At 39.0% G+C, this 144179-nt stretch overlaps 2 pseudogenes; one reads left to right on the plus strand and one right to left on the minus strand.

Moving 5' to 3' along the window:
• Nucleotides 1–1804: 1804 nt before the first annotated feature.
• LOC149231649 (uncharacterized) lies at nucleotides 1805–57863 on the minus strand (annotated as a pseudogene).
• A 22577-nt stretch (nucleotides 57864–80440) lies between these two features.
• Nucleotides 80441–82715, plus strand: LOC149231650 (putative L-type lectin-domain containing receptor kinase S.5 pseudogene; annotated as a pseudogene).
• The last annotated feature ends 61464 nt before the right edge of the window (nucleotides 82716–144179 follow it).

Here is a 144179-nt window from a genome sequence, read left to right on the forward strand (position 1 = left end):
GGGTTTCTATCTTATCAATCTAGCATCTTTTATTTACAGACATTAATTAAATATGTGGGTACATTTTTCTTTCCCAGATCCCTTTGTGTTCCGTGTTTTGTGTTGAAGCATTTTTAGGACACTACAATGTGCCAAATCTACTAAAAATTTAATGTTTGGGGTCTTACATACAAATTTCACCAAATTAATCCACCAAGACCACTACTTGTGCACTAAATATGTTCATATATGATCTGAATGGAAAATGGCATCCACCCATGGTATTGTAAGTGAAATCAACCCATGCTATTCATAAACCCCTCGTATTTACCCACCCATTGAATTTACCTGTGGTATTGTAACAAAAAAAGGCTATAAGTATCAAGTCGTGTTTTGTAAAAGGATAGATTGTCCACCATAATCTAGCCTTTACAACTATTATCTATTTCAATAAAAAGGTTTCTTTGTGGTTTTCTTTATTGCTTGTTCTCCTTATTTTCTGTTGGCATTTCAATTTTTCAGACCTTGGGGGCCTTGCCACCCAAGATCCATTTCAATTGTTTAGACCTTGGGGGCCTCCCCCCAAGACTTAGATTAGCAGCATCAGAGTCTGGTTACGATTCCATGGGAATGAGGGTTTGATGCATATTTCAGTTTTATAATTTTGTAGCAATATTCAACAAACCTTGGGCATGTGTTACGCAAGGAAAATTTTAAGAATGAAAGTTTTTCTTAAAGTTTAGAAAACTTGGCGAATCTTACTAGTCCCTAATATGCAAATTTTAAAATGTTTGGCAATATTTTTGTAAAGTTATTCATATTTCTAATAATTTTATAAGTATATATAAATTTTTGGTGATTTTTAAGGTAAAATAATTTTATACTATAAAATGTGGGCTAATAATTTTTAGAAAAAATGGAAATTAACGAATCTTTTTTTTGGAAAAAATATGGAAAATTAGCCCACCTACAAATATTAGCCCCTAAAATGTTCCCTGCTGTTACGACCTCCACAGAGCACTTTCTTGGGCAAAGCGAGAAGATTTTTTTTTTCTTTTGCAAGAATTTTTTGGGGCGGTGAGCTTTCAAATCAGATCTAAAAATTTTGGTGAAAAATTTACAAAAATGAATAACATAGCTAGATTCCTTGCGAAAAACTACCCAAATTCAAAAAAAATTGGCCAAATCAGAGTTCAAATGAGTGAGATATTGCTGATTTAAAATCAACTATTTGTTCAGAACTTTTGTGATGACGAAACCATTGCAGCACGAATCTAAGTTTCCAGAGTTTCTAGATAAGGATTTCAAACACATGGAAAGATGCAAAATGGTCATTTTGTAACAGGTTATAATAAATATTCTAAGTTATAATAACCGATTTATGTCCATTTTAAATCTAGAATAGAATTCAGAGTGGGTTCCTTTTGGAGACATGCCCTCCCACGCCGCTTTAGTAGGCACCTGCTTCACATTCACAAATTTCAACATAGCAACATTCGAATTGGGTTATTTTGAAACATTCCCTCCCACCCCAGGCTATGTAGGCATCTGTTACTTCATCAATAGTTAGCATCACGACTATGGGTCAACCACACAAAATCATTGTCATCGAAGTCCATTTACTAGGCCGCACACTATTAGTATCACAGTTGGCCACAAGCATTCTAGGGTATCTCTATCATCGAATCTTCACTTTTCATGGTTATGGGTCATCCAAAAACCCACACTTTATCGATGTCCATTTGATAGGCCACACACTGTCAGTATCACAGTAGGTCACAAGGATTTTGGGGTATTTCTATCCTCGGATCTTCTTTCATCACAGTTATGGGTTAAGAAAGAAACTATTGGTAATGTCAAGCTGCATGGGATCTTAATGGCAGTATAGTCCATATAACAACTAATAATCCTCATTTGAGTCAATTCACTGAGCTGTAGTTTGATTCCAACGCCTTTGAACGCTGCGACCTTATTATAGCAGTGGAATCCAGTGAATATATTGGCTTGCCCATTGACCTCTATCCCCACAGTAGCCAAAAAAATTGACAACATCCATTACATCGTTCTCATTTCCCATGAGACTTATGCCCATGATACTGAATTTGTTCTCGCCGAGGTTTCCACTAGCGGTAATGTGTTGCCCATGGAAGGAATTTTGGATAAATGTCTCATGCTCGCCCTGAACCATGATGCCATATGACATGAAATGTGAGATATAGTAATTATCGATGTTGATTCTCAGGGAATTGATCACTAGAATCCCTCCCCCTCAAAAATTTTCATCCAACATCAAATCCTGCAGAGAAATGTCCTCATATGATGCACTATGATGGACATTATTGTTCATGGAAGAAGTGAACTCATCCCCATGGAAGATTGTATCGATCTTGGCATTGGTCGAGGACCATAGCTCAATCAAGTAACGATCCTCCGAGAAATCTTCTGAAGCCCATAGAGTACTGCCATTAATCAATTCATTAGCGTCATCGCTTCTGGGTAGCCGTAGAGGCTTGCTGATGAGATAATTTCCTTCTTCAAAAAGAATCTCGATGCCTCCGAGGTTGCTTACACCAGGCATTGTGTGCCCCCTCGTAGCTACATCGAAGCTCTCGTTGATCACTGCCATGATGGCCTGGGTGTTGTCCCTGGCACCGGTTGGATCAACACCATATTTTGTCACATATAAAAGTGCCCCTGTGACTTGACTGTTTCATTGTCTGTCCTAGGTTGTCTAACCAACGATCGAGTCAACTTCCAGCGAGCAACCAGAATTCTCTCGGCATCCTCCCGACTTAGATACTTGGGAACAGTGGCAACCAGGGAATCCTGACTCTCTAGACTCTAGGATTTCAAATTCATCTGAGCAAGAGGCTTGGATGGTCCCAAACTCCTGTGACTATCAACACCAAATAAGATTTTGAGAAACATCACCACAATCAATATTGAATTGATTTCCAAGGCACCCATAACTTCTTTAGTCCTCCTAATCCTAGGTTTCTATTAATGAAATAAAAATAACTGCTCGCTTGGCCTAAGATAGTATGGGTCACTTCTCCTTGCATTTTCTCAGAAGATTGGAATGGTCTCTGTTGAAGGGGCAGAAGGCCCCCAGCTGAATCCACTACCCACAGAGCTCCTTCATGTTGTTGGGATAGAAACCGTAGATGTCAACACCCACCATGGGCATTATGAACATGCAAGTTGAGTATTGTCGAGATACAGTAGCGTAGATCCTCCCATTTATTCCTTACTGAATCTAAATTTCACAAAACTTTGGAGACCTAGATAGCCGAGAGCGCAATGTGGAATGCTAGCCAAAGAGTACCACTCCTCCACAGAATGTGAAAACAAGACTAGGATAATGATAAGGGAGTGGAGGAGCTGCTCAGTAGTAGGTAATGCCTTTGAATCCTCCAACCCAACAAATAGGAATTCCATGAGAACTTGAATGAGGAATCCTTGATATGAAAATCCCAAATGCCATGGATTCATAACCCGCTCTGATACTACTGATCCAAATCTTGGGGAGGGCCCAAGATCTGAGTAATTTCTGCACTAAGAAAATAACAAAGGTAACCAAAACCAAAAAATCAATCATGAACTAACTTTTATTAGATCAAAAAATAATAGTTGCAACTACATTGTGCTGGAGAATCTGTCCTCTTACAAAAAAGAGGCTCATTATTTATAACATTTTTTAGTTACATTACCATGGGTAAATATCATGGGTGGGAAAATACCGTGGGTGTATTTCCATTTAGATTAATATCATTGGATTACATTTTCAAAAACATTCCGACCATTACAACTGATTTTGGAAGCCTCTAGGAATTTCCTTCTAATGTTCTTCCAAATAGCCAAGGAATGCGGAGAAAATCTCGTGAAATTCCTTAGCCACACACATGACACTGGCTAAAATTGAATGGAACCTTCTGTCACTGGCACATGCATATCTCCCAACGATTGGGACTTTTTAGTCACTCTCATGAGTCTGTAAGGGAGTGACTAGGGCAAAGAATAAGGGAAAGTAATAAAGCCTAAGCTTTAAACCTATACCACCTGTTGGTTCATCTTCTCCAGCTCTTGTACAAGCCTCCAAACCTTTGACATATCCTATGACACATTTGCAAATGGATAAAATATGTCTCCCAAAGTGTCACTACTAGATTGACATAGACGACCAACAAAGAAGGTTGGCAAGAGTGCCAAAAATTCCTCCACTCTCCAATAACTGTCTCTACAAGTTGCAACACCTCTGACAGACCTGCAATACTTTGTAGCATAATCATCAAGCCAACACATCACTCCAACAAGCCATCCTCATAAGTATAGACATGAAGACATACATGAAGACTTAGTTTCCAACTCAACTAGTGTGCCATCAACCATCAACCATACCAATGCTAACATCTGACCAAAATGAGTGACATCATATTGTTTACATCAATTCCAACACAATCATCCCAATTTCAAGTCAACTAGCTACAACCAAGCTACAATGAATGACATCTACACATAAGCTAGGCTAGAATGGTTGAAATCAATGCCAACATGAGCTAGCTTCCATCATGAACCAATGCGAACCTCGACTAGTTGGATCAATGCACACCATAATGCAAACAATCTCCCCCTTTTGAGTTGATGGAAACCATACACAAACTCCATACCATCATCTTCTATATCTCCCTCTTTAACGTCAACACAAAGGGCCAACTCCATTTGATAAGGTAGCAAGAACTGAAGCATAAATACTAGAGTAATACATCTCTACATGGATGAAAAATAATGTACATAAACAAACATCCATGTATCTCCACATCAGTAGTAGGAAGAAAGGCATATATCTAATAAACATCCCAAGAAGCATACTAACAAATCAAATGCCTCAAGCAACAACAAGAATATGCCAACATAAGGCAACCACAAGAAGCATCAATGAGAAACAACATAATAGTAATAATAAGTAGCATCAAGTATATGCTTCAATATGCACATAAGCATCAATCCATCAGTATCCATAGCAACCACATGGCAACAACCACCAAATATCTTTGAACATAACATGGGGTCATGAACCCCAATTGTCATAGCATAGTATGAGTCACACCATGAACACCTCAATTCATTTCATAATGCCAACAATGTAGGGTTGAAGTCATAAGAGAAAATAATGTTCCCCTTGAGCACATGCTATCTCCAAGTTGTAGTGACTGCTTATACTCCAACATTTTCTTTCTTTCTAAGAAAGAAGGACCATATGGACCAAGACTCCACATGACCATGACTCAAGTGACATATATATTGATAAATACATGCTTGTAGCAGCGACAAAAGACCTCATACATTCTCTCATATGACCATAACATGACCTCATTACTCATAACTAAATGATCCAATGATGTTATGCTCTTAACCTGCAAGACGATTACCAGGACACCAAATATGCGAAGAAATATACCCAGAACATAGAATAGTGAGAAACAAGAGCAAGTGTTTTATTATTCAGAAAGCAATGTTCACTTGCCTCTTCGAGGGGGCAACCTCCAATAGAGCAGAGCTCGATTACAAAATAAGACACGATGCTCCTCGCAAGGAGTCTCTATCCTTTATATATGACTCAGACATGCAATACCATGGTTATTATTAATACCATCTATCTAATACCATGGCCCATTTGCAACTAACTGTGGTCCCGTCATTAATTGTGGGTTAACCACTTACAATTATTAATATGGGCTTTATTGACTCCTTACTTAACTATAACTATGACTTTATCCTACTACATAAATAAGGGGGTTACGGTGGGACCCTAACATGCCCTCCCCCTTAAGAATAGCCTTGTCCTCAAGGCTGAAGTTGTAGAAACTGCTGAAGAATAGTGGATGGTTCCCAGATTGCATCTTCCGGAGACGTGTATTTCCACTTAACGAGGACTTCCCTGATCATGCGGCCAAGCAGGTGCCGTTCTCGTGTGTCTAGGACTTGTTCAGGTTGGAGCCAGATTGACCCTTCTTCATCCAATTTAGGTAGACTGGTTTGAATTCTGCAGTTGTTCCCAATCACTTTCTTGAGGCATGAGACATGGAAAATTGGATGGATTTTTGCAGTGGGTGGCAAAGCTAGCTTGTAGGCCACTTCTCCAATGCGCTAAAGTACTTGATATGGTCCGTAGAATTTTGGAGATAGTTTATGACAACCCTTGTCTTCAAGTGAAGTTTGCTTATATGGTTGCAGCCTCAAAAATACTTGCTCCTCTTCTTGGAATTGGTGCTCTGAGCAATGCTGATCTACCTATTGCTTCATGCGGTTTTGAGCTTGATGAAGATTCTCTCTAAGATGGGTGAACATGGTTGTGCGGTTTTGTAGGAGTTGATCCACTGCTTGTACCTTTGAGCACCCCTTGATATAAGAAGTAGGGGAAGGAGGGAGTTGACCATAAACTGCTTCATAGGGATTCACTTTGGTGGTGGCATGATAGTTGGTGTTATACCACCATTCAGCTAGAGGCAACCATTGTACCCATAGATGTTTCTTTTCTGAAGTGAAACACCTAAGGTAGGTTTCCAGAAATTTGTTGATGGCTTCAGTTTGACCATCCGTTTATGGATGATAGGAAGTACTGAGTCTTAGTTGGGTGCCTTGTAGCCTGAAGAGTTCCTGCCAAAAATTACTGGTGAAGATTGGGTCAGGATCAGACACAATAGAAGTGGGCATGTAATGCAATTTGAAGATTTGATCCATGAAAGATTGAGCGACCAAAGTCAGTGTAAACGAGTGGGGTAGGGTGCAGAAATGAGCATACTTAGAAAGTCGGTCCACAGCCACCATGATGACTGACTTGTTTCCTGAATTTGGAAGACCTTTAATGAAATCCATAGAAACCTCCGTCCATATAGATGTCGGGATGGGCAATGATTGTAATGTGCTTGGTGCTTTGACTGTCTCCCCTTTGTGGCGTTGACAGACATCACATTCCGCTACAAAAGTAAGGATGTCCTTTTTCATTCCTGTCCAAAAAAATGATCTTCTAGTGTGAGCATATGTCTTCTGAAAGCCTGAATGTCCTGCAAGGGGGGATGGTTCTACCAAAATGCAACTTTTGAGGGTGGATGTTGGTGATATTACGACTCTATCCTTGTAGCGAAGAATCTCATCCTACCACGAGTAGCCCTTGGTGGAATTCGAATCCGCCTGCAATTGATTAATGAGTTGGGAGAGCTAGGGATGTTAAAACCATTCCCTACGAGCCTCTTCAATCCATTCTGGAATGGGAAGGGAAATTGCGAGCATGGTACTTTCCTCCTCAAATTGGCGAGATAACGCATCTGCTACACTATTTTCGCGCCCTTTATTGTAAATGATCTCATAATCTTATCCCAACATTTTGGCGAGCCATTTATTTTGTTGTGGGGAGGACAGGTGTTGCTCCAAAAAATATTTAAGACTGTGATGGTCTGTGCGGATTTGGAAACGTCACCCCAGTAAGTAAGGTCGCCAGGTATCTACTACATGTAAGATGGCTATCATTTCCTTCTCATAGGTAGATTGTCCCAGATTCTTCCCACTTAGTTGTTGGCTTGTGAAGGCCAAGGGTCAACCTTCTTGCATTAAGACTGCCCCAATACCTGTACCCAAAGCATCACATTCAATGACAAAAGATTTGGTGAAATCAGGTAGTGCTAAGACTGGAGTGGAACACATGGCATTTTTGAGAGCCGTAAATGCCTGTTGTGCATCATCATTCCAGAAGAATGATTTTTTCTTGAGGGGTTGAGTGAGGGGCTTCGCAATGTGACCATAATTGCGGACAAATTTGTGATAATAGCCTGTGAGACCCAAAAATCCTCTCAGGCTTTTCAAGGTCTTAGGTTGAGGCCAATCCTGCATTGCCTGGATCTTTTTGGGGTCCACCTTGACACCTTCACACCCCACAATGTGGCCCAAATACTCAACTTCTTCCATTCAAAAAGAACATTTGGACATATTAACAAATAATTTATGCTTGCGGAGCAGTTGCAAGAGCAGATCTACATGCTGAAGATGTGCGGCTCAAGTGCAACTATAGATGAGGATGTCATCAAAGAAGACAAGGACAAATTTCCTGAGATATGGTTTGAGAAGGTGGTTCATAAGGCTCTGAAAAGTAGATGGGGCATTACAAAGACCAAATGGCATGACCTGGAACTCATAATGGCCTTCATGAGTTTTGAAAGCAGTCTTTGGAATGTCGACTTCCTTCATGCGAATTTGGTGGTAGCCTGAGCGAAGATCCAACTTAGTGAAGAATTGAGCCCCATTGAGTTCATCCAGTAAATAATCAACAACCGGGATGGGAAATTTATCTTTGACTATTAACTTATTGAGGGCCCTGAAGTCTGGACACATCCACCATTCCCCATCTTTCTTGAGCACCATGACCACCGGTGATGAATAAGGACTAATGCTGGGATGAATGACACCTGCTTCCAAAAGTTCCTTGATTATTTTTTCTATTTCATTCTTTTGGGTGAACGGGTATCTGTATGGGAGCACATTTGGTGGTTGGGTCCCTGGAACCAAGGTGATGCTATGATCATGTTCACCTCGCGAGGGTGGAAGCTCATGAGGCTTGTCAAAGGCTAGCAGATGGTTATTTAAAATCTATTGCATCTCAAGATGAATCGGCAGAGAATTGGGTTCGACGGCCTAGATGGCATTAAATTGAGCTATAACTCCATGATGGCCCTTTTTTAGCAATTTTTTCCATCCTATGTGAGCTAATGATAGAGGGAACTCCCGCCTGGAGTCCACGGAGGGTATGTGTGGAGTTGTTCTGCTTAAAGCTCATATATAACTCCTGGAAATCCATTGTGATTGGCCCAAGAGTGCGAAGCCATTCAGCACCGAGGACAATGTCGCACCCTCCCATGTGTATGGAAAACATGTGGGTCTTCATCTGATAATCCCCCATTTGAAGTTTTACATTTTCATAGCGGCCTTCACATTTCATTATTCCCCCATCCGCAATTTGGACTTGGAAGTTAGAAACTGCTCTTACAAAACAATGCACTACTTCCGCGACTTTTTGATGGATGAAATTATGTGCACTTCCACAATCAATCAAGAGTACTACTGGGCGATGTTTAATAAAACCTCTAATTTTGAGAGTTTGAGGTGAAGAAATCCCTGCCAAACCATGCAACGAAATAACTGGTTCGTCAGGGACATGGTCCTACTGGTTTTCCTCTTCTACCTGCTCTAGTTCCTCAAGTGGTGGGGCTTCCTCTGATGAGCTGTAATCAGTGGCATCAATTTGAAAAAATTTGGGCTCCTTGCATTTATGACCTAAGGAGTATTTTTCATCACAGTAGTAACATAATCCCTGCTTTCTTCTTTTGGCCATTTCTATAGGTGACACCTTTTGAACCTTAAGTGTTTGAGTCGTGTTGTGAGCCTGTGGGGGGCGACCCTTGGCGGTGAAATTTGGGCGAATGGAATGGGCTGCTAACGCACGTTCCACGTTACGAGCTACCTTGCAAGCCTCCGACCATGTGGGAGGGTGGTGTAGTCGGACGTGGGCTTGTATGGCCTCTTTAAGACCGTTGATAAAACATTCCATGTAGAACGCATCTGGGAGATCCCTAGTGCGGAAAGCTAAGGCTTCAAAGGCTATAACATATTCATCCACTGTGCCAGTCCGTCGGAGCTTAGTGAGATGACCTAAAAAATAAAATTCTTGGTCAAAGCGCTCTGTAAGAACTTTTTTAAAGGTGGCCCAAGTCATAAAACTTCCATTGAAACGTTGATGCCATTCCCACCATTGCCATATTTCATTGTCCAAGTACATTCTCCACACCATAAGCCGAGTCTCATTATCTAAGATGTCATTCAGATTGAAATACTCCTCCATTTGTGCTACCCATGCGACTGGGTGAGAACCATCAAATTTATGCATATCCAGCTTGGGAGGTCGCGGACATGATTGTTGGTGGGTGCCCCAGAGGTGAAGAGAGTGGCTAGACTCACCCTCACTATGTCCATTGCCAATATACGCCTCCTTGCGGCTTCCTCCTTGCCCTTAGAGAGTGCATCAGTTAGTTTGTTAAGCTGATCTTGGATGGCTTGCAAGGATTGTTCAAGTTTGTCGATCTTCTCATTGGCCATAGCTTGAGCTCTAGTTTCTACCATGCACCGATCCGATTGGTGAGCTCCAGTATTGTAGCAATAATGCTACAACTCCTGGAGCTTCCTTCTCTAATTTTATCAACTCGGTAGTTCGTAAAAAACTTGGAAGCGACGGTGTTGTATGCACAAGTACTAGCTCTTGCCGCAGCTGTCACTTGGTCAGCTGGCACAAGTATGCTAGGGGCTCAAGCCAACTTCTATGAGCTCTTAGAAGAAGCTTTTTAACTGATGAACGAAAGCTAACTCAAAGGAAGCTAACCTACTTGCAGGAAGGAACTGAAAGCCAACAAGAAACGCAAACCCTAGCAAACCCTAATTCTACCAGCTAGTCCTACTGATGCAAAGATGGGGATGCAAACTACTGAAAGAGATGCCATTACTTCTATGAAGTTGCGATGCATGTGTCTAGACTACTTCTATCTGAAGAGAACATATTTTTGTATTTTTGTTCAAGTTGTTGGAATTATCATTCATGTGCTTCTAACTGGGTCTTTACTGCGTAGGGGTAGATCAAGGGGAGAAATGCTTGGAAGAGGTCGGGAAGGCTCAAAGAGGGTCTAAGGAGTCCCTAACATCCTTTCAGAGAGCCTCACAAAGTTTGGGTGCCAAGCAACCGTGTTTATGAGATTCTACAGGAAGTCTGCAGGGGTTCTACAGGATGTTCAGAATTTCTACAGGATGTTCAGTAATTCCTACAAGATGTTCTATAATCGGGTTTTGGGTGATGGGTGAGTGGAAGAGGCTACATGGGTGGATAGGGAGGTAGGAGAGGGGTTTGTAATGACTTAGTGACAGAGAGATGAGATGAAGAGGGGGTGTGCTAAGCTAGTTTATCTGAAGGAGGGTAGAGGGAATGGAAGGCCGAAAAAGGGAGGATAACGTGGGCAATAGAATAGTTGAGAGACAAGGGGTCTAATTGGGAGATGAGCAGTTGGCCTGGGCAAGGCTTAGAAGGACAAGAGAGTGAGGGAGTAGCACTGCACAGTGTAAACGAAACCAAATCATCCACGTCCTGCACTTAACCAAAATATTACTAACCTATTCTAACTGTTTAATAAAACCAATGAACAACAACGTTATTTCTAAGGAGAATCATGCATGGTACTGAAGCAAAGAATCATTCCAAGAGGTTCTGAACGCATGGACAACTTCTACAAACGAAAATATTGCACCAAAGATTGCATGAACACGTAAACCAATGTTTTTGGTGGGTAGCACTGTCTGCAATTCCAGCCCCTAGAAAGAGGTGAAAATGAGTGTGCAGGCAACCCTTTTTTGGAACTTTTATCAACTCCAATCTCTTCACTCTATTCTAAACAGCTGAAGCAACTCTGTCTTATAACACTGACCTACTTAACCACACCAAGAAATCTAACTCAGCAAACTGCGTTTCAAATGCATGTAAAGAAAAAAACATAATGCTGAAAGGAAAGATATCAATACAAAAGAAGGAGGCCTTAGGCTCTCAGGTTGGGCCCAACCCCGAGAGCTATGGCTCCTTTAGAAACTCAGAACTGAACTCAAATCTGACTGCTTTCCATTAAACCATAATAATCATAAGTCAAAACATATGCCAATGATGGCTACAAAAGAGCAAAAACAGAGCTAGCAGCTCGTAGTACAGAATGTGCAACAATGTTTCAAAAGTCCTTTTCGAAGGCTAAAGCCTCATCATTTATACATCACGAGGCCCCAAGCTGGCCTCCTAAATCAGTGGGACTTGGCTGACCAAACTAGGAGTGAACTGCTGCTTCCTCAAAATCCGTTTGGCTGCCTTCTAAATCGGTTGTGGTGGTTGTTGGAGCTCAGAGTTGGGGGTGAAGATCCCGAGGAAGGCCATTTAATGCTGTGGACAACCCTCCTACGAATCCTCAACCCCATCTTGGCTGTCTCCTAGCCCTTATCTGCGTGGTTTTGCTCCAACATGTGTCAAAAAACCTGAAATAAGCACGTGTTAGCCACCTAGGAATAGTGACTGCCCTTATTCGTACAAATGACATAAACATACTAAAAAATGATGCATAAGTTATGAAAAATGAAGGGTTGAGCAAGGGTAGTTAGGCCAAATGAGCCCAAAATGTTACCAAATTTGGGGCTCATCATCACCCCCCAGCTAAAATGATTGCTCATCCTTGAGCAACTAATCCAGCTCCTCGTCCTTCATTGCTTTCATTGCCACCCTTACATCCCAGGCTTCTGCAGTAGTATCCTCCTCACTGACATGGAACCCAGCCTTTCTTTCCACCTCTTCCCACTGCTTATGCTCATCTTTCTCTGTGCTGCCTTCCATCAATCCTAAAAGCAAAGGTGGGCTGAGCTTGAGGCCAATCCAGCTGGCTTGGAGGTTCTGTATGGACTTCTTATAGAGGGGCACCCATACTAGAGCTTCCCTCATTCAAGTTGGAGTGTGATATTCCCTGATTTTTAGACTGTGGGACAATGTGTTCCATCAGCGGGTGCAAGCTTGAACACAGTTGTCCCCTAATAGTCGCTCCATATCCTCAAAATGTGCTATAGCCTGGGCTTGTTGATCCATGTATTTCAATAAAGCTTGAGGGTTGGTGGATAAGTGTTGGTGTGCCGATATTAATGCAGTTGGATCCCCTGGCTCTGCTCTAATTAGTAGTGGCTCATGTAGCTCTCGGTTAATGACCTCTTTGACTTCTGCTGCTCTCTTGTCTTCATGGTTCAACCATGAGGCAAATGCCATCAACTGCATATCCCCTAAGACTGTGTTGGGATCCCATGAAGTCCCATTAAGAAGGGCCAAATTATGGAGATAGAACTCCGAAAGTTTGGCCTTATCCTCTCATGAACTGCTATTGCATAATGCTGTGAACTGCTGGGGGTCTTGGAGTTGGGAGATACCCCTCTGTGCCAATGCATTAATCTGAAATTGCAGCCACTAGTCTCGTAGGTACAGGCCATAGGATTTGGCCGACTGTCTGCATTGTAGAGCATCCATGGCCCAACTGGCCATGCAAGCCAGTTGTGCCTCTTTTTGCTGCAACTGCTGTTTGAGAGCTTGTACCTCGATTTGTGCTTGCATTTCCCTTTCCTGTAGATGCGAGGTTGGCTCCCCAAGACCAACTTGCAGTCCTTCTCTGCCTTGATGTTCTGCTGTAATGTCCCCTGAGGATGTGCCCTTTTCTTTCTTCAGTTCCTGTAGCTGCAGTTTCAATTTCTCATTCTCTTCCTGTAGGAACACCCGCTGGCAGTTTGCCATGTGTTTGGCCATAGCTAATTCTTTTCGTGCCTCCTTGAGTTGTTCCTCCAAGGGGCCTATATCTGCCACTCCTTTTGATTTAGCTATTTTCATCCACGTGTGAGTTCTCACTCTTTCTTCCTCCAACGCGAAGAAAAGTGGCACAGTGAATTTCTGTGGTATAATTTTTCCAGCCTCTAAGAAGTTATAATATGAGCTCAAGCTTGGCTGGGGACTAGGTTTCGGAATATGCTCTTTCTCTTCTTCCCTCGGTGGCTCTACTTCGTCTTCCCTAAGTGGTGATGAGGGTGCCTCTCCCTCCATCCTCTATGTCTCCTTAAGCCGGGCTAATGTTTCCTGTAGAGCGGCCTCAACATCCTGTAGCCGGGCTTTTGAAGCCAACCTGTCCATTCTCTCCTTCCAAGTAGTTGTCCTCGAGCTCCCCCACTCATAAGTGACTGATATTTTTGAGGGGGACCTCTCCCTGGGCAAGGTAGGGGTATCCTCTATAGTAATTGGGTTGCTGGATGGAGGTTGTGGCCTGCCTGTTTTGATTCTCACACTTCTCCTGGCTTTAAAATACAGAGGGATCTCCCTCTTTCATTTTTCCTTCGGCTTAGGAGGTGTACTAAGGGCGGCCAGCACGGCGGCTGCCTCCCTTTCAAGAATTTCGGCTCTCTTCTCCTTTGGTTTTCCTTTCTCAGGGCTTCCTGTAGAAGGCCCTGTATCAGCTGATTTCTGGCTTCCTGTAGAAGTCGTTTTTGGTTTTCCTGTAGAAACAGGTGGCACCGTTTTAGCCTGTTTGGCTGAGGGTGCTTTGCTTTTTGACTTGGTTGAGGCTGCTTTCGAGGTGCCTTTATTGACGTGGACTGGTTCCGTCCTTTCCACCCTACTCTGTAGCCTTTTCTCTCGAGGTGTCAATGTGGATTTGTCGCCCTCCTTTTTGGCAACCTGGGGTTTCTCTTGCCTCCCCTTTTGTTCTTTCCTCGGTGCTTTGGCCGCGGGTTCTTGGACTTCCCCTTTCTTCTCTGTGTGTATTGGCTCCTTCTCTTTGCTGCTGGAGGAAGCAAGTTCCTCAGTCGACATTTTGATATCGCCATCCTTAGTCAGATTTCGGAAGGCTTCCCACGAGAGAGGGACTATGTAGGTGTGGAGTGCATCCTCCACGAGGAGCTTAATGAGCCCATGATTGGCTACCTGGTCTGGCATGCCCTCTCGTAATTTGGTGGCACATTCAGTCATAGATTGTAGGAGGAAGTAAGGAATACTTAGCTTGTTTTCTGAAAGTAGGTCCATTTGGTGCCTCAATTCTGTGAGTAGTCGGAAATGGTACCCATATACGATGCTGAATCGTCCTTCGCACGTGATGTATTTCATAATTTGGAGGCTGACCTCGCTCCAAATTATCCTCTGAGAATTGCTCCTCCGGTGGAAAGAACTCCTTTTTAGCCTTCTGGCCTAATTTCCTCTCCTCCTTGTCCCACAGTACCCCCATTGGAAGGTCAGTGACTCTGCTGATGAACTGTGGGGTGAGTATGAGACTCAAACCCCTGAAATTGACAGTGGCTAGCATTTTTGATTTTGGCTTCAAAGCTCGCAAGAACTCCTTTGCCACCTCATCATCATAACCTTGAAGTTTTTCGCAGAACGACATCCATCGTGCACGAGTGAATAGTTCTACCACCTCCGGGTTTTCCCATAGTTTCTTTGAGTCTCTCGGTTCCTTTCTGATGAATCCACCTCGCATGGTGAAAGCCTGCTATGTTAGCCGGAGGTGGCGGGTGCGTATCAAAAGATGGCCTTTCGGATTTCTTTGGGACAGAGCGTAGAACTATGCCTCTGTCACGCACACAATTCGTGAATTCTTGACTATCTACAGATGAGCCTTGACAGGGGCTCAATTACAAACCACATCCTGTAGAAAATCCCGCATATACTTCGACGACAATTTTCATGCAAAAGGAAGACGACACTTGCAATTTTATGCTCAGACTGTAGTTTTAAATTTTTGAGGATGTCGACTTCGCCACCCTTCAAACCAATTGCATGGGAGGAACAGGTTCAGGCTTACCTTTTCCAATTCGCCACCTTTGACGTGAATAGATCAATTTTCTCCCGTAGCGGCGAGCTTCCTGTAGAAGTCACGCACAGGTTCCGGAGAGCACGTCAATGGTTCTGCGCCTTCTGTGCCACCACCAGACATCTAAACGAGCCGAGGACTTGGAGTAACAAGCTTCAGAGAAATTCGGACGCTACTCGACTGCAAAACGGCTGGTGATAAATGAGTGGAGTAACGATCTAGCCGATGGATTTGAATCCCGTCCGAACTCGTGGCGCGGGGGTGAGTTGTCCCTGCCGGACCATTGGACAACGTCACCTACTCATTTCACTGCAAGTCTCCCTGACTGCCGCATCATTCCCTGCAGATCTGCCGCCGCCATTTCCGTTAAATCGCCGCTTCTCCCCGACTGGACGCTTCTCACGTGTCCATTACCCGTTTTGCTTGCCACGACCACCACTTTCCAAATCTGACGAGACCATCGGACTGGTCGTCGTGGCCAGTTGAATGGCCATTCGACTGCTCAACCCATTCATTTCCACACTTGCAAACATTTCAGAGTATTATTCATGTAATTTGACGAAAAAAGGGTGAGGCACTTACCTGTGCGGCCGCGACATTATTTTCAGGTTTCAGGACGATGGTGATTGGATTTGCTTGTTGCTGCTTCATGCACAGGCACGGGGGTTCCTCCTCGCAGACTGCTGTTGGTTACGACGCTTATTACCTGGCTGCGGATGGTGCATGTGCCCGCTCTATGTGTTGCAGGCGTCTTGATGGTGTACACTCTAGCTGGCTGAACTGCTACGGGATTCCTGTAGGATGTCCTGTAGCAGTTTTTCCTCCTCGGGTGCATGCTGAACGGTGGAGACGGTGGCATCACGGTCATGATCGCAGGGCCCTCGGATGGCTTTGATAAGTAGTGCATGGTGTCTCTACATCCTTTTTTCCCATTTGAGAATCGCTTCCTCTGATAATTCAATGTTCTGATTTGACTGTGCAGGTATTTCCATTGCATGGCAACTGGGGTGGTAGAAGGAGGCGACAGTAGTGCGTGATGGAGAAAACAATAGCTTGCATGCCTCCATGTCGTACCTCGGGCGTTATATCTCCCCACACAGTCAGTTCTCGGCCGTCCAAAGCTTCTACAGGAAGTTTCCTGTAGAAATACAGAACTTCCTGTAGAAAGTCCTGTAGCTTCCTGTAGGAGGCTAAACTGTGGTCAAATCTTGCCCAGACCTTGGAAAAGATGAGTGTTTCTGGAGGGAGTGCTGGTGAGGTCACCTGGTAGCATAGTAGGGACCCTTGTCTTTGAGTTGAGGGGCCTCTTTTCCTGCATGGAATACCTGCAACCTGCATGCATTGCCACATTGTGAACTTGCTTTACCTGTTTTTTTTTTTTTTTTGAAAGATAGCAGGGGCGCCTCCATGAGGTTTTCACCCTTACCATCTGCCTTGAGTGCCTCAGAGAGGTTTTCACTCAAGGGTATTTTTCAAACCTTTTCAGAAAGACATCAGGGATGCCTCAATGAGGTTTTCACCCCTACCATCTGCCTTGGGAGCCTCAGAAAGGTTTTCACCCAAGGATCTTTATTTTTTTTTAGTTTTTTTTTTTTTTTTTAAGATCTTCAGGGTATGCCTAAAACAGAGGCAGAACCCTTCTCTATGACCAACACTGATTTTTCCACAGTTTTGATGAATTCTTGCCTTGAAAGAGGTTTTCTGTAGATCTTTAGTCGATGCCCATTGACAAGCATGGGGATGGCCTCCTCATCAATGGTCTGAATAAGAACAGACCCATTGTCATTACATTTTTCCACTGCATACGGTCCCAGCCATCTGTTTCTCAGCTTCCCCTTGAAATCCTTATGCCTGGAATCATACAATAGCGCCCAATCTCCTGGCTGAAATTGCGTGTCATTGAGGTGTTGGTCATGCCACACCTTCCTCTGAAGTTGAACTACTTCTGAGTGAAGAAGGGCCTGCATTCGGTGCTCGTCCAATCCATTCAGCTGAATTAACCTTTCTTGTTGGGCATGGCTGAGATCTAGGTCCAGCTGAGCTGCCATCCTCAAAGTGTTGTACTCGAATTCAATTGACAGCAAAGCTCTCTTCCCATAGACCAGCTCATAAGGTCTGAAGTCGGTTGTGGTCTTCCAAGTGGTGTTGTAATCCCATGTGGCCTCAACCAGGCGATCTGCCCAATCTTTCTTGCTGCTGCTCACCACCTTAGTCAAGATCCCTTCCAATGCTCTATTGGTGACTTCCACCTGCCCATTTTCTTGAGGATGATAGGGGGTGGAAGTCCTATGCTTGATTTTGGGATGAGCTAGTAGGTCTTCAATTAAGTTGGAGGTGAACTGGCTTCCTTGATCAGTGACTAGCTCTCTTGGGTAGCCAAATTTGTAGAAGATGTTTTCTCTTAAGAACTTGGCCACCTTTTCTTCTGTCGCTGCTTTGATTGCCTTTGTTTCTGCCCACTTTGTCAGGTAGTCTGTGCACACAATGATGTAAGACCTTTGCCTCGAAGGAGGATTGATTGGACCCACAAAATCCATACCCCACTTCTCAAATGGCTCAAGAGTCACTTGAGGTTGGAGAGGCATTTCATCCCTTGGAGTCAGTTTCCCCATCCTTTGGCATCGGTCACATTGCCTGATATACCTTCTGACATCTTGATGAAGCGTGGGCCAATAGTAGCCTGCCTGTAGGATTTTGAAGGCAGTCCTCTTTGCTGCAAAATGTCCTCCACAAGGCCCGTCATGACAGGTGAGGAGGATATCAAAGACTTCCTCCTCCCTTACACAACGCCTTAAGATCTGATCAGAGCCAAGCTTGAACAGGTTGCCCCCGATCCAAGTGAATGAGGCACTCTTCCTGACGATTCTGCTCTTCTCTCTCGAGGATAGGTGCGGAGGGAACTGTGCTGAAACAAGATAGTTTGATATATCAACAAACCATGGAGAGAGTACCGAAATAGCAAACAGATGTTCATCGGGCATCTGGTCATCCACTGTTCCATCCTCTCCTGCAGGTAAATCCAATCTAGATAAAAAGTCAGCAACAACATTTTCTTTACCTGGTTTGTCGATGATAGTCAAATCAAACTGCTGTAACAAAAGTAACCATCTAATAATACGAGCTTTCACATCTGGTTTATTCATTAAATATCTAATTGCAGCATGATCAGTATGTACAAATGTTTGATAACCAGTGATATAATGTCGGAATTTGTTCAGTGCATGGGCCACGGCCAAGAATTCTTTCTCAGTTACAGTGTAATTCAGTTCTGCCTTGGATAAGTTTTTGCTGACAAAGTAGATGGCATATGGAAGTTTTTGTTCAACTTGTCCTAAGGCTGCCCCTATGGCTTTGTTCGAGGCATCATTGTGGATGTGGAAAGGTAGGGCCCAGTTTGGACCTTGCAAGATTGGGGCAGACACCAACTTGTCCTTTAATTCATTTAGAGCCTTCTGACAATCGTCAGTCCATTTAAACTCAATATCTTTTTCCAAGAGGCCAAACAATGGCGAGGCTAGCTTGTTGAAGTATTTAATGAATCTCTTATAATACCTGCTAATCCTAAGAAACTTCGAACATCTCTTACCTTCTGCGGAGGTGGAACCTTCTTGATGAGAGCAATTTTGTTAGGATCCACTTGTAACCCTTGGCAAGAAATGGTATGGCCTAGCACGGTCCCTTCAGTCATCAAGAATTCACACTTTTCAGGACTAAGGGACAGGTTCATCTCAATGCACTTGGTTAGGAAATTTCCTAGATTGGACAATGCTTCCTGGAAGTTGGACCCATAAGGAGTGAAGTCATCCATATAGATTTCCACCGAATCATGGACCAGCTCAGAAAAGATGCTCAAGACGGACCTCTGGAAGGTGGTAGGAGCATTGCACAGTCCAAAGGGAAGAACTCGGTAAGCAAAGGTACCCCAAAGACAAGTGAAGGTGGTCTTATCTTGGTCTTCCGGGCTGATTTGAATCTGGTTATACCCGCTAAACCCATCTAGGAAAGAGAAAAACTTCTTTCCTGCCAGTCCATCCAACACTTGATCTATGAAGGGTAGAGGAAAATGGTCCTTCTTGGTAGCTTTGTTCAGTTCTCGGTAATCCACACAGATTCTCCACTTCCCATTTTTCTTGGGAACCAACACCAAAGGGGACACCCATTCGCTATCCGAGATGGGGTAAATGAATCTGGCATCCAACAGTTTTTGTAATTCTTCCTTGACGATGTCCTTAAGGGCTGGATTCATTCTCCTCTGGGGTTGCCTAACTGGTTTACAATCTTCTTTGATGTAGATGTGATGGGTACAGACCGAAAGATGGACTCCTTTCATCTCCTTATAGTTCCAAGCAAAAGCATCTAGATGACTGGCCAACAGACTACACAGCTCCTTTTCCTGGGAAGGAGATAGGGATGAGCTGATCTTTAACGTTCCCTCAGGGCCGAACTCCACATTTTTTACTCTGGGAGTGACAAGGTTGGTCACACAAAGGTCCACTAAGGTGCTGGCTTGGGCATCCTCCACTAATTCCTCTAAGGACAATGCTCTAGGAGGTGGAGTCTGGATCAAGGTCTCAATCAAATCATCCTCGGTTGGGAGGCCTCCCCTAGTGGTGTCTAGGGTGCACAAAGGTGTTGAGTACAACTCATCCTCTTCTCCTTCCTCCAACCAAAGTGGTAAGTCATGCTCTAATGAGGGTTGGGCAGGAGGGTACAGGACTAGCTGCTTGGACATAGGACCATTTTTGATGGTCATGTTTCCTGCGCGGCAGCTTATGTAAGCATTTGCAGTGGCTAACCAGGGCCTTCCCAAAATAAGAGGGTATCCAGTAAGCTTTGCCTTTGGTTGCAGAACCAAAAAGTCTGCAGGGTACTCCCAAGAGTCAACAGAGACCAAGACATCCTCTACAATCCCTTCGGGAGTCACGGTGGAGTGATCTGCTAGTTGTAGGACTGTCGAGGTCTTTCTCAGGGAACCCTGAAGGTTAAGTTTGAACATGGTATCCTTGGTCATCACATTAATGGCAGCCCCCAGATCAATCAATGTGTGTGGTATGATGGTGCCATTGATGTGGACATCAACTACAGGACTCCCAGGATCCAAATACTTTGGGTAGATGACTTGCCCCAACATAAGATCAGACAGTTGTCCTATGACATTGATGGTCGAAGCATCTCTCTTTCGCCTGCCTCGATGTCTGAAACACTTTTCCTTAACCAGTTTGTTGTATATCGGTACATCTTTGATGGCTTGGAGAAGTGGTATTCTCACACACAACTGTTTGAGTTCTCCCAGAAGCTCATCCTCCTCTGGGCTAGGTTGTGTGGTGGCCGTTAGTCTCTCAGGAAAGGGTGGAATGGCCTTTGGTTCACTTTCCTGTTTATCTTCCTCGTCCTCTAGGGGAGGAGGTTGGCGATCTGGAAGAGTCTTTCCAAATCGCAGATTGATCTCCTGGATCTCCACAGCATAGGTAGGGCATGATGTTTCCCCAGTATATACCTGCTGGGCCTGTCGGTTGTTGGGGTTCAGATTCAGTTGAGCAGGCATTTGGGGTTGCCTTGGAGGAGCAGGAGGTAATGGTTGTGGTTGAGCTGGTGGTGGAGGCAAAATGGCGGGAGGAGTATTGTACTGGGGCCTCCACCCCGATTGAGGTGCATTCCACTGAGGCTGTGGCTGGGCATGTGAGTGAAACGAAGGAGTAGTGGGCTGAGTATGGTAATGAGGCGGGTAAGACCATGGAGGAGGCATAGACCAGGAAGGATGAGCATGGGGACCCCAGGAAGGCATAGGAGTAGATTGGTTGGGGCTATAATAGGCTCGAGGTGCCCCTTGCATCCCTTGTTGGTAAGGTCTAGGTCCATGTGGCCTACTTTGGTTGAGGAAATAGAGAGGTTCAGTGGGCGCTTCTGTCCCTTGATACATGGCTTTAAGCCCAGGTAAGGTTGGACATTGGTTTGTGGGGTGGTCCTCCTAAAAAACAAAACATACTTCAACCGAATGTAATGGGCATTCGTTCTTAGGGTGTTTCCTTTTACACCTAGGGCAGAAGATAGCCAAAGCCCTCTCAGCTTCTTCTTTCTTCTGCTGGATTCGGAATGTATCAAGTTGCATGGCAATGGTCTGTCTCACCTCACTCTTGAGGTCCTCTAATTGATTTGCAAACTCATGTTTTGAGAAAGGAATACCAGCTAAGAGGGGGTTCCCTCTACCTCTTTTCCGGGCTGCCCTAGAGTGGTTTCTAAACACAGTTTTTATATCCTCATAAGGCAGTTGGTAAATATCTCCTCCAGCTAGCATGTGAAGGGTATCTAAGAGGTCTTTAGGGACTCCTCGGAGCAGGACCAACTTAAGGGATTCAGGGTCAAGTGTGCACCTGGCCCGTTTATAGCTAAGTTGGAACCTTTCCTCGTAATCCTCTAAGGACTCATCATTCCCCATGGTCATCCGAAAGATTTCTCCCTTGGTTTCCTTAGACCTACAGTAGTCCCGGTATTTGGTATTGAAAGCTTGCTGCATTTGAGCCCAAGTGGTGATACTGTTCCCAGGTAAGCCCATGAACCAGGGTAATGTTGCATCCTTAAGGGTTGAGGGGAAGAGTTTCAGTTTCTGCTCATCTTCAGTATAGTCATAGGTTCGACAAAGGATAGCAAACTCAAACAGGAAGGTATCAGGGTCTTCAGTAGTCAGTCCATGGAAGTGAGGTAAAGTGGAGGGACTGATGTTTTTCATTTTCATGTCTCCATTGGTCTCTCGAATGGGGAAGGCACCTTCTATTCTCTCATCTTCTCCCCTATGGTCAGCCATAGCTTCAGATGGAGTGTTCTCTAACTCTTCTTCTGCTATAGGATCTTCGTATATCTCAGGAGGTTTGCCTATAGGTTCTTCTGGATCACTGTCACCAAAGAAGAGAGAAGGGTGACTCAGTGATGTGGTGGGGGTGTTGGGTAAGAATTTGCCTGTTTTATCTCGATTTCTACAAGGCATGAAATGGAAAGACTTTTGATTGCTTTTTTTTTTTCTCTCTGGAACCTGCAAAAACTGAAACAGATTGAACTGCAACTAACTATCTTGCTGAAATGAAAATGCGGAATTGAAATGAAAGCAGGAAAGAACTAATCTATTTTGCTCAAATGAAATTGCAAGAATGAAATGCTAGTCTACGCTTGCAGAAATGAAATGCTAATCTACGCTTGAAAAAATGAAATTGCGGAATTGAAATGTTAATCTATGAAAGCAGGAAATGTCTATGCTACTTTTGCAGAATGGAAATGAAATAAACTACTTAGCAGAAGGCGAGAGTAGGAAAATAGAAGAAAATCAACAATCACTAATACTCTGACGCTTCCCCGGCAACGACGCTAAAAAGATGGTGAGCTCCAGTATTGTAGCAACAATGCTACAACTCGTGGAGCTTCCTTCTCTAATTTTATCAACCCGGTAGTTCATAACAAACTTGGAAGCGACGATGCTGTATGCACAAGTACTAGCTCTTGCCGCAGCTGTCACTTGATGAGCTGGCACAAGTCCACTAGGGGCTCAAGCCAACTTCTATGAGCTCTTAGAAGAATCTTTTTAACTGATGAATGAAAGCTAACTCAAAGGAAGCTAACCTACTTGCAGGAAGGAACTGAAAGCCAACAAGAAACGCAAACCCTAGCAAACCCTAATTCTACCAGCTAGTCCTACTGATGCAAAGATGGGGATGCAAACTACTGAAAGAGATGCCATTACTTATATGAAGGTGAGATGCATGTGTCTAGACTACTTCTATCTGAAGAGAACATATTTTTGTATTTTTGTTCAAGTTGTTGGAATTATCATGCATGTGCTTCTAACTGGGTCTTTACTGTGCAGGGGTAGATCAAGGGGAGAAATGCTTGGAAGAGGTCGGGAAGGCTCAGAGAGGGTCTAAGGAGTCCCTAACATCCTTTCAGAGAGTTTCACAAAGTTTGGGTGCCAAGCAACCGTGTTTATGAGCTTCTACAGGAAGTCTGCAGGGGTTCTACAAGATGTTTCGGAATTTCTACAGGATGTTCAGTAATTCCTACAAGATGTTCTATAATCGGGTTTTGGGTGATGGGTGAGTGGAAGAGGCTGCATGGGTGGATAGGGAGGTAGGAGAGGGGTCTGTAATGGCTTAGTGACAGAGGGATGAGGTGAAGAGGGGGTGTGCTAAGCTAGTTTATCTGAAGGAGGGTAGAGGGAATGGAAGGCTGAAAAGGGAGGATAACGTGGGCAATAAAATAGTTGAGAGACAAGGGGTCTGATTGGGAGATGAGCAGTTGGCCCGGGCAAGGCTTAGAAGGACAAGAGAGTGAGGGAGTAGCACTGCACGGTGTGAATGAAACCAAATCATCCACGTCCTGCACTTAACCAAAATATTACTAACGTATTCTAACTGTTTAATAAAACCAATGAACAACAACATTATTTCTAAGGAGAATCATGCATGGTACTGAAGCAAAGAATCATTCCAAGAGGTTCTGAATGCATGGACAACTTCTATAAACGAAAATATTGCACCAAATATTGCATGAACACGTAAACTAATGTTTTTGGTGGGTAGCACTGTCTGCAATTCCAGCCCCTAGAAAGAGGTGAAAATGAGTGTGCAGGCAACCCCTTTTTGGAACTTTTATCAACTCCAATCTCTTCACTCTATTCTAAACAGCTGAAGCAACTCTGTCTTATAACACTGACCTACTTAACCACACCAAGAAATCTAACTCAGCAAACTGCGTTTCAAATGCATGTAAAGAACAAAACCATAATGCTGAAAGAAAAGATAATAATACAGAAGAAGGAGGCCTTAGGCTCTCAGGTTGGGCCCAACCCCGAGAGCTATGGCTCCTTTAGAGACTCAGAACTGAACTCAAATCTGACTGCTTTCCATTAAACCATAATAATCATAAGTCAAAACATATGCCAATGATAGCTACAAAAGAGCAAAAACAGAGCTAGTAGCTCGTAGTACAGAATGTGCAACAATGTTTCAAAAGTCCTTTTTGAAGGCTAAAGCATCATCATTTATACATCACGAGGCCCCAAGCTAGCCTCCTAAATCAGTGGGACTTGGCTGACCAAACTAGGAGTGAACTGCTGCTTCCTCAAAATCTGTTTGGCTGCCTTCTAAATCGGTTGTGGTGGCTGTTGGAGCTCTTAGTTGGGGGTGAAGATCCCGAGGAAGGCCATTTAATGCTGTGGACAACCCTCCTACGAGTCCTCAACCCCATCTTGGCTGTCTCCTAGCCCTTATCTGCGTGGTTTTGCTCCAACATGTGTCAAAAAACCTGAAATAATCACGTGTTAGCCACCTAGGAATAGTGACTGCCCTTATTCGTACAAATGACATAAACATACTAAAAAATGATGCATAAGTTATGAAAAATGAAGGGTTGAGCAAGGGTAGTTAGGCCAAATGAGCCCAAAATGTTACCAAATTTGGGGCTCATCACCGATGTACTTGAAATTTGGGACCGCCCAAATTTTTTTTCACTGACAATTGAATGGTACCACCTTGCTCAGCTCATTGTCCTCATTCTTATGGGATAGATCACCAATAAGCACCCCAGGGGCAAACTCGGAACTACGGGATTGATGTCTGTTGCTGCTACAAACCCCCTTGCGAGATCTGATCTGGCAGAGATTATGCGTCATCCCAAGATATAAAAGGGAACTATGGTCTCGAGGAGTGTCAGGTGCTACAGATCGCAATATACATAAGGGTCTGACAGTAGTACTCGGCCCAATGTTTCAGGGCTCTAACTAAGGAGGATCAACCGTACCCTTAGCTGTACAACCCGACTACCCTATCGTATGGGTGAGTAATCTCTCTGAGTTCTGTTCTCGGTGTACTATAGCAGCAAGACGGCTGACAGTTTATCTATGGCAAGGTTTCAAAGAAGCTAAGGGGCTTCCGATATACCCAGAGGGTACTTGGAAGACAGTCTCTGCGCGGTTCTGTCTAATGTGCTACTACTCGAAGGGGTACCCACAGGGGTTACAAGGGAGTCCAACAAGCTTGACCACCTCTTGTATTTTCTGCATGCATGCCTCCCCAAATCTGTAGGTTTATGCGCTCAATGACAGATCTCGTGGTTTAAAGACGTTGAAACACGTCTCTAGCCAAAAAAAAAAATTTGCTAAGAAATGGAGATCCCACCTGCCCTGGAAAGTGCTCTGATACCACTTGTTATGATCTTAACCTGCAAGATGATTACCAAGACACCAAATATGTGAAGAAATATACCCAGAACATAGAATAGTGAGAAACAAGAGCAAGTTTTTTATTATTCAGAAAGCAATGTTCACTTACCTCTTCTAGGGGGCAACCTCTAATAGAGCAGAGCTCGATTACAAAATAAGACATGATGCTCCTCGCAGGGAGTCTCTATCCTTCATATATGACTCATACATGCAATACCATGGATCAATACCATGGTTCTTATTAATACCATCTATTTAATACCATGGCCCATTTGCAACTAACTGTGGTCCCGTCATTAATTGCGGGTTAACCACTTACAATTATTAATATGGGCTTTATTGACTCCTTACTTAACTATAAATATGACTCGATCCTACTACATAAATAAGGGGGTTAGGGTGGGACCCTAACAAATGATATATAGTACAACAAAAATACATGGCTTCATGAGCATATTACATAGATTTTCAATGAATTGCATTGTTCTTATAATCATCTCCTATGGACCAATCACTGAAATACATAATACATTATTAATATTACTGATCAGACTTATGCATGAACACAACAAAATATAGATATAAACATAAAAATAGAGATGCAACATAAATAAATTTTTATTTCATTAATATTAAATAACTGAAAGATGCTTATAACAAGAATGGAAATAAACCAACATGGGCGATGGTACGTTATCTCTGAGAAGAGATGTAGCAACTATATTCTTGTGAATGGTGTTGCAATGAGGCTCAGTGGCATTTTTATCATTAAGAAACAATGGGGAACACTAAACATTCAAAATCCTAACCCTAGGGTATGAAGCACCAAAAGCTTGTGGGTACTGTTGGAGTTAGTTGGAATGTCAACTTCCCAAGGTTGTAAATTTGTCATACGATCTCTGTTTGACTATTGTATTACCTCGTTTCGAAGATCTCCAAGAAGAGGCTGAAAAAATAGGTGCAAAAGCTATGTACTTTTCCAGTCTCTCTGTTTTCCCAAAAAAAACGTATTTTAGGCCCTTAAAATGTCTCTGGAGGTTTAGGACTCGAAAAAATGTTAAAAATAGTAAGTTGTACTATAACCAAAGAAACTGAAAAGTACAATTAAGGAAACCCAAAATAAATGGTGGGGGTCCAAGTGGAATAGGTGGGTGGCCACCAATATCCACCTGGATCAATCCTCCCCCCTTAGGAAGCAATGGTCCCCAATGCGTTGAGCGCCTTTATGAGATGGGGAAAATTCAGTTAAAATGGGTCCTTGGTGAACCACTTGCCTTGGTGAAGGAGTTGGCATACTTTGAAAACTCAATATAGTTGGATCCTTTGTTGGCAATTGTTCTTGATCTGTGTGTCCATGATCCTATCATTTGTGGCTTACTTGATGAAACTTGGGATGAGCTCTGTTGGTGTCAGCTTCTCAACAATGTTGGATGTGTCCAACAATGGGGGAAATTATGGTAAAAATTGATCCACATTGAATACTAGGTGCATGCCAAGGAATGGTGGAATGTTGAGCTAAAAAGAATTATCCCCTAAAGTCTCGACGATGGTGTACAACCCATATTGGAGTGAGCGAAGCTTGCAGTGGGGCCTAGTGAGACGCTCGTTCTACAAATGTAACCAACCTTTGTCACCCACCTAGAACTTGTGTGGCACTCGATGTTGATCATGACACAACTTGTACTTAGCATTAGCTCTCTCCAATATGTCATGGACCTGCTCGAGGATGTGTTGAATGTGCTCAATGAAGTTGTTAGCCTAGTTAACTTTGGATTGGACATGAGTCGAATTTTCTTAAGCAGCTGCAAATGGTATGCCCACATCAGTGGGACACAGTGGTTTGAATCCCAACCCCACCTGAAAGGGATTGTGGCTAGTTTAGCTTTGGAGAGCTATCTTGTAGTTTTGTTGTACATAGGGGAGGATTTCATCCCATGTGTGTGGATGCTTTGAGTTGTACATGTGAAAAATGTGCACGATCATCCTATTGACAACCTTTGTTTACCCATAAGTTTGTGGGTGGAAGGCCATGGACTTAGTGAGCTTGGTATCTAGCATTAACCAAAGGGTTGACCAAAATTTAATCAGGAACCTATTGTCCCGATTTGAGATAATGGACTTTGGGATCCAAAAATGTAGCCACACTCATTCAAAGAAGAGCTTAGAAGTTGCTTTTGTTGTGATACTCTTCTTGCAGGCCAACAGAATGACCATCTTAAATAATTTGTTGATGACCACGAACACATACTCATTGTCATGCTTAGTAGAAGGAAGGACCAACAAGTAATCCATGGAGATGGATTCCTACGGCTGACTAGGAGTTGGTAGAGTAGTATATAGGCCTTTCTTCTTGATTGTTGGTTTGGTAGTGGAACAGGCAAGGTAGGATTTGATGTACTTCCCAACATCCTACTGAGGGTTTGGCCAATAAAAATACTTTTGCAGCACTGCCATTATTTTCTCTACTTTGAAATGTTTCTCGACCTGACTGTAGTGTGCCTCCCAAATTATCTTGCCATGCTCAATAGCAGGAACATAGAGGTTTCCTAGGTGACATAATAGTGCGCCCTAGAGGTGAAACTATGGAACTTTCTTGCCTTCCAAGAGCATCTAGTATGTGTTGTTGAATTCTTGATCGCTATTGTAAAGATGTGGCAGCCCCGAAGTCTCATGTCCACAAGAGTTGAGCATAGTGGTCAGTGCCATAACTAGTGGTCGGCTAAGACAGTATGCACACTATTGGTGTCTCCCTACTTTTACTTCATGGTCAAATGGAACTGCCATAGATATGTGCACCATTTATGATGGCAGTCATTTTGCAACTTCCCTTGGGTCTCTATGAACTGCAGGGGTCGGTGGTGTGTGGGGATGATCGTTTCCTTCCCTATAATGTAATGCTTCCATTGTTGATGGACCTAAAAAATATAATACATCTATTTGTTATACATGGGATAATTTCATATTGTATCTTAAAGTGTCTCACTGTAATATGCCATCGAATTCCCTTGTTGGGTAAGAACTACACCAATAACATAGTCAGAGGCATTTGTCTCAATTTCAAATGGTTGCTACAAGTTTGGTAATGTGAGCACTGGCGAAAGTAGAGGTGATGCTTCAACTTGAAAAATTAAATCTGTTGGGATTCAGACTAAAATAACTTTTTTTCGCACTACCCTTGGTGACTTGACTAATAGGCCAAGTGATATAAGAGAATCCCAACACGAAACTATGATACAAATTGGAAAGTTTTAGAAATATATAGAGCTCTATTAGAATGGTTGGGATTGGAAAATCCCAAATAACTTGTATCATGGATAGGTCCACATGCACACCTCGCTCATCAATGATGTACCCTAGATATTGAACCTGGGAAATACCAAAAGTGCATTTCTCTAAATTGGCACACAATTTGTGTAGTCACCGGTCTTGGAGGAGTTGTCTGATATGGTGTATGTGCTCTTCCCATCTATGGGTGAACATAAGGATATCATTTAGGTACACTATCACGAGAGAGTTGGTAAGGCCACAAGATGTCATCCATCAACTGCATGAAGGTTTTAGGGGCATTCATTCGAGAAAGTCCTCCTTGGATTTGAAGGCAGTCTTCCACACATCAGAGGGTTCGATTAGTACCTGGAGATAACCATACCTTAATTCAATATTGCTGAAATATTTGGCTCGCTTGAGCTGGTCCACAAGGTCATCAATCCATGGGATTGGATACCTATTCTAGATAGTGATATTATTCGACACCCAATAGTCAATAAAAAGTCTTCACGCCTCATCTTTTTTCTGTACCAACATGAGCAGGCTCCCACATGGTGATGAACTTGGACTAATGTTCCCTTTCTGCAATAGCTCGTGAATTTGACTCTTCATTTCGTTGTTCTCAGGAACAAAGCTTCGGTAGATGAGTCCGTTAACTAGCGGGGCGCCCAGGGCCAGATCGATGGAGTACTTGACCTGACACTGCAGGTGTACCTCTGTGGGTGAGGTGAATATGTCCTTGTACTCTTCAACAACCTTGTCAATCTGTCGCTGTCATGTGGAGGATCTATTTCTAAAGGTTGTGGATGTGGACACATTATTCTTCTTTCCTTGAGGGTGAATCATAAGGAAGACAAATTTTCCAGTTTGAGAAATGATCAAATTGCATTCCTTCAAAGAGATCAAGGAGATGATAGTAGGCGATAATAGCTCTGATATCCTGTATAACTTATTGCCCAAAGAAATAATAACAGTGAAAGGCTTAGACTCATACACAACATGACATATCCACAAGTACGGTTGGCCTGATAATAAATCACAAGCTTCAAGAGGAGAAACATCACATCTTACTTCCTCTGTGAAGGGCTTTATGTTGTAGGGAAGGTGACATTGATGGCTGACGTAGAGATCTCATCCTTGGTGAAGCAACTCGATGGTGTACAACTGTGGTTGTGGTGTGTTCGATAGGCCTAACTGCTTCACGACCTCTGCTAAAATGAGGTTATTTTGGCTTCCACCATAAAAATGAACTGCACAAAGAGCCCTTCACCCACATCCATGAGTTGAAGATTCGTTCCTCTTTCTTTGGATATTCTGAATTAATCTTCTAGATCTTGGTGGTGGAAACAGTGGCACTGGGATCTGCATCAATAATTTTATTTCCTTTGTTATTCCCCTTGTTGGTTTTTGACTCAGAGGTGGAACATGCATATGATTTGGAAGCCTTGATCTTGACCACCAATGACTTCTTGGCTCAACACTCACTTGTGTTTTGAGTGGGGCTCTTATGGAACTCACACCATTTTCTTTTGCCTTTCTTTGTCTTCGTGGTGTTTTTCTTTGCTTGTAGCTTTCGCGAGTTTTCCTAGATTGCTCCGCCTTAGCTTTTTCCTTTGTTTTGCAGTTTGGGGGTTCCTTTTCCTTTCTTCAGATTCACATATTCAAAGTCTCACTTCTTTCATTTAAAATTTTTCTCAATATTGGTAGCATATCTCTAGGTTGTGCCGAGCAAGGAGATATCCAGGAAATCCATCTTGTCCTGCATGTACTTGTGTAGATAACCATGGTACTTGAGAACCAAATTCTGCTTAGAATCCTTGATACCTAGCTTCATGCGAAGGGTATGAAAACTGTTTGTGAACTCTGACACATCTGGGAACCTTCCCTGCTACAACATGGTCCACTTTATATATTTATCATCGTAGCTCTCGATAGGGTAATATTGTTCCTTGATGGAATCTCAAAAAGAATTCCAAGTGGGTGCAACTGAAAACAGTGAGGGTTCACTCTTGTCCTTTTGGTCACACTCGGTTTCCCACGAGTCCTTGACATGGGGGGAAATTTTGAGTAGTGAAAAAGTAATATTTTCCCGATAAGAAATGTCATGAACTGAAAAATATCCTTGCAACATATTTAACCATCTATCTACGATGGTTGCATCTATATGGCCTGCAAATATGGGAATGTAAAAGTTGGCTTATACCTTAAAAGGAGTGGTGCCTCTAGAGTGGCTGCTGGATGAAGATGCATCCCAGTGGGTAGCCGCCGAAGGATATGGGCAAAGTTATCCATCATGGCATTCCTATGGCATTCCTCTGTCTTTGTTTTCTTCTACCATGTGAATTCATTGGGTTTTGTGAGGCTAGTCCTGCAAAGTTCTAGGGAGTTCGAGCCCCAAGTCCCTATACCTTCACCTCATTGGGGACATGCAAAGAAAAATAGAGAAAGAGCAGACCGCTCTGATACAATTGACCCATAGTTATGCATGAACACAACAAAATATAGATATAAACATAAACATAGAGATGTAGAAAAAATAAATCTTCATTTTATCAATATCAAAGAACTAAAAGATGCTTACAAGACAAATAGAAATAAACTAGCACGAGTGACGGTAGCTTATCTCTAAGAAAAAATGTTGTGGCTACATGCCTCTAAAATGTGATAAAATGAGGCTCAATCACCTTTTTATCATTGAGAAACAATGGGAAACCCTAAATGTCGAAAAAACTAACCCTAGGAGATGAAGCACCAAAATCTTATGGACCCCTTTGGGGTTAGTTGGAACGTTAACTTCCAGGGTTCATAACTTTTGCATACGATCTCCATTTCACTGTCAGAATACCTTGCTTCGAAGATATCCAATAGAGGGCTTAGAATAAATAGGTCCACTGGTTTCACGCTTTTTTGGTCTCTCTAATCTCCCACAAAATGTCTTTTAGGCCCTTAGAATGACTCTGGAAGTTTAGGACCTGAAAAACTTCTTGTTATGTGGGATTCATGACTACGAAACAAAACATCTCCCCTAGGTAACCTATAAAAACACAATGAAAAAGAACACAATGTTTTCCTTAAAGTAAGTAAATGAGGGGAAGAAACCTACTTGGAATTTATCGTATGATTCACTCCTTTGGACTGAATAGTCTAATCTTATCTCCAACTACCAAAATTAGAACCTACACAACTCACAACACAATAAAAGAAATGGGTGAGCACTAGTATTGCAGCAATAATGTTGCAACTCTTGGGTTGCCTACTTTACTCTTATCAACCCGGTAGTTCGTAACAAACTTGGAAGCGTCAATGTTGTATACACAAGTACTAGTTCTCACTACAGGTTGTCACTTGGTTAGACGGCACGAGATCACTAGGATCTCGAGCCAACTTCTATGGATTCCAGAAGAAGCTCTATATGTGATGAAAGGAAAGAAAGATAGATGATATTCTAACTGTAGAAAGGAGAAAGACTGAAATGTAAAGCAAACCTAGTGAACCCTAATTAACCAACTAATTCTTCTTTTGCAAAAAGTGCTATGAGGACCATGAAAGGATGCCATTACCTATTCAAGTAAGTAAACAACATCTAACTATGCTATTTCTGGAAGTAAATAAGAAAAAAACATATTTTTGGATTTTTATGTGAATTTGACATGGATGTAATTTATTGTGTGTGAATGTGGCAGCGAATAGGTGGTGGTGAAGGGTAGTTTTTGGACTTGAGAGGATGTAAGATGGTGTGGATGGGTCCTAGGAGGTCTCAGGTGGCCTTCTGTAGGATTTTCCCACACTCGGCCTTCAAACTAAAGCCTACACGAAAGTCTACAGGAGGACACAGGAAATCTATAGGAGGAAAATATGGAATCTAAAGGAGGCCTACAGGAGGAAACCGAGAGCATTTTCCACTATTTTGAGGGTGTGAGAGTGGGTGAAGAAGGTGGATGAAGGTTGGAATTAGGTGTTAAGGCACCTAAGGTCTACCATGAATCACCAAGAGAGAAAAAGATGATTGGGTTTGCTCAAGGAGAGAGGAAGAAGTTCTATGGAAAAATGCAGGAAACTAGGGCAGAATTGAGGTGAGATTTGGGAGACCTATAGGGAATGGATCATATGGAGGGTGTGATTTCTAATAAGCTAGCCTACTTCTGGAAGAGATTTGCTGCAAAGAAAAAGACATATAACCAAGGAAATCAAGCAACAAGTGAAATGAATGAATCTAAGAAAAACAGAGTTTTTACATAAAAATGGTCTAAACTATGATCTATGAAAGGAAATGATGAGAAATGTTTTAGGAAAGGAAAGCATGAAAGAAGACTATAGAAAATCAGGAAGTAAGCATGACGAAAAAGATGCAAAGAAAATCAAAGCTGGACTATTAACCTACTAGAAAGCTGCAAACACTAGAAGTCCTATGAAGGAGGAAAATCTGTGTTTTACGAGCAGCAAGAGGGTCTTTTCCTCAAATCATGGTCCCAGATGGAGGAAGGGAGGACAAGGCACTATTTCTAGCCTTTTGAGTTTTTTCTGATCACTGTTTAACCTACTATAGAAAGCAAAAATGGAAGAAAACTACTGAATCATCAAAAACAACCTATTCTTAACCATAAAAGAAATACATCTAACAACAACCTAGTCTACAAACCAAAATAAAAACATACAAATACAGTAAAGAGGAGCTTGACTACTTGGGTTGGGCCCTAACATAAGAGCTTCAGCCCTCTATGGTAACTCAGTGCTAGCTCAAAAAGGATTCCATCTTTATTATCAAAACAATAGCAAGATTACATGAAACCGTCATAAAATAATAAGCTCGAATTTGGAGCAGAGTTTACATAAGAAAAAAACCAACGAAAGTCAAACCCTAGAGAGGCCCTGGGCCCCTATACATATACAAATGAATCTACCAACAAATTCCTTAAAATTAGGGAGGCTTGGCTCCTAAAACTCAAGATAATCATCAATCATCCTCCACTTGATTGGCTGTCTTCTAATGCATGATTCGACTACTTGTACTCCTTGCAAAATGAAGGGGAATTCGAAGTGAGGAGTAATAAATGAGGGGGATTCACTCCTATAAGTTCTCTCCTTTGTCCACTTTGAGTTATTGCTGCCATTTTTTCTATTGAATCCTTGACTTTGACCTCAAAACTCATCAATAATCTGCATTAAATACATGTTAGACCACATGGCACAATAACTAATTCAACTCACTCTATAAGCATAAATATAATCGGAAAATCATACAATAAGCTAAGAGAATGGTTGATTTGACTAAGTTAGGAGGTAAAATGAGCCCATATAATTACCCATTTATGAGGCTCATCAGCACCCCCCTACTGAAAGCGTTGCTCATTCTCTTAGCAACTTAGTCAATCTCCTCATTTTTATGGCCCTGGTGGCCTCCCTAGCATCCTAGGCTTCTAATGCGGTATGTTCTTCTTTTCCATAGAATCCTTCCTGTCTATCTCTTTCCACTGCTCCTCCTCTTCTTCTTCTCTTCTACCTTCCAGCATGCCTAACAATAGTGGGGGACTCAGTTTGAGGCCAATCCAGTTGACCTTCAGCCTCTGCATGGAGTGCTTGTACATTGGAACTCTTTCCAATGCCTCCTTCAGCCTCATGGGGGAATGATATTCCCTAATCTGCAAACTGTGTGGTAAGGTGTTCCATCTCAAGTGGCCTTTGCATATCCTCAAAGTTTGCAATGGCTTGTGCCTAATTGGTGAGATATCTAGGGGCAATCTAAGGGTCATTAGCAAGTAGGTTGTGTGTGCTGATAAGTGCCATAGGATTTGATGGCTCAACTCTTATCATTAGTGGCTCATTTTGATCCTTTACCATCAATATTTTTATTTCTTCTGCCCTCAATTCTTCATGGTTTATCCATGAGGCCATGGCCATTAATTGTAGGTCCCCTAGCTTGGAATTGGGGTCCCATACATTCATGTATGTGAGGGCCATGTTATGTAGGTAGAATTCTACCATCTTTGCCTTATCCTCTGATGTGCTTTGGTCAAACATATCTATAGATATCCTGTAATCTTGGAAAGGCATTGTGCCTCTTTCTGCCAGAGTCTTTACCTGGAATTGTAACCATTGGTCTTTGAAATAGAAAACATAGGGTTTTGTTGGTCTTCTACATTGCAATGCTTCCATGGATAAGTTGGCCATTCATGCCAGTTGAGTCTCTTTCTCTTGCAGCTGCCTCCTTAACAATTCATTTTCAATTTCAAGGTGGCTTCTTGTAATTTCTTCCCTATCTTTGAGAGCACTCAACTCCCTGCCCATTTCTCTGAGTTTTTTTTTCATATTTCCAACATCCTCAACTCCTTTGGATGTGGTTATTTGCATCCACCTATGTGTTTTTATTCTTTCTTTCTCTAATTCAAAGAATAGTGGAATTGCAAATTTTTGTGGGATTATCCTTCCTCCCTTAAGTAGATTGTAATAGGAGGCAAGACTAGGCTATGGATTAGGTTCTTGTAGCTCTGTTGCTTCCTCCTTTACCTATGGCTATCCTTCCATCCTTTTCTCTAGCTTTTGGGTCTCTTGTAGTTTTGAGAGTGTCTCCTGTAGAACTGTCTTAGCCTCTTATAGAACTGTTTTTGGGTACTGTAGTACTACCTTTTCCTTCCATGTGGAAGATCTAGGAGTCCCCCTTTCATATGTGATAGGTGTCTTGGAAGGGGATTCTTTCCCCTTGGCAGAGGGTGAATATTCAACTGTAGTTGGCATTTTTGAAGAGGGCTAAGGTTTGCCTATTTTGATTCTTGTGCTCTTCCTAGCCCTGTATACATGGAGGCCTGTCTTTTCCTCTTTTTCTTTGGCTTGATTTGCGTTTTGAGGGCAATGAGGGCAACTGTTGCCTCCTTTTCCAGAGTCTCAGGGGACTCTTCTCCTTGTTTTGCCTTTTCTGCCTCTTTTTCTCCTCCTTCTATCTCTTTTCTTGTCTCTTCCTGCTCTGTTTCTTCAACTCTCTCCTCCTCTATTTTAGTTTCTTCCTCCTTCCTTTCTTGTTCTGCTATGTCACCAGTGGTTTCACCTTCTCCCCCTTGCTACTCTTCCTCCTCACTACCAATAGGACTGACATCGTAGGTTAAGGCCTTTATGTCATCCTTAGCTGTCATGTTTCGGAAAACTTCCCATGCTATAGGGAGTGTAAATGTATGGAGGGATTCCTCCACTAGGATTTTGATTAAACCATGGTGAGTTGGCTGCTCTAAATTTCCTGCTTGAACCTTAGTGTAGGAGTCAATGAGGGACTGCAGGAGGAACTAGGGGATACTGAGCCTCTAAGGTGTTGGAGTGTCCATGCCATACCTTAATTCATGGAGGATTCTAAAGTGATAACCGTAGACAATGTTGTACCCCCCCGCACAGGAAATGTATTTGATTATTTGATATCTAAACTCATCCCAAGGATATGGTATGCTAGCCCTTCTAATCCCATTTTTATCCTCTACGGGGGTTTCATTGTTTTGGAAAACGTTTTTCTTGGCAGCTTGGCCAATTGGTTTCGCATCCTTACTCCAAGGCAACCCAAGAGGAAGGGTAGTGACCCTACTGATAAATTCAAGGGTTGTCTCCATGGAAGGACCTCTAAAGGTGACATTGGCATGAGTTCTTGTGTGGGGTACTAGAGAGAGAGAGAAAACTCTTGGGCAATTTCCTCATCAAACCCTTGGAATTTCTCAAAGAAATTCATCCAATTTTCCCTTGTGAAGATGTCCACCACTTGTGGATGTGCATGGATACTCGTGGAGTTAGTGAGCTCCTTTCTCATAAACCCTCCTGTCATATTGTCTATGCTCTTTTGGAAAACCAAATATGGACATGGAGAAAATGAATTTTGAGAAAAACAGAGAAACAGAGGAGTTTTTTTTTTAATAAGAATAATTTTTTTAATGTATTTTCTCCTCTCCTAAAGACTTATTTCCTCCTCAAATTGGAACCATTTCTTTCATATATTGATATTCAATAGGGGGCATGTATGAACCCTACCTCTTCAGACCAAAAATCGTGCTACAACGCGTGTCTTCTCCCTTCAAAACAACTCACCGCCCCTTCTGTAGAAGCTTGTTGTCCCTCCTATAGAATTCCTGTAGGTGCTCCTGTAGAACCTGTAGGTGCTCCTGTAGAAAATGCCAAGAGTAAGAATATGGGAGAGATCGATGGAGAATGATGGTTACGAGGATTTTATAGATATTTCCGGTGATGAGGGGTGAGCTGGCAAGGTATACGTTGGCCATATTCAGACCATTGGTCCCCACCTACCTTGTCATCCTAGCTTTTCCTTGTAATCATCTCCCATCATTGCATCAGAGTTCACACTTCCTCCACTACCTGTCCTTGGCATCTTGGGCTAGATTTGACTGTGCGCACGTGTGGGTGTCATCTCGGATGAACGGAGTCAACTAGATGAAGGTGGCCAAGTTAACTGGCCACCTTTCCCTCGTTCAACCTCAATCATGTCGTTGCTTTTGCATGACTTCTAATTACAAAAATGAAAACATAGGAGTGATTTAGTTACTTACCTGTGATTTGAATGTATTTGGTGTGAGGTGTTGTGGCTCTCTCTGCTGCATGCCTTTATTTCTTTTGATGCATGTTGTCTACTTGCTGATGTGTGGATGTGTCTTGTGCAGGTTCTTCTCTGGTTGGGTTTGAGCTTCAAGTGCCTTCTCAACCTTAATGTGTGCATTCTCTTGCTGTTGGTGCTGGGTTTTGATGGGATCAGCTATTACAGGAATTCCTACAGCAGCTCCTATAGCTACTTCTCCCCTTGAAACTTCAGCTTCTTCCTGTGCGTGGAGCTTTGAGGATGATGCTAGCGGTGTATATAAATATGGAGAGGTAGTAGGTAGGTTTCAGGTGAGGTGGATGGTGTTTCTTCCTCTCTTAATTTTTTGTTTTTTTCTTTTACTGAAAAATTGTTTTTTCTATGTTTTTCTTGGATAGGAAGAAAAATGATGCTTGGGGTGTGATGTAGGCTTGGAAATGATGGCAAGGAGGTTCGAAGATTGTAGGAGGGTTTATAGCTTCTTCATGAAGCTTTCCTGTCCCTTAAATTTCCTTTTGTACCCATTTCTAGCTCTTTGTAATTCCTACAAGAGCCTCTTGTAGAAAACACAGAGCCTCCTTTAGAAAACACAGAGCCTCCTGTAGAAAACACATTTTTTGAAAAAGAAGCACTGTGGGGTGAAAGAAATGCCAAATTTGATGGAGAAACTATGGAGAAGATGAGATTGGTGCTGGTATGAATGGCAAGGTCCCCTTCGCACCTTCTCCGACTCCCTGTAGTCCTCTTGCAAACCTGCAATGCAACAAAAAATCATTTTCTTTCTCCTTTTTCTCTCTCTCTCTCTTTTTGAAAACAACTAGGGCGCCTCAGAGAGGTTTTCACCCTAATTGCTTGCCCTGGGCACCTCCAAGGGATCTTATTTTTCTCTCCTTTTTTTTGTCATCACTGAGCCACCTCAGAAAAGGTTTTCAACCCAATGATGGGATTGAAGCACCTCATGGAGGTTTTCACTTGAGTCCTTATTATTTTTTTATTCCTTTTCTTCAATGAGTGGATGAAGTGGAAGTTGAGACATGCTCCACTATCATCATTGTTTTATTCAAATCTGCAATAAATTCTCGTTAGGAGAGGGGTTTCTTGTAAATTGTCAACCGATGTCCATTGACAAGCATGGGGATGGCTTCATCATCAATGGTTTTGATCAAAACTTAACCATTGTCATTGCATTTCTCCACAGTGTAGGGTCCCAACTATCTTGTCCTCATCTTGCCTTTGAAATATTTGTATCTTTAATCATAGAGTAGTGCCTAATCTCCCTCTTGGAATTGCTTCTCCTTGATATTTTTGTCATGCCATATCTTTCTCTGAAGCTGAACTACCTTTGTATGGAGAAGGGCCTGCAATCTGTATTCATCCAATCCATTGAGCTGAAGTAATCTCCCCTTTTGTGCATGGCTGAGGTCTAGGTCTAGCTGAATTGCCATCCTTAGTGTATTGAACTCAAATTCTATTGACAGCAAAGCCTTCTTCCCATAGACTAGTTCATAGGGTGTGAACCCTGTGGTGGTCTTCCATGTTGTGTTGTAGGTCCAAGTGGCCTCAACTAATTTGTCCACCCAGTCTTTTCTATTGTTGCTCACTACCTTGGTCAGGATCCCTTCCAATGCTCTGTTAGTGACATCGATCTACCCATTGCCTTCTGGATGGTAAGGGGTGGAAGTCCTGTTCTTGATTTTATGATGTGTGAGAAGGTCTTCAATCAAATTGGAAGTGAACTGGTTGCCTTGATCTGTCACCAACTCTCTTGGATACCCGAACTTGCAGAATATGTTTTCTTTCAAAAACTCAGCTACTTTTTCCTTTGTCACTACTTTGATTGCTTTTGTCTCTGCCCACTTTCTCAGGAAAGGAAAGCATGAAAGAAGACTATTGCAAATTAGGAAGTGAGCATGATGAAGAAGATCTAAAGCAAAGCAAAGCTGGACTATTAACCTACTAAAAAGCTACAAACACTAAAAATCCTATGAAGGAGGAAAATCTGTGTTTTTGGGGCAGCAAGAGGGTCTTTTCCTCAAATCATGGTCCCAAAGGGAGGAAGAGATGCCAAGGAACTATTTCTAGCCTTTTGAGTCTTTTTTGATCACTGTTTAACCTGTTATAGAAAGAACAAATGGAAGCAAACTACAAAATCATCAGAAACAACCTATTCTTAACCATAAAAGAAGTACATCTAATAGCAACCTAGTCTACAAACTGAAATAAAACATACAAATACAAGTAAAGAGGAGCTTGGCTACTTGGATTGAGCCCTAACCCAAGAGCTTCAACCCTCTAAGGTAACTCAGTGCTAGCTCAAGAACGATTCCATCTTTATTATCAAAACAATAGCAAGATTACATGAAATTGTCACAAAATAATAAGCTCAAAGTTGGAGCAGAGTTTACATAAGAAAAAATCCAACAAAAATCCAACCCTACTGAGGCCCTAGGCCCCTCTACTTATACAAATGAAGTTACCAATAGATTCCTCAAAATCAGGAAGGCTTGGCTCCCAAAACTCGAGATAATCATCAGTCATCCTCCACTTGCTGGGCTGCGTTGTAGTGCATGATTCAGCTGCTTGTACTCCGATCTGAATGAAGGGGAGTTCGAAGTGAGGAGTAATAAATGAGGGGGATTCCATCCTATAAGTCCTTGTCACATGGAATTGGTCAAGGGTGCGGACACGACTGACCTTCCTAGAAGTCTAAGACATTCTAATGACAAACAAGACAAAATGGAGTGATCTTTCTCTAAATACACCTTTTACAACATGAAGACTACAAGTGTTTAGGCTTACCTTATTCCAAAACGTTGTTGTTGTAGTTTGTCCTTGCCAATCCGGATGAGCTCCTCCTTCAAGTCAATTCCTGCAACCACAAACAATCAAACAATTACCAAGCACTTGCATTTCATATAATAAAACATATATTCAACATGCAGACCAAGGAACACATGAAATAACTCATTAACACAAGCTATTGAGAAAAATAAACCAGTTTGTATTAATAACGAAACAAAGAAACTCTTACAACCTGGCCTTGGTGTTGTGCAAGTTCCTCCCAGGGTCCATCAAGGGTTTTCCTCTACTTTGACAAAGCTCACCCACTTCCAAGTAGAATCAAGTAAAGACAATCTCTCCTCACAAAGGCTCTAATGGAAGACCTAAATCCTGCAGCATTTACCCAAAGAAAATGTATAGCTCCAACCTCCCCTCCCTCTGGCTCAATGTCTTTATTTATAGTGCTGTAAAGAGGTTATTCAGGCCCACTATCAATGGGATCATCCCCCTCTATGGGTGGGATAGCTCCCTTATTGATGGGATAAGTTCCCTCTTAATAGAGATACATGAACCAACTGGAGGCGCATCCATTTCATCAAACCGACCTCTAGAATGTTCTAGAAGTAACCACAAGTAACTTTTTTAAGATGAAACTCGCGCATTTTGCCTTTTACAGAAGGACGCACCTGTCCCTTAACATACAGAGCGTCCATGGACGCAGCTTTTGTGAACATGGTCAGCGTCCCCGCAGGTAAGGCTAGAGAGAACCTGCGACCCCAGAGATAAACATAGTTTTTACAAGACTTTCTCTCTTTTTTGAGTTTGAGATGGATAACAGAGGCATGAGACTTGCCTAAAAGGGGTAGCATGACTGTTGATTTGAGCCATACTAACTGTAAGCAGTCAAGGTGACATTTTTTAGTGTAACAGATTGCCCCCTAAAGTGCGAAGCCTGGAATAGATTAGGGTTTTGTAATTCTAGGAAGGGTGAAGCGCTTTATCATTTCAAGGATTGTCTTGTGGATGACCTGGTTGGAACCTGCAATTTTCAACACAAAATACATGTATAAGATTATATCATCACTGAGGTAGGCATTCCCATACTCAGATTCAAAACTTTAACTAATGGACTAACTATTCTGATACAGGAATGATCTTGCAGTACATCATTTTTATAGACTTTTGTAGACACAGTATGGACGCAGCCATTTGTTTATGATTAGTCTACATAGATAATGAATACAAAACTCCTCGCAGCCTGGATGGTAGAAACTAGATCCAGGGTCTTCACTTCTACTTCCCGAATTGGTACGATTCTAACCATGTGATTAAATGATTTGATGTCGAACATGCTAGAAACCACTTGATTACCAGTCGATGATGTGAACTGTTAACAAGCGTGAGAGAGACCACCAGTAATGTCAATGGTTCTCAAAGTACCAAGCACAACCCGTGAAATGTGAATAGATGTTTTGATGTCGAACACTTCACGAAATCCTTTGATCGAAAGTCAATGATGTAAACTGTCGTCAAAGGCGAGAAACCTGCCATTAATGCATGCAGACTTCAAGGTACTGTCGATTCCTAAGTCATCTTTCTAGATAATGTGTCGATGTCGATAGAAAGCGACTCGTTGCAGGCAAGCCTGCAACACGAAATCATTGTTCAAGTTGAAGAAATGTTTCTGTAAGGACTGACTCAGGGATGGTCAAATGGATGACAAGTATTTTGCAGATGAAAGTTTTGCTTGCAGACCTCTTGAACACATAACGACACGACAGATGGTTTGGTGACGAATAACTCAAAGTTAATCCCTGGAACCCGGTTAAAGACTTTCAAAGTGGTTTGGTCAACTGTGAGGTAAAAGATTTCCCAACCCAGGTGAATGAAAAGTGTCGTGTTCAAGAGTGGTAATAAAGTTTCTTTTGAGACAAAAGGTAACAAATAGGCTCATTCTTCTCTCTTTTCCCCCACCATTTCTGGCAAGTACCTCTTTATTTTTAACAAGCTTGAGGAGGATAACATATGCTTGATTATAAGCTCATCCTTCGGACGAGTCCAACCTAGTTTAAATTCGAACCCTAGGAAGGAGTGGTTCGTTCCTGTTTGTAATTGAACAGGTCCTTTACTGTAAAAGTTTAACGAGCCCAGTATAGGAACAACTCGGCGTTTTTCAATTTTAGAGAGTCTGAAAAAACTTAAGGAAACTCCACGTTGAACTTTTTCGTAAATTTGTGTCCCTCAAGCCCGAAAAAGTATAAAATAATACCTGGGGGAACCGCTTGATCTTGCGACCAAGGAGTACTTTCATGATAGTGTCGTAGACCTGAAAAGTAAAAAGCGATCAAGGACACGTCGTTTTATTTCCTTATCGAGTTTGAAACGACAAAAACCCGGCAATCTTTTCTTGATTTTACGGTCAGAAAAGAGCTAAAAGGGGACCGTCTTTTAATTCCGTTTTAAAGAGTGAAAAAGAAACACTCGGCGATCTTTTCATGTTTTAGGAGTCAGAAAAGGGCTTAAAAGATGACTCTGATGTTTTGTTTGTGAAAAATGACAATTTCCCTCGAAGTCCTTTTGTCCTGTACAAAAGCAACACATTACTCATACCTGTTTAAAATAGGCAAAAATACGTCGAAAAACATCTTTTCATGGTAAAAAATGAACTAATTCATCCAAAAAACCTATAAAAAGACCTTTTACCATGTCATTTTTACCGTTTGACTTTGGAGGTTGAAAAAGGAGCTTTTGACAAGAAACTTCCCGTGGTCGCTGCGGAAAATCTGACCGTCGGAATCGAACGCCACTTCATCCAGGTATTTTACACATCCTACTCTGCATTTCTATCCGTTTAGAATTAAGTTTTAGGTCTTAGTTTCATTTTTTTGGGGGGTTTTGGTTTTATAACGCGCCTCTCGGCGGACGCGGGTGCCCTTCGGGTGACCTGCGTCCCCCGACTTTTTCTCATACGGGAAAACGGTCGGGGGACGCAGCCCGCCTTCAGGCCAGCTGCGTCCGGACGCCCTGTGCTACAAAGATGGGGTGCGTCTTCCGAGAAGTGCGCATTTCAAAACCCCAACTCCCTCAAAAAACCACCAAAAATCCTTAAACCAATTTCTAATTGCCTTTTTTGATATGCAGGGTATTAATCATGTTAGACTGGAGAGAGAGAGAGCATGTAGAGGAAGATGAAGCTGCAATAAATCAGCAACCTTCAATGGATGCCCTAAGAGCATGCGGGTTATACAAATATTGGACCATACCGGGCATGAGGGGCCAGGTAAGATTCTTGGAATGGCTGGTTGAGCGATGGAACGTGCAAGAACAATGCTTTTACATAGGAGGGCACCAGCTCGAGATAGAGCCCTCGGATGTATACTTTCTCACTGGCTTGCCAAACAGAGGTGAGCAACTCAATCTTGCGGGGACTAGGCCGGGTGGCCAATCCCTTGATAGTCTCCGCGAGGATTGGTGCACACGTGGGGCTCACCATTCAAAAGGCATAGAGATAAAACACATCACTCTGCCTGAACTCAAAGTTATTGCGTTCACGGTCACCAGAATTTGCGGCGCGGCCGCTTTGCACATTGCTTCCGGATCCCAAATGCGGATGGCAATTGACTGTTACCAAGGCACCATTTTCAACTGGTGTGAAGCTGTGTCGGCTCATATGAAGAGCCAACTGACCAAGGCAAAGAACGGACGACTAAAGACTTTTGGATATGGGCCTATAGTCGTGAGCTTTGCCTTGGAGAGAGTTCCAATGCTGATCCCTCAGCAACTCACTGTTGATGACTTGGGTCCTTGGGAGCCAAAGCTGATACGATGGGTTGCGGTGATGGCCCGGCATCCTGACGAGGGAGCGGCAGTGGTTCGATTCTCAGACAGTTACTTTGACTGGTTAGAGGGCCAGCTTTTTGTGATACAGGACTTTTCGTATGCCGGAATGGATTTCAGAGGTGATCCGGACATGGTTCTTCCACAGGGAGAACAATGGGACGACAGAGGTACTTTTATTTTCACAAGTTTCCTAATTATGTATTTTTTGTATTTTTTATATATATCGTCTCAAAACTAATAGTAAAACTTTTTCAAAATGCAGATGTTGGTCCACAGCGTCCAGCCAACCTCCGGCCTTATGATAGACTACATCCAGCTGCACCGGTACCGGCCCCACAGGACGCGGCTGCAGACGTACTAGCTGAGTTGGAGCATGATCTAGAGCGTCTCACGGCAGACATACCTGAGACTACTATGGACGACATTCCTATCAGGCTTCAGCGTTTTGTAGTCGCGGTCCCTGGACCGTTTAGGAGATTTTTGCGTAAGGTAGCCCGCGCAGTGGTGTCGTACAGAGAGCACCACCAGTGATTGACTAGTCACTTTTGTAGTCACATGTGACATTTTTGACTTTTTGTACTATCATTTTGCCGATCATAAGGTGTTTTCAACCTATGATCGAAGACGATGTATATATTTTTTGACACACTTCTATCTATATATATCACTATTACCGGCTTATCTTGTTTAACATGTATGATGAAATGTTTTTAAATTTACTTGCATGATTATTATAAATGTCTGTCCAACACTCGAGAAGCAATTGCATCTGCTAATGTATTCAAGGACCTTGGAATATGTTGATATTCAATGTAATCAAATTCACGTTCCAAGAGACGCACTCTCAAAAACAACCTTAATAACACAGGATTTCTAATGGCATAAACTCTATTAAGCTGTAATACAACAAGTTCAGAATCTAACCTCACTATCAAACGTCGAATTCCAAATGAAATAGATTCGGATAATAATTCAACCACTGCACTGTATTCTGCAATGTTATTCGTTGTTTGACCGAGGCTTACCCCATGCATAGAAACTAACTCGTCAGAGGGCGAATAGATAACCCAAGCTGCGGAAGAGATATTCCGTGTACTACGACAAGCACCATCAGCAAATCCAATGTATGTTTGGAGAGGCGTCGACATCTACAATATCAAGAGTAAAACCAAGATAAGCCAGAATAATGACGAAAAACCACACTCGCTAAGCTAAGCACACTGACTAAACTAACACACTTGCTAGCTAGAAAGAAAATCTAACCTATCTAAAAATTTCTCCATACCCATCATTTTAAGCATAATACCTCTTTAGGTAAAGTCCATTTCTGGGTTTACCCAAAGAGTCCCCATCAAAATCAACTAACTCATAAGCCCCTTTTGCTAGCTTTCGCTTTACAATGTAGGGCCCATGCCACATGGGAACGAATTTTCCGGCACCTAGCTTATCGTTAGCTTGATCATATAATAGTACTAGGTCTCCTTCCGAAAAACTTCGAGGGGTTACATTTTTATCGTACTGAGCTTTCATTCGTTTCGCGTGAGTCTCGATAGCTAAAGTAGCGTCACGTCGAGTCTCATCTAATTTAGCCAAGTATAATAACCGTTTCTCCTCTTCGGAAGTAGCTGGAAGTAATTCGACAGCCATTTGAAGTGATGGGATTTCGCATTCAATAGGTAACACAGCTTCTAAGCCATAAACTAGCTGGAAAGGGGTGAAACCTGTTGAATTTTTCACTGAAGTTCGATATGCCCATAGCGCCGAAAATAACATGTTATGCCAATTCGTTCGATGGATACCAATGATCCGTCGAATCATGATGACTAGAACTTTGTTGATTGACTCAACCAAACCGTTGGCTTGCGGATAATAAGGAGTAGAGCTATCGTGGCGCAAACCAAGCTGGCTTGTAAGCTCAGTCATCATGACGTTTCGAAAATGGCTCCCATGGTCAGTAATGATTGCTTGTGGGACACCAAACCTAGTTATGATATGATTGAATACGAAAACTGCAGCTGTCTTGCCGCTTGCGTCGAATGTAGGCATCGCCTCGGCCCATTTAGTAAAATAATCAACCGCGAGGATGATATACGCATGCCCCCCGGCCGAGTGAGGGTTACAAGTAATAAAGTCAATACCCCATTTGGCGAATGGACCAGCGGCAATTATAGGGTGGAGAGGAGCAGGTGGAGCGCGCATCTTTCGATCAAACACTTGACAGTTGTGGCATTTTCTGACGGCAAGGATACAATCTTTAAACATAGACGGCCAGAAATAGCCAGCGCGCAACACCTTCTGAGCTGTGGCATACCCAGACATATGACCGCCACATGCTCCAGAGTGACAATCATTCAAAACTCTCTCAGCCTCTTCGTGAGTTAAACAACGTCGAAAAACTAAGTCTGCCCCCCGGCGATAAAGTGTATCTCCAATAATTCTGTATTGCTGGGATCGAAACCGAATTTTTCGACGGTCTTCCTTGGAAGCTTCAGGCCGAAAGGTTTGGGTTTGGAGATAGATGATTATATCCCCATACCACGGATCTAAAGTGCTAATAAGAAACAAAGATTCGTCCGCAATGGACTCCTCTGCCACAGTCTCTGTGTCAGCACTCGGGAAATCACACATCAATTCCGCAAAAACTAAAGATTTCTTAGACTTGGACTTCTCGAACTCCAAGTCGAACTCTTGCAGGATAACAATCCATTTAGAGTACTTGCCCCCTAGCAGTTGTTTTGTCAAAATATAAATCATAGGGTTGCAATCCGAAATAACCGTAGTTTTGCGAAGAAGAATGTAGTGACGAAAACGCTGGACAGCTTGAACGGCTGCCAGGGCCAATTTCTCCACATGCGAATATTTTAACTCAGTGGGATTTAAGGTTCTACTAAGATAATATATCACATGCTCTGCTTTGAATTCATCTTCTTGAACTAACACCATTCCAATGGTGGAATGCGAAGCTGCGAGGTATAAGAAGTAGTCCTGGTTGTAGTTGGGAGGATGCAATAACGGTGCATGGGTCAACGCGTGTTTTAATGCATCAAAAGATTGTTGGGCAATCTCGTCCCAAAAGAATTGTGCGTTCTGTTTCAACAACCGTGTAAAACCTTTAGTGACCTCGGCGTAGTTTGGGATGAATCGGCGTAAAAAGTTCGCTTTCCCTTGCAAACTTTGGAGTTGGCGCAAACTCGAAGGAGGAGGCAATTTGATGATAGCCTCGACTTTCGAGGGATCGACGCGAATGCCGGCTTTTGAAACAACAAATCCCAGCAATCGACCTGTTTCTATACAGAAAACACACTTGTGGGGATTCAACCGAATTCGATAATGCCTACACCTCATAAAGATTGCTCGTAAATGGACAAGGTGATCAGCTCGATGTAAAGAATGAGCAGGCAAATCATCGAGATAGGGTTGCACAATGTGCTTGATGTCATGAAATGCATAAGACATCGCCCGTTGAAAAGTAGCGCCGGCATTCTTAAGTCCAAAAGGTAATTTGCAATAAGCAAATGTCCCCCATGGACAAATGAATGCCGTTTTTGGTTGGTCGGCAGGTAGAATATTGATTTGATTATAGCCTGAGAAACCATCCATGAAGGAAAACATCTCACTTCCGGCACAATCATCAATAATTTGATCGATATAAGGCGTAGGATAGTTGTCTTTTGGACAAGCTCGATTGATATCCCTATAGTCGATACAGATTCTTATTGTTCCTTGTTTTTTATTGACGGGAACAATATTCGATACCCAATCCGTTAACGGGATCGGATAAATGAAACCTGCTTTCAACAGCTTTTCGACTTCTGCTTTAATCGCAGCCGCTTTTCGAGGGTGAATCTGACGCAACCGTTGCCGAATGGGTTTAGCATCCGGGTAGGTTTTGATTTCATGAACAACAATGGCAGGATCGATTCCTGGCATTTCCTCGTAAGACCAGGCAAACACGTCGCGGAATTCTTGGAATAGGGCCTTGTAAGTTTGGATTTCTTCTTCAGTACATGCGGCACCTATATGAATGTTCTCCTCGATTCCGGGCTTCACTGAAATATCAATGGGAATAGTACGAGAAATATTCCCTAAATTCAGCTCTGAATCAGAATGTTTCGTTGGATCCTGAGCGTCTTTGACATATTCAGCGGTAAAGATAGATGAAAAATCATTTTCAAATGCATCATCCTTAGGTAAAAACGAAGATCTGTGATGGAGATCTTCCCATGGTAGATCATCTACACTTAGGATTTCGCGAAGTTGTTCGTCAGATGACACTTCTTCGGGAAACGTTATCCGTTCTAAGGGTGAGGTGAAAAGTGACTCTTCACTGACCACATTCATTTGGTCGGTTTCGGTTGAATGAAAATCGGTAAAAGACATAAGAGCTTCATAAGCAATTTCATACGGACTCAACGGCATAACATCACCGAGTGAGTCTAGCTCAGAGTCAGATGGAACATACCAAGGATCATCATAAATAATGTTTTCTGACGTGATCATATGAATCGTTGCAAACGAAGGGTCTACGTTGAGTGGAGGGAGAGGAAAAGTTCCCAGTAAACCGGAATCCTTAACTAAACCTACACCAATGTCCCTATAAGGGATTGTCGTTTTACCAACATGTTGGATAGTTTCTGAAGAGGTTGGGTCGGATGAAAAGTATGTCAGCTGATCAATAGTCACGATCTTACCGTTATGTGGAAACTTAATGACTCTGAAGACCGATGAAACGACCGCTGTCATAGCATATGACCAACTTCGACCCAAAAGAAGGTTGTAGTCTAGAGGGGCATCAACCACTTCCACATCCAGACTAACGGTTTTACCTTCGACCCCTATAGGCAATTCTTGTAGAATACCAAACGGACGGAACCCACGGCCATCAAAGGCCTTAAGGATGGTGGGGGATTGGTTCAACGAAGGAGAACCAAGCGATCTCCAACATTGAATCGACATAATACACGTAGAAGCTCCCTCATCAATCACAGTCCGATGAATAGGCCTGTTTTTGACTATCACTGGATTTGGAAAGCCATTTGATGGGGGAGACGCGGTGTACTATTTTCTAGATCAAAGATCATTAGGTTCGGGTCCTGAACATCGACAGCTCCGATAGCCGACAAAAGCAATTTTCGTTGCGCTGGACATGATTGCAGCACTTCGAGTGCCGACATTGCTGAAGGTGAAACAGCTAAGTCTTCAACAATGTTGTAATTCTGGGCTGCTCTCGCATGTGGATTGAAAGCAGACCTTCGAAGTACACCCTTGGCGGGCGGCTTAATCACTAAGTCTGGGTTAGGTTTTTCGATCTGTAGTGGATCGGAACCAGGAGCTGAGGTTGATGGGTTAGAGTGAGAAGATTCTGCTTCCTTACCATCAACAGGAGCCTTACTACCATAATCTTGCGATCGAGTCGCAATCCTGACATGAGACATCATCAAAATGGGTTCTTCACTGGCATTCGAAGAAGAACCTATCATCTTATTCTCCTGCTCTGGAAATGGATTTTTTAACACAGCAGGAGTGGGAGAACCTTTGACTATTTTCACTACCTCGGCCCGATGAGGGCAGTCTCTCGTAAAATGATCTTCTTCACAAATGAGACAAGGATATCGAGGTTTGCGCTTTTCGTCATTGGTTTCCGACTTTTCCGTTTTCTCCTTTGGAGCCTTGTCTGCTTTGGCCTTCTTTCCTTTCTTCTTTCCACCGTTTTTTGGTTTGGCCGTAGATGACTCTACAGCGTGAATGTCGGCGGTGAGTTCAGGAGAAGACTCTCCTGTCGGAGAATCAGGCAAAGTGATAATTGGAGTATTGAAGCCTTGGAAGACTTCTTCTTGCTCTTCGTAGTCACGATACCGATCATACCATCAGCGGCATGAGATCCCGAAGGAGCAGCAGCGATTTGGTTTGACTTTGGAAGATCCGGAATTTTCTCGTGTAACGTACCCGACTGAGTGTAAACTAAGTCAAGGTATTGTGCCTGAGCAATGACTTGCTCCTCAGTAACTACTCCGGCCTTAGCTACATCTTCAGTAATTCTTGGTAATAATGATTTGACAAACCATTCAGCTAAGATTTGGTCCGGGATAAAAACTTTCACTAATCTTCTTCGACGTCTCCACTCATGGATGTGATCAGAAATGTACGTGGATGTCGATTGTTTTAGCGAAGTTAATAATTCTGTACCATTATCGTATCTGACTGGTAACTGAAAATGAGTTAAGAACGAGGTAGCTAACTGGCTAAAGTTGTAAAAAGAGGCCCGTGGTAACTCAATGTACCACTTGGCTGCGAGACCAATGAGTGTACGCTGGAAAAGACGTAAGCGGATGGAATCATCTGAGATGGAATTTGATGCACACCAGAGGTGGTAAGTCATCACGTGATTGACGGATCCTCTCCAGACTTACCTTCGAACTTGGGTATATCGCTGGGCAACTTATTTGGCATTGGCGGCCAGAACTGAAGATATTGAATTGGATCGTTCGTTAGGCGCGTCAAGTCGGGTAAATCTAAAGTCGCAATAAACGGTAACTGCCGGTTAGGATCTCTAAAACTCTGAGTCACAATACCAGCCCCAGGAGGAGGATATCCAGGATAACTAGGAACAGGAGTCGCATTTGGGATATTATATCCTCCTGGAAAACCAGGATTAACCGGACCGTACTGGGGTTGCTGAGGTTGTTGATAAGTGTACCCAGGATACGGTTGATACTGGTAAACCGGTTGTTGGGCAGCTTGCCCAGGTTGATACTGTCCCTGGTACGGAGGTTGAACAAATTGAGGTTGAGTAGTAACAACCGTACTTGTACCAGGTTGGCCTGCAGGCATCTGGACTGTGGTTTGAACCGTAGGTCCAGACAACGGTACAGATGTCTGAGGAGTGGTTACAGGGACAGTAGAAACCGGAGCTGCCGATACTCCAGAAGTAAGCATGGTAGATGAAGCGGTAGTTGCTGCAGCCGTGTGAGGTGGAGTACCAGGTGCAATTGGCGGCTGAGTAACTACTGAAGTTACAGGGGTCTGAACACTTGACTGGACAGGTTGCGGTTGCTGGGGTGGACCAGGAACTACAGGTTGTCCTGCTTGAGGTACCGACTGTATACTTGGTTGCGACATCTGTTGACCCTGTGACGGATCCCATGTTAACATTCCAGGGTATTGACTCGTAACAGGTTGAGGATACTGAGATCCATAGCCGTATTGAGGATAGGGTTGATAATTGTAAGGTGCAGTCCCATATGATTGCCCTTGAGGTGGTTGATAACCTTGACCAGGGTATTGACCCGTAGGTTGATAACCTTGAGGTAAATACGAGTACTGGGGTTGACCTTGACCTTGAGGTTGGTATCCTTGAGGTTGATACCCTTGGGGTTGATACCCTTGGGGTTGCCATCCTTGAGGTTGCCATCCTTGAGGTTGATATTGATACTGAGGTTGACTTTGGGGTACATATTGAGGCTGGGGTTGATACCCTTGGGGTTGATACCCTTGAGGTTGCCCCCCAGACACGAATGAAGTACCTTGAGGTTGCCCCCCAGGCATTAACGAAGGTTGCCCCCCAGGCGGTAATTGGCCACCTTGAGGTTGGTTAATGGGAGTTGAACCTGACATCATATAAACATCACCTATACTCAATGGTACATTACCACTGTTTCCAACTAATAACCCATGATCAATGGGTTGAGGAGATGCTCCCGCAAAGGTACCAGAAAGTGATTGATACCCAGTAGGAACAGAAGGACCGCCATGTAAAAATGATTCAGGACTTTGCGTAAACACAGATGACTGACCAGACATATTTACAGGAGTATGAATTCCTCTAGGTGAAAAAGGAGTACGAGGTGTAGAAAAACCTACTGAGTTGTCTAAAAAATTGGTTAATGCAAGGTACCAAGATTCACTTCTAGGAGGACTGTAAAAGATGGATTCACGCTCCCTTAGATCAAGGGTAATTAGATCTTCAGAATCAGAAACGCCTATTTCTTCCTCTGGAACAAGTTCTTCTATAGCAATTAATCCAACAGGAAGATTTTCGGTGATAATTCTTTCTATTCTTGGTGAATCAGGAACACTAGGAGTTGGAGTAACAGGTTCAGAAATTTCAGGTTCTTCGCCTGTTTCACTGGCAGATGAAAAACTACCAGCAAGCTCGGAAACTGTAACAGCTTCGGGATTGTAACCTGTTTCTAAACTTTGGTAATCTGGATGGACTACCAAGGAAGATTCTCCTTCTTCAGGTGAACCTACTCTACTGCCACTAGGAGGAGTTACAAGGACCTTTAAACCCTCTAAATTACTGGGGTCGTCTCGAGGAGGTGAACCCCTAAGTTCACGGGATCTTCTCAACAATTCGGCCACAGAAACAACTTCAGGAGACTGGCCCGCAATTCGACGGGATCGTCTCGGTAATTCCGCCACAATTAATGATTTTTAACTACAACACACGAAAACAAAGTAAAAAATTTCAAATCAAACCACCTAAAGTCTTCTAAAGAACCAAACAAATTTGAAGCACACGCCTAAAGAATCTAGAGCGTCAAAGCACACACAAACAGTATCTTCCGGACCAAAAGCGCTAGTTGGTGATTAGGTCCAACCTCGCAGGATTCAGTACAGAAATGGCGGGTGGAACAGTTACGCCGACAACCTGCTTAATGAATAGACTGGACCAAGTTCCTCCACTTTAACCGTCTCGAAGTGAAGCGAACCCCCCAGAAAATCCAAGTGAGTATAGCCGACGTCTGCTCCAGGTACAGTGGGACCTTCCCTCCACCGTCACCTTGGGTAGAATCCTAGATATTATGGTCACTAAGGTTACCAATCACAACAATTACACCTGGGGGAACAGTCTAAACTCCGACAGCACGCAAGGGCAGAGTAACAAGCTCAATCCCCTTACCGGCTCCTTGACAGTAATCCAAGGTTTACCGATAAGTGACCCCTGGCTCCTCGACAATGGTTAATCCGAGGTTTACCGTTTGTAATACGTACTGTCTGGCGTCGTTCCCAACGAGGGAGGAATGATCCCCTCACTGGTTCGGACACGAGCTCGTGCTTCTCCTTTAAGAGGAGCTTTCCCAGAATGTAACTGAAACAATTGGATTTATTCTACTCAAGATAGACTATCTGTTTGGTTTTGTAGTCTTGGAGAGTTAAGTACTCACCTACTCCAAGACCCTAGCCTAAGCTATGTTGGTGCTTTAGAGCCCTAAAAAATAAAAATTACTAGATTGATTTTAATTTAAGCGTTACTTTTAAGGTTGTTTCTTAAGTCAAAAAGTGATGGAAGTGAAACTAGTGGTGTGTTGACTCGACTCGAATCCACTACAAAATGCACCTAGGATGATTTACCCACTACTTTACTTTTTCGATGAATTGTTTTAACTAAAAAGTTGAGAGAATGCAATCTTTATAAAAGCAACTTCTTAATTGAAGACAATCAAAGAAACAATTCGTTTTTCTTTTCCAAGCATAAAAACATAACCTCTCTTTACATGCACAAAAAAACTCTTTTCTTCTTTCAAAAACAAAAAGCTACTTGAAACAAGACTTTTTAAGAAGATGTTTTTGTATTTTTCTTTTAATAAAGCAAATAAATCTAATATAACCAAAAATCAATCTTAACGACTATTAAAATCTATGAAAATCCACTCATAAGCAAACTAAAGGCAAATTTATTCTAAGCAAGTTTAACGAGGCCAAAACTAACAATGATTATTCTAAGGTGTTTTACTTGATCACAATCAAATCAAGGACTAGCTTATTGCAGAACCAAAAACTAGCCAAAACAAAACTCTAATCTTTTTGTTCTTTTTGTAAAATGGAAATCAACACTTTATAAACAAGCAATTCGAAATTTGACCCAAAACAACTTAAATGGTAAGCTGCTCACACAAGGAGACTTTACGACAGGCCTGACTTCTAAGAAGGTTGACTAACCAGAGAGATCTAAGGCTGGACAACTTTCTACTATCAAAGTCACTACAAAACCTATCCAAAAATCAAACCCTAGGTCTAAACTTCGTTGAAATCCACTAAAACACTCAAAGCTCACAAAACAAGTTCAGGTGAAAATTCTTGACAGGGTACTAAAGGATCTGGGCAGAAAACACTAAGGAAAAACAAAATCTAAAAGCAATTTAAAGCAAAAATGGAATTTTCTTAAAGTTTACAGGAAGACGCAGGCAACCCGTTACAACAGGTGCGGGCCCGCTCTGTGCAGACGGCAACAGCGCGTCCAAAGACGCACTGTGCAGTACTCAGAGGGTGCGTCCTTCTGGAAAAAGGAAGAAAAACCAAATATAACTAAATCTAAAGCTAAGCCACCCAAATACTAATTCTCACAGTCAAAAACCAGAAAATAAAAATGATTTTCTCAAAGCAAAGTTCACATAAAGGAAAAGACTCTCTCATTAATGGATTCCCCAGCGGAGTCGCCAATTTGTCACACGGAATTGGTCAAGGGTGCGGACACGACTGACCTTCCTAGAAGTCTAAGACATTCTAATGACAAACAAGACAAAATGGAGTGATCTTTCTCTAAATACACCTTTTACAACATGAAGACTACAAGTGTTTAGGCTTACCTTATTCCAAAATGCTGTTGTTGTAGTTTGTCCTTGCCAATCCGGATGAGCTCCTCCTTCAAGTCAATTCCTGCAACCACAAACAATCAAACAATTACCAAGCACTTGCATTTCATATAATAAAACATATATTCAACATGCAGACCAAGGAACACATGAAATAACTCATTAACACAAGCTATTGAGAAAAATAAACCAGTTTGTATTAATAACGAAACAAAGAAACTCTTACAACCTGGCCTTGGTGTTGTGCAAGTTCCTCCCAGGGTCCATCAAGGGTTTTCCTCTACTTTGACAAAGCTCACCCACTTCCAAGTAGAATCAAGTAAAGACAATCTCTCCTCACAAAGGCTCTAATGGAAGACCTAAATCCTGCAGCATTTACCCAAAGAAAATGTATAGCTCCAACCTCCCCTCCCTCTGGCTCAATGTCTTTATTTATAGTGCTGTAAAGAGGTTATTCAGGTCCACTATCAATGGGATCATCCCCCTCTATGGGTGGGATAGCTCCCTTATTGATGGGATAAGTTCCCTCTTAATAGAGATACATGAACCAACTGGAGGCGCATCCATTTCATCAAACCGACCTCTAGAATGTTCTAGAAGTAACCACAAGTAACTTTTTTAAGATGAAACTCGCGCATTTTGCCTTTTACAGAAGGACGCACCTGTCCCTTAACATACAGAGCGTCCATGGACGCAGCTTTTGTGAACATGGTCAGCGTCCCCGCAGGTAAGGCTAGAGAGAACCTGCGACCCCAGAGATAAACATAGTTTTTACAAGACTTTCTCTCTTTTTTGAGTTTGAGATGGATAACAGAGGCATGAGACTTGCCTAAAAGGGGTAGCATGACTGTTGATTTGAGCCATACTAACTGTAAGTAGTCAAGGTGACATTTTTTAGTGTAACAGTCCTTTCCTTTCTCCATGTTATCACTCAGGTTTTCCTTAAGCTCCGGAAAAGGATACGACCGAGGTAACCACATACCAACTTTGGACTGCAGGTTCTAGCCAGCCTGCAATCAGAGAGGGCTCTCTCTTTTAGATTTAGCTTTGTTGAAAAGGATTCTAGGCTAGGTTTTGAGTTCAGAGGGTTTTTGTTTTGTTTTTGGTGGGAAAATTGATGTCTTTAGACAGAGAGGCAAGGCATAGTCTGGAAGTTTCAAACCATTCGGCATGGAGTCGAGGAGGATAACTGCTAGTACATTTCTTTGGTCACAAGAGAGGGAAAATGGAGCAAGATAGCTGCGCATGAAAAAGTATTTCAGGTTTAAATGATGGAAAGAATGCTAAGTAATGAGAGGCAGTTAAGAATCTCTCAATCAGCTTAACAGATGGGGGTAACAGAGCTCTACCTAGGGGCAGTAAAGAATCCCTAGATAATTGGCAAACACAGATGAATCGGGGTAAATATGAGCCTGGGGGAATTCACATTCATAACCAATTCATTTAGAGGAAAACATAAATAAACAACAGAAATTGAGCGTAGAGTGTACTTAAACAAATTCTAAGCTATTCTTTCTTTCTGCTATTTAGACAGTGGTAAACAATAAACAGAGGTAAGATGCACTTATTGCTTCAGACTGCAACACAAGAATTCCATCTTCATATCTCCAAAAACATTCATTTACAACAGACAGTTTGCTCTCCAAGCTTTCAACAATCTTTGATTATAGAAAATAACAGGTATGCAGTGCGAGTCTCTCCTGGAATACATAAGCCCACCAACCCTTTTAACAACACAGCAGGTGGTATTTATACAAAATTTGGATACAAAAATATCTAGACGAGAAGTTAATAGCTGATAACTTCTCTACCAACTCTTAAGGAGTGATTGATGAAAAAGTAAATGCTAAAATAAATACAAATGCAACAATTGTTTACTTATGGCGGTAGATGTTGACTTTTGAGTCAATAGGGCTGCGTTCTTAGAAATCCGCGCTCTTGAGTTTGCCATCTCAGTGTTATTGCTTTGTACCTGTTCCCACCTGTCTTGTGCGTTCCTTCATTACACTGTCCTGTGCATTCTGTGCCTTATCCTGTGCTTCTTGCTGACCTGTATCTGACATAGATTTTGAAATGAACAAAAAGAGGAAAAAACTGAAATCACTTGGGCAATACAGCCAGCATTGCCTGCCACCAATTCTCAGAAGGCAGCTGATGCCTTTGTATTTTGACAAGTGTTTCATCGGCCTCTGTGTACTTGTAATAACTGGGTGGCATATCAAACAGATGATTGACCTCATGCTCCAGGTAAAATAAGCTTCCAGCTTGTCGTAAAGTGTCTGTCCTGTAGGCGGCCCTGCCTCTACTGTAGAACTTGATGCAGCGGTAAGCTGATTTGTGACAAAATTATTTAGCCTGGTAGCATATTGGTCACATGTTAATAGTTTTCCAGCGCTGGTCAACAGGCTGGGCAATCCTCTAATCGGTAGTACTGCAAGCTTTACGTCAAAATTGTCTACATCTCTCTGTATATCCCGACATCTTGCCTCCAGAGTTTGCACCAAGATTCTTAATGTGAGCACACCTTTTGCTGTTAATATGGCGTTTGTTCTGTTCATGATATGGAGTGCTGCCAGCTCTTCCCTAGTTTGATGATTCAGAAAGTTGATCATTCTGTTAGCCTGCTCAGGCATGTTTCCTAATGCTGCCTTATCTCTCTGGCTTTCAAGCTTAGCACAGCCAATCAGTTCCACCTGTTCATACATGGCTTGAATTGACCTCCATTGGCCAGTGATTGACTGATTTATTTTGGCCCACAGGATCTTCTTTATTTCAGCCAAAGTTTTGTCCAAGGATAATTCTTTCTCCAAGGTTTTGATTCTGTCCCTCAGGGCTTTGATTTCCCTTGATTTCTCACCCACCGTCATTTTGGACTTATCATATTTTTCTTCTAGTTTAGCCAGCTTTTCTATGGCTTCCTTTATTTCTGTTGCCTGAAGTTTAAGTTTATTGACAGCTTCTGTCAAATCATCTACGCTCATGCTTGCTTCAGGTGCTGTTGTTGTTGATGTTGTAGCTTCTGTAGCTATTGTTGTGGCTGGAATAATTGGAGGGGTCACTGCTGCTTGTGATAGAGGATCAACAACAGTTAAGATTGTTTGAGGAGGCTGCGAGGTCGACTCTCCCTGCTTTTCTTGCAGTGCTTTCTCTAATTCCCCTTCTAAATCGATTACTCTTTGTTTTAGCTTCATAATCAAATCCAATTGATCCTCAGCTTCTTTTTCTTTCTGCAGTTCTCCTGTTTGAGGGTGCTCAGTAGGAAGCAACCTCAATCTTTTCTTCAGTGCAGCAATATCATCGTCTTTCTTTTTCATAAGGGTCCTGACACCCTTAGGATCCTTAGGATCATGACCTAAGTCCACAATAATCTCCTCCAGTGTTTTAATTCTATTATCCTTGGCTGTGGAGGACAATCTTTCAAAATCCAGCTGAGTGTTGGTATTCTTCAATGATTCTTCTAACTCATGGGCCAATGTGGCCTTTTCAGCAAGTGTAGCATAAAGCATTTCGGCTGTCTGCTTGTGTAATTCTATTTGATCCATTGGGTGGATGTCCTTGGACAGGACCTCTAACCTCGTTTTAACAAAGTCTGCGGCTGATTGTGGCTATTGAACTCTGGGATTGAAGTGGCTCAGAATCATCTTTTCTTGCTTTATATCAAATGCTGCCATCAGTCTTTCTTGTTTGGCAGGTGTTGCCTTTAAAAATTGCTTATACAATTGCACCCTTAGTAGCTCATTTTGAGCTTTGATTTCTTTGAAGCTGGCCTTGGTGCTAGCTGGTTTTTTGCCTTTTTGAGTGGAGGATGACACCTCCATGCCTTTTTGTTTATCTTGCTCTCGCTGAAAAGAGCTTGTTGGTGTATGCAGGCTTTTTTCCCTTCTCGTGCATTCCACAACCTCTTCACTGACCTCCTCCTCAACTGGAGAATCAACCCTTTGTCTCTTTGATTCAGGCTGCTGCACAGACCCGCTAGCAGGTGTGGAATCTTGTCGGTCTCACTTCCTGCCCCTTTCCTCGTGGGCAGGCGTTTGCAAAGGTGGCACTTGTAGTGCCTCTGTTTGTTGAGGAGGGGTTTGCCCTTGAATTTGCTCCATTGAGGTGACCGGCTGCTCCGTGACCATTTGCTCTGTCTCCATCGGTTCCTTCCCTTTGGCTGTACCTGTTGTTGATGTAGAAGCTCCTTGGGAAGCTTGTGAAGCTGCAGCTGTAGAAGTGCCCTCTTCAACTTTGTAAGGCAGCTTGAAATTTACCTGGTCATCAGAATCTAAGTCAAGGATTTTTTTAAGATCCCTAGCAGTTTGTTCCAAGATTTCCTCTTTACTTAATTCTTCCACTAAAGTTCCTTGCACCCATGCATCCTGATTAGCATATTTTTCAATGTCTGGGTATTTGCAGTGGTCATAGGGTATCAACCTATATTTGACCCTTCTGGCATTAATGAAGCCAAGTGGGTCATAAGGGACCCACCAGAAACTCCTTTTCAATTTAAATTGATCCTTGAGTATTATGTCAGCCTCTTGCCAACCATCCTTCTTATTCATGATGAAGGGGCCTAGGCGGTCTTTGAATTTCAGTTGTGCCTTCTTTTTGGTGCTGTGAAAGTGAGTCAAATCTGAATTTATAAGCTGCCTGTAGTATTCTAATGCAAACAGTCTCATTGGCACATATCTCGGGAGCCTGTATGGACACATCTCACAGCCATAAACTCTGATGACAGTATGGTCTTGATATAGGTACCAATCACCTAATTTGTAATTCTTAGACAGCTGTAAGGTCTTTTGCATTTCATAGGTTAATCTAGGAGGAGGAATCTTCATTAGGAGGCAGGAGACCAGATAGACAAACAGGTCAATGAATTCACAATATGAATAAGGAGAGTGCTGGACTTGATGAAATACAGATGACCAAAAGACAACAGACCTCCTTTCTCCCTTTAAGTCCAGTTTCTTGATAGGGCATTGGAAAACTTCAGATTGATAAAACATGAACAAATGATAAATATAGGAGGAATATTTGAAGATTCCCTGCCTATCTAGTCTAGTGAGCTGGTCATGGATTTTATTTGATATGAACCTGGTATAATTGTACTTGACATCAGGAGGTTGTCCTTGGCTGAAAGAAGACAATATAACCAGTACTGTCTCGTCTATGAGTTCAGTTGTTGTGAATCCCAACACATAAGATATCATATCCACCAGTAGCTTGCCCACCTCATTGAAATGGTCATAAGGAAATGGAGGTGGTTCCTTTGGTTGGCAATCTTCTCTCATAAATGTCTTAGCAATCACTTCAATCTTGGTACTAGGGAACCAGGAGGCCTCTTCTAGCAAATTATTTATGGAGAAGGGAAATAGCATTTGAGTCTCTTTGAAGTTCAACATCTGGTTGATGGAGTCAGGAGTAGTGTAGAAAAGCATGCTTCCAGATGAAGACTTGACAGCCCTTTGACTAGTTCATAATTTGCAGCGCAGAGGTGAATAATCTCAAGAAACATATTCACAGAAGGGAGGAAAAAATGGGGCAGATTAGACTCCCAAATGCCATATATGTCAGATTTGTTTATGAAGCTATTTCTCAGCTGGCAGTAGGTGTGTAGATGATTCCTTTTGGCAATGAAGTCTTGAATAAGATAGTCTGTATCGGCCAAGGGCATGGACTCAAGCTCTTTGGTAGGCGGGTTGATGGGAGTAACGTTCAGAGTAGATGGAGTGGCCATTATGCAACTTTTGAATGCTTGAGCTGAAGGAGGACTAATGTAACAACTGGCTATCAATTTTGCTTGTAATAATCAGCAGGAGCAGGTAAACTGAACTGAAATGTAATAGGAGCTTGACATCTTGAGAGTTTATGATGTAAGGGATCAATTTCGCAAAGTTTTGGGTCAATTTCCCTTTTTTTTAGTGAATTCTCTAGAGCTAGAGATTGTGAAGAACAACGTAGAGGAGCAGAGGGAAATTTACAGTTTCAGTGAATGGATTTGGACAACGGAAGAGGGAAAAAACGGGGAAATGTCGAGCTTCTGCGAGATTTTTTGCTGGGGGTCGAGCTTTAAACAGAATTCGCCTGCAAAAGTGTAAATGGGCATCAGGTTTTTTGAGACTTTTCTGGAGTAAAGGGTTTCCAGTAGGTTTAATGGGGTCTGAGGCGCAGCAGAGTTACAAATTGTGGAATTTTTGCAGGTTCACAGTATGTGCAACAGATAAAATGCAAGCATAGGAGCCAAAGTGGGAAAATATGGAAAATACCTGTTTTGAACGGCGCCGAAAGTTGATGAATTGATGCAAACTAGGTTACGAACTTGAATTTCCGGCCACAGCAGCTTAGTTGGTCGCCTTGAAGCTTTGGGAGTGAGAAAATGAATAAAACAGGGGACCAGAGCGTTCAAATGAACCCATAAAAATGAATTACGATGGTCGTCCGTGCTCTTTTGAGCAAAAAATTGACATTTGGCGCTTTTGGCGCTTTTACGGGATGATGTTAGCATGACGTCATCGGCGGGTCCCGGTGTACGGAAGGATGACATGGCGGGATGATGTCGGTAGATGATGTCATCATGTACGGACAGGTGACGTGGCGGTATGTTGGCAAGGACACGGTGGCAGGGTGAAGGTACACAAAGTATGAGGTGGTGGCGACGTGGCACGACGGCAGTGGTGAGGAGATGATGTCATAGGGGAGGACGTGGCGCTGGAGTCACGCAAGCGAGGGTGGTAAGTGGTTTTGGGCGCACCGCCTTAGCGCCTGGGTGGTTTTGGGGGGAGGGGCTCCGCCACACCCGAGAGCTTGACGCGTGGTGGGAGTACGACGGCAAAACCGCCGAACTCCCGGACGCTAAGCCTTGGGCAGTTGGCGCGTGAAAAGGCCCGTCCATCGTAGATCTGGGGCGGGCCAGATCCAACGGCCGGCGGGGAGGACAAGGCAACAGAGGGTTAGGGCGGGGACTCGCCCACTATTTTGTTTAATTATTGATGCTGCCGGGGGGGGGTTATAACTTTAATAAAGAGGGTTTTTGGGTTTATATGCGTGCGGGGGGTTAATATAATGTTTTAATAAAGCTTTAAACATTAAAACCTTGGAGGTAATGACTGTGAGGGGGGGGTGGATGTGAAGGTTTTGATGAACGAGAAATCAAATAAAGGTTATTAACCAAAGAAGATGTTAGGTTAATTCCTAGGTTAGGAGACAGAAAGGCTAATAGGAGCCCCAAATGGACTGCTATTTCCCGGACCAAACATATGGCTATAATGCTTGGGGAGGGCTATTTAATATTTTTTGGGGATTTTTATATAGTTTTTAGCAGTGAATGGGGATGGGGGAGTAGTTAGGGAGCTATATAATAAAATTAGGAGTCAATGTGAATTTATGAAATGAAAAAATGAAGGGGACAATGATGATACGTCTGTGAACTGATGATATACATAGAGTGTGTAGAAGATGAAAACATGATTTTTACACAAGAAGTGTGGCTTCTTTTCATTTAAGAAAGCCAACACTTACCTTAATGCTTCTCAGAGATGAAATGGAATCAGGGCTTGTTGGGCAGATCCCAAGGTCCTTTGGGGAAATGTTAGTAAGAGGGTTTTTAGGGGGAATGAAGGGAAATTAGACATGCTTCCAAATTTCTGCCATTAAAATAGTGCTTTGCTACCTCCACCACTGATAAGATGAGTTTTCTTTGTCAAACCAAAACTGAAGATGATACTTTTTGCAACCCCAAGCTACCTACCCAGCCTAATCCACCTAGCATTTTTTTTTACTTCAGGAAGGGTGCACTTAGACTTGCAAACCCTGATTGTTTTTTCTTTTAATCTTCCTTTCCTTTCTAAAACTACCCTTATTTCTTCCAAGGGCCCAGATTAAGCTGTTGGGCTCCTTTATTCTCTACCTAGTTGCTACTCTGCCAAGCTTAAGCTGTTTGGACAGATACATTCTCTATATTCTAAAGCAAAAGTTTAAACCTAGGGGAACCAGGCTTAAGCTGTTTGGCTTCCCCTTGACTGAGAAATGTTTCAAAAATGGAACCTTTACAACATGGAAAAAGATGAACATTTTTGGCACTTCCACTGTCAATCATGAAATATGAAACCTGTTGCAATAGGAGGCTAACACTCCACTTTGAGTTATTTCTGCCATTTGTCCATTGGATCCTTGACATTGACCTCAAAACTCATCAATGATCTACATTAAATAAATGTTAGACCACATGGCACAATAACTAATTCAACTCACTCTATAAGCATAAATATAATCATAAAATCATACAATAAGCTAAGAGAATGGTTGATTTGACTAGGTTAGGAGGTAAATGAGCCCATATTATTACCCATTTATGAGGCTCATCAGAAACTACAAGATCTATGTAGCATCATCTATCTACTTTATTCGACAGATCATCATGGTATTGGAATACATGAAATAATTACATCACATATAGGAAAACAAAATGACTCTTTGTATTGATATAAATGGAATGAGTTACCACCATAAGTAGGTGTCGATATTGTAGAAGATCTCCTCCAAGTTGTTGAATTTTCCTTTGTCACAAAGTGTACCTCCCATCACCCTACATGCATGAAAGGATAACTCTCACAATAGAAGTATAAGGTTATAATCACTCTCCAGAAGCCAACCCCTTGCATATGAAGGGTTGTAAATATATAGAGGAGTGAGTTAAGTTCAAAATTCTTATCCTTTTACCTATCTTAGGATTGAGATCCACTCTTTATGGGAGGATGAGATCTAAGGATAAGTGATGGAAACTCCAAGGTAGGATAATATAGGATTCGAAATTTTTATTTGAGATAAATGGTTACAACAGATCTTGGAGGCTTCTGTAAATGGAGGCTTCAGGATTCTCTCTCTTTTTCATGGATTTCTATAACTAATGTAGGTGCAAAGTGGAGAAACCCGTAGGTGATCAATGCACGCCACATTGGAGCAACCTACAGGTGAATTCTCTGCAACAAGAGGCTAGGGCACGTTGGACCTAAAATTGGCTCAAATGATGCAGTTTAGGGTAGAAACTATGGGGAATGAGATAGTCATGAAAATGGACTTATGTAATGATGATGTAAAGGGGGAATAGGATGTTGATTGATCCCATTAGGAGGTTGATTGATTAGATGAGACAAAATAGCCTATAGCAGAGTTCCCCCTAAAGCGCAAAGTCAGATGATGATGACTTATGACTAAAATTCTTTACCTTCTGACAAGTCAAGATCAAGAACAACCGACAAGATTCATCTTCTATTACAATACATTTACATCATGACATCGTTTTGCTGAGGGAGGCATACTCACGCTCAACACATAAGATATCATAACATGTACAATAATCAAAATACATGTCCATTGATGATTGATGGTGGACCAATGACTGGATGACTATCAGTATGATGATAGCCATCATACATAGTGATCTTTATATAATCCTGAAATCACAACTCTGATGGCAAAAACTAGGTTTGGGGTCTTCTATCTCTCACATGACCAAGCAATGTATGAGTCTAACAATGTGAATCAATGAGTTGAAGTCAAACATGGTAGACACCATCTGATTACTGGCCAATGATATAAGTCATTAACATACATGAGAGAAACCACCGATGATGTTTATGGCTCTCAAGTTACTCAAGTACAGTCTGTTTGGTGTGAATAAATGAGTTGATGTTGAACGCCACACAAAATCTTCTGATCGAAGGTCATTGATGTAAACATGTCGCCGAGAGCGAGGACACTTTCCATTGATGTATGCAAGCACCAAGGCACTAATGGGTGTTTCTAAGTAAAATTCCCATAAATGTGTTGATGTTAGCAGCAAGCAACCCATCATAGGAGGGTCTTGATGTATCCCCCATCAAGAAAAAAAAAACGGGTATGATGATTGAGACAAAATGAAGATGATATGGAACTAGATAAGGAAACGAAAACATGAAATGAAGGCTTAAGATTATTATAACGAATATCAACTGAATGAATTATCTTAAACACAACAACAATACTTAAATGGAGTTATTAACATTGACCCAAAACCGAAATGGAGGTTCTATGAAGGTATGATGAATCAAAAGAAAATCAGATTACCCAACTCAACAACCACAAAGATGAAGTGCAGGAGTGTCATGTTCAAGAGCGACTCACTACCATTAACAAATGGAGTACCTTTCTTTCCCAATTTCCCCAAACATATTGGTTAGTACCTCTTTATTTTTTAACAAGCTTGAGGAGGATAACATATTCTTTATTTCTAAGTTCATCCTTAAGATGAACCCTCTGAGAATATTTAATGAACGCAAAGAATGAGTAGTTTGGCCATGTCATGATTGATAAGTCCATCATTGTTTGATGATTTTATGAGTCCAACAAGGGTGAAAACTTGACTTCTTTTTCATGATTAGAGAGTTTGAAAAAGAGGTGAAAAAGAAAACTTGAGATGTCCCTTTTCGTAGCTAGTCCCTTAGTTCTAACAAGGTAGAAAAAATACCAAAGAGAACCTCTTAGCCATGTTCGACTAACATATTCCTTTTTCGTAGTTAGTCTATCACAATTTGGAAAATGGTTAAAATTATACTGATTAGAAGCCTTTTTATTTTCCTTTACGGGTTCGAAAAGACATGTGCTCGACAATCGTTTCATGTTTTGGGAGTCTGAAAAGAGTTGAAAGAGGACTCCAAGGGGTTCATTTTTCATAGGTTAAAAGAGTCCGAAAAAGAGATAAAAGTGTACTCTTCCGTCAAAATAACCTATTTAAAGCACAAGAAAATCCATTAAAAACTATCAACCTGCTCAAAACAACATAGAAAGAAATAAACACACATGTTTCATAGTAAAAATGAATCATCACTAGGTCAAAATGTTAAATATGAATAAAATAATGAACAATCTGACCATATATACTAAAAAGTGACTGTTCAATTTTACTCTTTCACTTTTACCTTCAAGAGTGAAAGTTCTAAGTACTTTTTCCCTCGTCTTTTGTAATTGATTGCAACCAATCTAGCAGATTGTTTCGAGTACCATCGCTTCTAGGTAGGAGCTAAAACCCCTCTCTTTCTTTTAGTGGTTTCGTTTTATGATGTCAAGTAAAATTTCTGAGTTTTTAATGGACTTGGGGTTCAAATTTTTTTCCCTAGGACCAACACAGGCCCAGAGGGTCAAAAAGTGCATTCATGCACTACAGGTAGGGGTATGACACAATGGTTTTCTCTTATGGGGTGCGTTGGGTGAAAATATAAAGTTTGTTCATAAATTTTTCCTCAAAATTTGTCAAGTTTTTTGCATGAAAATAATCCTAATGAATCTCTTGTTGATGTTTCAGGGGTTCATCAGCACAAAATGGGTTTCGTATGGAGAGAAAGAGAACATGAAGAACCAAATTTTAATGCAGCAAATGATCCTGCTACCATCCAAGCATTAAAGAATTGTCGATTATTAAAATTCTTCTGGCTTCCTAGTATGAGGCAACAAATGGAGTTGTTGAAATACCTTGTTTGTTCATGGGATGTTTAGGCACAAGCGTTCAGGTTTGGGGAACCTGTACTCAAAATCACGGAGGATACACTTGGGAAGCAATATCATAGCACGTGGGTTCATATTGGGGATATATATTGAGGAAAAAATGACATAATGTATTGGGGGAGATATAAGGGGTAAAGGATTTTTATATTAGCAAGTATAAAAAATGGAGCTCAAAGTTAATGAAAAAATATAAAGGGGTATAAAAAATGCTAATGAAAAAATGGATACCTACAATATCTAATGCAATTAGGATTTTTTAAATTGGGAAGGTGTATTGGGTTCATATTGGTAGGAGGTTAAATAATATGATTTTTAGAGATAGTTTCCAGTAAGTAGTCAAATTTATAAGGGTATTGTTTAATATGCCAAGAACGCACGTGATATGTCATAGGTTCATTGAGTGAAGCCCCCGTGCTCAAAATAAAGGTAGATGATATCTACTTTTTGATAGGAATATCCATGAGGGGTGCCCCCATATCTCTCCTAGGTGGGAGAAGTGGTGGGGAGACAGTGACAGATTATATCACCACCTATTGTAGACCTTGAGGCCAACCAACAAAGGATGGAAACATCAGTATAAAAGATGTCACCCGGTTACCTTTGAGAACAATCCTATTCATTATCATAATATTAGCAGGTAGCTCCATATTGAATGTGGTAAGAAGATCATATATGCAATATGGATTGGAATTTCTGGAGCCAACACTCTCCAACTAGAGCGAGGGAGTTTTGGTCAATGTGAAAGAACAACTGACTAAAGAAAAAGAGGGAAAAATTAAGAACTTTGGATAGGGTGTGAGCGGGTCCGTTAATTCAACCTCAACATATGATACTCGAGCTTATCGATCTGAGGGTTCCATAAACGAGGAGGTGGATAGATAAAATGTCTCGACATGTAGGGCCATCGATGATCAACTTCTCACCAGCCTTCTTTCGATGGTTGCACAAATAGTTTATCATGATCAACAACTATCCTTATGAAGAAATGGATTTCCATGATGACCCTAAGCTCTTGCTTCCTGAGGGTGAGGAATGGGGTATTATAGGTAAGAAATTTTGACCTTTTAAGTTATGAAAGTTTTACAATTTATTTTTTTGTTTTTTTATGTTTCCTAGACTTAAACTATTGATTTTTCATGCAGATATAGGACCACTTCGACCTATTGGTGCTTCATATCTCCATCATGAAGAGGAACGACAATAGGAGGAGGCAATAGAACCATCACAGGTTGCTGTGGTAGGATGAGATATGCTACGGGATCCAAATGTAGCAGAGGTTGTGTCATAGGTAGAGTGTCACATGGAAGGGTTGACACATGGAATTGATGATACTGCGGTCGACCAAATTCCACTGCGAATTCAGTGATACACCATAGGGGTGCCTATTCATATTGGGAAACTACTATGCAAGATGGCTCATGCAGTCTTGTTCTATCATGAGCACCTTTGATTTATCTACTTATATATTGCATGTAGATATTTATTTGGGTGATGTATGCGATATGTGTCTCGGGCAAAATTTTTGTAAAACCAAACTTATATATATATATTCAATGTTTTGGGTTTTTATTGTATTTTCAATATGATGTGATGTGAATTTAAAATTAATTACATTCATTGCAAATGTCTATCTAAAACATGATTAGCTAGGGCATATATCAATGTATTTATATTTCTAGAAATCTGTTCATATTGCATGAAATCTGGTAGCCTTCCTAACTGAGGTTCGGTATTTTAGAAAATTATATATTACAAAGCAATGGAATACATAAAATATTGCAGAAATATAAACACAGAAAATGAATAAAACAAGAGAGACACAGATATACGTGATTCACCGATTTTGGGCTACGTCCAGAGAGAAACAACTAGTCCTTTTATTATATTATCTAGCAAACTGAAGAGATATAACCTACAACAGATCTGTTGTAACTCCCTCTTCGCTCTCAATCTCCTCTCTCTTCCTCACTCCGAATATAGATATACATAGACGTAATACAATTCCCTTATATATAGCGAGGGGGTTTCCTTCTAGGGCAAAAAACACTAAATTAAACATAACTTCTACCATCAGATCATTTGCCTAATGAACGACCCAGATTGACTATGAAATTACAACATTTTACAAGGCAATTTTACATCTATTCTTAGCTTCGAGGGTGTACAATCTTCCTGGGGTATCTGACTGAAACTTTTTAATACAGAAGATAATCGGGCTCCACACCCAACAATCTCCCACTTGGAGATTGATTATAGCAACTCCACCGCTTCTTCATTTGCTAGACAATGACTCCACTTTGGACCTGGGTTTTTCTCATCTTCTTGATCATACTTGAAGACCGATTGAAACTGAGTAGATTCTTATTTTCTCCTTGGTTACAACTTTTGTTAACATACCTCCAAGATCCTGGCTAGTGTGTATCTTTTCCTGCTTCAACTGTCCATCTTCCAATGCTAACCATATGAAATGGTACCTGAGCTGTATATGCTTAGTATTGGAATGAAATGTAGAGTTCTTTACAAGATCTATGGCACTCTGGCTATCACTGTATAACCTGCCTAGCTCCTGCTTCTTATCCAATTCATCCAAAAACCTTTGTAACCAAATCATTTCTTTACTAGCCTTTGTAGCAGCAACATACTCCACTTCTATTATTGAGAGTGCAACAAAACTTTGTACTTTTGAGTCCCAACTGACAATTGTTGCACCTACAGTAAACACATATCCTGTAGTGCTCTTCCTGTTATCTCTGTCACCTGCCATATCTGCATCAACATATCCCTGTAGAGCAATGTTTGAACTACCAAAGCATAACACTTGATTTGTGGTACCTCTCAAATACCTGAGAATCCACTTCACCACCATCCAATGTTATTTTCCTGGATTTTTCATGTACCTGCTTACAACTCCCACTGCATGTGCAATATCAGGCCTTGTGCATACCATTACATACATTAAGCTTCCAATTGCTGATGCATATGGAACTTTAGACATATGAGCCATTTCTTCCTGAGTCTTGGGACACGCCTCCTTTCTTAATTTGAAATGGCTAGCCAAAGGTATACTAACTATTTTTTCATTCTTCATGTTAAACCTTTTCAACACCTTTTCTATGTACTCACTTTGAGACAATGTTAATTTTCAATTCTTCCTGTCTCTAGTTATTCTCATACCAAGGATTTGTTTTGGAACACCCAAATACTTCATTGCAAATGAGTTTGCCAGTTTCCTTTTGAGCACATTTATTTCGTGCATGTTAGAACCTACAACAAGCATGTCATCTACATAAAATAATAATATAATATAGTTGCCGTTATTTTGCCTTCTGAGATAAACACAATGATTAGAGTAACATCTAGTATAACCTTATTCAGACATAAACATGTCAAATTTTAGATACCACTGCCTTTGAGCCTGTTTTAATCCATATAAGCTCTTCTTCAACCTACACACTAGTTTCTCTTTCCCTTTTACCTCATATCCTTGTGGCTGCTACATATATATCTCTTCCTCCAAATCCCCATGGAGAAAGGTTGTCTTTACGTCTAACTGCTCCAGATGAAAATCTTCAACTGCTACTAGACTTAAAATAGTTATGATTAAAGTCATTTTAACAACAGGAGAAAATATCTCATCAAAGTCTATACCCTTTTTCTATGCAAACACTTTCACCACAAGTCTAACTTTATACCTTTTTCTACCTCCATCTTCTTTCTTCAACTTGTAAGCCCATTTATTCTGCAATGTTGTTTTACCTGCATGCAACCCGACTAAGTCCTTAGTTTGGATATGTGCTAAGGACTCCATCTCTTCTTTCATGGCTTGCTCCCACTTCTTCCTGGTTTCTACCTGCACTACTTCTTCATAACATTCTGGTAATACATAATATAATGAAGGAGAGTATTGTTCAGGGGGTCTACTTATCGTGGTAGATCCTCTAACACCACTTTCAGGTGTTTGAAGTGCTTGTTGTTGTTGTGGTTGTTGTTCTAGCTATTGGTCATTATGATTTTCAGGCACCATCACTTTTTCAGTGATCTCGTCAAGCACTGCGTATTCTCTGTTTTCTTTTTCCTATTTCTTTTGTTGATGCTAATCCTTATACAAAACCTTTTCATTAAATATGACATCTCTGCTCGTAATGATTTTATGTTTTTCATAATCATAAAAGAGATAACCAGAATAATTAACACCATATTCAATAAAGTTACATTTATTGAGTTTACCTTTTTACCTGTCCATGCCTCCTCTGGAATGCCACCATCCAAGGAACTTGAAGGCCCTCTGTTTATTAGATAAATAGCAGTATCTATAGCATCTGCCCAAAATTGTAAAGGCAATCCTGCATGCAATCTCATGCACCTTGCACACTCCATGATTGTCTTGTTCATCCTTTTTGACACACCATTTTCTTGTGGTGTTCCTAGAACTGTCTTCTCTCTGCGAATTCCATTCTCAAAATAGTACCTATCAAACTCTTTGCTGAAATATTCACCTCCATTGTCTAATCTGAGACCCTTCAACCTTTTTCCTATCTCATTTTCAACCAAAGCTTTCCATTTCTTGAAAGTATCAAATACATCAGATTTATTTCGAATACAATAAATCCAGGTTTTTCTGGTTGCATCATCAATAAATGTAACAGAATAACGAGAGCCACCAAGAGATGATACTTGAGCAGGTCCCCATAAATCTGTATGCACAAGCTCTAATTTTTCAATTTTATTTTCTTTCCCAACTTTAAGGAATCTGACTCTCTTCTGTTTTACATAAACACAATTCTCACAGAATTTTAAATCAACAGCTTCAAACCTGGCAACAAATTTCTTAAGTGAAGAATCTGCATCCCCTTCTCACTCATGTGCCCGAGTCTATGATGCCACAATGATGTATCTTCTCTTGTAGAGGTTAAATAATTAACAGAATTAGAAATACCATTGCATAAATATAATGTACCAACTTTTCCTCCTTTCGCTATTACCAAAGATCCTTTAGTGACTTCTAGGTTTTATCTGTGAAAGTAGTTACGCAACCTTCACCTCCCAACTGTCCTGTTGAAATTAGATTTTTCTTCAGATCTCGAACATGCCTTACCTCCTTCAATAGCCATTGATTTCCATTCTACTGTTTTATGAAAACTGTACCCATTCCAACGATTTTACAGGGTTTGTCATCACCCAATCAAACCTGTCCAAAATCTCCTTGAGCATTATCATGAAAATGTTTCTTATCAGATGTGGCATGGAATGAGGCCCTTGAATCTACCACCCAGGCATCAATAATATTTTCTAATGAAAGAATCAAAGAATCTTGCAACACATCACCTGATTCGCTTCATGATTAGTTTCTTGCTGCTCGTCTCCTTCTTTTCCTTTCCGAGACTTGCAATCTTTCTTCAGGTGTCCTTTATTCCCGCATTTCCAGCACATTGTCCTTGATCTGGACTTGGATCTGCCTTTTCTTGACTTAGTGCGATATCATAGGCTCTTTCCTCTTTCCATTTTTCTTCCCTTGGTCTCTGCAGTCAAAGCATTACTTGATGTCTCACCAGAGATTTTCCGTCGCATTTCCTCGCTAAGGATTTCACCGACAACATCATCAAACTTTAAAGTACTAGATCCAAAGACAAAGTTACTAATGGCCATAACTAAACCATTCCAACTTTCTGGAAATGAGCACATAAATAACAGAGCCCTAACTTCATCATCAAAATTTACCCCTAAAGAACTCAATTGACTTGTAACTGTATTAAAATCATTTAAATGGTCTGCAACAGATCCACCTTCTGACATATTCATATTAAATAAATGCTTCATAAGAAATATCTTATTTGAGGCCAAGGGTTTTTCATATATCTGGCATGCATGACACCCCTCGACATCAAGGATGCATTCTTGAAAGATGGAAAGCCAGAAGTAACCAACACATAAAATTTTCTAGGTGGTAGCATAACCAGATAAATGTCCATCGCATACCCTCGAATGACATTCATTTACCACTCTCTTAGCCTCTTTAAGTGCGAGGCACCTTTATAAAATTGTATCGATACCACGACAATAAAGGGTGTCATCGATAATGTTGTAATTTCAAGCTTGGTAATGAACATGTCACTGCACCAAGTGAGAGGTATTAGATCAGAAAGTCTAGGTCTGGACATAAATCAGGAAATCTCCATACCACGAGTCAGATGATGAGATCAGAAACAATGAATTGTCGGGTATAGAATATTCAAATGTAGATTTTGAATCAGGGGAAGGGATATCGCACATTAATTCCGTGACAACTAGAAATTTATTCGACTTGGATTTCATGAAATCCAAGTCAAATTATTGTAAGATGACAATTAATTTTGAGTACCTTCCCTGTAGCAATTGACGTGAAAAAATGTATGTCACAGGGTTGAAATCCGAAGTGACCATAGTTTTCTGAATCAAGATGTAATGACGAAATATTTGGATGACTTGAATGACCGCCAAAGCCAAATTTTCTACATGGGAATATTGAATTTTGGTACTGTTAACATTCCAACTCAAATAGTAAATGGGATGTTCATTCCTTAAATCCTCTTCTTGGGCCAATACCATTGCTATAGTAGAAATGGAAATAGCAAGATACAGGAAGTAATTGTGATGATACTCAGGGGTTTATAGAATATATGCTCAAACTGCTACATCTTTTAGAGAATCGGATGCTTTATGAGATGCATCATCCCTATTGGACACCTAATCCTGTAAGGGTTGGTGTGAAAGCCGAATAGTCTAAGTCCAAGAGTCATTGGAATATGAAACCAAGGGTCATATGAATGTAATATAAATGTATATCTCTGTCAATAGAAATGAAATTCATTGGTTTATCAATAACATTTTGTTCACATTACATGTATGTCTGACATGGTATCAGAGCGTATGTTAGGCCTGGGAATTTTCAGAGATTTTCAGCGCTGTATTCTTTCCAAAATTTGTTTGCCATTTCCCTATTTATAGAAATATTCTAATGTTGATTTGCTACATCTGGGCGCTCTAGAAAATCATTTCATTACTCTTTGTGAATGTGTATGCATTGAGTTGGTTTCCATGAATATTTCCATGTAATTGAGTGTTGAAGGTTGTGTGTTTTGTTTTGGGGCCAAAGGGAAGTCCATGACTTCAAATTATTTTATTTGAGAGCTAGGGCGATGAGTGGTGAAACCTGTGGACAATGTTCCTACCTGAAGAGATATTCCATGGAAATTACATGGTGAGTTATTTCTCTTGAAATCTATTTTTTCCACTTATACAATCAACAAAGTCATGCATATATAATCGTTTCTTGATAATGGGATGAGCTTCAAAAAACAAAACATGCCTTTTGTAAACATCCAACAACATAGTCCACTTTCAAATTCTTGCAATCTTATTATATTGCATTATAGTCGATCTTAACTCTGTTACACAGTTGTTGTTGCATCATCCATGAAGTTTCCCTTTGCATCAGATAAAACATTGGCCTCTTCATTAGCCCAAAATGTAATAAGAAATCGTAGACTATAGTTCAAAACTCCTGAGACTGGAGACCCCGTGATTTGGACTTAGTGGACTTCTTGGGCAGCAAACATTGGTGGATATTGGGGAGAACATCACCGCCAAAAATGGTGACACTACGTAGAAGCTTGCATGGCTCCTCATCATTCCTTACTACAAGTTTAATGTGCTGCGGAATTATTCAATACTACTTGTTATCAACGTTCCCGACCAACTCCATCACCTACGCAGCTAGGTAATCCATAACAACAACCAAGTAAACTGGGGCACGGACACCAATGCGTTCTGCGTAACGACCACGCTTAAGGAATCTGGCGATTATTTCAACTATTCTGAGCCTCTTGCTATTCTGCCAAATTGTACAAAGACGAAGGATTCTCGTCATGATGAACGATGGATTGAATTCTTGAGATCTGCTGAAATCCTCTCCAACCATCAAAGGGTTTCAATTCCTTTACTCCTTGGTTTCAAAGAGCAATAACCCTTGGCGATTTGGATGTTTCCACGTCCATCGATGGTGGTGTATTCGGATAAATAATTTGATCTTGTAGAAAGTGGGTTTTAGAGCAGTGTCTTGAGAAAGGTGTCTTGCTCAAGTTTCTTGCCATCTGTGGAATTCTTAATACGTTTTCATATGCATTTAATACTGTGTTGTGCGATTATTGTCCCTTTATCGTAGCAAAGGTCCATCACTATTCTTATCTCCTCTCAGCACATAATATCAGTCTTTGGCTAACATTACCAGACAATTAAGGTGCGCCAATATTTTTTCTGAGATCAAGAATGGTCTATTGTTGACATTTATTGTAGAGAATTTATAAAATACGTGGGAATTGGTCGTAAATTTGATCAATTTGTAAACATGAAGTTGTATCAAATTTATTTGTATACATATAACACTTATTCCTTTCACTATAATGTGCTCTTGTTGTGCTACTCCATAGTTACGCTGGAACCATGGTCGAGATGTGTTGATTGATGGTAAAGATGAAATATGTGACTAACTGTGTGGGAAATAAAACAGGACATGAAATGGCATTTTATTAGAGAAGAGGAAATTGCTGATCATTTCATACATTCGGTGAGACTAAAAGCATCAATAACTTCTGCTCATCGTCAAAGCCGCAACGTAATATTTTCATCACATATTGACATCTACATCAACATGAGAGGGAAAATGATATTTTTTGTTGATGATCGAGTGGTTGATTTTTGAACTCGAAAACTATGAATTCTGGCATAAAATATATTTGGTTGAAGCTTATATATATGCAGTGTTGAAAACTCTTGTAGTTTGCAGCAATTAAGTCTTGGTATGCTATAATTTCTTCTTAAAAACTGTGTGTATATATATTGGATCAAAAATATGCCATGTGATGGGTGTATGTGGTAAGAAAGTGTGGTATCATATGATATGAAAGCATCCTATGCATTGGTCGTTTTTCTTGTCAATTCATCTCCCGCTTCCTTACAATTATAGTTGCTTTCTCCATTTTAAAGGATTTCTTTGGCAGTGACCACTCCATTTTGTGTAGTGTGTGTAGTCTATTAGTGCTCTTAAAGATAGGTGAATGCAGCAAACTTTGGCCACTAATGGCCGATGTTTCTAATTCTTCCCATTAAGTTAAGAAGGGAATAAACTTTAACAACACAACTCAACACACTTCACTAGTCTTAAAAATGGATAAAATTGGTGAAGTATTAGAGTTTTTAAATACTATGACACATTCCAATGTTGATGGGATGGTAAAATTTAGTAAGTACACTCTTTCCAACATTAAAATTTGTTTACAAAATGCACAAGAAAACATGGATTTTTTGCATTTGGAGTCCCAACTTCAGCGAGATGAGCTACAACAAAAGAGTCACCATTCTGAACCTATTTTTGTTAAAAACATTTAGAAAAACTCCCATCAACAACAAATCAATATTGTTAATCTAGTACCCAATGAAGGAGAAAATTTGCAGAAAGAAGCAGAAGTTCTGTCTGCAATTCCCAAGCACATCATAAGACCATGAGAAGATATTTTCCATAACAAGCACAAAACTGGTCTTGGATATGACAAGGACGTGTCATTTCATATTCTAGATTACTCAAATCCCATTCAGTTTTAGAGTGCTAGATTCCTTCATGACAGTTCACCTTCAGCTGTTCTAGATTCTTTTCCTCTTCCACAGCAACAACAATAGATTGTGAAATGCCAACACTGTGACTAAGTTGGCCATATGAAATATCACTGTTTTGATCTTCATCCATGTAAGCACTATCATAAAAACAATCATTCTTCAAACGGATGCTTCAAAAACAAAACTCCTGCAAGAACAAAGATTCATCTTAGATGGATCGCTTCTGGGCAATGGGCTTCAATAGCTAAGAAGATATTTCAATCATATGTCAAAACTTTTTCTAGAGTATTGAATAGTCTTGTAGTTTAGTTTTCTTCATCATCTCACCTTGTATCTGACAGGGGGGAAATGATGGTCATCTACAAGCTTCAAAGCAACATCAAGTGAGCCTGAGCCACAACCTGCCATACTAGATTCAGAGTTGTAGCCAGAGACAAAGATGCCCCTAAGCATGCATTCAGTTAGTGATACCTCTTCAAAGAATTGGGGACACTTTCTCTAGTAAAAGACTTCAGCTTCTTGCCAGTTTTGTAAGAGTTCCAAGAATTGCATTAAGCATTCCAGAGTTGTTGGTCATCCTTAAACCATCACAGGTTGGCACCTCCCTTTTCAGGTTGATGTTCTCCCTTTTTATGTGGGGTGAGACGTCCCTTTTAAGGTTGAATATTTCCCTTTTCAAAACACCTGGGGCACTTCCTCTAGTAGAAGACCTGAGCTTCATGTTAGACTTGGAAGAGTTTTGGGAACCGCACTAAGTGTTCCAGTGTTGGTGGTCATCCTTAAACCACCTCCCTTCGATACCAATATTTCAGAGAGCATATTCATCCTAGTGCTGCCATGCATTTTTGCACATTTTGTATTAAATCTTTCTTCTTGGACTCATTCATAACCCTTCAGATTAAGGGGAGGAATGTTGGACACCTAATCCTCTAAGGGTTGGTGTGAAAGCTGAATAGTCTAAGGAAGTCCAAGAGACCTTGGAATACGAAACTAAGGGTCATATGAATGTAATATAAATGTATATATTTGTCAATAGAAATGCAATTCATTAATTTATCATTCAAATTCTATTCACATTCCATGTATGTCTGACAATCCCAATGGAAGTGAATCCCTTTTTCAGCAAGCGAATTAATCCTTTGGTCAACTCAGTGTAATTAGGGATGAATCTTCGTAGGAAGTTAGGTTTCCCTTGAATTCATTGAAGTTGAAAAAGTGAAGAAGGTGTAAGAAAATTGACAATTGCATGTCTTTCAATGGTCCAATCAATACAAATTCCTTGTTTCAATATAACAAAACCTAGAAGTCGGCCATAAATGACACAAAACACACATTTGTGTGGGTTAAGGAGAATATTATAATGTCCACAACGAAGGAAATTACCCCGAAGATGCATCGAGTGATCAACTCAATGTTTAGTGTGAGTAGGGAGGTCATCCACATATGGTTGAATGATGTGTTTGATATCATGAAACAAAGTTTATTTACAAATTACAAAATTCTATAATAAAATAAAGATAAATCTTTATAATCAACAATGTTAGGATATATTTTTGAAATGTATATATATTTAACTAATATAATAATTCTTTTATAATAATAATAGTAATTAAAATAAACTTATGATTTTTTGTATTTTGATATTATAAAATGTATTATAATATAAGTATTTTAATTTCTTTATCAAATGATATAACTTTATAAAACTTTGGTAATCATAATTAAAGTAGTTAATTTTTTTAAAGGTATTTTTGACTTTTCAACCATTAAACTAAATATATTTTGATTTTTTCCATAAAATCATCTTTTATTATATTAAAATATTTAATTATATAAAATATAAATTTTTTTGTAAACTTTATAAATTCAATTATTTTAAATCATAGTTACCCAGTTCGAATTTAGTTTCAAGTTCGATACGATAAAAATGATAGCAAATTTTTCAGTTCAAAAAAAATTGATTGTATTTATATTAAAAATTAAAATACATATGTTTCTCTTTATAATAATATTTAAATATTCTAATAATTATAAATAATATAAAATTTTTAGAGCACAATTATAAAAATAAGAAACCATATTAACTTTTTCTAATATAACTTGTAAAGCATAATTAAAGTAGTTAATTTTTTTTAAAGCATTTTGACTTTTCAACCATTGAACTAAACATATTTTGATTTTTTCCATAAAATCATTTGTTATAGACATATTTGGGCACTGCAACCCCAATCACATATGTCAATAAACCAAGGGCTCTTAAACCCCTAAAAATGTTGTTTCATACCCTAAAGGATCAAGGTCAACTGATTATATCATTTCCCAGAAGTTCCACATGAAAAACTACTCAGAACTGGTCAAAATTGACCCATACAGACTGCTCCTTGGCTAAGGTGCGATGCATCTCACCTATTACACACAGGGGGTGCGATGCATACTGAAAAAGCCTTCTGTAGGGTGCGATGGGCGAGAGAAGACAAATGGCAGAGATAGTTTGCTTGGTGGAAACCCAGAGAATCTTCTAGAAACTTCTCATATGACACTTGCCTCTCTGAATTCACCCAGGGATGAGTAAGAGATAATGAATTCTCCAAGTGGAACCAAGAACTACCAGTGAGATGACATTAATTAAAAACCTAGAAGCTGACTCACCCCCCTGCAAATATCTATATATGGATCCCTCATCCTAGAGATCTAGAGGGCTGGAATTTTGTAATCTGTAAGGAAGTGTTGTTGGTAACTCTTTGAGACATTGTATTGTTGGGTGATCTTGCTTTTCATGAGGTGAAGAGGGCTTTCATGCTGGGAGGATGATACTAGATCAGACAGCCGGGTTGTAATCCTCTCTTCTACTTCTACTATCAATAAAGTTATTTGAGTTTTCCTCCATATACTTGTGTATTTCTGAATCTTGTATTTGTGTATGCAATTGTATGGTTAATGTACTTCTGATTCTACATTGTTTATGATATCATAGATCTCTATGCTTTGATGGTTTCTTGTTGCTTTGCCTCTACAGGTGTTCCTTGAAGTGGGACAAGTGAGAAAGGAAAGACAAGCTCTATCAAATGAGAGAGGAAATAAGCAAGGAGCCAAGTGAAAGATTAAGGTTGGTGCTCTTTGCTTCTTTCTTATCTATCATCCATAAAGGAAAACACAAGTTACTTTGAATTGTTTGTTTGTAAGATAGCTACCGATTCTAGTGGAACTAGTAAATCAAATAGACATTAGTTTTCCCGGAAACATTATCTTTTATTATATTAAAATATTTAATTATAATAAATATAACTTTTTTGTAAATTTTATAAATTCAATTATTTTAAATCATAGTTACCCAGTTAGAATTTAGATTCAAGTTCAATACGATCAAAATGAGCAAAATTTCAGTTCAAAAAAAAAATGATTGTATTTATCTTAAAAATTAAAATACATAGGTTTCTCTTTATAATAATATTTAAATAATATAATAATTATAAAAAATATAAAAAATTTAGAGCACAATTATAAAAGAAGAAACCATAGTAACTTTTTCCCTCTAAAACCTCCTTTCATTTCAAAGCTTAAATAGATAGTCCTCCTAATTCCAAAACTTACATAAAATTCTTTCTTAATAGATAGGGTATCCATGTTCAAAACTTATTTATCTAAATTTCTCTAAAATAAAAATATATTTAATATTTTTCTTAAAAACCTATTTATTATTTTATGTTTAATTTTCTTTTTTTAAAAACATATTTAAAAAATCAATGTTCAAAAATTATTGAGCCCAGAGACATTCTACAAACCATTATAAAAGAAATATTTAAATATGTTAGTGCTCAACATTGACTTTCTTAAAATAATAAAAATAAACTATTATCCAAATATAAAGAACAATACAAACCATAATAAAAAGAAAAAGAAATATATATATATATATATATAAACATTATATTTTACAGTCTAAAAGAAAAGTGAGCTTCAAAAAATATGATCACTTTCCACTCACATTATTAGATCCGAAGTTCAAGAAATATGGTTTCTCCCAACTCATATTAGACCCGAAGTTAAATAAATTTAAATAAATTTATTTAAATTCTTGTAAAATAAAAACAATTCCCTTATCAAATTTTCGAACTTTCCCACTTTTGAAGGTTGATAGTCAAATTCTTTCCTTCACTGTTTTTTCCACTAAACCATTCATAAAAAAAAAATTAAGTGGTTCCCACCGACAAAAAAGTCTCATTTATAATTTATATTCGAGACAAAATCGATAAAACAATTCCCACCGACAAAAAGTCGACCTGTTTGACGACTGTCTTAGACCTAAAAGTCCAGCGCCCCGCATGGTCTATAGACCCCGCCGACGCACGTTGTCGATAAAGAGATTCTCACAGAGAACAAAAGTCGACCTGTTTGAACGGTCTTGGCTCCAAGAGTCACGCCGCCCCGCCTGGTCCAAAGTCGACGCTGATGCACGTGGTCTAAGGCGGCTGGAAATAAGTAGACTACAATACCCTAGGGCGGCTGCTACAGGAGCCGATTATGATTACAGGCGTACCCTGCAATATACTTATAGTTGATGCCTTTCGTCATATAACTGTTATAGCTTCCTCATCTTGGTATACCAGCGTCTTAGGCGCCTGCTTAACATCTTGGTATACCAGAGTCTTGGTGTAAATATCATGATGGGTTCTTTGGCTCTTTTCTTTCCAGTGCTGGCTGCCGTTTCCCTCGCACAGTCCCTGGGAGGTAATGTAAATTTCTCTTTCCCATCATTCAGCAACAGCAGCAACAGTCAGCTTATATACATGGGAAATGCTTCGGTTTCTCCTTCACTTGGTTACATCGATCTGACTCCATCGCCAAACGCTACCTCTGGAGGTTCGTCGAATGAGACGGATCAATATTCCAAGATGCGGTCCTGCATAGGAAGGGTTCTCTACCGTGAACCTATCACAGTCTGGCCGGCCACATTTACGACAACCTTCACCATCGTCATAGGCAACATCACTGAATCCGGTGGCGACGGTCTGGCCTTCATCATAGTCCCCAACAAAAAACCCTTTCTGGCAGACAGCACTGGACAATATCTGGGCTTATTCGATGGATCAACATATCTAAACACAACGAATCAGCTGGCCATTGAATTCGACACCTACAAGAACGGCATCATGGACCCGGACGATAACCATGTCGGCATAGACGTCAAGAGCCTCATATCCGACGCAACCGCCAATCTGGGACAACACGGCATCAACTTGAAGTCAGGGAGGCCTATAAGGGTTCGAATCCATTACGATGGCTGGAACAAAATACTGCAAATATTCGCTACCTATGCAGACAGATCGATTCCTTACGCGAGCATCTTGAACCGAACAATCGAGCTATCAAAGACCGTTCCGCGATCAGCCTACGTTGGATTCTCCGCGGCAACGGGGCGTCTTTTCGAGATTCATCGCATTTTGGACTGGAATTTCAGTTTGGAAAGTTTGCCTGAATCGTCTCTGAATATAACGCCCGTCAGCGCGTTGAGGTCAGCAGGAGGATCCAAAAGCAGGGCCCTAAAGGTCAGCCTCCTTGTCGTTTCCATTGCCATCGGAAGCGTGTTATTGGGGTTATCGGCGTGGTTCGTCGGTAAGACTCTGAAAGGAAGACGTGCCGGGAACATGTCAGAATGGGGGCTAAGCAGTGAACTAGCGATGATAGAGGACCGATCGGCAGCCTCACCCTACGCCCCTCGCCGGTTCTCCTACAAAACTCTGTTCGAAGCGACAAAGAACTTCAGCGAGACGGAACTGCTCGGAAACGGCGGCTTTGGGAGCGTTTACAAGGGGACCCTGGAAGGCCGAGAAGGGGCCTGCGCACTTATAGCAGTGAAGAGAATATCGGCTGGGTCAAGACAGGGAGAGCGGGAATTCATGTCGGAGATCACCACCATAGGGAGACTTCGACACAGGAACCTGGTGCGACTCCAGGGGTGGTGCCAGCAACGCGACGAGCTACTGCTCATCTACGACTACATGCCCAACGGGAGCCTCGACAAGATCATCTTCAGGCAGCCAGGGGATCTGCAGCAGCAGGATCAGAATCAGATCCCATTGGATTGGGTTCGGAGGCATAGAATCTTATGCGGGTTGGCTTCGGCGTTGCTGTACCTTCACGAAGAATGGGAGCAGAGAGTCGTCCACCGTGACGTTAAACCCAGCAATATTATGCTAGACGGGGATTTCAATGCCCGGCTGGGTGACTTCGGCCTTGCCAGGCTCATTGAACACGACGAGACATCTCTGGCCGTAAGTACGAAGCTGGCGGGGACGCCTGGTTATTGGGCGCCCGAGTGCGGCTACACCGGCAGGGCCACTGCAGAGTCGGATGTTTTTAGTTTCGGGGTATGTATGTTGGAGGTGGTCAGTGGGAGGCGGGTTGTGCAGCGAAATCCGCAATTGACGGAGGAGAATTTGATGGATTGGATATGGGGTCTTTACGGGCAGGGAAGAGTTGTCGAGGCGGCGGATCCCAGATTGAATGCTGAATTTGACAAAGAGCAGATGGAACGAGCACTGATTTTGGGACTTGCTTGCTCACATCCGGATCCCCAACTACGCCCTTCAATCAGACAAGCATTGCAGGTCCTCATAAATCCCAATGAAGAGTTGATGCCGCTTCCTTCTTCGCGGCCAGTGGCTATATATGTCGTTTTGCCATCGACAGCCCCACTTAATTCAAATGACTTTGGTCGCTCGTACACTCCAGACTCCACCCTACCTCATGGTAGATAGAGGTAAAATTCGTCGGAAATGAATGTATTGTAGTGATGTAAATTTTGTACAGAGCATCATCCTGGGCTTTTATGGGCATCATATCGTAAAAGACACGAAAATTTATTTTGGTTCGGATTAAAATTAAGCGGTTTGTGCTATTTCTTACTTTTCTGTGACAAACGTGTGAATGCTCAAGTCTGTTCTCATTGTGGTGGACTCCCATCCAGGGGTTATATTTGACGGGCCCCCCTGCCCACCAACAATATTTTTTGACTGTTTTGTTTTCAAACTTGCCACCTCGTGACCTTCAATATCTATTTATACCGATTTTATATGACTTTTTCAAATTATATTCACCAGCCAACTCAAGCGATGGATCTAGACTAGTTGGTAAATAGAGAAGCTTCCAATCTTAGCAAATATATCTAAACCTTAAATAATTGATTTATTAAAAAAAATAATTTTAATTAAATTAATCGACCTATTGACATTTAAAAATAGTAAAAGGAGAAACACTTTTATTCAGAAAATTAGAGAGCAGTTGAGCAGTTTGAAGGCTTGGGAATTTTTGGCATGAACAACATTCACATGCAAAGTCTGGAGTTAACCACAGCCCGGGATAGGCCAGGGTGCATCCATATCAATAAATTCTCTTTCAGTTAAAACTGTTTTTGCCGATATATGGTAACTTGCAGGATCCAAAGGTAGAAACAAAGGTCCTTGACTCGGCAGCAATTTTTATGGATATTCATTTATTATTGAATTGACAAATCATTGGAATATTCTATTCCTTCAAATAGAAGAAGTCTAGTTTGCAACGGATATCATAACTAACTGTTTAAAATGGAAGGTTCAGATATAATCCTTCAAGCCACGAGAATCTCGAGGTGGTCAAAAGAGAGATCTCTGTTAACATAGCCATGTAAACCTTTAACAGTTTTGCTGATCCATAATTATTTCACTGCTTTCCATTTAAATTGGGCACAGCCATGGAAATTGCAATTGCAACTAGTTGTAAAGCTTATTCAGTCCAGGGTCCGCAGGCACGATAATTGATTGTAACGCCCTCCAAGTTGTCACCGATTGTTGCATCCAATTCCATCTGTAAACTTTGACTATTCCATAGATGCCCATTTGACTATTCCTCAATACATGTGTAAGATAGAGATAAAGAGGATTGAGAAATATGTGAATATGAATGGCTCTCTAAGTAAACTGAGCGATGATCAAATTAATTCATTTATGGGTGCCTTTTTTTCAAGGATGACATTGAGCTTGTGGGGTTACGTAGCCTTATCAGACATATGAGGGGAGAGGATTTGGAGTCTTGGTCTGTGAATGAACTGTAAAAACTCGAAGACCAGTTTGAAATCGTGACAACTATGGTACGAAAAAAGAGGTTTCAACGTATGGAAGAACGGCTCGAGAATATGACACGAACTTGTAGAGTCGAAAAGACGGTCAAGACATAATCATGGTTTTTCACAAAAGAAAAATGACCTATATATATGTTCTATATGTTCTATGATTGTGGTGGATCACTGGGAGAGATATATATATGTTCTATATGTTCTATGATTGTGGTGGATCACTGGGAGAGACAGTCGACCATCCATTTTGTCAATTAGAAAACAAAAGCCCTATTTACATGACATCTTCGGCCCTGTATTTCGTGTGCAGTTGGGTCAACTACACTTACATGAAACGAACAATCGATAAGGCGGGGACCAGGATATAATTCAAACATCAAAACCTACCAAAATCTTGTAATAAGTTGGGGACAGGATATAATTCAAACATCAAAACCTACCAAAATCTTGAGCTACAATTGGGGTCTAATACAAACTTGAAAAACTAGGATGCTGGTTTTATTATGAGAACTTACTTTGTTTTTCAACGAGTAAAAAATGCGTGGAGTTTTTTTATTGAATGCATTCGCTGAAATGAGACCCAGAGAAGGTTAACAAGTCCATGTTACTCTATTTTCAAAACCAGTTTGGCGTTTGTAGTCGATCTTATTTACCTATGGCATGCCTTGAATTCGAAGAAACTTTACTCGTAGAAAAAATAAATTGTATGGCTCTTGTAACTGCTATATCATATTAATCCGATAATGAAAAACTACTTATAATATAGAAAAATACGGTTGTAACATAGCAGACCTAAAAATATATCAACAGGAAAGTGTACACGAGAGGAGCTTACCTTTAGTTGTGGATTTGCGACTCCCAATTCTTTTCTTTTACAGGCTCTGCCATATCATTTATTCCTTCTACCAAAATGAGAACGCTGCAGACTCCTACACTCTGGTGGGCATTTACTGCGTAATCTTCCAGGTTCCAACTTCCACTGCATTATATAAAATCGAGATTATGATAAAATTGGGACGAAATCTGTAGGAATTCCTCATTCGATGGAAAAAAAAGAAGAAGTTATAGTACAATACGAGTGAGTCATCAACGGAAGGATAATTTTCATAAATAGTTGAATTCCATAATCAATGTCTCTAAATTGCTAATGTTGTGTCAAATATTTAACCGGTGAGCTTCATTGACCGGTGAGCTTCATCATTTTAATTATGTGTCTTAATGATATTGAAATCTAACTTTGCTGCCGAGGCAAGATGGATATGGACTCTGGAGTCCGGTCGTATTGATAATTACATAAATTCATATAATTGAACTTCATCATTTTAATTGTGTGCCTTGATATCTAGATTTGCTGCCGAGACAAGATGAATATGGACTCTGGAATCCGGTCGCATTGATAATTACATAAATTCATATAATTGCTGGTTTTATGATACGGAGTAATCTCTAATGCGACTTTTTGGGAATCCGGCAAACATATTTTTCTCATTTCCCGATTGATGTGACATTCCTCGGAGTTCCTGGCCCCTCGCCGGAGGTCCCTCGCTTGTCGCCGTCCGTCGACCGTCGTTATGCCCTCCACGTTGTTCCCCATAGCATGTCATTCATCATGTATGATACATTAACCATCATCCATGAAATTTGAATTTTAAAATTGCCGTGTTTTACCTGAAATTTGTTTTGAATTTGAATGGCACAACGGTAGTCTAGCTAACATTAGGCTTCCCCAAACAACCAGAGACTAGCCTTAGCCAACATTCGGCTTCCCCAAACAGCAGGGTTCACTTTCGTCCGATATGAATGCACCCTTCGCTATGGCGCTGGATCATGCACACCAAACCCTGGTCATGGAAACATTGGTTTCATTATTTACGACGATGATGGTTTTGTTGTGGAGAAGTTCAGCGCATATGTTAATGATTGCTTCAGACTGCGCAGGAATGCTTCTCCTTACAAAGCCCTACTCGCTGGTCTTCAACATCCTTTCTGGCTCGACATCACCCACATCGCTGCCCTTGGACATTGTAAGGTCCTTATCCGGCAGGTAATAACTCTTTCTGGTTTTAGAATTAATATATTCTGATTGCATTGTAAGGGGAAATTGTTTTCTTTCATGGTGTTCATTGTATAGGTGAAATGTAATTGGAGAGTAGATAGACCGTGGCTGAAGAGATATCGCAGCAGAGTTTGGAAATCGGCTTCGCAGTTCCATAGCTTTAGAAAGGAGCATATCTATTCTCAAGATAATTCTGAAGCGCGTTCCCTAGCCCGGGCAGCCTTTTACAGAGTCTGCCAAGATTTTTCGGTTTTGTTTCTTTATATCGGATGGTTTTGTTTCTTTATATTGGATGCTTAAGATCCTTGCTTCAACGTTGTTTTGACTTGTTTGTTTTATTTGGTTGCTTGCCTCATAAAGGGTTTCATTAATATGCCAAAAACGCTTTTAATTGATAAACGTTTTTTTGTTTGGTTGCTTGCCTCGTTGGTTGGACGATTTGCATTCAGGAGAGAGATTGTTTGGTGCAAGATGAATTTCATGTTCACCTGGACCGTAGCAAACTCTGATAACATGTGCTCCTGGAATGACATTTCTGCAGAAAGCGCACTAAACGAGTGATTGCCATAATACTGCCTGGATTGGGATTGCAAGGCCCCATTTCACCATCTCTGGGCAACTTCTCATTACTACGCGCTTTGAATATTTCTAACAATAAATTCGCAAGAAGAATTCCAATGGATTTCTTCCAGTTGGAGGCGCTAGGAGTACTAGACCTCAGCGATAATTTGCTCGGTGCAAGATGAATTTCATGTTCAACTGGACCCTCGCAAACTCTGATAACATGTGCTCCTGGAATGGCATTTTCTGCAGAAAGCGCACTAAACGAGTGATTGCCATAATACTGCTTGGGTTGGTATTGCAAGGTCCCATTTCACCATCTCTTGGCAACTTCTCATTATTACGCGCTCTGAATCTTTGTCAGAATAAACTCACAAGAAGAATTCCAATGGATTTCTTCCAGTTGAAGGCACTAGGAGTACTAGAGCTCAGCCATAATTTGCTCGGTGCAAGACGAATTTCATGTTCAACTAGACCGTAGCAAACTCTGATAACATGTGCTCCTCGAATGGCATTTTCTGCAGAAAGCGCACTAAATGAGTGATTGCCATAATACTGCCTAGATTGGGATTGCAAGGTCCCATTTCACCATCTCTTGGCATCTTTTCATTATTACAGGCTCTGAATCTTTCTCAGAATAAATGCCCAAGAATAATTCCAATGGATTTCTTCTAGTTTAAGGCGCTAGGAGTACTAGACCTCAGCTATCATTTGTTTGGTGGTTATATTCCAAAAACTGTGTGTAATTGTACAAAGTTGCAATGGATCTGACTTTCAATAAGCATCTTGGTAGGAAGTATACCAACCTAATTCGGTGGTCTAGTCCAATTGAAACAACTCTGCTAACTCTGCTTGGAAAACAATATTCTTGTTGGGGATTTTTAATGGGAAAATCCCAAAAACAAAAATTCAAACTCCACAGAGGCAATGCTCTGTTTCCTCTGTCCAGGATCTTTGTACAGGGAAACTATTTAAAAGAAATTATCTCAGAACAAACCATTACACAGCCATAACATATTTCTATTGATTAAAAACAAAACACTCATGCAAACTTCATCCTCTTTTACTGAGAGGGATTCACCAAAATACATTTAACAACAAAAACATTTACTCTGTCTCCATATGAGAATTTACACTGCTGGAAAAATTCCCATTTACATTTACTGTTGTAAAACCTCCATTTACATTTACTGGTGTAAAACTATTTTTACACGCTGCTGTAAAACAAAAACAAATTACATATGCATCCAAAACAAATGCGCTCCACAATTTTCTTTATGCACTGCTGTGCGTTAATACATGGTTTTCCCTTTTACTGCACCATCATTTTACGATGCCCCACAAAACATTACAAAATATATCTTGTGCACTGCTGTGCATACATCCACAGGTTTTTCTCGCTGCTGCGAACACCTATATTCTTTTTCTCTCGTGTGCCATACAAAATAGTAAAAATGTCAACACTTAAAAACAACAAAAAAAACTTATTACATACGATTTTATATTTTAATACATGCCATATAAAAAAAACTTAACTATTCACCTACATATATGACACTTCATTAATTAAAACGTATGGTCAACCAAAATTGACATTCACTCCACGCAATCCTTGATTTAATGCGGGCCCATATGCAACTTCAGACGATCGACGGTGGAGAGCGATGGAAACAATCGAACGGTGGAGAAGAATATCGGGAGGTCGTTTGTCACTGAACTTTAGCTCCCGAAAAGTGAAACTTGCTAACGTATGGTGAGAGCCACGCGTCTGCACCAAATCGCATCGGAGCCAAATATACGGAAACAGCTTTACGCTGGAAGGCGGTGCGATATGCTCTGGGCGGTTTGTGGTTTCACTGTGGTGGTTTTGGGGTAGTACGTGCGGCTGCGTTGAAATTACGACTTCAACACTCCCCTTTAATTTCAACAGCTGGGCATTCGGTCATACCGAGACACTTCCTCAAAAATTCAAAGCTCTTCTAATCTAGTGGCTTTGTCAAGATGTCTGCAACCTGTTCTTGAGTCCTGCAATGTTCTAGGACAATTTCTCCATTGTTCACCAATTCTCTAATGTAGTGAAACCTTGTATCGATGTGTTTCGTTCTCTTATGAAACACTGAATTCTTTGACAAAGCAATAGCTGAGCTATTGTCACAAAATATCACTGTCGCTTTTGCCTGCTCTTGGCCTAAGCTCCTCAACATTCTTCTCATCCACACTGCTTGACATGCTGCTGCTGTAGCTGCCACATATTTAGCCTCTGTTGTAGACAACGCTACAATGGACTGCTTCTTAGAAGCCCATGAAATGGCTCCTGAACCCATATGTAAAACATAACCGGAAGTGCTTTTCCGATCATCTACACTTCCAGCCCAATCACTATCAGTGTATCCAACCAAATCTGAATGTTCTGAGACACTATATAATATGCCAAACATTTTGGTACCTTTGACATACCTTAAAATTCTTTTTGCTACCTGCCAATGTGCCTCCTTTGGCCTCTCCATAAATCTGGAAATCAAACCAACAGCATACATAATATCAGGCCTAGTTGCTGTTAAATACATAAGGCTACCAACAATGCTTTTATACAAGCTAGGATCAAAATCCTTGCTGCTGTCCTCTCTGCTGAGCTTTAATCCCATCATTGTGGGAGTGATTGCTGCCTTGCATTCTTCCATCTTAAATCTACCCAAAACTTGATTTACATATCTTGCTTGAGATATAAAAATTCCTTTTTCATTTTGATCTACTTCTATGCCTAAGAAGTATCTCAAGAAACCCATGTCAGTCATTTCAAATTCATCCTTCATGACTGATTTAAAATTCTCAATGAGCTGATCATCATTACCTGTGAAAATCACATCATCAACATATAAGACAACAATCAAAATTTTACCATCCTTTTCCTTGATGTAGACTGTGGGTTCTCCTTCACATTTGTCGAATTCATTATCCAATAGATATGAATCTATTCTGTTGTACCATGCTCTTGGCGCTTGCTTCAGCCCATAAAGAGCTTTCTTCAATTTGCACACTTTGTGCTCTTCACCTTTCTTCTCATAACCGAGAGGCTGTTCAATGTACACCTCTTCTTTTAACACTCCATTTAGGAATGCTGACTTCACGTCCATTTGGTAGACTTTCCATTTGTTTTGAGCTGCTATGCACAGCACTGCTCTCACGGTTTCCATTCTTGCAACCGGTGCGAAAGTCTCCTCATAATCTCTCCCATACTGCTGCTTGTACCCTTTGACAACCAGCCTTGCCTTGTGCCTTTCTATCTTGCCTTCAGCATTGCTCTTGGTCTTATAGACCCATTTCACTCCAATGAATTCTTTGCCTTTTGGTAGCTCAACCAAATCCCATGTTTTGTTTCTCTCTATGGCATTCATCTCTTCATCCATAGCTTCTATCCTTTTCCTATCTTTAATTGCATCTTCGAAATGAATAGGATCATCAACATGAAAATACAAGGCAAATAAGGAATTCATTCCTTCATCATAAATGTCTCTTAGATTTCTAAACTTCTGACCTCTTTCACTTGGTGTGCAAGTGCTTGAAGATGCACTTGAATTTCCTCCTTGTGGTGTGCTTGGAGAAGCACTCTCATTTATCCTCAATGGTGTCCCTTGCTGTCCTTGTGTTGGCGCTGCTGTTTTGGGATGCATTTCAACCACCTCCTCTTCATCTTCATCATGAGACAAACAGTTCTTGACATTCACTGTTTTCTCTATGCTTCCATCCCAAGCTTCCTCTTCAATGAATTGAACATCTTTGCTGACAAAAAACTTCTTGGTGGATGGGATATACAACCTATAGGCTTTGGATTCCTCACTGTATCCAATGAAAATACATTTCTCCCCTTTGCTGTCCAACTTCCTCCTTAGCTGATCTGGAATGTGTGCATAGGCCACACATCCAAAAACTCCCATGTGGGTGACTCCTTGCTTTCTCCCACTCCATGCTTCTTCTGGCACCTTGTTCATCACTGCTTTTGTAGGACACCTGTTCAGAATATACACTGCACAATTTACAGCTTCAGCCCAATAATCATTTGGCAAATGCTTTGCCTTCAACATGCTCCTTGCCATATCCATGATGGTCCTGTTCTTCCTTTCAGCAACTCCATTTTGCTGTGGGGTGTACCTTGCTGTAAACTGTTTGTGAATTCCATTTTCTCTACAAAATCTTAGGAATTCCTTGGAGATATACTCACCTCCTCTATCAGTTCTCAAAACTTTAATATGCAGCCCGCTTTGGTTTTCCACAAATGCCTTGAAATTTTGGAATTTCTCAAACACTTCACTTTTGTTTTTAAGGAAATATATCCAAGTCTTTCTTGTAAAGTCATCAATGAATGTTAGGAAATATTGGCTGCCTGCTAATGATGGAGCTTGCATCGGCCCACATAAATCTGAATGGATGATCTCTAAGGGTGCCTTTGCCCTTATGCTCTTCCCTGATGGAAAACTTTCTCTATGTTGTTTTCCCAAAATGCAGCCTTCACAAAGGCTGTCCGGTTTCTCTATCAATGGTAATCCTCTTACCATTCCTTTCCTGCTCAACAAATTTAGGCCTCCAAAATTTAGATGCCCGAATCTCAAGTGCCACAACCAATTTTCATCCTTTGGCACGCTTTGGAAAGCCTCTTGGGTAACTGCTGCAATTTCTCCTTTGTTTTTCAAATCTGCCCTGATCCTGAGAGGGAACATCCTGTTCCTTGTCATCTTCACTTCAGCAATGCATCTTTTGCTGGGTGCTATATCCATGATGGTGCATACATCATTTTTAAAGAAAACATTGTACCCCTTATGGACAAGCTGTCCAATACTCAAGAGGTTACATCTCATTCCGGGGACATAGTATACATCTGCTATGGTTTTCTTTTCTCCTTGCTTTGTAAATATTTTTACCTCCCCTTTTCCCATAACAGAGACTTTGCTATCAGTTCCTAGTGTGACTTCTGATTTCACATTTTTATCTAGGGCAGAAAAGAAGGCTATGTTTCCTGTCATATGGTTGCTGCAACCTGAGTCTAAAAACCATATGTCTTCACTGTTTGTTTCAGCCATGTTACATGCTAACAACACATTATTTTGACTGTTGTTTTCTCTAGTAACATTTGCATTTTGTCTACTACTCATATCATGCTACTTCTTCCTACATTCACTGGCATAATGCCCATATTTTTTACAGTAATAACATTGGACATTGGATTTTTCATACCTTTGTCCTTGAGCATGATGTTGTCCTCCTTGTTGGCTGCTGCCTTGGCCTTGGTTCTGATTTGGATTTCTGCCCCTTCCTTGTGCATTTGATGGGCTGTTCCTTCCACCTCTATTCTGGCTTCTGCCTCTTCCTCTCTTGTTTCCTCTGCCTTGACCTCTTCCTCTTCCAAAGGACATCTGGGTCTTGAAGGCTTGCTCAAGAGATGAGTTTTCATTCCTACTCAACCTCTGCTCATGTGTTATCAGTGATGCATGTAGCTCATCAACTTAATAGTTTGAGAGATCCTTTGTCTCTTCAATGGTGGTGACTATGGCATCAAACCTTGAGGGTAAGACCCTCAATATTTTCTCCACAATCCTTCTATCTTCAATGGTTTCTTCATGAGTTCTCATTTGTGTGATTACACCAATCACATGAGTGAAGAATGAGTCAATGTTATCTGACTCCTTCATGCACAGATTCTCAAAATCCTTTCTCAGCAATTGTAGTTTTGCTGTCTTCACTCTCTCCATGCCTTGATAGGCTGTCTTAAGGGTTTCCCATGCTTCATTGGATGTCTTAGCTGCTGCTAACCTTGGAAACACACTCTGGTCTACTGCTAGATACAACAACACACGGGCTTTTGAATCTTTCTTCCTATTGCTCTTCAGCAGATCTCTCTCTGCTGGAGTTAATCTATTAAACTCAGTTTCATCTGTTGGTTCTTCAAAACCATCTTCAACTATTTCCCATAAATCTTGAGAGGCAAACAGGGCTTTCATAGTTATTGCCCAATAGTCATAGTTCTTCCCATTAAACTGTGGGAGCTGGGTGTTAAACATACCCATACCAGTGCTGGTGCTGGCCATTCCTTGTATTTTGAACTATGGCTTTAAATCCTTGACTGTGTGTTTAAACACTGACTGTTTCAACAGTAACAAACAAGAAAGCTTTGAAGAATACCTGAATCCTTCGTTGTCTAAGTCTTCTAACTGCCTGAGAAGTTTTGCTGCAGCAACAACCTTCTCCCTTCAGCTTCTTTAACTTCTTTAAAGAGCCTAAGCCAGCTCTGATACCACTGTTGGGGATTTTTAATGGGAAAATCCCAAAAACAAAAATTCAAACTCCACAGAGGCAATGCTCTGTTTCCTCTGTCCAGGATCTTTGTACAGGGAAGCTATTTAAAAGAAATTATCTCAGAACAAACCATTACATAGCCATAACACATTTCTATTGATTAAAAACATTACACTGATGCAAACTTCATCCTCTTTTACTGAGAGGGATTCACCAAAATACATTTAACAACAAAAACATTTACTCTGTCTCCATATGAGAATTTACACTGCTGGAAAAATTCCCATTTACATTTACTGTTGTAAAACCTCCATTTACATTTACTGGTGTAAAACTATTTTTACACGCTGCTGTAAAACAAAAACAAATTACATATGCATCCAAAACAAATGCGCTCCACAATTTTCTTTATGCACTGCTGTGCGTTAATACATGGTTTTCCCTTTTACTGCACCATCGTTTTACGATGCCCCACAAAACATTACAAAATACATGGTTTTCCCTTTTACTGCACCATCGTTTTACGATGCCCCACAAAACATTACAAAATATATCTTGTGCACTGCTGTGCATACATCCACAGGTTTTTCTCGCTGCTGCGAACACCTATATTCTTTTTCTCCCGTGTGCCATACAAAATAGTAAAAAGGTCAACACTTAAAAACAACAAAAAAAACTTATTACATACGATTTTATATTTTAATACATGCCGTATAAAAAAAACTTAACTATTCACCTACATATATGACACTTCATTAATTAAAACGTATGGTCAACCAAAATTGACATTCACTCCACGCAATCCTTGATTTAATGCGGGCCCATATGCAACTTCAGACGATCGACGGTGGAGAGCGATGGAAACAATCGAACGGTGGAGAAGAATATCGGGAGGTCGTTTGTCACTGAACTTTAGCTCCCGAAAAGTGAAACTTGCTGACGTATGGTGAGAGCCACACGTCTGCACCAAATCGCATCGGAGCCAAATATACAGAAACAACTTTACGCTGGAAGGCGGTGCGATATGCTCTGGGCGATTTGTGGTTTCACTGTGGTGGTTTTGGGGTAGTACGTGCGGCTGCGTTGAAATTACGACTTCAACAATTCTGAGCGGAAATATTGAAGGTTATGTTATGGAGCGAGAGTCTGCAAAGATTTATGTCATGGAATAGAGATGCTCCATTTATATTATTATAATTAAATGATTTGTATATACAAATTAAAAATAAAATAAAATTTTAAAATGCCAATTTCGTGATTTTATTTTTGTAAATGGGAAATTTTTAAACTAAAATATAAAGCATTACACATTAAGTAATTGAAGTATACGTTTTCAAAAACCTTAAATTTATATTTATAGAAAAAAAAATTAAAAAATTAAATTTTACATATATATATATATTTTAAATTTGAGTATAATTATTAATATTAACAAAATGAAAATCATTATAATTACTAAAAAATTACATATTTGGTATATGACAATTAACAATTAATTGAAGGAAGTGCCTTCTTTCAAATATCTTGGAGTTTATATCACAGATTCAACTAAAATTATATCATTGAAAAAAGGATTAATAGAGTTTTCAAAGTTTATAATTAATGTAGAGGAATTCCTCAAGAAAGATACAACAAATTCAAAACAACATAATTTAAAAATTATATTCACTTCATGAAAGCAAAGCAAACCATTTTCATTGACACCATGACTATGGTTGTGTATGCAAAGTATAATAAGAGGTTAAACCACATAGAAAATAGGCTTTTTATAAAATCATTTCAATGTCTAGCCAAAACCATCTTTGACTCAAGATGAATGACATAAGGAGGACTGATCTTGGTTAGACCATGGAAGCATAAAAAATATATCATTTTGGGGAATAAGGATAATATAAAAATTGTGGTATGATAAGGAGTTCCGAGTAAAAAAAAAGATATAAACATTGTTAAAATAAGAACAAATTCTCATAAGCTTAATTCACAAAATCTAAGAGTAAATCTAAATTTGTAAAACTTATTTTGTAACATGAATTTTTGATAGGATGTCAATGATGATAAGAAAGTTAATGTGATGAGGTTGAAAGGGCACACAAAATTATGGTGGGAAGAGGTGCTAGCACAAAGGGAAAATAAAGGAAAAGAAAAAGTTAAGAGCTATGATAGGATGGTACAAAATTCGAAGGAAAATTTAAGCCAAAATATTATGAGTTGAATGTTTTTAGAAAAATGCAAAATCTCAAACAAAAGGCTATGATGGTTAAAGAATATATAGAAGAGTTTTATCGGACCCATATTAAAGTAAGTTATATGGAAGAGGATGAGAAGTTTAGAGTATTCAGTTACATAAATGGATTGAGATATGATATCCCATATGAGATAAACATTCTACTCCAAACAACAATTGAGGAGGCATACCAAATTACTCTTAAAATAGTGGAAAATTTTATAAATGACTTAAAATCACCCCTCTTATACACACGTCTAATTTTATAAAATATTTTTATCAAATGTATAATTAATTTGTATATTATATTAATTTTGTAAACCTGAACTGCATTAAACTAATATTATAAATATTTTTATTAAAATTTTGTATTTATAAAATAGTAAATTTTAATGTTTTTAAATAAACTTTTTAAAGAAAACCAAAAAATAGTTGACACCTAAATATTGAGAGAATAAAGATCTTGTATTCCTAAGAGTGTGTCCAACACTTTTATAGGGTATTATTATGGAGAATTTATATATATATATATATATATATATATATATATATATATATATATATATATATATATGACATTGTATTAATTTAGTATCAGTTATTTTAGATATTAGTTTAGAAAATTTTAAGGGTGTACATTTTCTTTCAAAAAAAATTAATTGAAAAATATATTCTAGGGATTTTTTTTTTTAATTGTATGACAAATTGGATTTAAAATGCATAATAACTAATAAACTTCATGGAGAATTATTTTTCATATATATATATATATATATATATATATATATATTATCAAGTGAAATGAGGGGATTTCACTATGGCAAAAACAATATTGTAGTGTGACTTCAACATGGTGCTATTTACTATGGAAAAAAATGGGAAGAAGAAAAGTAATGAATGCATTTGGAAAGAAGATAGAGGACCTAATTTTATAGTCAGAGATTGTAGATATTTCCCCAACGAGATGAAAGTATACCTAATCAAATAGAAAGAATGAAATAGGTCATATAGTTTTTAATTTCCCCAACAAGACGAAAGTATACATATTCAAATAGAAGGAATGAAATAGGTCATATAGTTTTTAAGTTGTAAGGTGCCCATTCATTTCCACCATTTTTTTTGGGGGCGGGTGGTGTGGGATGAAGAGGCAATTTAAAGGAATAAATATATCTCTAAAAGAATAGGCCAAAATTATTATTAGCAGCCACCATAGGAAATAATGTACATTCAAAACCAATTGAGCCTGCAATATTATCTAGAAACAAAATAAGTGATTGAATAGAGTTTAGTGTTAGATATGACAGTTGATGCATGCGATCAAATTAGTGGTCAAGTTTTCCTATGCCAAATTAGTACCATTCATTATGGAGTTAGGAAATGCACTTTTCTAGCCTATTGTGAGTGATCACTTGCTTCTAGGTTGGTGGAAAGATTCATTATATTCCATACTTTCATTTTGTTGTCATGTTGGCCATAAAAATAGATTTGGGATCATCACTAGCATGAGAGTTACAATACATAGATAGTTGCAACACTTCAACCATCAACCTAGACTTCTATCTTTACCTAATCATGGTGTTGTAGTAAGTGTTGTCGCTATCCAAGTCAATTAGAAAAAGTACGGGAGTAAGTTTTGTTGCCATATTTTTGTTGTTATCCAGCTCAATTAGCAAAAATATGGGAGTAACTGTTGTTGCCATATTTTTTCTAATCGATTTGGATAGCAACACTGCTTACTACAACACCATGATTAGGTAAAGATAGAACTCTAGTTTGATGGTTGAAGTGTTGCAACTATAGATGTACTGTAACTCTCATGCTAGTGAAGATCCCAAATGCATTTTTATGGACAACATGACAACACAATGAAGGTATGGAATATAATGTATCTTTCCGCCAACCTAGAAGGAAGTGATCACTCACAATAAGTTAGAAAAGTGCATTTCCTAACTCCACAATGAATGGTACTAATTTTGCATAGGCCGACTTGACCATTAATTTGATCGCATGCATCAACTACCATCTCTAACACTAAACTCTATTAGGTCACTTATTTTGTTTCTAGATAACATTGTAGGCTCAATTGGATTTGAGTGTACATTAATTTCTATGATGATTGCTAATAGGAATTTTGACCTATCCTTTTAGATATACATTTATTCCTCTAAATTGCCTCTTCACTACCCCCCCCCCCCCCCCCCCCCCGCACACCACAAAAAAAAATGGAAATGAATGGGCACCTTGCGATAATTTTCTCTAGGTTTCTTTTATTATTTCCATTACTCTTGGTTATTACAATGAAAATTAATTGAATTGAAAGGGAAGGGAACCAAAATCATGAATCAAATGGAGGGATAGAGTGATAGTTTTATGGTATGGCATTTTGAACAAAGTTATTTATGAGGTTATTAATAAATTTTCCAATGGAAAGGTGTGATGAATGAGTAAATGATCCAACTTAACAACTATATGACCTATTCCATTCCTTCTATTTGACTAGGTATACTTTCCTCCCTTTGGGAAAATATTCACAAACTCTCAATATAAAGTTAGGTTCTCTATCTTCTCTCCAAATAGATCCCTTACATTCTTCTTCCCATTTTTTCCATAGTAGATAACACCATGTTGAAGTCACGCTACAATATTTTTTTTACCATAGTCAAATTCCCTAATTTCACTTAATTATATATATATATATATATATATATATATTTGTTTATTTATTTTCAAAAAAAATTACACCATAAAATTTATTAGTTATTATACATTTTAAATCTAAATTTATCATAAAATAAAAAAAAACTTCAAAATATTTTTTTGAATTAACATAATAATACCCTATAAAAGTGTTGGATACCCTTGCATTGAGGAGTGTAAGATCTTTATTCTCTCAATATTAAGGTGTTAACTATTCTTTGGTTTTCATTAAAAAAATTATATAAAAACATTAAAATTTAATATTTTACAAATATAAAATTTTAATAAAAATCTTTATAATATTATTTTAATGTAGTTAAGGTTTATGAAAATAATACAACATACAAATTAATTATACATTTGAAAATTATTCTTTTATAAAATTAGATGTATGTATAAGAGGGTGATTTTATGTCATGGGAAATCTAAGTTTAATTAGAGTTATGTAATTGGAAATCTAGTTTAATTTGTTTGTTTCTCACTCGACTAGTTTATTATATTCTAGGGTTTTTTGCTTTAATGTAACCATGGTGCACACAAGTGGAGCGAGCAGTCTTTCTCTTATAGCAACATGATCTTTGGAAATGCATGAATCACAAAATGATGGGCTACATGTGAAACCCCTCCATTCAATTTTCATGACAAGGGGAATGTATGAAGGGGATCTCTTCTTCTAGAGATCCACTACTAGGAGCTACCTAGAAATCATGAGGATGAGGCCATTATTTGTCTAGAGAAACACATACCTTAAATGTGAGATTAAATCTAATAATATTGAGGAATCACTACAACAAAACCAGCGATTTGCGCCAGATTTTAGTGCATTTTTTTTGTAATTGTGATGAGCAAGCTGGCGCTAAATCTGGCTCTATTGTACAATTTTTAAAGCGTCCTTTTTTGCGCCTAATTTTGCATCCTTTTTCATGCTAGATTTTGCATCATTTTTTACACCAAACTATGCATCATTTTTTGCGTCAAATTTTGAACCAAGATTTGCATCTTATTGTATGACAGGTTTTGCTTCTAGTTTTGTGTCATTTTTTGCATCTATTTTTCATTCTCTTTTGCTTCCTATTTTGTGCCATTCTTTGCTTCCATTTTTGCACCAGCATTTGCATCAAGTTTACACTGTATTTTGCATCCAATTTAACGTCTTTTTACGCATCCATTTTGTGTCATTTTTTGCATCTAGTCTTACGCCAGGTTTTGTATCTAGTCTTTTGCACCAGCTTTGGTGCCTATCTTTGCACCATGTGTTGAATTTGATTTAGCACCAAAATTTGCATCCATTTTTGTGCCCATTTTTGCATCTTTTTTTGGACCATTTTTTACATCCACATTTACGTTTGATTTGTCTCCATTTATCCCATCTCATTTTGCCCCATATTTTGCGTCATTTGTTTCATCCAATTTTGCATCATTTTTTAAACCATCTCTTGCATCCAATGTTACATCATTTTGAGCATCCAAATTTGCATTTATATTTGCATCTTATGTTGATTCATGTGTTGTGTCCACCTTTGCATCTTATTTTGTGTCTAATGGTACATTCAATTTAGAGCCATTTTTTACGTCTACTTTTGTATTTGTTTTTGCACCAAGTTTTGCATCCAATTGAATCTATTTTTATGCCCATTTTTGCACCATTTCTTGTGTCTACTTGTGTCCAATGTTGCACCATTATTTACACCCACTTTTTCATCCAATTTTGCATTTTTTTGGTGTCTAGTTTTACATCGTTTTCACCATCCAAATTTGCATCTTTTTCTGCCTCATTTTGTGTCCACATTTGCATATAATTTTGTGTCTAAGTTTGAGCCTAAATTTGCATTTGATTATGAATCATTTTTTACATCCAATATGGCATCCTTGGTTTCACCTTTTTTCAGCCCCATTTTGCATCTTCTTTTATGTCTTTTCTTACATCTTTTTTTTTCCTTTTTTGCGCCCAAGTTTGCATCCCAAATTTACACCATTATTTGCATCATCATTTGACATATTAATTTGTAACGTTTTTTGCTTCTTTTTAACGCTCAACTTTGCATATTATTTTACATCTAGTTGTTGTCTTTTTTTGCATCTAATTTGGTGCCCATTTATGTGTCCTTGTTTTTGCCCAATTTGATATCCTTTTGTATGCCATGTTTTGTTCCCTTCTTTGTGTCAACTATTGCACAATTTTTCACTTCTAATTTAAAACACTTTGTATGTCAATTGTTTGCATTTTGTATTAATTCCTAGCTTAACATCCAATTTTACTTTCAATTTTGCATCCATGGTTACATCTGCTTTTGACTTCTTATATAGAGTATATTTTTCTTTACATATATGACCCCCTTTATAGATTCATAGTGAAATATATGATAGTTTATAAATATCATTAAAGCAAATATCACAATTCAAAATCATTTGTAAAGAAATTTAAGAGAAATTGACAACATCCATTCAAAAAATAACAATGTGTCATTAACAATTTTCAAAACATGTATAAAATAGCAACATAATACTAATAAAATCAATATTATTTTTAATCAAAACAACTAAAATTCAAATATGATTAACAAATCAAAATATTTCATGAATATCATTATTCTACGATAAATTAACAACATACATCCAAAGATGGTAGTATCACCAGACATTATAATTCTCTATCAAAATAATGATTATACTTTGCAATATATAAATCAAATAAAAATATAATAATGATAATATCATCATCATTTTTAATCAAATCAAACTGATCGTATGATTACAAAATCAAAATGTCTCATTGATATAGGGTAAATTCACAACACCCATCTAAACATAACAATGTCATTCTACACAATAATTTCTTCATAAAAACAATGCACGTGCATGCCTAGCTACCACCACCAAGATCATCCTCATGATCATCTTGACCATCCTCATTACTTTGATCCACATCATCACCAACACCGCAACTATCATCATCATCTCCTCCTTCACCACCATCATCCTCATCCTCATCCTCATCATCTCTTGATATATGTTGAACATAATTTGGATCATCATCATAATCATCGTCTTGGTAATCATTACCTATAGCATTCTGACAAAAAAAATCAATATTACATGTTAGTATTAATTACATAACACAACGCATGTTTTTGTTATACAGTGTTAACCATAAAATGAGGTAAGATATAATATCTAATAGTACTAAAAAATAAAATGAAAATACGGTTCAAAAGTATATTGGAAATCCAACTAAGATTACATACCATAGAGTCCATCCAAACAACAAATTCAACTCATCTCTTTTGCTGCAACACCTCCTTTTCTAAATGATTTGGAGGTCTTCCATATTTTAGTTCCTATCAATCAGTAAATAGGGAGAAATTAGATAACAATGAATTTCTTCTAGTACAAACTTTATTAAAAAAATATCACATGTTTAATATACTTACAAAGGTTGTTATCAATGCTTTTAAACCTTTCTGGCCACTACGATGAGTGACTTTTGTCTTGGTTAACCTCGCCTTGGATGCCTTGTCCTTAAACATAAACCAATTCAATTTATTTTCACACAAATACATGTCTAAGATACTTATAAGTATTAATACATTCTAAATAATGTTTAATGAAAAATTCAATACCTGAATGCTCTCATTGCCGGTGTTTCTTTGTGCATCCAACTTCTCATATGATTTCACAAGTTATTTCCATACTTTAAAAGGTATGTCAAATGGTCTTTGTTTTAGTCTTTGATCTTGAGGCATTTTTTTAATTTTTCTTGTTTGGTTGCAACGAAACCTCTTACAATTGAGCGACATTTGTAGTTTTATCTTCTTAACTGACCAACCGGTACCAAATTCATTCTCTATGTCTTGTACCACCATCTTTTTTAGGTGAAGTGGAATCTTGGAGAATGTGAGGTGAAGATGATCTCTAAATCGTTGAAGGCAGGAGTCCTTTAGCCTATTTAAGAATTGTTTTCCTGCATCTGTCCTTCTTATCTCCCCTGAGACAGGGTCATACTCTATCTTGGTACCTAAACTACCAATAGATGATGCATAAGCTGAGGATGAACAAGAATTTTCAGTCCCAGGAGTTGCCATCACACAAGATGTTTCAACACAATGTTCTTCATTATTGGTGTTTGATGTCAATGACACTTTTTTCGATTTTTTTCTTGATCCAAGAGAGGATGGGGAACTAATGGATTCTCGTAAAGCTTGTTGATTACCTGGACCTAGTTGATTAGCTTCAGGGGATTTTGTCTTAAGAAAATGGATTAGGGATTCAGCATCCAAAGCATGAAGTTTTTTGAGTCCTTCTGTCCCAAAAACATCTTCAAGCAAGGACTCTGTTATCGGATTCTTTCCCTGTCCAAATTTCAATGATTTACCACAAAGTATAATTATAAAATTATAATTCTAACTTCAAACCTTAAACAAAAAATAAAACATATTATATTATGTAATTATTCTATAAAAACAAAGTAAGCTTACCTTTTCCGATCCACTTGCACCTCCTTCTCCACTTGCCATATCCCCAAAGTAGAAGAGATTGATAGAAAAGGATGTTCTCCCTTAAAAAACAAAGGATTGAAGGTGAATAATCTCAAAATGGATCTCTAGGGCGGAATTTGCAAACAACTTAGTTAAAAATCCAAGTGACAATTTCTATTTTGACAATTTCTTCCTTTCTTGGAATCAGATTCTCCAGTGCTAAATGATAAAATGGTTCAGCTCTTATGCTGTCATGTATATAAAATACCTCATGCCATTGTTCCCCCCCTTCATGTTTTTCCTAAAAAACATTACCCTTTTTACATAATTACAAAATATAAACAACAACGGATTCTTACATACTTACATAATACAAACAGCAGATTTTTAGCAAGTAGAAATTAGATTTACCAAATTTCCAAATGTTTTTTATCTAATTACAGAACATAAACAGCAGCAGATTTTTACATAATTACATAATACAAACAACAGCAGATTTTTACCAATTAGAAATTTCTAATTGGTAAAAATCTGCTATTGTTTGTATTATGACATAATTACATAATACAAACAATAGCAGATTTTTACCAATTAGAAATTTCTAATTGGTAAAAATCTGTTGTTGCTTGTATTATGTAATTATGTAAAAATATGCTGCTGTTTATGTTCTGTAATTAGATAAAAATACATTTGGAAATTTGTTAAAAATCCAATTTCTAATTGGTAAAAATCTGTTGTTGTTTATAAAAGACCTCACTCAAAAACAGTTATAAAAGACTTCATACCATTGTTTTTCCCACTTCATGTTTTTTTCTAAAAAAAAAACATTTCTCTTTTTAACATCAGCATATTTTTATATAATTACATAATACAAACAACAGCAGACTTTTACCAATTAAAAATTAGAAAAAATCTAATTTTTAATTAGAAATTTGAGACAAATCTAATTTTTAATTAGAAATTTGATAAAAATCTAATTTCTAATTTGATAACAATCTAATTAGAAATTAGATAAAAATGATGTCCTGGCATCACCCATCCTAGTTAAAAGAAAAGCAGTAGATATTTACCAATTAGAAATTAGATAGAAATCTAATCTATAATTTGATAAAAATATCATTTCTAATTTAATAAAAATCTAATTTCTAATAATGCCCTAGCATCACCCATCCTAGTTAAAAGAAAAAGCCTGGTAAAAGGCAAACCCTAAAAGCAACTGCTAAGAAAAATCTACTAATAAAAATTTATAAAATATTACTAAGGGACTAAGAAGGTGTTGTTCCTAGAAGGAAGAAGTCTATGCTCGAGAGTTGGTGATGCCTGCGTGTTGGTTGGGAGGAACAAGCACTCTCCCATAGATTTCCCAAAGGAATTTGTAAGTTTTTATTTGTGCTTAATAACAGACTTAAGATTATTTTGAAGTGGTATATTGGTTTGTTTTGACAACAAGGTTATTTTGGTCAAATCATTGTTGCGGTATTTAAAATTAAATGAAATTTATATGAGTTTATTATCTGCATTAGGATTCCTAGGAAATCTACCCATGTGAAAACCTTAATGCTGTAATATCTGCCCATTGTGACTTGAATTAATGTTTGGATCTTGATGCTGAAATGACACAGTTGTGTCTTTGCCTACAACTAAACATATATATTTTGTAATATTTTACAATCATTTCTGGGGTTACAAAATTTCCTCTCTCCATCCCTACCAATGATGTTGGTATCCAGCTATGCCAATGATGTTGGTATTGGAGTTGCCCAACACAATGCTAGTTGTTATGCATATCTCATCAATATGGATTATTAGGAATTTGTTCCATTGGTTGTGGGTGTCAATAGCCCACTCATGGTGTTATGGGTTGCAATCCTATTCAGTCGTTGCTGATTCACATGCATGGGGAACTTGAACCTCTGTAGCTGATGGGGAGCATGACCTCACTAGGGCAGGCTTTCTTATCTACTCTCCACTGTGTCTTGAGTAGTTTGCACCAAATATTCATGGTCCAATACTAGGTGATCATGAGTTGTTTTGCTAAACATATTGAAGGCCAACCCTTTGTTTTGCAAAAAGGTGATGCAATGAATGATAGAAAACCAAGCATACTGAAATTCTCGTGTATGTTTCACTGACAATTTCCATAAATTGCAAGAAGTACTTATTTATTTGCGGTTTGTAAGTCACTTATTGTTTCTTTATCAAATGAAATATAATTGATATCCCGTCTTGCAGAAATAGTACTACATCCATGGTTTGTAAAATGATCACTGATTTATATCAAACCTCAACACTCTAGGAGAGCAATGGAATCTATGACATCATCTCTAAATTTGACACCATGGTAATAGAATTGGCAGTAACAACTTACCAGGCAGCTCTGCTATTGCTGTTCAATGAAGCTATGAAGCTGAGCTATGTAGAAATTAAATTTCAATAAATTTGGAAGATGAAGATCTTATTCAACTTCTGTATTTAGTTTCATGTGGCAAGAACAAGATTCTTCTAAAGGAACCTAGCACTGCAACAATATCTACAAGTGATAATTTTGAATTCAGTCCTCCCTTTTCGCACAAGTTGAAAAATATTAAGATTCCACATACAGATATGAATGCAAATGAGAGGAACAGAGTGATCGAAAATGTAAAAGAAGACAGACATTTCTAAATAGATTCAACAATATTTCTCATCATGAAGGCTAGAAAAATCTTACCTCAGCAACAACTATTGAGCGAGTGTGTTGAACAGCTCCAAAGCACATTCAAGCCCGAACTTAAAGCAATAAAATCCAGAATTTAGGACTTGATCTCAAAGGAGTACCTAGAATGTGACAATGAAAACAGTAATTTATTGAGATATATAGCCTAATATCGCTGATTGAGATGCAAGTCGAAAACAAATCCGTAATGCAACTTATGGTTAATTTTGTTTTATTTTAGAGAAATAAAACATATCAAAGATTGGATTTTCCATGTGAGTTCGATTGACTAACATAGAAATACTCTGTTTTGCGACAGAGGATGAAGAAGATTTCCAGGTCACTTGCAAATCACTCACCCAGTTCTACCTTCAAGAGGAGGGACTTTAGATAATGCATGTTTTTTGTGCCACAACTCATCACAGGAGAGAACACGGCTCAACTCATGCTACTGTTCCTTAAATTTTGTTTTATGTTTCAGACAGGGAGTTCCATCCCTTCGTCTACAAGGAAATAACATAAAGTGGCGATGGATTGATATAGAAGTTGAAACTATTAGGATCTAAAGGAGTGGTGGTTTTATCCACTACTCTAGCTAGTGCCTAAAAAATATAAAATTTGGGTTTCGTGGTTGTGAATTCCATTGTCACTGAAGGTAGGTATAGCCTAATTTTGTGTCCACCAGAAACCTATCAATTATTTTGGCTCTACCCTCCTTACCCTTCCTTTCATTACACCAATCTTACAAATAGCATGCACTTTCAGAACCTAACCACATTTTTCCAGTGTTAGTGAACACCTAGGATCAATTTCTCAATCTCTTCTTTAGCTTTAATGGGCTTCTTCCCCTTACCTTTGTTGGTAGCAATGTTTTTGATGTCGACCAATCAAACTGTAGTCAAAGAGCCCCTAACTCCAATGGTTTTTCAGACTGGATGTGCTTGATCTCCACGTCCGAACATTCAATGCGCGAAGAGATAACAACAAATTATTGGAAAGGTGGCCAATTATAGTTTAAAAGGCCATCTTGGGAAACCACTGTCTCTATTGGACAGGCAGGTTTCTTAGCTGTCAGGACTCAAATGTTTGTACCTCCACCAACCTCCTTCATTACTTGTATGTGATGGACACTTCGAGTGAACCGACTTGAGTTAGAAACTCCAAGTGTCGATCTCTGAGAAAACTGTACATAGCAAGTTTTCTTCCCAAGAACTGGATCCATTAGAAAACACATTGCCTCACAAATAGCGTTGATGTTGTTTATATATTGATCACAATCAAGGTTCAACTGAAAGAGGCCATTTGTGAGGACAGCAAACACTCGGACCTAAGTGGAGCAATGGATAACAATCATCAACGTCAGCATAATAGTTAATGAATTTCATATGAGGAAATCAGCAGAAAAAGAGAGATGTGTACATAGCTAGGAGTATACCAATGCATTCATTGCTCTGGATTTCTTGTGGTGTTGGAAACCAGGCCTCTTTTCATGGGATACATAAACTAACCGTGGCAATTCATTGCCAAAATTGTCAACTCCCCCTGATTCAGTCACTAACGGAGACTGCAGAGCATTTTCAAATGGTGTGCCAGTAACAACCTTATCATTATCTTATGTAAGCTCACGATTTTTCAATGGCGTACTACATTTTGGTCCAAATAATGTGTACAAGCAAGGAGATATATCATGGCCCTCAGTATGTCCAAGAGTCTTCAGTGGTGTGTCGAAGGATTCCATCCTCTGTTCCAGTGTAGGTGATGACATATTCTGTGAAACAAATTGTTTACTTATCTCCTGAAAAGAAAAAATGAAAAAATGTCACACATACAGTGCACCAACTGTGTACTATGTTCCTTAAGATGAATCTGATAAAGAAGATGGAAAAATATGAAGTTCATACATAATTTAGCTTACCTTTTCAAAATCCTTTGCTGCTGTTTCATTTTCTTTGTGTAGATTCTATAGCTTCCATAAACTAAGTTGTCCCACCAACCCAGCACGACTCTCCTTTAATGAACTGTGCATAGCCTCATCACTTCCTATGGATTGCCTTGGCCTGTAAACAGAAATGGTATCTATGGTTTTCTTTGTGCTTCCATTAAGTTTTCAATTCATCGGCCTTCTGGAAGGTGTAGCATAGAATGACTCTGGAAGTTGTCCTTGCAAGTCCAATTGCAAAGTTTGCAATCTATTGTTCAAAGTCAGTATTCTATCTACAATTTGGTTCTTTTTGAATCCCCTTTACTAGGAACATTCATATCAGCCAAAATAGTAGAACCTTCAGCTACTTCTCCAGATTCTACAGGATTTTCTGTAAGGAGAATACTTTCAAAATGCTATGTCCCTTCCAAAGCCATAGCATCCTTCTCCATGACAGACACATGGTCTCCGAGTGGGACATGCAGTGATGAATATTTAGTCTCTGATGTCACATCATTTTCTATAAGCTCAAGCTTTTTCACTGGGGTATCATATTCTGGTCCCTCAACATGTTCAAGCCTCTTCAATGGCTTATCCAGGGAAAGTTGTTGATTGCACACATCCTTGTCTTCTAGAAGATATTCATTCCTAATTAAACAAGGGGATATATTGTACCTTTTTCTAAGTTATGAATTTTTGGATGGAATACTGGAGTCCAGGCCAAATAAGGTGCTTAAACAAGTTGATACGTTATATCCCGCCGTAACCTCATGGATCCTCAACGGAGTATCCAGTTGGGAAGGTTCCTACTTGCTCACCACAATCTGTATATTTTCTCCAACTTAGAAATTTTGGGTCTCTCCAGCTTCCTTGCCATTGTTTCCCTCAATTTTGGCAGGGTCAATGAATCCCTCATGTTTTCTGTTGTTTTCCATATCAAACAATTTTTCTCTAATTGGACCTGCAGCAGTTATGCCATCAACAATAAAAATGCTTTCCTCGCATGCTCCATCTTCAACTTCATTCTTTTCTGCAGCTATATTATATCCCTTTGTAACCTCACGAGTCATCAAAGGTTTATCCAATCGGTAAAGTTCCTTCTTGCAGGCAGCTTTTGTAACAATCTCTGAGATATTTTCTGGAAGAGAATCATCAATACCTAAACAAAATAATGCATTATTACTTTGCATAAGATTTGGCTTATCTAATGGATCACTAAAGTCAGTTACCAAAAAAAGAATTCAAGCAAGAAGACATATCAAGGCCTTCTGTAAGCATAGGCATCTTCAATGGAGTATCCATGTTAGAAGGTTCCTGGTTGCTGGCCACTGTGTTTACTTTCACAAGTTGTATATTTTCTCCAACTTTGAATTCTTGTGTCTCTTCAGCTCCATTCTATACAGATTTTTCTTCCTGGTCATCCTTACTACCATACTCGAAACAAGTCATTCATACTACTGAAATGGAGCAACCCTGCTGCTAGATAAAGCTCAAACTAGATGAAGATCTTCTTATTGTTATTCAAAACTTTTTGCAGGGTTATGATTTGAAACGCTGCTTCGACTGAAACCCCAAGTGTAGAAGATAGTTTTGATTTTGAAATGCTAATAGTATAGACAGTGGATGTCAACAATATCACTGACTGCCAGAACAATCTGCCCATGCATATGCTCTTCCTTGCTTATGATATTGAAGGTAGGCATAGGAAATTATACCAATGAGATAGATCAATGCTTCAGAGAATGAAGATCGGTGGATACCCCTAGACTTATTATGGAGATTGAAGACACAACAAAAGTCTGACATTCCTTAGAAGTGAAGTCAGATGATCTTTGGTATCATAGAGATTTGTTCCTTTCACTTCTTCATAGGCACCTTACTAGCTAGTGCCAGTGAGAAGTATCAGTGAGTTCTGAGGGAGAAACATATATTTTCTTACTATGCCAACTATATGCCCTAGACTTGAATCTAAACGGCGAATTGTCAACAATGGTGTCTTGTCACTTAAAAAATACTCAACGGTGCCTTATGGATCTTAAATTCAACATGTTTATTTATGCTGGTCTCTGTAAGATTACAGTCTTCATTAGGAGTTATTTCCATGGTCATATAAGATGATGCCATTTTGACACTATTGGTTAGATTACATATATATGGAGTATCGATTCCATATTAACTATGCATCAGTGCCAAAATATGTCGCAGAGAAGCAATGTAGATTGATGCCCTTCATTCAAACTGACTTTGTTGTAGAGGAACGTGTCAGTCGACCTGTGTTTTAGTGTTATAAATAATGCAGAGGAACAAAGTCTTATACATCGTGAGCCATATGAACTGTGTAGAGCCAAGAGCCATCGGTAATAGAATTAGCAGTAACAACAAACCAAGCAGCTCTGCTATTGCTGTTCAATGAACCTACGAAGCTAAGCTGTGTAGAAATTAAATATCAACTAAATTTGGAAGATGAAGATCTTATTTGACTTCTGTATTTAGTTTCATGTGGCAAGAACAAGATTCTTCTAAAAGAACCTAGCACTGCAACAATATCTACAAGTGATAATTTTGAATTCAATCCTCGCTTTTTGAACAAGTTGAAAAAAAATTGAGATTCCACTTACAGATATGAATGCAAATGAGATGAATAGAGTGATTGAAAATGTAAAAGAAGACAGACATTTCTAAATAGATTCAACAATAGTTCTCATCATGAAGGCTAGAAAAATCTTACCTCAGCAACAACTATTGAGTGAGTGTGTTGAACAGCTCTAAAGCACATTCAAGCCCGAACTTAAAGCAATAAAATCCAGAATTCTGGACTTGATCTCAAAGGAGTACCTGGAACGTGACAATGAAAACATTAATTTATTGAGATATATAGCCTAATATCGTTGATTGAGATGCAAGTCAAAAACAAATCTGTAATGCAACTTATGGTTAATTTTGTTTTATTTTAGAGAAATAAAACATATCACAGATTGGATTTTCCATGTGAGTTCGACTGACTAACATAGAAATACTCTGTTTTGCGATAGAGGATAAAGAAGATTTCCAGGTCACTTGCAAATCACTCACCCAGTTCTACCTTCAAGAGGAGGGACTTTAGATAATGCATGGTTTCTGTGCCACAACTCATCACAGGAGAGAACACTGCTCCACTAATGCTACTGTTCCTTAGATTTTGTTTTATGTTTCAGGCAGGGAATTCCATCCCTTCGTCTACAAGGAAATAACATAAAGTGGTGATGGATCGATATAGAAGTTGAAACTATTAGGATCTAAATGAGTGGTGGTTTTATCCACTACTCTAGCTAGTGCCTAAAAAATATAAAATTTGAGTTTGGTGGTTGTGAATTCCATTGTCGCTAAAGGTAGGTATAGCCTAATTTTGTGTCCACCAGAAACCTATCAATTATTTTGGCTATACTGTCCTTACCCTTCCTTTCATTACACCAATCTTACAAATAGCATGCACTTTCAGAACCTAGCCACATTTCTCCATTGTAAGTGAGCACCTAGGATCAATTTCTCAATCCCTTCTTTAGCTTTAATGGGCTTCTTCCCCTTACCTTTGTTGGTAGCAATGTTTTTGATGTCGACCAATCAAACTGTAGTCAAAGAGCACCCAACTCCAATGGTTTTTCAGACTGGTTATGATTTGAAACCCTACTTCGACTGAAACCCCAATTGTAGAAGATAGTTTTGATTTTGAAATGCTAATAGTATAGACAGTGGATGTCAACAATATCACTGATTGCCAGAACAATCTGCCCATGCATATGCTCTTCCTTGATTATGATATTGAAGATAGGCAAAGGAAATTATACCAATGAGATAGATCAATGCTTCAGAGAATGAAGATCAGTGGATACTCCTGGAATTATTATGGAGATTGAAGACACAACAAAAGTATGACATTCCTTAGAAGTGAAGTCAGATGATCTTTGGTATCATACAGATTTGTTCCTTTCACTTCTTCATAGGCACCTTACTAGCTAGTGCCAGTGAGAAGTATCAGTGAGTTCTGAGGGAGCAACATATCTTTTCTTACTATTCCAACTATATGCCCTAGACTTGAATCTAAACGGCGAATTGTCAACAATGGTGTCTTGTCACTTAAAAAAAACTCAACAATGCCTTATGGATCTTAAATTCAACGAGTTTATTTATGCTGGTCTCTGTAAGATTACAGTCTTCATTAGGAGTTCTTTCCATGGTCATATAAGATGATGCCATTTGATGCTATTGGTTAGATTACATATAAACATCGAATTCTCAACAATGATGTCTTGTCACTAAAAAAATACTCAACATTGCCTTATGGATCTTAAATTCAACATGTTTATTTGTGCTGGTCTCTGTAAGATTACAGTCTTCATTAGGAGTTATTTCCATGGTCATATAAGATGATGCCATTTGATGCTATTGGTTAGATTACATATATATGGAGTATCGATTCCATATTAACTATGCATCATTGCCAACATATGTCGCAGAGAAGCAATGTAGATTCATTCAAACTGACTTTGTTATAGAGGAACGTGTTAGTCAACCTGTGTGTTAATTTTATACATAATGCAGAGGAACAAAGTCTTATAAATCGTGAGCCATATGAACTGTGTAGAGCCAAAGACACATCTATATATATACAGAGGACAGTGAGACACATATGTGCAGTGAAGCCTACTATGTCACAGAGGAACAATGTCTCTATGTCAATGTGATCATTGATGAATGGATGAACAGTGTACAATGTAGTATACAAGAGATGGGAGACTGTAACTGAGAGCAATAACAAGGTCCCTTAAGAACAATAAAGATTTAGAGCGAGAGACTTCCTGTGGCGAGATTCATGTAAAAAAAACTACAAGCTTTGTAACCAGTCATTACATCAGAGGGAACAACACATCAATACTATCATTACTGAGACAATCCATCTTTTATCTGGAACAAAATCATACATATCTTGATGAGAGAACACATTCTTACAATCTAAAAAATCAATTGAAATGTCTGCTTCTGTTTCAAGAATAGAATCAGTTATACCTGAACAAGGGAACATATCATTATTATCTGGAAGCTTTGCTCATTTAATTTGTTCTAGAATTATTGTAGCAAATCATTAGTAACTGGGTTGTGTCTCTTCAGCTCCGTTCTGTATAGATTGTTCTTCCTCGTCATCCTCTTTTCCCTCAATTTTGTCAGGGGCAATGAATCCCTCATGTTTTCCATGGTTGTCCATATCAAACAATTTTTTTTTAATTGGACTTGCATCAGTTATGCCATCAGCAATACTAATGCTTTCTTGATATGCTTCATCTTCAACTGCATTCTTTTCCAGAACTACATTGTAAGATCCACGTTCTACTTTATCACCATCTGTTAAGGGAATTTGAACATTCTTGGTGATCTGCTCAACTACATCTTCCTCCTTTTGAGGAGTTGAACCATACAACTCATTGAGGTTATAAAACTCATTTCCATTGCCTGAAAAGTTGTCTTGATGCACTTCATCCTCTGAAGCTTGAATGTTCTCATATGTTCCTTGAAGTTCATTGGACATATCTACCTATTCAAGATTTCTCACTTTCATGCAAACTGCATCAGGAGAGCCATCATTTTTCTTGTGAAATATAGTTTCTTCAACATCCTGAGTTTCAGCCATTGAAGCAAGTTCATAATGATCCTTTCTTTGATATACAGAGTCATGAAATCCTTCGCTAGTTTTGGGATCACTCAATTCATCTTCTTGAGCTTCACCATTAACCAGTGAGATGTGATTTTGCTGAACATCATTTAGAACTAAGCTTCTCTTCACTGCATTCCCCAGGTGCTTGACCTTCACTATATGATGCCAGCTGTGACAGATTTTCTAGAGACAAAGCCTAAAGAACCAACCAGTAACTATGTCTAATGGGAGGCAAAAGGTTCCAAGGTATTTTCCAATGTTAAAGGATACAATAACTATCTCAGATAATCACAAATTTCTTCTGTTAGAAGTGGCTAGCTAACAGAATGTCTACAATTCCTCTGCCCTAGGATAAAATAATGTTAATCTAGCAATAGAGAGTTAGGGCTTATAATAATTCATTCATTAACAATACTGAAAAATAACTCTAAGCAAAGAAAGTTTAGGGGATTCCATCAGTTGTTCACATAATGTGTATAAACAGCGCGGACAATGTCAAAGTTGCTGAGGGTAAGTTCAGATGGATCAACTAACCTTTGTGCTGCATCTTTATAAGCCACACAGATTTGTCCCACTGCCTCCCAGACCCGTGCACTTTCCTTCTCTCCTGCCACCAATAGCTTCAATAGCTTCAATCTACCAATGATCTGGTATGTTGGCCCTTTTTCATTCCCACTGCGTCTTTTTCTGTTTTTGGTAATTCTCCCAAGTCCCCTCCTTCCACCTTTTTTCCTATTCCAAGTCGGGGTTTTCCTAGAGCGAATGTTCTATGGTCAGCATATTGAAGATGGAGGAGATCCATAGGTTCCAGCACTAGCCCTTTTTCGTTCCCACCGCGTTTTTTCTGGTTATCCTCCCAATTCCCCTCCTTCCGCCTTTTTTCCTATTCGAAATCGAGGTTTTCTGGAGCGGGTCGGGGTTTCCTGGCGCGAATGATCTACAAGGTTTTCTGGAGCGGATCGGGGTTTCCTGGCGCGAATGATCTACAAGGTTTTCTGGAGCGGATCGGGGTTTTCTGGTGCGAATGATCTATGATCAGCACATCAAACATGGGAGTGAGATCCATAGGTTCCAGCACTGGCCTTTTTTCGTTCCCACCGCCTCTTTTTCGGGTTATCCTCCCAATTCCCCTTCTTCCACCTTCTCTCCTATTCGAAATCGGGGTTTTCTGGAGTGAACGGTCTATGGTCAGCCCATTGAACATGGAAATGAGGGCCATAGGTTCAGGTTCCAGTTTAGTTAGGGCAAGCCAAAAAACAATAATCTATTTATTGGCCATCTATATTTATTTTTTGAAATTACAATAATATGTCATAAATACATAAATAAATAAATATATATATATATATATATATATATATATATATATATATATATACATATACATATTCATCGTCTCCAATTAACAACTACACATGAAATAAATAAATTAAATAATTAAATAAATATATATATATATATATATATATATATTCATCATCTCTAATTTTTTTTAAAGAACTATTAACTTAATAACTAATTTTAAAATTCTTTTATATTTATTTTTTTAAAGAACTATTAACTTAACAACCAATTTTAATTTTTTTTTATATTTATATATATACATATAAGTTATATATATATATATATATATATATATATATATATATATATATATATATATATATATATATATATATATATATATATCTATCTATATATATATATATATATATATCTATATTTATAATTAGTTAGTTATACTTCTATAACTAGTTAATTATACGTTTTTTCTAATATTTATATTTTCTATGTATTTATTAAATAGTTAATACTTTTAACTATCTATTAACTCAACAACCAATTAAATTAAAATTACTTTATACATATAATTTATATATTTATTTAAAGGTAAGGTCCATTATTAAAACTAACTTCCATTTAATTTATTAAATAATTTTTTTTTATTTTTTTTATCTTGGTCCCAAGTCAAATTTAACTGTTGGTCTAGTTAGCTGTTGGAGGCTCTGCTCAAACTATTTAACATGCAAAGTTGGATCTGATTCTTCAACTTGTCCTGACGATGAACCACACTGGTTGGTTCGAAACGCCTAAACAAATGATATATTTTTTGATTTACGCTGGAAAAATTTCTCGTAAACTACACATTAAGAAAGTTCGTGCACTCCTATATGGATAAACATGCTTATTATCTTTCATGAGTTTCATCAAATATTTAACATATTATTCATCAACTTTAGATATTCATCATCTCCAATTAACAAATATACATTAAGCAAGTTCATGCACTCTTATATCGATAACATGCTTATTATTTTTCATGAGTTTCATTAAAGATTTAATATATTATTCATCAACTTTGGATTTGGCGAGGATGAATTCTAGTATATTACCAAGTGTTTTTTTTTTCAATTGTAGTTTTTACTTTCATGATTAATTTGGTTGTAATTTTTACTTCCACGATTAATTTAGTCTAAGTTCTCTAGGTAGTCATTAATGATCTATTCAATGCTATGTGGGAGTTTTACTTTTCAACAAATCAGAAGTATCTATGTTACATTGGGATCTAGTGACCTTGTTGAAAAACCCTAGCAAACATCTTTGAAACCATTTACTAGCACTAGTTGAACTTGAGATTTCTCAAAAACTAAAAGGAACAAATAAGGGTTGCTTTGCCAATCCACTCATAACCTAATCCACTTTGGTGATGAAGGGAAACCAACTATAAGATATCAAACACCTTCCCTCATGCACAGTGCATAGAGGCTCTACCCCTGTAAAGGTTTGAACGTCTGTTGTTTACATTGTAGTGCCCATAGTTGTACCATTTATACTTTACTCCTGTCTCTTTGGCAGGAATAGATCACTCAGGCATCATTTTAGGATTTATTTATTTGTGCAATAATTCTTTTAGTCATTATTGACTTAGGTTGGAAATGCCATAGTGTTTTTTTTCCAATAAGAAAAAAATACCATTTGTGTATTAATATTAATGCAAAGGTGTAATTTAGATCATCTAACATATATTAAATATGCTTCACATGTATGACATGGTAGTATAATATTTTCAACATCTAATGTTCGATAAATATTGAAATCTCCATAGGATTCAAACAACGTTATGTTCCTAATGTACATTAAAACTAGATAAGCAACTTGATATCCATGTTAAAAACTAGTATCCAAAATTCAATAGATATGACCCTAATAATCAGAAGTGTAGATCTACATGAAAAGTTAAGACGTCAACTCGGGTTCAATCATTATCATAAGAGTGTCACAACAATGGTGGAGAATTTCATAATTGAAAATGCAAATAGCTAACATGAAAAATAGAATGGTTAAAACAATGGAATAAGAAATAAGACTATAACAATTCCATAGATGACTTTAATAAAAATTGTTATCATTGTTGTGTATTGCAGGTGCTAGGAGAGGCCATGGAAACAAATGAATTTATTTCCAATGAAGACACACAACATGATTTAGGGCATCAGGTACTTGAATATTACATTAATTTATGAAATATAATAAAATGAAATTTAGTTCCTGATCCTTGTTTTCCTAAACCTAGTAATTTATATAGTTTATTATTCAAACTTGAAAAAAAATAATGCATGTCGTTGATTCTTTTAGGTGGAAAATGTGTTTTCAACAAATACAAAGTTGAACCCTTTTACTGTAAAACAACCAAAATATGTACACAAGGGTGGACACCATACTGTTAAAGCACATCGCATGAGAAAGTGGGTGGAAGAAGATATGACAATTGAGTCTACAAATACAATAGAAATTGGTGGCAATGAACAAGAGGTTAGTCATGATGATAATACATGGAATGAATAATTTGATACAATTGTTATACTTTGTGGGTGTTATAAATAAGTTCAGTTATAAATTAATGGACAATATAAGTACATCATATAGTCTAATCTCTAACCTTGGAAAAAATAATGCATGTATCAATTATTTTAGGTTGGGAATGGAATCAGAACAAATGAGGAGTTTAATCATTTTGATAGACCAATACAAATACCTGCATATGGACGTGGCCTACGCCGTACAATTAAATCACGCAAAAAGAAATGGGTGGAAGAGGATATGACAATGGAGTTTGTAAATGAAATAGAAAATCAACACAATGAACAAGAGGTTGGTCATGATGATACTACATGCATGGATGAATAATTTGGGACAATTGTTGTTTTTGGATGTTCCTAAGGTAGAAAATCTAAGAATATGAAATTAATGTGGCTTGTTTTTAAAATAATGTGTTCAAAAATAATGTTTTTAATTTATTGTATATATGTATAATGTTGTTTTGTTGAGTAATTTATTGTGTATATCTTTGAAATGGATCCATGTTCTATACAGTAATTGCTATCTAACATTAACTAATGGTTGCATTTAATTATAGGTAAACGATGTTGATGATGCACCTATTAATGATCAAGATCCAACTAGACCATTAAGAATTCAACGAGATGACCCAATTCATCCTTTAAACCATACTAGGAGAAGAAGAGAAGCATTGAAGAGAGCACTACCACGTGAAAAATTTGAGGAATTGATGAAATTAGCATACACTGATGACATGCCATCCACTACTCAGGGTAGAGATGTCGATGGAAATGTAATGTATGAAGAAGGATTGAACGAAATGCTCACAAGTTTCTTTGGGGATGGAAATAATGATGAGGGTGATGATCCTATGCATAATAATGATGATGCTGATATAGAGGGAAACCACCGCCAACATAATTATGATGATATCAACGTCAATGCATCAATTAAGCAAGCAACAAAGACAGTGGTGTTCAAATCGGGTGCAAGTAGAACATCCAAGCTTTCACGCACATTAATATTATTGGAAATCAAGTCATTATTTGGTTGGTCAGACAAGAGCTTCACTACCTTACTAAAGTAATTATTTGAATTATTTTTATAGTTTTGCACTGTCAATTTGTGTCCTCAATTAGAATATAAGTACTAACTTCATTTAATTTAATTTGAGGTGGATTTTACATTATGGTATATAAACAACGTTATAAATGACATTTCTAACGTGTAGGTTTGAAAAAAAAACTTGCAGGGCTCTAAAGGATAAAATATTCCCTGAAGACAATGTGTTGCCATCAACTTGTAAAGAAGCGCGTCAATTGTTAGTCAAGTTGGGGATTGAATATAAGCAAATTCATGCATGTAAAAATGATTGCATCTTATATAGAGATGAATATAAAGACAATGAAGAATGCCCTGTTTGCAAAGAGAAAAGATATCGTACGGATGTACAAGGTTCTACAGTTCCAAATAAGGTTTTACGACACATGCCAATTATTCCTAGACTACAACGGATGTTTCGTTGTAAATCTCTTGCACAATTGATGGATTGGCATGCAAAGAATAGGAGTAAAGATGGATTCATGCGAATTCCTATGGACTCCAAAGCAATGAAACATATAGAGGAAAAATGGCCAAGAAAAATTCAAGGATGAACCTCGCAGTATTAGGTTAGGACTTGCAATGGATGGAGTGTGACCTTTCTCTTTCCTAAGCTCAAATTATAGTGTTTGGCCAGTTGGATTGATAGTATACAATATTCCCCCATGGATGAGTGTTAGAAAGGAACACCTTATGCTAACTCTCATCGTTCCAGGAAAACATCAGGTGAAGAAAATGGGTGTTTACATTGCACCTTTTATTGATGAGATGCAATTGTTATGGAAAGGCATAAGAATGTATGACATATCACGTCCTCCATCAAATAGGTCCTTCATGTTTTATGGCATACTATGTTGGACAATTCATGATTTCCCAGGACTTTGTGTTTGTTCTGGTAAGAGATCAAATAATTTGCATATTCGTAGTACATCATAATTTATTTTCAATTCAAGTTGTATATAAGTATTACATTATTATTGTTTTCTTATGTAAGCTAGTTATTGACAATAGGGCTACAAACAAAATGGATTTTTGCATGTCCAAGATGTGCAGAACAATTTGAGGGGCAATATTCTAAAGATCTACACAAAGTTATATATGCAAACAACAGGGTTTTTCTACCACCTAACCATAAGTTCAGAAGCCGCCTAAAGAATCAATTTGATGGAAAAATTGAAAGTAAACCTCCTCCCAAGGTTATGGGTCCAGCTGATTGGCTTAAAATGTATGGAGATGCTAAATCAAAAGCTTGGAACCATTTTTTTCGTCATGATCATTCAATTGAGGAACCAGAACAAGTTATGGTTGAAATGCCAAAAGGAATGAAAAGGAAATCCATATTTTATGATCTCCCTTACTGGAAGGATCTATTAATATCTCATTTACTAGATCCTATGCATGTTTTCAAAAATGTCCCTGATTCTATTTTTCGACATATATCTAGCAAAGATAAAGACACTTTATCATCAAGGAGGGATATTGCTCTTTCATGTACCAAATTTGATAGAAGACATTTGTGGCCAAGTAAGGAAAATGAATCATATGCAGAAGCTCCATGGATACTAGAAAGGAAAGAGTTAGATCAGCTAAAAAATGTGATTCGTTCAATAAGAACACCCACTGGATATGGATCATCATTGAATAAAGATTTTACAGTAGAGGGACATATCACAAGATTCAAAACACATGATTATCACAATTTTATGAAGGTATTAACATCAATTAATTGTTATTCTTATCATTTACTTACTAAAACTTATTTTGATATATTATGATAAATCAATACTAATGAACTATAATAATTTGGTTTGATAGCATATCATGCCACTAGCAATAAGAGGGGATTCATGCCTTACAACTAAATTAAGGAATGCCATATGTCGATTGTCAGCCTTTACGAGGTATGTGGTCACTTGATATTTACAAGGTTTTACATGGTATGAAATGTTCCTCTATATGATACAATGATATATTATATCTCATTCTAAATGTCACTAAAAATTCACACTAACTTAATGACAATATCTAATTAGGTGGGTGACCTCTAAAGAGATCCATGAGTCTGAAGTGCCAAGATGGAAGAAAGAAATCACAGAAATTGTATGTGTATTTGAAAAGGAGCTCCCTACAAGTTTCATGGACCTACAGGTCCATTTACTTATACATCTAGTTGATGACATTGAAATGGCAGGTATCATTTCAACAAGATGGATGTTTTTCTTTGAGAGATACATGAAAACCCTAAAAAGATATGTCCGACAGAAGGCACATCTAGAGGGTTGCATGGCTGAAGGGTATGTACTAAATGAAGCATTTTTCTTCCTATGTGAATTCCTTGGTAAAGATTTTGAAGATGGTGCACAAGTTTGGGATCAAGAACGTGCATCTGATATTATAGATGGAGAAAAGCCTCAAGCTAATGGTGTTCAAGAAGTAATTCGTATGTAAAATATTCATTATTATAGTTATTTTAGAATCATTTACTATATCATTTTGGGCTTCCTGAATTGAAAGAATAATATTTTAAGTTTGAATTATACATGTTGATTTTTAATAGGTGTTGATGAAAGTGTTGTGCTCAACAAATTTGTCCTCTACCAAATGGAATTCATGAATAAATGGATTGATATGTATGATATAAAAAGGAAAGAAGTGTTAGAAGCAAGGAAACAATTTAAGATATCAAACCCAAGGAATACCCCACTTCCCACTAATATTTCCGGTCAATGGGGAAAAGAATGCACAATAGAATGGGTTTCTAAACAAATTCAAAACCAAATAGATGAGGAAGGAATAGATTCAAACATAATAGAAGATGAGATCAACATGTGCAGAGGATGTGTAAAAAAGGTAAATTTTGAATTATTACAAAATGTTGCTTGAATACATTAATCACATTGTTAATGATTTAACTATGCACAATCATATTTAATTTCACTTAAGTAAATGGCTTGTCACAGGTGAGGAAGTATCCTGCAATGTGGGCATACAGTCATCATTATCGTGTAGAAAGAGTAGATGCAAAAAGACGATCCTTCGATTGTGGGGTCATGGTTGATTTCAAGCAATCAAGTCGAGCAAGTTCAAAAGATAAAAATGTTATTGAAGGGAATCTTCAATACGTTGGAAAAATACAAGAAATTATTGAGTTAGATTACCGCTCTTTCAAATGTAGTATTTTTAAATGTAAATGGTATGAAGCATTTAACAGGACACGGAGACATGATATCCATAGTGGATTGTTTTCTATAGATTCATCAAAATACCTACCACCGGATAAGGAGCCCTATGTTCTACCAATTCATTGTGAGCAAGTATTTTTTCACTAAAACAATATAAGAAATATAAGAAATAATGGTCTTATGTAATTTTCTAATTCATTTTTTATTGTGGATATATACATTCTCATTGATAATAAAATTTGATACCACTGGAGATCTAATATATTTATCTTCTTCACATGTAGGTTTTTTTCTATGAAGATATTTTGGATCCAAAATGGATATTTGTCATTCATTATGATCCAAGATTAAGGCATATATTCGAAGATGCCTCAATCAATACATAGAAAAGTAATGATGACCAACCAAATATAGTTCAAGAATCGGGGGACATAGAACAAATTGGCATCAATGATGATGTTCAAGATGATGATGTTCAACCAGAGGACTGTGAACTAGATGATGGTGACAACATTCCTTTAGTAGTATGGAGAAGCGGGGCTAGAGGTGTATTTTCAGAAAATGATAAATTAGATGAGGCAATTCACCATGATAACCAACAATTTCCAAAGGCAAATGATCTTATAGAAGAAGGCAATATTGATGATATACAATATGAAGATCAAATTAATAGATCTGGTAACATTGATATAATTGATCTAGAAACAACTTTTATTGATACAGAATATGACGAAGGTGAAGATGAGGATGATCACAATATGACTTTAGCAGAATGGTTTAGGAAGAGTAATATTAATTTCTTGCAAGAACATATGAACATTGACAATGAAGCATTGGAAGACATAGATGCGGATGAAAACATAAATGAAGACTTCTAGATAATTTACAGGGTATGTAATTCATGTTTAAATAAGGACAATTATTATGTCCCATTTTGAAATGATTCATTGTTATTTGGTTGTAATAGTCATTTAATTACCATGTTTAGAACTCATAATCTAAATTGGTGTTTTGAATATTCTTATATATATACTCATTACTTGATGCAATTAATGTCATTAAAATGAATGTTAGTTAATATGGTTTGTTGGTTGGAAATAACGAGCTCAGTTAGTTAGATAAGGGTTACTATGGTTAGTTTCATCTATTAGTTGAAAATGGTTAGAAATGATATGAAGTTATGACTGAGACAAAATGAAAATAATTTATGTGTGTATAAATTGTCACATATTGTGCATATAGACAAATATAGCTTAACACACAAATATAACTTGTTAAGTTGAATTTATGGAATTAATTAACACAAATATATTAAACTACACTACAATAAAAATTTGAATTATTAAGGATATTTGGATGGGTAATGATGGTGATTCAAATTGTCTACTGAGTTTATTCATTCTTGTGATCAATAATAACTTTCCCACACGCAGGTAATATTTTCCCCGTATAGAGAATCCCTAATGGCATAGGGTCCCTATCATTGTATTGTTGTCATCATTATCATCATTTAATCATCATCCTCATTGCCATTGTCATCGTCATCATATTCACCATCGCCACCACTATCATAGGTCATTTTTTGATGAGGATTATCATCATATCTTCCTTGGTTTCTAATATATATATGTATATGATGATGATGAGAAAAAAAAAAATCATTGGTCATACAAGGTTACCATACTAGACTATCTTTAAAGGTAGATCAAATTATTTTTTTGCACACTTCCAAAACATATGGTTTCTATTCCAAGGTAGATCTTGAACACATTGATGAAGGCAACTTTTTCTTGGATGTGTCATCCAAGCATTCTGTATATTTACAAGTTCACTTGGCATTTTCATTGTTTTTTAAAATGTTAAATATTTTCACGCATGATATACTGAATAGTTAATGGACACTACAAATGGTTTCCACAGTTGATATTATTCTACTTATATGCTCTTTGTAACTGAACAAAATTATTAATTTTGTCTTGAGAATTAGACATGTAGCAAAAAGAAAATGGTTGGGAATTATTTAATGGCTATATCAATTCACAACTACTAACAATTGTTTTTGCTTTCTCCTTAAGTTTTGCAACCCAATTTGACTTAAACTTGCTTAACAGTGAAAAACCATTTGTCAATACTTCAGGTTTTACAAAATTCCTATAAACAACTATATCTACTTGGTAATCTAAAAAATATCAACAAATTCACAATCTCATATATTGGTCAGAAGAGGCCATTGTCAAAGTGAATCAAATACCAAGAATGATCTATGTCTGCTAAAACCTATAATCACATTGTTTCCCTAATAGCAACTAAAAACTTCTATACCTAGTTGTTGAACTTTTGCAACCAATTATAAACCTTCAACAAGAAGTAGTTTTCAAACGAGAATTATTGCCATATCTTCCTTGGTTTTATGAGGAAAAAGAAATAAAATTTCATTTGTTATCAAAGGTAAACCAAATTCATTATTTGCATACTTCCAAACCTAGGGTTTCGTATCCAAAGTAGATCCTAACCACATCAATGAAACAACTTTGTTTTTATGTATCATCCAAACATTATGTACAATTACAGACTCACCTCTAATCCATTGTTTATAAAAATGTTGAATATTTGCATACATGATATCCTGAACAGTTGGACAATGCAAATAGTTGTGATCACTATTCTTCCATTTATATGCTTTTTGCAACTTATTTGAAAGATCAATTTTGTCCCAACAATTAGACTTGTATCATAAAGAACATGGTTAATACATATGATTCGACCAAAAACTAGTTACTACCAAAATTCAACCAAAAAAAATATTACTGCATAAAAATAGAATTAAAAACAAAAAAAATAAAAACAAAAATTTCCCAAATTAAAAATAAATAAATGATAAACTTTTTTTTACCAAAATTTAGTGATTTTTTTAGTTCTAATACTAACATCACCATTACAACAAGATATTTTTCTAGTGCTAATATTGACATTACAACAAGATATAAGAGGGATATAATGAAAAAAGTTTAATAATAATATGTACGTAGAAGATGGTCTTCAGATTGGTGAATTCATGATAATCAATGGGACTACAGTCAAAATAATTGGACGTTATTTACTTTTTTACATAGATTGTCAAAATAATTGCATAAATTGATTTTTTAAAACCAAAATTTAACAAAATCTTTGCTAGTGCTAACATTAGAACCACCATTACAACAAGATATCTTTCTAGTGTTGACAACACCATTATAGTAAGATACCTCAAGAGAGATAGAAAAATTAAAAAGTATGATAGTAATACGTATCCAGAAGATGGTATTGAAACTAGTAATTGTTCACGAATCCATAAGATTGTAAGGTCATTCTCATCATCATAATCATTGTCATCATCATTACCATCATCCTTGTCATCATTATTGCCATCATTACATTATCATCATAATCACCATTCATGCCATCATCATCAGCTCCATCATCATCATCATTATGGACATTGTTTGCAATTGTTCATAATTATAGATGTTGTAAGAAATATCATCAACCCAAAAAATGTGATCAGTGCTAGAAAAGGGTTGTTTAGGACACATTGATATATGTAAGAGAAATAACAACTCTATTTTTGAGAGATGATCGATGATGATCATCATCACCACCATTATCATCGTCATTGTCATTTTTATCATCCCCATCATCATCATTAATATAATTTCTATCAACATTGTTTTAATCATCATCATCATTCATGCCATTATTGTTTTTGATGATGACCTAGATGAAAATGATGATGATGACACCAAAGATAATGCTTATGATTATGACAATGACAACATCTAAAATTGGGAAGATTCGCCAAGGTCATTAGCATCGTCATCATCATAATCATTGCCATCATCATCATTGTCATTGTAACCACTATCGTCTTTATCATCATAATCACAATTCATGTCATCGCCATCATCTTCATTTTCATCATTGTCAATATTACTGACATTGTCGGATGCAAAAGCGAACATAGAAATGGGGGCGACAATAGAAGTAAAATTGGATGAAAAGTGGATACAACATAAGTAGATGCACAACAACATGAAAAACCTGACACAAAAGTGGATGTAAAAGTAGATGTAGTTGTCAATGCAAACTTGGATGCAAACATGAAGGCAAAAGTGGAAGCAAACATGGGTCCAATGGTAGGTGTAAAACTTGGCACAAATTGTGGTGAAACAAATGTGGATGCAACAACGGACACAAAAGTAGATGCAAAAATGGATGAAACAAAAGTGGATGCAATAGGGGATGCAAAAACATAGACAATATCCGATGCAAACTTGAACACAAAAGAGGATGCATATGTGGATGCAAACGTGGAAGCAAATGTGGTTGCAATAGTAGGCGCAAGATATGGTGCAACAAAAGTGATGTAACAATAGACAAAAAATATGCAAAATAAGATGCAAAAATGGATGTAAAAGTGGAAGCAAACATTGATGCAACAGGAAAAACAAAATTGGATGCAAAAAATGGATACAATGGAAGTAGATGCAAAAGTAGATACAAAACGAGATGCAAAACCCAATGCATAAACCTGACACAAAAGTGGATGCAAAAATAGATGCAATATTTGATGAAAAAGGGGATGTGAACATGGATGCAAAATTGGAAGCAAACGTGGATACAACAGTGAGTGCAAAACATGGTGCAAATTGTGGCATAACAAAAGTGGATGTAATGATAGATGCAAAAAAAGAATCAAAGTATGATGCAAATGAAGCTGTAAAAAGGGATGCAAAAAGTGAAATTTAAAATGGGTGCAACAGTGGATGAAAAATTGTGTGCAAGAGTGGATGCAATAGAAGTCGATGCAAAAGTAGATGCAAAACGAGACACAAAACCCGATGCAAATCCTGGTCCAAAATTGGATACAAAAAGGGATGCAAAAATAGATGTAGTAGTTGATGAAAACCTAGACGCAAATGAGGATGCAAACGTGGATGCAAAATTATAATCAAAAGTGGGTGCAAAAGGAGGTGCCAAACTAGGCGCCAATTGTGGCACAAAAATATTAGATGCAATAGTGGTTACAATAATAGATGCAAAAGAGGATGTAAATATGGATGCCAAACAAGATGGAAAAGTGGAAGCAACAAAAGTAGATGCAAAATTATATGCAAAACTAGACACAACACTCGACGTAAAACTTGGCAGAAAAGGGATGCACAAATGGATGAAAAAATGGATGCAAAAAATGATTTAAAAAAGGATGCAAAAGTCGATGCAAAAGTTGATGCAAGTGTAGGTGCAAAAAGTGGATGCAAATGAGGATGCAAAAGTATGTCAAACAAAATTAGGTGCTAAACTTGATGCAAAACCTGGAACAAAACCTGGTGCAAAGGATGACACAAAACTTGGCATAAAATTTGGTCCAAAACGTGGTGCAAAACCTATTGCAATACCTGGTGCTAAACTTGATGCAAATTTTGTGTCGAGTTTTTCACCATATTTGATAAATGGATGCAAATAGCACCAAAAATGGGCTCTAGATGCAAAAAAAAAGTAAAAAGGGACGCTAATCGCTGGTTTTGTTGTAGTGAATATATTCATTTTACACAAGACCATGTCTTAATTAACAAGTTTATGAGATTTTGGCCCATAAAAAAGAGCCTTGATAATATGGACATAAAAAGAGAAAATTGATTTGGAGTTAGGATCAAAGGATTTTTTTCATAATAATCTTTGCCAATATTGAGAATTGGAAATTAATCTTCAAAATATTATACTTCTTTAATTCTGTTGGACTATACCTCCAATTTTGGATGGAAAATTTAAGCCCAGGCAAACAAAATTTCAAAATGATGCCAGTGTAGATCTAGCTCTTCTCTTTTCCAAAAGAATTATGGGAGGAAGAAACTCTTTAGGACATAGGAAATGTGTTGGAGCACTTTTATCAAAACCTTTAAGGTTACTCAAAGGGGACTATATACATCATCTGCCATGATCTATGTGAATATGGACATATCACAATTCCTATTGGCTTTGATTGATATATTGTATCAGGATATTATATGGAAGCAATCATTCGACAATGAGCACATATCTTTGTAGTGAAAAAAATTCCATGAATATGGCCACCTTTTTAGGGATTATCCCACACAAAAAGAAAATCCTACCAAAAAAATAGAATCTCAAATGAATAAGGACGACTTTGTCTAGCCCAATCAACCAACTTCCATGACATATCTTGAAATATTAACTCGTAATAGCTTTGAGCCACTAACTAATTTATAAGATCCCTCCTTTAAAGAGGTATCTCAAGATAACATAACCAAAAACCATGTGGCAACGGGTTAATAGCAACCAAAATTTAATCAGGAACCTATTGTCCTGATTTGAGATAATGGACTTTGGGATCCAAAAATGTAGCCACACTCGTTCAAAGAAGAGCTTAGAAGTTGCTTTTGTTGTGGTACTCTTCTTGCAGGCCAACAGAATGACCATCTTAAATGATTTGTCGATGACCACAAACACATACTCATTGTCATGCTTAGTAGAAGGAAGGACCAACAAGTAATCCATGGAGATGGATTCCTAAGGCTGACTAGGAGTTGGTAGAGGAGTATATAGGCCTTTCTTCTTGATTGTTGGTTTGGTAGTGGAATAGGCAAGGTAGGATCTGATGTACTTCCCAACATCCTACTGAGGGTTTGGCCAATAAAAATACTTTTGCAGCAGTGCCATTATTTTCTCTACTTTGAAATGTCCCTTGACCTGACTGTAGTGTGCCTCCCAAATTATCTTGCCATGCTCAATAGCAGGAACATAGAGGTTTCCCAGGTGACATACTAGTGTGCCCTAGAGGTGAAATTATGGAACTTTCTTGCCTTCCAAGAGCATCTAGTATGTGTTGTTGAATTCTTGATCGCTCTTGTAAAGATGTGGCCACCCCAAAGTCTCATGTCCACAAGAGTTGAGCATAGTGGTCAATGCCATAACTAGTGGTCGGCTAAGACAGTATGAAACACTATTGGTGTTTCCCTACTTTTACTTCATGGTCAAATGTAACTGCCATAGATATGTGCACCATTTATGATGGAAATCGTTTTGCAACTTCCCTTGGGTTTCTATGAACTGCAGGGGTCGGTTGTGTGTGTGGATGATCATTTCCTTCCCTATAATGTAATGATTCCATTGTCGATGGACCTAAAAAATATAATACATATATTTGTTATACATGGGATAATTTCATATTGTATCTTAAAGTGTCTCACTGTAATATGCCATCGAATTCCCTTGTTGGGTAAGAACTACACCAATAACATAGTCAGAGGCATTTGTCTCAATTTCAAATGGTTGCTACAGGTTTGGTAATGTGAGCACTGGCGAAAGTAGAGGTGATGCTTCAACTTGAAAAATGAAATCTGTTGGGATTCAGACTAAAATAACTTTTTTTCGCTCTACCCTTGGTGACTTGACTAATAGGCCAAGTAATATAAGAGAATCCCAACACGAAACTATGATAGAAATTGGCAAGTTCTAGAAATCTATAGAGCTCTATTAGAATGGTTGGGATTGGAAAATCCCAAATAACTTGTATCATGGATAGGTCCACATGCACACCTCTCTCATCAATGATGTACCCTAGATATTGAACCTGGGAAATACCAAAAGTACAATTCTCCAAATTGGCACACAATTTGTGTAGTCACCGGGTTTGGAGGAGTTGTCTGATATGGTGTATGTGCTCTTCCCATCTATGGGTGAACATAAGGGTATCATTTAGGTACACTACCACGAGAGAGTTGGTAAGGCCACAAGATGTCATCCATCAACTGCATGAAGGTTTCAGGGCCATTCATCAACTCGAAAGGCATGACCAACCATTCGAGAAGGTCCTCCTTGGATTTGAAGGCAGTCTTCCACACATCAGAGGGTTCGATTGGTACCTGGCGATAACCATACCTTAAGTCAATATTGCTGAAATATTTGGCTCGCTTGAGCTGGTCCACAAGGTCATCAATCCATGGGATTGGATACCTATTCTAGATAGTGATATTATTCGACACCGAATAGTCAATAAAAAGTCTTCACGCCTCATCTTTTTTCTGTACCGACATGAGCAGGCTCCCACATGGTGATGAACTTGGACTAATGTTCCCTTTCTACAATAGCTCGTGAATTTTCCTCTTCATTTCGTTGTTCTTAGGAACAAAGCGTCGGTAGATGAGTCCGTTAACTAGCGCTGCGCCCAGGGCCAGATCGATGGAGTGCTTGACCTGACACTGCAGGTGTACCTGTGTGGGTGAGGTGAATATGTCCTTGTACTCTTCAACAACCTTGTCAATCTGTCGCTGTCATGTGGAGGATCCATTTCTAAAGGTTGTGGATGTGGACACATTATTCTTCTTTCCTTGAGGGTGAATCATAAGGAAGACAAATTTTCCAGTTTGAGAAATGATCAAACTGCATTCCTTCAAAGAGATCAAGGAGATGATAGTAGGCGATGATAGCTCTGATATCCTGTATAACTTATTGCCCAAAGAATTAATAATAGTGAAAGGCTTAGACTCATACACAACATGGCATATCCACAAGTATGGTTGGCCTGATAATACATCACAAGCTTCAAGAGGAGCAACATCACATCTTACTTCCTCTATGAAGGGCTTTATGTTGTAGGGAAGGTGACATTGATGGCTGACGCAGAGATCTCATCCTTGGTGAAGCCACTCAATGGTGTACAACTGTGGTTGTGGTGTGTTCGATAGGCCTAACTGCTTCATGACCTCTGCTAAAATGAGGTTATTTTGGCTTCCACCATAAAAATGAACTGCATAAAGAGCCCTTCACCCACATCCATGAGATGAAGATTTGTTCCTCTTTCTTTGGATATTCTGAATTAATCTTCTAGATCTTGGTGGTGGAAACAATGGCACTGGGATCTGCATCAATAATTTTCTTCCCTTTGTCATTCCCCTTGTTGGTTTCTGACTCAGAGGTGGAACATGCATCTGATTTGGAAGCCTTGATCTTGACCACCAATGACTTCTTGGCTCGAAACTCACTTGTGTTTTGAGTGGGGCTCTTATGGAACTCACACCATTCTCTTGTGCCTTTCTTTGTCTTTGTGGTGTTTTTCTTTGCTTGCAACTTTGGCGGGTTGTCCTAGGTCGCTCCGCCTTAGATTTTTCCTTTGTTTTGTAGTTTGGGGGTTCCTTTTCCTTACTTCAGATTCACAGATTCAAAGTCTCACTTCTTTCATTTAAAAATTTTCTCAATATTGGCAACATATCGCTAGGTTGTGCCGAGCAAGGAGATATCCAGGAAATCCATCTTGTCCTAGATTTACTTGTGTAGATAACCATGGTACTTGAGAACCAAATTCCGCTTAGAATCCTTGATACCTAGCTTCGTGCGAAGGGTATGAAAACTATTTGTGAACTCTGACACATTTGGGAACCTTCCCTGCTGCAACATGGTCCACTTTATATTATTATCATCATATCTCTCAATAGGGTAATATTGTTCCTTGATGGAATATCGAAAAAAATTCCAAGTGGGTGCAATTGAAAAAGTGAGGGTTCACTCTTGTCCTTTTGGTCACACTCGGTTTCCCACGAGTCCTTGACATGGGGGGAAACTTTGAGTAGTGAAAAAGTAATATTTTCCCGATTGGAAATGTCATGAACTGAAAAATATCCTTGCAACATATTTAACCATCTATCTACGATGGTTGCATCTATCTGGCCTTCAAATATGCGAATGTAAAAGTTGGCTTATACCTTAAAAGGAGTGGTGACTCTAGAGTGGCTGCTGGATGAAGATGCATCCCTGCAAGTAGCCACCGAAGGATCTCGGCAAAGTTATCCATCATGGCATTCCTATGGCATTCCTTTGTCTTTGTTTTCTTCTACCATGGGAGATCATTGGGGTTTGTGAGGCTGGTCCTACAATGCTCCAGGGAGTTCGAGCCCTAAGTCCCTATACCTTCACCTCATTGGGGACATGCAAAGAAAAATAGAGAAAGAGCAGACCGCTCTGATACAATTGACCCAGAGTTATGCAAGAACACAACAAAATATAGATATAAACATAAACATAGAGATGTAGAAAAAATAAATCTTCATTTTATCAATATCAAAGAACTAAAATATGCTTACAAGACAAATAGAAATAAACTAGCACGAGTGATGGTAGCTTATCTCTAAGAAAAAATGTTGTGGCTACATGCCTCTAAAATGTGATAAAATGAGGCTCAATCACCTTTTTATCATTGAGAAACAATGGGAAACCCTAAATGTCCAAAAAACTAACCCTAGGAGATGAAGCAAAAAAATCTTATGGACCCCATTGGGGTTAGTTGGAACGTTAACTTCCCGGGTTCATAACTTTTGCATACGATCTCCATTGCACTGTCAGAATACCTTTCTTCGAAGATATCCAATAGAGGGCTTAGAATAAATAGGTCCACTGGTTTCACACTTTTTTGGTCTCTCTAATTTCCCACAAAATGTCTTTTAGGCCCTTAGAATTACTCTGGAAGTTTAGGAACTGAAAAACTTCTTGTTATGTGGGATTCATGACTATGAAACAAAATATCTCCCCTAGGTAACCTAGAAAAACACAATGAAAAAGAACCCAATGTTTTCCTTAAAGTAAGTAAACGAGGGGAAGAAACCTACTTGGAATTTATCGTATGATTCACTCCTTTGGACTGAATAGTCTAATCTTAGCTCCAACTACCAAAATTAGAGCCTACACAACTGACAACACAATCCAAGAAACGAGTGAGCACTAGTATTGCAGCAATAATTTTGCAACTCTTGGGTTGCCTACTTTACTCTTATCAACCCGGTAGTTCGTAACAAACTTGGAAGCGTCAGTGTTGTATACATAAGTACTAGTTCTCACTGCAGGTTGTCACTTGGTTAGCCGGCACGAGATCACTAGGAGCTCGAGCCAACTTCTATGGATTCCAGAAGAAGCTATATATGTGATGAAAGGAAAGAAAGATAGATGATATTCTAACTGTAGAAAGGAGAAAGACTAAAATGTAAAGCAAACCTAGTGAACCCTAATTAACCAACTAATTCTACTTTTGCAAAAAGTGCTATGAAAACCATGAAGGGAATGCCATTACCTATTCAAGGAAGTAAACAACATCTAACTATGTTATTTCTGGAAATAAATAAGAAAAAAACATATTTTTGGATTTTTATGTGAATTTGACATGGATGTAATTTATTGTGTGTGAATGTGGCAGCGAATAGGTGGTGGTGAAGGGTAGTTTTGGGACTTGAGAGGATGTAAGATGGTGTGGATGGATCCTAAGAGGTCTTAGGTGGCCTTCTGTAGGATTTTCCCACACTCGGCCTTCAAACTAAAGCCTACACGAAAGTCTACAAGAGGACACAGGAAATCTATAGGAGGAAAATATGGAATCTAAAGGAGGCCTACAGGAGGAAACCGAGAGCAGTTTCCACTATTTTGAGGGTGTGAGAGCGGGTGAAGAAGGTAGATGAAGTTTGGATGAGGTGTTAAGGCACCTAAGGTCTACCATTAATCACCAAGAGAGAAAAAGATGATTGGGTTTGCTCAAGTAGAGAGGAAGAAGTTCTATGGAAAAATGCAAGAAACTAGGGCAGAATTGAGGTGAGATTTGGGAGACCTATAGGGCATGGATCATATGGAGGGTGTGACTGCTAATAAGTTAGCCTACTTCTGGAAGAGATTTTCTGCAAAGAAAAAGATATATAACCAAGGAAATCAAGCAACAAGTGAAATGAATGAATCTAAGAAAAATAGAGTTTTTACATAAAAATGGTCTAAACTATGATCTATGAAAGGAAATGATGAGAAATGTTGTAGGAAAGGAAAGCATGAAAGAATACTATTGCAAATCAAGAAGTGAGCATGATGAAAAAGATCCAAAGAAAATCAAAGCTGGACTATTAACCTACTAAAAAGATGCAAACGCTAGAAGTCCTATGAAGGAGGAAAATCTGTGTTTTATGGGCAGCAAGAGGGTCTTTTCCTCAAATCATGGTCCCAAATGGAGGAAGAGAGGCCAAGGCACTATTTCTAGCCTTTTGAGTCTTTACTGATCATTGTTTAACCTACTATAGAAAGCACAAATGGAAGCAAACTACTGAATCATCAAAAACAACCTATTCTTAACCATAAAAGAAATACATCTAACAACAACCTAGTCTACAAAATGAAATAAAAGCATACAAATACAGTAAAGAGGAGCTTGACTACTTGGGTTGGGCCCTAACATAAGAGCTTCAGCCCTCTAAGGTAACTCAGTGCTAACTCAAGAAGGATTCCATCTTTATTATCAAAACAATAGCAAGATTACATGAAACTGCCATAAAATAATAAGCTCGAATTTGGAGCAGAGTTTACATAAGAAAAAATCCAACAAAAATCTGACCCTAGAGAGGCCCTAGGTCCCTATACTTATACAAATGAATCTACCAACAACTTCCTTAAAATTAGGGAGGCTTGGCTCCCAAAACTCAAGATAATCATCAATCATCCTCCACTTGATTGGCTGCCTTCTAGTGCATGATTAGGCTACTTGTACTCCTTGCAAAATGAAGGGGAATTCGAAGTGAGGAGTAATAAATGAGGGGGATTCCCTCCTATAAGTTCTCTCCTTTGTCCACTTTGAGTTATTGCTGCCATTTTTCCATTGAATCCTTGACTTTAACCTCATAACTCATCAATAATCTGCATTAAATACATGTTAGACCACATGGCACAATAACTAATTCAACTCACTCTATAAGCATAAATATAACCAGAAAATCATACAATAAGCTAAGAGAATGGTTGATTTGACTAAGTTAGGAGGTAAAATGAGCCCATATAATTAACCATTTATGAGGCTCATCATCACCCCCCTACTGAAAGCGTTCCTCATTCTCTGAACAACTTAGTCAATCTCATCATTTTTATGGCCCTGGTGGCCTCCCTAGCATCATAGGCTTCTGATGTGGTATGCTCTTCTTTTCCATAGAATCTTGCCTTCCTGACTATCTCTTTCCACTGCCCCTCCTCTTCTTCTTCTCTTCTGCCTTCCAGCATGCCTAAAAATAGTGGGGGACTCAGTTTGAGGCCAATCTAGTTGACCTTCAGCCTCTGCATGGAGTGCTTGTACATTGGAACTCTTTCCAATGCCTCCTTCAGCCTCATGGGGGAACGATATTCCCTAATCTGCAAACTGTGTGGTAAGGTGTTCCATCTCAAGTGGCCTTTGCATATCCTCAAAGTGTGCAATGGCTTGTGCCTGATTGGTGAGATATCTAGGGGCAATATAAGTCTCATTAGTAGGTAGGTTGTGTGTGCTGATGAGTGCCATAGGATTTGATGGCTCAGCTCTTATCATTAGTGGCTCATTGTGCTCCTTTACCATCAATCTTTTTATTTCTGCTGCCCTCAATTCTTCATGGTTTATCCATGAGGCCATGGCCATTAATTGTAGGTCCCCTAGCTTGGCATTGGGGTCCCACACATTCATGTATGTGAGGGCCATGTTATGTAGGTATAATTCTACCATCTTTGCCTTATCCTCTGATGTGCTTTGGTCAAACATATCTATAGATATCCCGTAATCTTGGAAAGGCATTGTGCCTCTTTCTGCCAGAGTCTTTACCTAGAATTTTAACCATTGGTCTTTGAGATAGAAGCCATAGGGTTTTGTTGGTGTTCTACATTGCAATGCTTCCATGGATAAGTTGGCCATTCATGCCAGTTGAGTCTCTTTCTCTTGCAGCTGCCTCCTTAACAATTCATTTTCAGTTTCAAGGTGGCTTCTTGTAATTACTTCCCTATCTCTGAGAGCACTCAACTCCCTGCCCATTTCTCTGAGTTTGTTTTTCATATGGCCAACATCCTCAACTCCTTTGGATTTGGTTATTTGCATCCACCTATGTGTTTTTATTCTTTCTTTCTCTAATTCAAAGAATAGTGGAATTGCAAATTTTTGTGGGATTATCCTTCCTCCCTCAAGTAGATTGTAATAGGAGGCAAGACTAGGCTGGGGATCAGGTTCTTGTAGCTCTGTTGCTTCCTCCTTTACCTATGGCTATCCTTCCATCCTTTTCTCAAGCTTTTGGGTCTCTTGTAGTTTTGACAGTGTCTCCTGTAGAACTGTCTGAGCCTCCTATAGGACTGTTTTTGGGTCTTGTAGTACTACCTTTTCCTTCCATGTGGAAGATCTAGGAGTCCCCCTTTCATATGTGATAGGTGTCTTGGAAGGGGATTCTTTCCCCTTGGTAGAGGGTGAATATTCAACTGTAGTTGGCATTTTTGAAGAGGGCTAAGGTTTGCCTATTTTGATTCTTGTGCTCTTCCTAGCCTTGTATACATGGAGGCCTGTCTTTTCATCTTTTTCTTTGGCTTGATTAGTGTTCTGAGGGAAATGACGACAACTGTTGCCTCCTTTTCCAGAGTCTCAGGGGACTTTTCTCCTTGTTCTGCCTTTTCTGCCTCTTTTTCTCCTCCTTCTATCTATTTTGTTGTCTCTTCCTACACTGTTTCTTCAACTCTCTCCTCCTCTATTTTAGTTTCTTCCTCCTTCCTTTCTTGTTCTGCTAAGTCACCAATGGTTTCACCTTCTCCCCCTTGCTACTCTTCCTCCTCACTACCAATAGGACTGACATCATAGGTTAAGGCATTTATGTCATCCTCAACTGTCATGTTTCAGGAAACTTCCCATGCTATAGGGAGTGTAAATGTATGGAGGGCTTCCTCCACTAGGATTTTGATTAAACCATGGTGAGTTGGCTGCTCTAAATTTCCTACTTGAACCTTAGTGTTGGAGTCAATGAGGGACTGCAGGAGGAACTAGGGGATAGTGAGCCTCTAAGGTGTTGGAGTGTCCATGCCATACCTTAATTCATGGAGGATTCTAAAGTGATAACCATAGACAATGTTGTACCCCCCCGCACAGGAAATGCATTTGATTATTTGATATCTATCCTCATCCCAAGGATATGGTATGCTAGCCCTTCTAATGCCATTTTTATCCTCTACGGGGGTTTCATTGTTTTGGAAAAGATTTTTCTTGGCATCTTGGCCAATTGGTTTCTCATCCTTACTCCAAGGCAACCCAAGAGGAAGGGTAGTGACCCTACTGATAAATTCAGGGGTTATCTCCATGGAAAGACCTCTAAAGGTGACAGTGGCATGAGTTCTTGTGTGGGGTACCAGAGAGAGAGAAAACTCTTGGGCAATTTCCTCATCAAACCCTTGGAATTTCTCAAAGAAATTCATCCAATTTTCCCTTGTGAAGATGTCCACCACTTGTGGATGTGCATGGATCCTCGTGGAGTTAGTGAGCTCCTTTCTCATAAACCCTCCTGTCACATTGTCTATACTCTTTTGGAAAACCAAATATGGACATGGAGACAATGAATTTTGAGAAAAACAGAGAAATGGAGTTTTTTTTTTTTAATAAGAAGAATTTTTTTAATGTATTTTCTCCTCTCCTAAAGACTTATTTCCTCCTCAAATTGAAACCACTTCTTTCATATATTGATATTCAATAGGGGGCATGTATGAACCCTACCTCTTCAGACCAAAAATCATGCTACAACTCGTGCCTTCTCCCTTCAAAACAACTCACTGCCCCTCCTGTAGAAGCCTGTTGTCCCTCCTATAGAATTCTTGTAGGTGCGCCTATAGGACCTGTAGGTGCTCCTATAGAAAATGCGAAGAGTAAGAATATGGGAGAGATCGATGGAGAATGATGGTTACGAGGATTTTATGGATAATCTGGTGATGAGGGGTGAGCTGGCAAGGTATACGTTGGCCATATTCACACCATTGGTCCCCACCTACCTTGTCATCCTAGATTTTCCTTGTAATCATCTCCCATCATTGCATCAGAGTTCACACTTCCTCCACTACCTGTCCTTGGCATCTTGGGCTAGATTTGATTGTGCGCACGTGTGGGTGTCATCTCGGATGACTGGAGTCAACTAGATGAAGGTGGCCAAGTTAACTGGCCACCTTTCCCTCGTTCAACCTCAACTGTGTCGTTTCTTTTGCATGAATTCTAATTACAAAAATGAAAACAGAGGAGTGATTTAGTTACTTACCTGTGATTTGAATGTATTTGGTGTGAGGTGTTGTGGCTCTCTCTGTTGCATGCCTTTATTTATTTTGATGCATGTTGTCTACTTGATGATGTGTGGCTGTGTCTTGTGCAGGTTCTTCTCTGGTTGGGTCTGAGCTTCAAGTGCCTTCTCAACCTTAATGTGTGCATTCTCTTGCTACTGGTGCTGGGTTTTGATGGGATCAGCTGTTACAGGAATTCCTACAGCAGCTCCTGTAGTTGCTTCTCCCCTTGAAACTTCAGCTTCTTTCTGTGCGTAGAGCTTTGAGGATGATGCTAGCGGTGTAGATAAAGATGGAGAGGTAGTAGGTAGGTTTCAGGTGAGGTGGATGGTGTTTCTTCCTCTCTTATTTTTTTGTTTTTTTTCTTTTACTGAAAAATTGTTTTTTCTGTGTTTTTCTTGGACAGGAAGAAAAATGATGCTTGGGGTGTAATGTAGGCTTGGAAATGATGGCAAGGAGGTTCAAAGATTGTAGGAGGGTTTATAGCTTCTTCATGAAGCCTCCTTGTCCCTCAAATTTCCTTTTGTACCCATTTCTAGCTCTTTGTAATTCCTACAGGAGCCTCTTGTAGAAAACACAAAGCCTCCTGTAGAAAACACAGAGTGTCCTGTAGAAAACACAGTTTTTGAAAAAGAAGCACAGTGGGGTGAAAGAAATGCCAAAAATGATGGAGAAACTATGGAGAAGATGAGATTGGTGCTGGTATGAATGGCGGGGTCCCCTTGTCACCTTCTCCGACTCCCTGTAGTCCTCCTGCAAACCTGCAATGCAACAAAAAATCATTTTCTTTCTCCTTTTTCTCTCTTTCTCTTTTTTTTTTTGAAAACAACTAGGGCGCCTCAGAGAGGTTTGCACCCTAATTGCCTACCCTGGGCGCCTCCAAGGGATCTTATTTTTCTCTCCTTTTTTTTTCATCCCTAGGCCACCTCAGAAAAGGTTTTCAACCCAATGATGGGATTCAAGCACCTCATGAAGGTTTTCACTTGAGTCCTTATTTTTTTTTTATTCCTTTTCTTCAATGAGTGGATGAAGTGGAAGCTGAGACATGCTCCACTATCATCATTGTTTTATTCAATTCTACAATAAATTCTCGTTAGGAGAGGGGTTTCTTGTAAATTGTCAAGCGATGTCCATTGACAAGCATGGGGATGGCTTCATCATCAATGGTTTTGATCAGAACTTAACCATTGTCATTGCATTTATCCACAGTGTAGGGTCCCAACTATCTTGTCCTCAACTTGCCTTTGAAATATTTGTATCTTTAATCATAGAGTAGTGCCTAATCTCCCTCTTGGAATTGCTTCTCCTTGATATTTTTGTCACACCATATCTTTCTCTGAAGCTGAACTACCTTTGTATGGAGAAGGGCTTGCAATCTGTATTCATCCAATCCATTGAGCTGAAGTAATCTCCCCTTTTGTGTACGGCTGAGGTCTAGGTCTAGCTGAATTGCCATCCTTAGTGCATTGAACTCAAATTCTATTGACAACAAAGCCTTCTTCCCATAGACTAGTTCATAGGATGTGAACCCTATGGTGGTCTTCCATGTTGTGTTGTAGGTCCAAGTGGCCTCAACTAATTTGTCCACCCAGTCTTTTCTATTGTTGCTCACTACCTTGGTCAGGATCCCTTCCAATGCTTTGTTAGTGACCTCGATCTACCCATTGGCTTATGGATGGTAAGGGGTGGAAGTCCTGTTCTTGATTTTATGATGTGTGAGCAGGTCTTCAATCAAATTCGAAGTGAACTGGTTGCCTTGATCTGTGACCAACTCTCTTGGATACTCGAACTTGTAGAATATGTTTTCTCTCAAAAACTCAGCTACATTTTCCTTTGTCGCTACTTTGATTACTTTTGTCTCTGCCCACTTTTTCAGGTAATCGGTGCACATAATGATGTATTGTTTCTTCTTTGAAGGAGGGCTGATAGGACCCACAAAGTCCATGCCTCACTTCTCAAATGGATCAAAGGTCACTTGGAGTAGGTTTTCCCATCCTCTGACACCGATCACACTGGCTGGTATATCTCCTCATGTCCTGATGAAGAGCGGGCCAATAGTAGTCTGCTTGCAATATCTTGAATGCAGTTCTTTTTGCTACAAAATTCCCTCCACAAGGCCCATCATGACATGTCAGGAGGATGTCAAAGACTTCCTCCTCCATGACACATCTTCTCAAGATCTGATTTGGGCCAAGTTTGAAGAGATTACCCCCAATCCAGATGAAAGGGGCACTTTTCCTCACTATCTTGCTCTTCTCTTTTGATGGCAGGTGTGGTGGGCACTGTGCTGAAACCAAGTAGTTTACTATATCAGAAAACCATGGAGATAGTACTGAGATAGAAAATAGATGTTCATCTAGCATTTGGTCATCCACCATTCTTTCTTCACTTGCAGGCAAATTTACTCTAGACAAAAAGTCAGCAACAACATTTTCTTTACTAAGCTTATCAATAATGGTCAAATCAAACTACTGCAGCAAAAGCAACCATCTAATAATGCGAGAATTTACATCTGGTTTATTTATTAAATATCTAATTGCAGCATAATCAGTGTGCAGAAAGGTTTGATAGCCTGTGATATAATGTCTGAATTTGTTTAAGGAATGCACGAAAACTAAGAGTTCCTTCTCAGTCACTTTATAGTTTAACTCCACCTTTGACAAGTTTTTGCTTATAAAGTATATAGCATAAGGTAACTTTTCAGTAATTTGTCCTAAGGTTGCTCCTATTGATTTGTTTGAGGCATTTGTATGAATTTGAAAAGGTAGGGCCCAGTTTGGGCCTCTGAGAATTGGGGCAGTCACTAACCTTTTCTTCAAGGTATCTAGGGCTTCTTGATAGTTTTCTGACCATATCAACTCAACATCTTTGCCTAAGAGGACAAACAAAGGAGAGGCTAGCTTGTTGAAATCTTTAATCAATCTCCTGTAATACCCAGTTAAGCCTAGGAAAATTCTGACATCTCTCACCTTTTAAGGAGGTGGGACCCTTTGGATGATGGAAATTTTGTTGGGGTCCACCTGCAGTCCTTTTTGAGATATTACATGACCTAACAATCTCCTTTTAGTCACCAAAAATTCACATTTTTCTGGACTGAGGGATAGGTTCATCTCAATACACTTGTTTGGAAATTTTCCTAGGTTAGATAAAGCTTCCCGAAAGTTAGAACCATAAGGAGTAAAGTCATCCATGTATGTCTCTACTGCATCATGAACTAATTAAGAAAATATACTCAATGCTGCTCTTTGGAAAGTGGCTAGAGCATTGAACAAACCAAAAGAAAGGACCAGTATGCAAAAGTACCCCAAGGACAAGTGAAGGTTGTCTTATCTTTGTCTTCCAGGCTAATTTGAATTTGATTATACTTGCTAAACCCATTTAGGAAGGAGAAAATTTTTCTCCCTGCCAGACCGTCTAACACTTGATTTATGAAAGGTAAAGGAAAAAGGTCCTTTTTAGTGTCTTTGTTCAATTCCCAATAGTCGACATAGACTCTCCACTTACAATTTTTCTTTGGCACTAGCACCAAAAGAGAGACCCATTCACTGTCAGAGATGGGATAGATGAATCCTACATCAAGCAATTTTTGCCGTTCTTCCTTAACAATATCTTTAAGTGTTGGATTCATCCTCCTTTGAGGCTGCATGACTGGTTTGCAATCTTCCTTGATGTATATATGATGAGTACATATTGAAGGGTGTACTCCCTTAATCTCCTTATAACTCTAGGTGAAGGAATCTAGATGTTTTCTCAATAGGCTGCACAGTTCCTTCTCCTGGGAAGTGGATAGGGATGGATTGATTTCAAAGTCATTTCTAGGTCGCACTCTATATTCTTAACATGGAGAGAAGTGGAGTCGGTCGCATAGAGTTCAGTTGAGGGGTTGTTTTTGGTTTCTCTTACTATGTCCTCTAATGGTGATACACTGGGAGGTGGATTATGAATCAAATTTTCAATCATATCATCCTCATCTTGTTGTTTCCCCCCATGACGATTTCTAATGCACAAAGTGGTGCATAATAAACTTCATCCTCATCATCCTCCTCCAACCAGAGAGGTAGATCATGTTCTAGCAAGGGTTGGGCAGGAGGATATATGATTAACTTCTTTGACATGTGTCCATTCTTTATGATCATGTTCCTAGCTCGACAGCTGATGTAGGCATCGACTGTAGCCAACCAGGGTCTTCCCAGAATGAGAGGATACCCAGTCAGCTTCTCCTTTGGCTGGAGAACTAAGAAATCAGTAGGGTACTCCCAAGAATCAATGGAGACCATCACATCTTCCATAATCCCCTTAGGTGTCACGATGGAGCAGTCTGCTAGTTGTAGCACGGTTGTGGTCTTCGTCAAGGAGCCTTGGAGGTTAAGTTTGAATATTGTGTCCTTTTTCATCACATTAATGGTAGCTCCCAGATCAATCAAGGTATGTGGGATCATGTTGCCATTGGTGTGGACATCAACTACTAGGCTTCCAAGGTCCAGATATTTTGGACAAATTACCTTCCCTAACATCAGGTCGGACAATTTTCCTATGACATTGATGGTTGGGGCATCTCTCTTGCACCTTCTTGGATGCCTAAAGCACTTTTATTTGATCAACCTATTGTAGATAGGCACATCTTTTATGGCTTGGAGAAGTGGTATCTTCACACATAAATGTTTCAATTCTCCCAAGAGTTCAGTTTCTTCTAGGGTAGGTTGGACTGTCGTGGATAGTCTCTCAGGAAAGGGTGGAATTGCTTTAGGTTCACTTTCCTCTTTATCTTCCTCAACCTTCTTGGGTGGAGTTTGGTTATCTAAGAGAACTTTCCCAGATTGCAAGTTAATTTCCTAAATCCCCACAACATAAGTTGGGTATGATGGTTCCCCACTAAACACTTGCTGAGCCTATCTGTTGTTCGGGTTCGAATTTGGTTGAGAATGAATTTGGGGTTGCTTTGGTGGAGAATGAGGTAATGGTTTTGGTTGGGCAGGTGGTGGAGGCAAAAGAGCAAGAGGAGAGTTGTATTGGGGCCTCCACCTGTGAGGAGATACATTCCATTGTTGTTGTGTCTGAGCATATGATTGAAATGAATGGGTGGCTGGTTGGGCATGATATTGAGATTTGACGGACCAAGGAGGAGGCGTGGACCAGGAAGGATGAGTAAGAGGGCCCCAAGAAGGTATGGAAGTGACTTGGTTGGGGTTGTAGTATGCCTGAGATGTCCCTTGCATCCCCTGCTGGTATGGACTAGGTCCATGCGGCCTTCTTTGATTTATGTAATAGAGTTGTTCAGTGACTCACTCAGCCCCTTGATATACAGCTTTAAGTCTGGACAAGAAAGGGAACTTATCTGTAGAATGATTCTATTCACAGACTGAACAAACCTCTATAGAGTTCAATGGGCATTCATTCCTAGGATGCCTCCTAGTGCATCTAGGGAAAAAAATGGCCAAAGTACTCTCTGCTTCCTCTTTGTTCCTTTTGATATGTAAGGTATCCATTTGCATGGCAAGATTCTGCAACATCTCACTCTTGAAGTCTTCCAGCATGTTTCTAATTTCTCCTTTAATGGATGAGTTAGAGGAAGAGGTACTAGCTATGGGTTGACTCCCCCTACCTTTCTTTCTGGCTGCTCTAGAATGGTTGCTAAAAACAATCTTTATGTCCTCATAGGATAGTTGGTAGATGTCTCCCCCGGCCAGTAGATGGAGAGTGTCTAAAATATCTTCTCAAGTTCCCCTGAGTAGGACCAACTTCAGAGACTCAAGGACAGGTGTACACCCGACCCTTTTGTAACTGAGCTGGAACCTCTCTTCATAGTCTTCCAGGGACTCATCATTTCCTATGGTCATTCAAAAAAATGCTTCTTTAGTATCTTTTGACCTACAATAGTCTCGATAATTGTTGTTAAATGCTTGCTGCATATGAGCCCAAGTTGTGATGCTATTTCCAGGTAATCCCATGAACAAGCGCACTGCTGCATCCTTAAGAGTAGAAGGGAACAATTTCAACTTTTGCTCATCTTCAGCATAGTCATAAGTTCGACAGATGACAACAAACTCGAACAAGAAGATGGCAGGATCTGCTATAGTCAGACCATGGAAATGAGGTAGGTTGGAAGGGCTTATATTCTTCATTTTGGTGTCCCCATTGGTCTCTCGAATGGGAAAGGTACCCTCTATTCTCTGTCCATTCCCCCTAGCATTTCTGTTTTCAGCCGTTGGCTCCAAAGGAATGTTTACTTCTTCTTCTTCCCCTATAGGTTCTTCAAATATGTCTTGTTTTTCACCTAAGGGTGCTTCTTGATCATAGTCGCCGAAGAAGAGAGAGGCTGACTGTGTGAAGTAGTGGGGGTGTTGGGAAATTTTTTTTCTGAGTTATCTCTATTCCTACGAGGCATGAAAGGAAACATTTTTTGGTTGGGTTTTGTTTCCTTTTCCCCACACTGACAGTGCCTGCAAAACTGAAATTGATTGAACAAACAAATTGTAACTAATTGAAATGAACTTGCTGAAATGGAAATTTGTAGAATTGAAAAGGAAAGCAAGGAAATGCAGAACTTGAAAGGAAAAGAAATGACTAGTTTACTTTTGCGTAAATGAGCTATTAGCATAATGTCGCAATAGGAAATAGAAGAAATCAATAATCACATAATACTTTGACGCTTCCCCGGCAATGGCGCCAAAAAGTGGTAAGCACTAGTATTGTAGCAATAATGCTGCAACTCTTGGGCTGCCTACTTTACTCTTATTAACTCGGTAATTCGTAACAAACTTGGAAGAGTCGGTGATGTATGCGCAAGTACTAGTTCTCACTGTAGGTTGTCACTTGGTCAGCCAGCGCGAGATCACTAGGAGCTCGAGCCAACTTCTATGGATTCCAAAAGATGCTCTATATGTGATGAAAGGAAAGAAAGATAGATGTTATTCTAACTGTAGAAAAGAGAAAGACTGAGATGTAAAGAAAACCTAGTGAACCCTAATTAACCAACTAATTCTACTTTTGTAGAAAGCACTATGAAAACTATGAAAGGAATTCCATTACCAATTCAAGAAAGTAAACAACATCTAACTATGCTATTTCTGGAAGTAAATAAGAAAAAAAACATATTTTTGGATTTTTATGTATTTTTATGTGAATTTGACATGCATGTAATTTATTGTGTGTGAATGTGGCAGCGAATAGGTGGTGGTGAAGGGTGGTTTTGGGACTTGAGAGGATGTAAGATGGTGTGGATGGCTTCTAGGAGGTCTCAGGTGGCCTTCTGGAGGCTTTTGCCATACTCAAACTTCAAAAAAAAGCCTACATGAAAGTCTACAGGAGGACACAGGAAATCTACAGGAGGAAAACAAGGAATCTACAGGAGGAGGCCGAGAGAAATTTCCACTTTTTTGAGGTTGTGAGAGTGGGTGAA

The sequence above is a fragment of the Pinus tabuliformis genome, chromosome J (genome assembly GCF_031772625.1).
Source record: "Pinus tabuliformis cultivar Carrire ecotype Pingquan chromosome J, CPIR1, whole genome shotgun sequence".
Lineage (NCBI taxonomy): Eukaryota > Viridiplantae > Streptophyta > Pinopsida > Pinales > Pinaceae > Pinus > Pinus tabuliformis.